This window comes from Trichomycterus rosablanca, chromosome 9, assembly GCF_030014385.1.
Source record: "Trichomycterus rosablanca isolate fTriRos1 chromosome 9, fTriRos1.hap1, whole genome shotgun sequence".
Taxonomy (NCBI): domain Eukaryota; kingdom Metazoa; phylum Chordata; class Actinopteri; order Siluriformes; family Trichomycteridae; genus Trichomycterus; species Trichomycterus rosablanca.
Window position 1 is genome coordinate 36,351,609 of NC_085996.1, and position 128,223 is coordinate 36,479,831.

A 128,223-nucleotide genomic window follows, 5' to 3' on the forward strand; every position below is an offset into this window, starting at 1 on the left:
CAGTTTCACTTTGCCAGATAGCCATTCAATGATGTTTTCTGTCCCAGGTGGCAACTTAGTCCTGTTCCCGGTCCCATAAGGTCAACCAGCCCTGTTGCCAGCTCCAGCCAGCATTTGACAGCCGGCTGTGTTAGATCACAGCTGTGTTAACTCACCTCATGTGCTGTTCCAACAGTGTCAATCCATTGCAAGGTATCACCTATTTATTTTAAGTACTCATGTTTCTTCCCAACTCTCAGATATATACAGAAAGTGGATTGACTGATCACTATAGTAGATGTAAGTAATTGGGTAACTGTTTGAGTGTGATGGCCTACAATGGACTGGTGACCTGTCCAGGGTATATGCCCTTCCTGTGCTAATTCAGATGACCCTAGTCAGAAATTAAATAATTAATTCTTAATTTTGTCTGACCATAAATAATTATTCTTTAGGATGGGTAAACCATCCAATGTGCTGTAAAACAGGCCATACCTCAAGAAAGAAATCTAATGTTATGTTAATGACTTTAATAGCCTGTAGACGGTATGGGGGGCTGTTTCCTTTTTAACACTGAAAGAATTAAACTCACTAAACAAGTTTCTCTGAGTATTCACAAGTATTCAAGGGTGGCGTCACTCACCAAACAAGTTTGCAGAGAAACATCTTAGACCTCACGTATGCTCTTGTATTTTAGTCAAGAAAATTATACAATGTTATGTTTCTATATACACACATTTTAACCCATAATGTATGTAGTTTGAAAACTATGTGTTTAATTATGCAGGAAAAAAAACTGCCAAACGTAATGCACACACTGATCATTTTAAAATGTACAAATTTGCATTTCAGATAAACTTCTGATAATAACAGATTGTAATAAATGGATTTGACTATCAGGTAAGACAACCTACAGTATACACAATAATAAAAACAACACTTTGTTGCTGATGTAAATACCTTAAAGATCAGGAGTCAGCAGGTATCAGTGGTGTGAAGCTGTGAGTCCTACAGATGCCATGACATTTTGAGTATGTTACATTTTGCAGGTGCTGAGGGGCTGTCGATCCTCACAGGGCAATGACAACACGAATCTCGGGGCGTGAACATACCTTTTTACGCAAGACCCACATTTAAAATAGTGTCACTGTTCCTGCGAGATATGTTTAATAGCATTTTTTCTCTTGTGGAATGAAGTTTAGATGCATAAGCAGACTGTGATAATCAGCTAGAGGCTAAGCAGCATCACCTTAAATCAATTTACATTTTTTAATGTGACTTTCCTAATTTTGTATCTTGTATCTTAAACAAACTTTGATGAAGGGTTGATAAAGTATTTTAAACTGCTGTCAAAGATATTTGCAATGATTTCAAGGCTTAAAACTTGTTTGACCTAATGTTTAAAAATTGCATTTTAATAAAAATAAAATTAAAACAATAAAATTAAATAAAAACTTCAACCTAAAAGTAGAAAATCGTAAAATAGAATCAGACATAAATTAATGCTGGTTACCAGGTACCAGGTTGCTTTTAGCTGATAATTTAGCTGATAATAGCAATTTACACGTAACAAAACTAAGGCCATTTGGTGAAATAAAGTATTCAGTAAAAAAAATAAGCGTTTAGCTGAAAATAACAAGGACTAGAATCCTTTGGGTTCACACAAAAAATGTGCATCTAATAGATAGTGGTGGTTAAATTATGTCAAATTAGACAAAAATATTAATGTATTTAAATAAACAAAGGTATTTAGATGATGTAAACAAAAAACAGCCTGTTTAAGTCTTTGCTAAACTGTAACAAATAAGGTATTTTTTGGCATTTAGCAGATGCCTTTTATCCAAAGCCACTTACAGTACAGTGACAGTATAAAGTCTGAGCAATTGAGGGTTAACCAACAGCAGAAATCTGGCCGTGGTGGGGCTTGAACCAGCGACCTTCTGATTACTAGTTCAGTTCCTAAACCACTAGGTTACAAGGTAGAAGAAGAATAGGATATAAAAGGTTTTCAGACTCACCAGGCACTCCACTTGGACTGACTTAGTTTGTGTTTAGTTTGCTAAAGCCTTAATAAACTACCAGATCATTTTTCTGCTGCTCCATGTGTTGGCATTGAGTTATTTACCTATTATATTTTTTATTTGATTTCGCTGGTGTTATTCAACAAAATCACAATTACAAACCCAGTCATATTAGATTAATTGCCAATTAAATGCATATTGAATCTATAAAGGCTCTTAATATTAGGGATTTCATACGTGAGATTAGAAAGCAACATAATGCATAACTTAAAAGGCAAAAAAGGCCAAATAGTATTTACAAACTGCACTTGTAACAGTCACAAAAGATGAAAAAATGACTTTAAATTTTTGTACTTTTATCAAAATTACCTGGATCTCCACTTCCTGCATCCATCTGAGAAGTTCTTCTTGAAGATAGCTTTAACATCCAATTACAAACCATTCAGGACTTGTAGGACAGCATTCTGCAGCCAGTTCTTGATATTAACAAACTGTGATGGGTTTCTGTTATTTTGTCCATCGTCTGCATTTAAAGTTTTGAAAATTAAGTTGTTAATGTAGTCTGTGCATTAATCTTGTTCACCTATCTAACGACACACTAGTATTTCAAACTCTCATTTCCGTGGTGGACTTGAATTAAGCAACAGTATCAGGACGAACCAGATTCTTCTCATACTCAGTAGTTTAGATAATTCATACTGCTTTTGGGGCAAGGTTTAGTATGAGCAGTATGAACAGTATGCTATTTACAGAAATATGACCAGATGTGGAAACGTGTCCCCTGCTAAATATGTCCTCGAAAATGTTTTGTTCTCCATTCAAAACCTCCCGAGATGTGAAAGAAAATGTTTTGAGAAAAATTTAAGGCATAAGAGCAAAAGACGCTCACCTATTGTGTCATTACTATTCTGTCCAACAGAGGGACTCATAACAACAGGATTTACACAGATTTTTTTTACTTTGCTACTCAAATAGATCTTAATGCAGTAATAGTGTCTGTCTGTCTGTTTATCTATCCATCCATCCATCCATCCATCCATCCATCTGTCATCTTTTGTCCATTTTGACGTGTTATTATTTCTGAATAAGAAAGAAATAAAATGATTTGGTAAATGCACAACCTGGCTGATTGTATAGATTTTCATAGAGGAAGAAGGCCATGTAAAGAAAAAGTCTGAAGACAATGTGAAGAAACAGTAAAAAAGTAAAAGAAGAAGGGAAAATTAAAGTATTGAAGATGATTGAGAGGAAAGTGATGAATAAACATAAAAACTTAAGCAGTTAAGTTGGTTTTACATTGGACATTCACCTAATATCTGAGTTTCTCTCCTCTCGATCTCGGTCAGTCAACATCCAAAAAAAAAATACAACTGCATAAACTAACTCTGCAGTAAACAATGTACAAACTACAATCAAATACACTGTTAAAACTTTAGTTAATTTTTAGGTATCACGGTTTTCTAAAAAAAAATTTATATCTGCATTAAAATACTAAAGGGGGTTTAACTGTTTAAAATGCTGTAAAGGTTGTCGTATTTACATTGTGACATGTGCCTCTTCCTACACCTACATTACAAAATAAAAGCCATGCAGTATAACTGCAGTAATAAATCATAAATCCTTAAAAAAAATTAAATGTATTTTAATACAATAAAAGTTGTTACTTAGTGGCATGAACTACTTACTACACCTGTATTACAGAATAAAAGTCCTCTTATTTTGTAATTAATTTGTAGTATTACATTGCTCTCGATAACTACAGCCTTTATAATATAAAAATGTACAATTCATGTTTTAAGTTATTCTTTAAAAAAGTTGTGTATTACTGTAGGCAGTTGTAGAAAGCAGTACATGACCCAAGGTAACTACTATAACCTTTATTAAATAAATATTTACATTTAATGATGTTTAGAGGCACTCGGGTGGCTCAGTGGTCTATAATGCTATCCAACTAACACTGAGATCTAGGTATGAATCTTAGTGGTGCTGGCATCAACAAAGACATGGCTGAGTGGATGGCTTAAGCCCTGAGATGGATTGCCCTCATGTCTAGGGTGTTCTTACCTTGTGCCCAATGGAACCAGACGTCGCAACCTGGAACCAGAGTGAAGTGGTTAATGCGAATAAAGTAAAATGTAATGATTCTTAACAATATGATTTATTACTGTAACTATACTGCAAGACTTTTACTTTGTAATGCAGTTGTAGTAGGTAGGTAGTAGTATGAGCAGTATAAATAGTACTAAAATCTTTATTATATTAAAATTCACATTTCATTTTCTTTAGAGCTTTTGACTTTTTATTGTAATTATACTGTTGGACTTTTATGTTGTACTGCAGGTGTAGTAAGTGGTACATGTCACTAGGTAACTACTACAACCCTTGATGCATTTTTCCTGCACTTTATAGACGCTCCCTTAATATTTTAACTCAGATGTACGTGGCTTCAAAGAAGTTATGTTAACTAAAATATATGTGAATGTAGTTTCTTCATTGTTTAGGCTGATCTAAGATGCTTATTAACCTAGAACAAGAAGAAAGAAACTCAAATATCAGACAAATGTCCAATATAAACCTTAACCGTATTTAAATAGAAAGCAGTAGACTAGTTCTATTAGGAGTTAAGCAAGGACGGTGAAAACAATCAAAGGAAAAGGCCAGGAAAAGAGTATCTGTCCTTCTTTATTCTTTTTTTACTTAATAAATATTAACATTGGTTATTTTAATGATTATATGCTCGCCAAAACAAAATAAATGTCCCCATTCACCTCATTTTAAAAGTATTAAATGCAGTAGAATGCAGTTTGTAATTCAGCCCACCAGTTAGCACCCATTCAGCTGTAAAATGGATGTCAAAAACAGGTCTGAGACGTTACAAACGAGGAAACATCAGGGTAATAAAATTGTAGGTTTGCTACCCTCTTGAGGTGTGTAACTAAGTCGTGTTTAGTGGAAAACAATACATGCAGGCAAACTGCGCAGATCTACAAATCATCATCACAGCTGGTTGGTGGTAGCATTTAGGTGTGTGTATGACGGTAAGATCAGCGGTGTGTAAAAGCCAGTTCGTTTGAACACACCCACCATAACCGCCGGTGTCACTCACCTGCATCCGTGTCGCCGCACAACAAAGAGCTGCAGAATAGTAAGTAAAGTGTTTTATTCTTCTGTTTCACGGTCATATGTAGCATGTAGGCTGTTAAAATACATTCAAAGTGTGATTTTTAAATACATACGTAAAGTTTAGGATTTTAAATACGACAGGAATTTGGTTTATTTAAAAAAAGGGAAGAGTACTGTACTGATGTTTAGGTTTTGTTAGTAATTAAATACAAATATTAAAAATTCAAGAATAATTATTTGTATAGGCAGCTTTTATAATTAAGTTATTTTATGTATGTGTGCGTGTGTGCTGATCAAAAACTATGTAATTGTTTGTTTTGTAATTATATATGTATAAACAATTATGTAATTAAATACAAGGGACGTTGTAGCCTAGAGGTTAAGGTCTTGGACTAGTAATCAGAAGGTCACTGGTTCAAGCCCCACCACTGCCAGGTTGCTGTTGTTGGGCCCCTAAGCAGGGCACTTAACCCTCAATTGCTTAGACTCTATACTGTCACAGTGCTTTAATTCGCTTCGGATAAAGGCGTCTGCTAAATTTCGAAAATGTAAATGTAAGAACTAAAAATACAAGAAAAAACATTCGTATAGACAGCATTTTCAATCGAATAGTTTTATGTAGCTCTATAAAAACATACATACATATGTAGTATTGCTCAACAGCTTATATTGAAAAATGTAAAAATAAAAATGTAGAGGTGCCCAGGTGGCGCAGCGGGATATTCCACTAGCACACCAGCGCCAAGATTCTGAATTCCTCGGTTCAAAACTCGGCGTTGCCACCGGTCGGCTGGGCACCATCTAGTAAGCATAATTGGCAGTGCCTACAGCAGACACGTTTCTGCTAGGGCGGGATGACCAGACTACATGGGTGGGGTCTTCAAATGCTGTGTAAGGACCCTGATTAGCAGGTGGAGAGGCACCTGTGCAGAATGCATGGATGAAAAAGGGTTCTGCTGAGGACTGCGCGCGGGTTGGTGGAGGCGTGGGGTGCAACATACCCACCTAGATTGCAATTGGGGATCCCTCAGCAGTGGAAGACAAATTGAGTACGCTAAATTGGGAGAAAATGCATCAATAAAATAGAAAAAAGAAATAAAATAAAAATGTAGATTAAAAACAAACTTGCTTATTTCATCTGTTGCGCTTTGTTACTCACCGTTTTTATTTGACTTATTCATACTTTCAAACTTAATTCGAGCCACTTAAGAATTAATAATGAAAAAATAATGCAAAATGTATCACACTATAAGAGCATGTTACTGTGTTACTTTTTCTCTAAGTGCTTCAGTTAGAAGCTGCACAAGTTTTCAGCAGAAGTGGGTTAGTTCTGAACTACTGTTGTGGGTACTTTTTGTTTCATCTTGAGAGATTAAGGGCTTTGGATTATTGTCCTGGTATTGAATGTAGCCTAACATGGCTCCCAGTGCCTTCCACAACATCACAGACCCTTCACCATACTATAACATAACAATGGGTATCAGGTTATTTTTAGTTTATCCTTCTTTTTACGCCAAACCCACCTTTGTTGCCAAAAAGTTCAATATTCATTTAATCTGACCAAAACATGGTCCCAGTGCCAAGGACATTTGGTAAACTCCAGGTGCTTATATTTTAGGATAGAAGACAAGCCTTACAAATAATCTGTTGGCATAGAGGTGGTGTCTAATGGTAGTTGTGGTTACATGGGTGGTTGGCCACTGTTTGCTTGCAAACACTGAACCTTCACTGGATCCTCTTTTTATATCTAATCATGATTCCGTCACCTGTTACCAATTCACCTATGTATTGTGGAAAACAGGGCAAATTAATTATTCTATAAACAGGCATCAGATTTTAAATATATTTGTATTTATTAAATACAATCAAATTAGTCAACCAGAACAATAGTAGCCATTTCTTTGTACTTTGCACTGTTGGTTCAAGTAAGTTTCAAGAGATTTACCATATCAAGAAATCTATAAGATTTTATCTATAAGATCTATCTTATTTTTATTACATTTCACAAAATGTCCTAACTTTTTCAGAAAGATGCTTTATAGCAGAGCTGATATTCGAACTCGAGAACTCAAGATCTGGGCAGGCTGGACTAGCATGTTTTACCACAACGCCAGCCAAACGCCTTAATGTTCCCCTGTGACCTCAATTTACTTCCATATTTATTAATGTACTTCCCATAAATGCAAATTTCACTTTAGTCACTTTAGTCACACCTATCAAAACATTTAACATTTAACTAAAACACTTGGCACCTATGCCATAATATTAAATGCTTGTAAAACCAAGATAAATACACCGATCAGTCATAACATTAAAACCACCTCCTGGTTTCTACGCACATTGTCCATTTTATCAGCTCCACTTACCATATAGAAGCACTTTGTAGTTCTACAATTACTGACTGTAGTCAATCTATTTCTCTACATACCTTTTAAGCCTGCTTTAACTCTGTTATTCAATGGTCAGGACCCCCACAGGACCACCACAGAGCAGGTATTATTTAGGTGGTGGATCATTCTCAGCACTGCAGTGACACTGACATGGTGGTGGTGTGTTAGTGTGTGTTGTGCTGTGCTGGTATGAGTGGATCAGGCACAGCAGCGCTGCTGGAGTTTTTCAATGCCGCGTCCACTCACTGTCCACTCTATTAGACACTCCGACCTAGTTGGTCCACCTTGTAGATGTAAAGACAGAGACGATTGCTCATCTATTGCTGCTGTTTGAGTTGGTCATCTTCTAGACCTTCATCAGTGGTCACAGGACGCCCTCCATGGGGCGCTGTTGGCTGGATATATTTTTGGTTGGTGGACTATTCTCAGTGTAGAGTGAGTGTAGAAACAAGGAGGTGGTCGTATTGTTTGCCTCATCGGTGTATAGCTTGAATAAATATTGATAATACAAAAATATTAAATTATAGTGAAGAAAAACAAGGGGAACATTCACCGTGATCACTGATGTGCAGACAATTCTGTCTTGTTTGGCAAGTAAATAATATGCAAATAGTTCTCAAAAACTGTACTGCAGTGTGTTATGACATTGTTAATTGAATTTTGACATATATACATTTATCTTTAACCAGTGTTCACAGCTATGAGAGACAGACTAAGCCACCTTCAGGCATACTCAGCATCCAGTGTCAATATAAGGGAGCTGGGAAATGCCACAGCAGACTCTTCTTCAAGAAAGGAGCATCAGAGGAAGACTTCTCAGGATCATAACCCTGACTCTGAGATGGAGGCTGTTTTTGAGGAGGTTCAGAACATTCGTCGTGATATTCAGCTTATACATTTGGATGTGAAGCATCTTAGCGAGCACTACTCTCAAGTTCATGCTGATTTACCAAACTCTGCAACTTTCCAACAAGACACTAATGGCATTACTGCAGGCATCAAGACCCAGGCTGAAAACATACTGGCACGTCTTCGCACAATGGAAAAGCATGCTAAAGAACTGGAGAACAAATATGGCACTGACACAGCAATATCTCGAATAGCGAGAACGCAATATGCTAATATGAGCAACAGCTTCCGTGATGCAATGATGGAATACAACAAGATAGAGATGAGCCACAAGGAGACGTGCAAAATGCACATCCAGAGGCAGATGGAGATTGTGGGGAGAGGGGTGACAAATGAGCAGATTGAGCAAATGCTGGAGAACAACCAGTGGAACGTCTTCAGTGAAAACATCTTAATAGAGGGCAGAACAGCACGATCCGCACTAAACCAAATCGAAAGCCGTCACATGGAGCTGCTGGAGCTGGAAAGCCGCATTAGGAGCATCCATGAAGTGTTTTTGGATATAGCCATGCTGGTAGAAGAACAGGCCTCTATGATGGACTACATTCTTAATAATGTCCAGAAAACTGATGCACAGATGAAGGGTATGCTGGGGAAGCTGAAGGATGCTAATAATTATAATAGAAAGCACCCATTTAAAAAGCTGTTTTATAGGAAATGTTAAGCTGCACTCAGATTGTTCAATTGTTCAGATTTTGTTTGTTTCTGTGATTTAACAGCATTCACAATTAGCCACCATGAAAACACAGACTCTGCATAGCACCAACAATAAAGGACATCTACACCCAAACCAAAGCTTGAATACTCATCAAGTTCCTGTTAATTACAGGACTAAAAGCTCATGTCTGACCCCCACATATACTTCCTTGAAAGGTGTCGATAAGCAGCCCAAACTTTTAGGGAAATGTCCATCCAACAAGGTCACAGGTGGTAAACATGCATTAAGAATGGATAAGAGACTCATTCTTTAATTTGTAAGTTAAAAAACATGAACTTTTTAATAGCATTTTCATAACTATCTTTCAAACTTCATTGTTTATAACTATGTCTAGTGCTTTGGTAAGTAAATGAAAGAGTGGTTAAAATTAAACTCTTCATATTTATCTTCATATTTTGGTGAACCTGTGAAGCAGTTTTGATAACCAGTAGTTACAATGAATAATATGTAAAATAAATCTAAAGTTTCAGTGTCACCAGATTAGGCCATATTAGGCACATTAGGCAATAGATAAGGCATCCAACCATGAATACACAACCTGAAGATAGATGATTGATGGCTAAATATAGATTAGGTGTGTTTTTTAATTGGGAAGATCACTTTACTTCAGTTAAAAGTTAACAAATTTGTTTATTACAAATTGTAGGAAAGTCAAGGCTACAACAGCTCGGCCGAGGACTCTCTTTTACCTAATATCAGGCGCATGCAAAAAAAGAGTCCCGATTGTCTCTCCATACACGCTCTTATAGTCCCCTTATCTATGCCAGGGGCGTCGCTCACATTCTTACACATTCTTTGTTCTCAAACTGATTTCATCAAGTCTTAATCAACTAAGGCATAGTCCAGTCTCTTTCTGCTGCAGTCAGCATACATGTCAGCTGGCCCATACACACTGGTTTTCTACTTATCTGCTCCATTCTTTATACAGTGACTTTGCTTAACCCTTTGTACATAACATTCTGTGCCTTCGGCCTTCATTTACTTTACAGTATCATAATCAACTTTTACGTTTACATTTTCAGCATTTAGCAGACGCTTTTTTCCAAAGCGACTTACACAGTGAGCGGAACACAATGAGCAATTGAGGGTTAAGGGCCTTGCTCAGGGACCCAACAGTGGCGGGGCTTGAACCGGCAACCTTCTGTTTACTAGTCCAGTACCTTAACCACTGAGCTATCACTGGCCCCGCCTTACATTGAACTTACATACAACGAACTTACATTGTTCATTTAATAATCTTACAGTCTGCATCAAGAAAATTGGATGATTAAGAAAATAAAAATGCACTGCAGTTCAAAAGATAAACTATACAGTTTTAAAGTTATTGTTATTGAATTACGTATACTGTAAAGACGATATGCATTAATATAATGATACTATATTAAGCATTACTGTGATTCATGCTGCTTTCAATGGGCTTATACCTTCACTGATCACACACTGCATCCAGTTTGGAGTTTAATATAATATGAATGAAAATATTTACCAATGTTTTATCTGTGCTAGAATTGGTAAAATAATAAAGTAACAATTTAGCGTGTGACTTAATTTGTTGATCTGTGTATTACCCCCAAAATGACACACCAGCCTTCTCTTTGTGAGGTCTAACAGTATGAAAAGTGTTTTCCATGCAAAATGCCAGATTCAACTAATCATTCGATCAGGCTCTTTGTGACACCTCTGACACCTATAAACCATATCAAAACAATAAATATAATTTTTTTGTTGTTGTATATACTAGTTAATACTAGTTAATTTCCCTAAGGGGATTTAATTTCCTTAAGGGGATCAATAAAAGTCTTATCTTATATGAATAAAATAGTAAGTTTTGTGTATTTTATCGTACCAAGACCTGCTTCTTTTGCCAGGTACAATGACAAAAATCAGGCATTCGACCATGTGTAAAGAAAAGAAATGTCAGGACAAATGATGGTTTGACAGATCACACACCGACTGGAAAATAGAAAAAAGAACACATCAGATATTATGTTAATGTTAATATTGAAATAAAAAGCACTTGTTTGTTTGTGTTAGCAAGAAGAAAAAAATTCTAAATGAAATTTAATGCAAATGATGGAAGTTTGTGATTTACAAACATTATTTTCCGGAAAAGTTAGGACAATAAAAGTTAGGTTTATTTTCTTGAAGCTTAGATTAATGTTTTGGCTGAACAACTTGATTGTGTTTTGTAAATAACAAAAAAAGTTAATTTGCCATCAAGGTAAAGTGCATTCTCAAGGAAGTCCAAGGCTATTTCAGCAAGACAATGTTAAACCTCAATACAATAGCATAGTTTTGTAGAGCCTTTGTGTGTATGCTTGACTATAAAAGTAAATTTGTCTCATCAGATTTTACTTGACCGGCCTGCCTGCAGTCCATTATCTGTCTCCTGTTCAAAATGTATGGTGCAGCATGAATAGAAGAATCAGACAAATGCAATCACAGCCTGTTGAGCAGATGTATAAGCAGTTTGAAGCCTTGTATAAAGCAAGAATGGGCAAACAAAGCCACCTGCAAAACAGGTTAGCAAATTCAGACCCCAAACCATTAACAAGTGTAAATAATAGGAAAGGTGATGTAACACAGGAGTAAATATGCATCTGTCCCAGATTTCATATTTCCTTAGCTACTAAATTAAACTACTGGGTTTAACTTCTCTATCCACACCCGGGTATGATTACTGCCAGATCTGCTGGATCTACACATCACTTAAACAGGACCTGTGAAGCAAGTTAGGAGTTCTCAACAAACAGCACATGATCCCACATTCTAAAGAAATTTAAAGACAGACAAAACAAAGTCATTGAAATCCATCGGTATGGAAAAAGTCATTGCTGAGAGCCAGAGTGAGAGTAATTATCCACAAATATGGAAAAATTTAAAGAACTAAAGGTGAAAAGTTTTGGAAGACATGGGTCACGTTACATGTGGCATAAAGCTGAGACCAGATTTCTCCATAAGAACATCATCCCAACAGTCAAACATCCATCTCTGAATGCCTCAAAAGAAAAAAAAAGGTTTTGAAGTGGCCGAGTCAAAAACCTGACTTGAATCCCACTGAGATGCTATGGCAAGATCTTAAATGGGCAGTTCATGCTTGAAACTCTTTGAAGAACCTGAATTAAATCAATTCTGCAAAGAAGAGTGGGACATAATTCCTCTATGACTTAAAAGACTCAACACCAGCTGTTATAAATGTTTAATAGCAGTTTTTACTACCAAGTGTGGCACAACCAGTAACGGTTTAGGATTTTAACGTCATGTTTTACACTTTGGTTACATTCATGACAGGAACAGTAGTTACTCGTTACACAAGGTTCATCACCTCTTAAGGTTATGTCCAACACAGTCTTGGACAATTTAGTGTCTCCAATTCACCTCACTTGCACGTTTTTGGACTGTGGGCGGAAACCGGAGTTCCCGGAGGAAACCCACGCAGACACGGGGAGAACATGCAAACTCCATACAGAAAGGACCCGGACCGGCCCACCTGGGGATCGAACCCAGGATCTTTTTGCTGTGAGGCGACCCGAATGCTTTACCTAAAATGAATTTCAAATATATTCCATTTATATTAATGATTTGTTACTTTCTTATAACAGTACAATAAATATCAGTAGTAAGCCGTTACTACTTTTAAAGTATTTTTAAAACAGTGGCTGTGAATGTGAAGACTATTATTAGACAACTCAAATGGTCCAAAGGACAGTAATATTTCGTCTGTTTTTATTTAATATAATATTATTAAATAAAAACAGACGAAATATTACTGTCCTTTGGACCATTTGAGTTGTTTGCTTCAACTAATGTCAATAATTAAATACTATTATATTCTTTTTTTTATACAATATTTACTTACTTGACTTAGTTTTTAAACGTTGCGCGTGTTTTTGCCAAATAATTTAAAGTTGTATGCTTAAAGTGTATTTCCGTGTACATTTGACGTAACCTCTCCAAAACTGTACAGTGCAGTCAACTATATAACACTTTGAAACGAGAATTTTCAGGAGCACTTGAAGGCACCATGAATTTGCGAGGCATGTTTTTACGGCGTTAATTCTTCACGCTACACCGGTCATATCCGCATTGCTGTGGGTGGTGTTGTGAAATACTTTGTCTATTTTGAACCCGTGTGTTTGACCCCGCGTGGGTGTCATCGTGAGTCACGACCACACCCGTGAAGTCTAGTTCAGTGCTGCAGCTTTAGAACTCATATAAATACAGCCGAGCTTTCTCACAGTCCTGTGTTTTCCACTAGAGCTGGAGCACTGAGCTAGAACAACTCAAACCAGGAGGAACTACAGCTACAGTAAAGGTAATTTGTGATTTTATTTACAGTTTAAAAGCCTTTATCTTTCTCTTCTTCTCATTTTGATATGTAAAGTATGTGGTGTAAAAGATCGGTTTACATGTTCAACATGTAAAATATTAGGACTGCACAGGGTCTGTGTGAATGTTAACCTGTGTGTGATCAAACATGATTAAATTATAAAACTATAAGCAGTAAAAAATGACTCACTTTTGGGTCGAAGATTATTATTATAGTAATATTTCATGGGTGTGGATGCAGGTCTCAGTTGCTGCAGCTTAAGTTAAACTCACAGCACAGTACAAGTGTATGGAAAGGTTTGGACACACCTAGATAAATGACATTCATTTTCAAAGCAAAAATACCACCAATTACAGCAAAAAGTTAAGAAATAAATATATATATTTTAAAAGAATAATTTCATGATACTGTCATATTGCAGTTTTGCAGTTTGATAAATTAAAATCAACTTACATTTATAATTCTGGCATGTGCAAAGGTTTGGACACCCTGATAAGCAGTACTTATTAACACCCCTTTGGCAGATATCACAGTTTGCAAAAAAGAGTCTTTCTGTACTGTGTTTATGAATACTTGCAAAAATGCTTTTTGTTTTAAGATTTTTATAAATGCACTTCATGTTCAAAATCTGCCCACCAGTGAGCGTTTCTTAAGACACAGTATCCACTTCATATCCACTTCGAAAACGTCTTTTGACTTTTTACCTATAACTGTGAACAAAGCGTTACATAACAAATTCCAAAATGCTTGGACAATCAGATAACAATCAGTACAAAGTTGATTGTGTTTCTTTCTTGCTTCATATAACACCTCAGCTTACACTTTGTGTGCCAAACGTTTTCATTGGGAGTCAGGTCAGGACTGCAGGCAAGCCAGTCTAGCATCTACGGTGTGTTACTAAACATTTTTATAATATTTGCAAACTGTGGCTTGGCACCGTATTGCTAAAACACGCAGAGATGTCATTTAGATAGAAGTAAATGTTGCTTCAAAATGCATATCTACTCCTCAGCATTAACAGGTCATTGGCACCAACATACCCCCACACTGTAACAGATACTGGCTTTTGAAATTTGCAGTAATAATCAGGATGGTCATTTCCTCTTTGTCTGAAGAAAACAAAATCTATTATTGTTTTAGATCATTTGAAAGGTGGACTTGTCAGACCTCAGCACACGTTTTAAAAAGCTTTGCAAAATATCACTGAGCCCACGTTGTTATATTTGGGCATTCTGGGCATTCTGATGGAAACCTGTTTACCCGCCGAGGTTAAGGATTAAAGTCGAGACTGCAGTGCCAATGATGCTGCTCCTGCCGGATGTGACTGGTCTGGAGTAATTGCAACGACAAGAAATCACTACAGACTTTATTGAAGACTAGAGCGGATAACAACTCTATTATTATTTAATTGTTTATTTATCTATTTATTACCAGTTATGACTTTAAGATCATTTAATTCTGTGTTTGTATGATTTGTGTAAATCGTGTATTTATTTAAAGTATCCTCCAGGCCACCCAAGAAGGATGGGCCCTGCTGAGTCTGGTTCCTCTCAAGGTTTCTTCCTGTAATTTTCAGGGAGTTTTTCCTTGCCACAGTCGCCCTCGGCTTGCTCAACAGGGGTTTTTGTATCTGTTGGTCCTGGATTTTGTAAAGTTGCTTTGAGACAATGTATATTGTAAAAAGCGCTATATAAATAAAGTTGACTTGACTTGACTTATATTTATTACAGAAGCCGTCTGAGGGACTAAAGGTCACAGCATTCAGTACTGATTTTTGTCCTTGCCCCATATGAACAGAGATTTCTTTTAATTTCTTTTAATAATTTTGGGGACTGTAGATCATGAAAATTCTTTATAATCCTTTATGAACCACCTTTTTGAATGTGTTGCAGACATCAAATGTGTAATTATTATGTCAATAGAGTTAATAAGGTTGGTTCTGTCTTCTTTTTGTGTTGTTTTTTTGATAAATAACCTGTAAAAGACAAATTACTGCTTTTTGTTTTCATTTGCATTTTACCTACTGTCACCAACTGTTACACTTGATGCCCTTCCTGACAGAACCCTTTAATTTTAATCTGGGCTTGTGACCAGCACTGAGAGTGCACTGAAAAGTACAACTCCCAATGGCTAGGCAGTTTTGCACCATGGACATTAGCCAATCTGAACCCTGAATCTCTTGATCTCAGCAGTAGTGTACTTTATCACCGTGATCCCTAGTGATAACTATTTATCATGCTGTAAATACAAACATTACATCCACAGACCTGGTCTGTATAGCTGATAAAATGCTATGGATTTGTTAAATGTTCTTCAAAATGTTTTAAATGTACAGTGTTCACCTTATCATGGGAAGATATTTTGATACAGTATCAATTGGAGGGGATCCAATAGTTATCTGTTGCATAATTTGCTTGTTAATCAGTTAACACTGGAGGGATTTTACCTGATCTACTCTGTCTTTAATAGTAACAATAACCAGTTTTAAGTGTCTCTCACTTTAAGCAAGCTGAAATATTATTTCTAAAGTTTAAATTGCTATTTTTTTCTTTCTCAGATTTCGAAAAATGGAGTCCCTGTCAGTGGCAAACACTAACTTTGCTCTTCATCTCTTTAAGAAGATCAATGAAAACAACAAAACCGGCAATGTGTTCTATTCTCCCCTCAGCATCTCCTCAGCACTGGCCATGGTTACTCTGGGAGCTGGAGGGAACACTGCAGCTCAGATGTGTGAGGTTGGGAAAAACATTATATAATTCAATTTAATTCAATCTTATTGTCATTATATCAATACAGGGTTGTAGAGTGTAATGAAACACTATCAGACTACTTCTCCTGTGCAGATATAAAAGACAATAGTGCAAAGACAATAGACAAAAAACGTGACAAACATTAGACAAAGGTGCATAGACAGTCAGTAGTATTAAAGTGTACACTATACTGGAAATAAGTATGTAGTCTGAACAACTTCAGTTTTTCTGTTTGTGTGCATTAATTAATATATAATGCAGGTGTTGTATGTTTTTAACTTTAAATGTTAACATGAATAAAAATAATAGTTTATCAGTACATCAGGAAGTAAAAACAGTGGGAACACAGTTGGTTAAATGAACAAGCAGAGGCGAGAGACGAGTCAGTGCAGAAGTTGCCTGGCGCAGCTTGTAAATCATAAAAAATGAGTTGTACATGTGTAAAGCAGGTGAGATTATGTTAGGTTTGCTGTGAGGGTGTGCCAGAGGTTATAGAGGTTGTAAAGTAGAAGAATAACAGGGACATTGTAGAGAATCTAAGGTTGTGGGTGGGTTGATAGCAACAGACATGATCAAACTAGTGGAAGTGAGCAACACTGAGGGCTTTGTCCAGTGGAAGTGAAAAATATGACACAATGTGCTTTTGTCATAAAAGTTTTTTTTTTAGATCAAATTTGAGGTTTTTTTTTCTAAAGCTAGTCTTGTTCTCGTTCACCCTGAGTAACGTGAGATCAAACTGAATTGGCTGCCAGGTAGTTGCAGGAATTTGCAGTGGTGAGTAGTTGCATGGCACAACAATGTGCTTGTGTCATAAAGTGTTCGGATTGTTTTTTAGATGAAATTTGAGTTGTTTTCCATTTCCAATTTACATCAGTTATTCACATGCACACATTCATGATTTCAACTTGTTGGTTTAGCATAGGTCATGATTTTTAATTCTTCTTACAGTACCAGCATTTAGACAGAAAGTGTTTTCATGACAATCACTATGCTGTTTGGACTAGTGTCGCAGCCTCAAATCCCTCGGCCTCCCTTCAAGTGTTTTTTATTCTCGTTTACTTTGAGTAAACATACAGGGACACCTGACCATAAACATCTTGAACATTCCATTCCAAAGTCTTGAGCTTTTTTATAAGCAACACCTCCTACTATTCTGTGAGGGCTTTTTATAAGACTTTGCTGAAGATTACGTCTGTGGAAAATGTTTCTCATTTAGGCAAAATTCCAGCAGCCTTTTTTAGGTTACTCTTGATAACGTGCATAGAAATCCCCAGGTTTATGAACAGCATATACAAGACTTTTAACACAGGCTGTTGACAACACACTCAGATAAATATCGGTACAGTGCAGCTTTTTCTTGTTTTTTCAGTTTTGTATGAAAATCCTTCTTTGAAAGTGTGAGCATAAAGAGGTTTTTTTAGACCAACACACCATTTGACGGGTGATTTCACTACACAGATACCTTTTGATGACTCAACACAATCTTTAGATACACCCAGTTGGCCACACCTTTACTGTCTCACTGCTCATTTATCACTCTGTGTTTAGCTAAAACTGATAAAGTTGTCCTGGTTACAAAACCCACTATAACCCAAATGCAGACTGACCTTTGATGCCTGAACATGCAGTATTTATAATGCTGTGTTTTAACATCAACTCTGACCATCTAGACTATTTGTCTCGATCCATGAAATGCTTTACTAAGACTCCTAAATCTACATTTTAAAAACAAATGAAACACAAATGAATTTACCATTTAATTTACCCATGAAAACAAACATGTACATCACACATCCATGGTTATAAGAGACAGACATTGTTTACATCAGGGGTGGGGAACCTCCGGCCCGTGGGCCATATACGGCCCCCCGCTCAATCAAATGTGGCCCGCCATATATTTCCTAGATTTTATTGTCTGAGCTTTATGCATTTAATTAAACTTTAGATGAGACAACAGACATAACAAATACGAGTCCTGTTGCCACATACCAGTTGCGCATTGCCACGACGTCATTGCCCCCAGATATTCCACAGCTGGTCAAGACCAAACATTCACAACCGTCACATTGAAATTATGATAAGGTAAGTCTGAGATCAAATATAAACACTACATACCATCAGCATCATGTATTTATAAAGCCTATATTATCTGGCTGTATGTTGCGTCATTGTAGTCTGTGGCCCGTGACCAGATATGTAATTATTAATCTGGCCCTCAGTGGGTAAAAGGTTCCCCACCCCTGGTTTACATGCACATGGAAGTGATTTACTGGGCGCATCCTTTGTGCTACATAATGTTTACTTGTACTGTTTATAGATCATTAAGAAGAGGAATCTCTGCTTCACTCTTGTAGTTTTTTATTCCTACACATCTTTAAGCCAGGATTTCTCATAGGTTTCTACAGACTAATCTTTTTACAGATTGTCTGAGCCTACTTGCTAATTTTGTATTGTATTTATTTATTAGGATTTTAACGTCATGTTTTACACTTTGGTTACATTCATGACAGGACAGGTAGTTACAGGTTACACAAGATTTATCAGTTCACAAGTTTATTGTCAAACACAGTCATGGATAATTTTGTATCTTCAATTAACCTGACTGCATGTCTTTGGACTGTGGGAGGAAACCGGAGCTCCTGGAGGAAACCCACGCAGTGCCAATTTGGTAAAACTATTAGAAGTTTATTCATATTACAGCAAATACAGATACAAATTTTACTACAAAAAGTGATACATAAATGTTAATATCATACTTATTGGTGTATGCTTTTCCTCACATAAGTATAATCTGATGTTTGTTTATGGTTATACAATAATAAATCCTGATTCTGTTATGCTAATAAGGCAGGATTCAGTCAAGACAAGGACTAGGAAAGAATGTCCCTTGGGAAAATGGTGACACTTGATCAGAAGTGCAATCATTTAACAGTGTTTCTCCACAGGCATCCTGCTAATAACAACTCCATGGTAGATACTCCACTGAAGAAATATTTACATTTTTTTGCTGTATAAGTATATTTGATGCATAACGGTAATAAATCACATAATCAACTCCTCCAATCCAGGGCCCTATTTTGTTCTATGGAACAATCTGTGGGACCAACTGTTTAAAACAGTAGTTTTATACAGTGAGATGAACACCGTGACTTTACATTAGTAGCCTTTTATTTTTGTCAATTTTTAAAATAAATAAAACAAGGACAGTAAGTAAATTGGAAGCAGCTTAGTGTTTTTAACCAACCAGAAAGATACACAGCAGTATGAAAATACGTAGGCTGTCTCTTGATTGGCATTCCTCTGTACTAAATAATGTCAAAAATAGTGCATAGTTTTTGTTTGTATTGTTTTGACATGCTAGTCATGTTAATGTGGTTTCAGTACCTTTAGAGGTATAAACAGTATAAATAGTGAATTGTTCTCAACCTTCATTTAAGAAAAAAATATGCATTTTAAATTAAAATACAAAAGTCAGGTCTTTGTTCAAAGGTTAAATGCTCATAAAAAATGAGTAGGGTGTAGAGCAGGGTGTGGTCCTCTTACCTACTGTTTAAACAGCACTTTAGTGTTTGCTTTTTTGGTCTCTTAGCAATATGCAGGAGGGACTTTGTGTGTAATACAGACACTGATTAATCCTGTATCCTTTTGGGTAATACTCTTTTGAATTTAGTGCTCATAATACGGACACTTGCAACAATCTGTACAGTAGTGATAAATGGTTTTACGATTCTCATGATTAATATGTAACTGTAGGTCTTGTGCTTCAACAAACAAGCTGCACCTAAACAAGCTGCACCAGAACAACAGGCAAAGAAAACCCAATCTAAACAACCAGTGCCGGTACAACAGGCACAAAAATCTCAGAAGTTCCAGTTACCGGCGGCTTTATCAAAGGTTAAATTATATAAATGCTTAGTGGAGACACTAACATGCACGGTAAAAGGGCATTATTTTAGCAGTAACGGTGGTGATGGTCGGCTCAAAGACTTCATGGCATAAAATGTGCTTCTCTTTGGTGGTGGATAACTGGGATCCTCAGTGTTATTCTGCATTTACTTGGGAAATACTATAGCGGGCTTGCTTAATAAACAAGTATGGACAATATTAACAATAATTGTTCCATGTACAGTTTATAACATGCTTAAAGCATTTGCTTGACTGTTATATACTAAGTTGTTGCTAGTAATGCAAATTAGATGAAAAACAATAATAAGCCCAACACTAAATGACAACAGGTTTCTAACTTTATCTCCTTATTCAAATTCCCTAGTCTTTGCAATTTGGCAAAGCCCAGGATGATGTTCATATTGGTTTCTGCAAGTTGATGAGTGAACTGAACAAAGCAGGAGCCCCGTACGCCCTCAACCTGGCAAATCGGCTTTATGGAGAACAATCCTACAAGTTTGTGGAGGTAAGACATGAACTTCAGTATTGTACAAGAACCTATAAACGCAGTGCTTTTCATAAATATTGGGAAAAAACAAGCTAATGCTACTACTGTGGAAGTACCTACAATAGCTATAATATTATTAGTGTCATAGTTTACATGTTTGACTGATATTTAAGACAGGTGGTACAGTAATTCAATGTAGAAATTATGAAGGCATTCAGATGTCATTAAGATTTCTTTTAGTGCAAAACACAGCAAAAACAATCTGTAATTATGATCAATTTACTTCTTTCTGATAGTCTTGCACTAGTATAATTTAGCCTGTTAGTCTTTTATATCTATATGTGGTGCTTGGGAGGCACAGCGGTTTATAATGCTAGCCTCCCACCACTAACATCCGGGTTCAAATCTCAGCCGGGTGTCTAGATAGACAGATATGATTGGCTATGTCAGAGAGAGGGTTGAGTGATAGTCTGTGGAAAACCTGCCTTGAGCTTGGTGTATGTAATAAGTGCAGGTTAATCTTTTATTCTTGAAAATGTAGAAATAACAAAAAAAAATGCTTGCATGCTTACATACAGTTCTGGAGTACTTGGTTAATTGTAGGTTCAACAACCTGACCTTGACAAAGTTACAGAGATTTTCTATACATTTATATATTTTATTTTAAACATGGTTATACATGCATAGATGTTCAGTATATTTATTTATTTATTTATTAGGATTTTAACGTCATGTTTTACACATTTTGGTTACATTCATGACAAATCAGATAGTTATTCATTACACAAGGTTCATAAGTTCACAAGTTCAATGTCAAACACAGTCATGGACAATTTTGTATCTCCACTTCATTTCACTTGCATGTTTTTGGACTGTGGGAGGGAACCGGAGCTCCCGGAGGAAACCCCCACAGACACAGGGAGAACACACACTGGGGATCGAACCGAGGACCTTCTTGTTGCAGTATTTAAACATCCCTTGTAGACACCAACAGATCATTCTCCAACTGTTTATTTAATAACATGTTAATAATTGATAGTGCACTGCCTTGTCATCTTTAAATTAGTTTATTTTATAGAATTTATTTACATGTGTGAATTATTAATTACATTCTTGTTATAGAAATTTCTAGCTGACACAAAAACCCACTACAAGGCTGAACTGGAAGCTGTTGATTTTCAAACAAAGGCAGATGCTGCACGTGTCCACATCAATACGTGGGTGGAGAAACAAACAAAAGGTTAGTTCTTTATTTATGTATTTATTGTAAACCTGATAAAACATTAATGCTAAACTGCAGTTAACTTTAATCATTGGGTGCTCGTCTGCTGACATATTGAGCTGAGGTCTAGTAAGAAAATACTGTGCAGTATTTAATACAGTATATAATACAGTGGTCCATACTTTTCAGTCTGACAGTCTTAAGGATATCAATTTTGAGTAGTGGAGTACTTCTTTTCCTAGTGTGACCATACACAAACATGAAGGGACCTATATTGATGTATACCTGTATTATATGCTTGGAAAAACAGATCTAGGAGAATATTAAAGTTTGTTGTAGTTCTTTACAGTTACTTGTATTATTTTACAACTATTAAGTGAATTACAGTATTTGGCCAAATTATGGTTCATAAATTATACTAACATTTTTACTTTACTGTAAACGTGAGAAACATCTATGTAGTTACTTTATATTATAGGCTGGTCAGTAGCTAGCCTATGGTATTGGCTAATAATGAAATTAAAAAATATATATTAGAGACTCATGGTTTAGCCAAGAAAAGTTTTGCCCCCATACTGATTTTCTTGCCTGCTTCAGAACTTTGCAAGGTTTCCCCATACAAAATTTAATATTAGACAAAGAAAACATGATGATGAAAACATGATGATGATTCTGATATTTAAATTCTTATATTTTTCGTATACAAAAGGTTATGCAACACCTATATTACCCATGTGGGAAAAATAAGGGTTTCAATTAGAAACAAATGAGGTTAATTAGAGCAGTATTGTTTTTCTTGTTATTTATTAATAATAGTGGTAGTATTTATATACTATTATTAATTATTTTTGAATAAAATGACTTCCCATGCTTTTAATAATGTGTTGTTATTTAGTAATAATAGTAGTAATATTTTTACAGTATTATTTATTATTTCTAAATAAAATGCTTTTAATAATGTGTTGTTGTGAATTTATTCCTTAACATAGACAAGATCAAGAACTTGCTGCCAGAAGGAATTCTTGACAGTATGACCAGACTTGTCCTGGTGAATGCTATCTACTTTAAGGGAAGCTGGGAGAAGAAGTTTGATGTGGCCAGAACACAGGAGGTTCCATTTAAGCTGAACAAGGTGGGCACTTCATTATATGCTTTTACCAATTGTTTTAACATCTTTTGATCCTCTATTACAGTTTATGTTCTATAATTCCTTTTTTATTATTATATTATATATTTTTTCAATATTATTTTATACGTACCACCACATGTTAGAAAAAAGAAACACCAGCAGTCATAGTTTTGCACAGAAATGGAATAAAAACCTGAGCGATGGTAGAAAGCAGGATGATGGCAGAAAAACATCTGGCATAGAATTGGTTCCGAGAATTCAGTACAGCTTATATATTTGCATGCTATTAAAACAAACTTAATCTCAATTCAGAACGCTGCATGTTGATTGGAACTGTGGCTCTGTGCTGGGCTTACATAAAAAGAATCGAATGTCTGGGTCTTATTGTAACACCGTTGTTGGCTGTTAACAAACTGAGTCAGTAGTGATAGTGACATTAGATCAAACTAGTCCCACAATTGACCTGGTAATACTTTAAATATCTATGTTATCTTTGACATTTTTATGTGATTATATCAGTATATTAGAACAGGCACACAGCAGGTAAAGTACGCAAGCTCACTATTGATGAGATCTGAGGATCCAGGGTTCAAATCTCAGTGGTGAAATTGACCGGTCAGGCGTCTCTATGGACATGATTGGCTAATGTCTGAGAGCGGGATTGCCAAAACTGCCTAACCATTGGAAGGTGCACTTGTCAGTGCACTATCAGTGCTGATCTCATGCCCATGTAGAATTAGGAGGGCTGTGTGTGTCAGAAATGGCATCCTGCGTAAAAGTCTGGTGTGCAGATCAGATCCTCTGTGGCCAAAAGAAAAAAACAAGTGTATAAGAAACAAGTACTTTACCATAGTAAAGTCAAAACAATATTCTAAATCCCAGCAGTGCACAAACAGTTTTTTATGCCTAATATGTGCACTATTTAATGCTATTATTTACAGAAAGAAACTAAGCCGGTGAAGATGATGCATCAGAAGGCAAAGTTTCCTCTGACCTACATTCCTGATGTTGGCTGCCGTGTTCTAGAAATGCCGTATATTGGAAAGGAGCTTAGCATGCTGATTATGCTTCCTACTGAGATAGCAGATGAAACTACAGGGCTTCAGAAGGTAAATTTTAAACGTTATGTCCAAACTGAATAAGCTGTGTTTACATATGTACTTGTTTTTAAATGTAATATATGTGTGTCTGTACGTCCTCAGCTTGAGAAAACCCTCACACCTGAGGTGTTTCTGGAATGGACACGGCCTGATATGATGGACACTGTGGAGGTAGAGGTGGCTGTGCCCCAGTTTAAACTGGAGGAGACCTATGACATGAAACGGCTGCTCGTCAGCATGGGCATGGTGGATGCCTTCGATGCGTCTAGGTGTGATTTTTCACGCATGTCTCCCGGTAATGACCTGGTGCTCTCTGAGGTGTTGCATAAGGCTTTTGTGGAGGTGAATGAAGAAGGCACTGAAGCAGCTGCAGCTACTGCAGCCATCATGATGTGCCGGTGTTTGCCTCTCCCTCCAGAGCGCTTTGTGGCGGATCACCCCTTCCTCTTCTTTATTCAGCATAAACCCACACGCAGCATTCTGTTCTGTGGACGTTATTCCTCTCCGTAAACTGCCTGATGCTGTAATCATTTATTAAAGTTGCTGCAAAGTGCTTGGGGTGTTTTTATGACATGCCAATGATTGGAAAATATTTTTTTAGTCCTAATGTTTAAACTTTATTTCCAAAAAAAGTTGGGATGTTTTGTAAAACACAATAAAAAGATTTTTTTGAGCATCAATTTCTAAATGTGTTTATATTAACAAAATACTCTGATGTTGATCAGTGAAAACACTGAAAATACTTTTATCAGTTACATAAAAAAAATTGAAGTCGGCTTGGTGGCTCGATGGGTAGCACTGTTGCCTCACAGCAAGAAGGTCCTGGGTTCGATTTGCATGTTCTCCCCGTGTCTGCGTGGGTTTCCTCCGGGAGCTCTGTTCCCTCCCACAGTCCAAAGACGTGCAAGTGAGGTGAACTGGATATACAAAATTGTCAATGAGTGTGTTTGACATTAAAAACTATTGTTCCTATCTTGAATGTAACACAAGTGTAAACCATGATGTTAAAATCCTAATTAATACATACAGATTTAAGTGAATTAACAATTCAGATTCTTCTTTTACTGCATTTTACAAAATATCCCAACTTTACCAAGTAATTGGGGGTTGTGATTATCATGCCTTAATTTCTCTATGCAGTCATCTTAAATAATAAGTGCAATTATCACGCTGTGCATTAATTTAATGCCATAAAAATCATTGAAATTAAACAAAATAAAATATACAACATGTAAATTGTCATGTCATTGTTGATTTTAGTTTTTTGTTTAAAGAAAATGTATTCGAAAATTCCGGGTTCAAATCTCAGCTGTGCTATCGGGCAGTCAACACAGACACGACTGACTGAGGACGGGTGGGGAATGGCTGAAGCCCTGTCCAATGTATTACTGCCTCACGATCAGCGTATTCTGCGTGAACCAGACCTGCCATGACCCTGACCAGGATAAAGTGGTTGATATAAATGTTGAGGCCACTTAAATCAAAGCTTAAGATAATGTTTTATATCCTTGCTTCGATTTCTTGCCACAGTTTGATCTCAGAGATCTGCAGACAGTTTATTAGACTTAGATAATTTAGCTAGACTAAATAACCCATACATCATTAGAATAAGGATTATAATGTACTCTCTGTTTAAACAGACATGAAACTTCAGTATTATCACAAATTTGATCCAGTTTCATAGTTCAAAGTACAGAATCAAATTAGTAAGATTTGTGTTTTGATCAGTGATACAGTACGTATCACAGTTGAAACATTCAACAATCAATTGTCATTAAGACAGTTTTTTTTTTTTTTCATTATAATACATTTGTCATAATTTAAGTACAAATTTTAATATTTCTCAATATTGTGCATTTATCTGAAGGGGTTCTGTGACAGGTAGATTTAAAAGGGGTTATACAAAGCTGATCAATATCAGACAAAAATGAGAGGGTTAAATTACAAAAAAAGAAAAATTTGTCAAAAAGTTGTCAGACTGGCCTTGAACCAAGGTTTCTCTAATGGTCAGCAGTAGAATTTGGTAAACATTATACAAGAATATATGATAATATATAAATATTTCTGTGATGTGCAAAATCAGTATTATTGTCGCTACTGGGGGACAGCATGTCTTTGTTTTGATATTTCCAGACTACAGACACTTTTATTAGAAAAAAATTACAAATTAGAGATTAAGGCACCCAGGTGGGGCAGTGGGATATTCTACTAGCACACCAGCACTGAGATTCTGAACTCCTTGGTTTGAAACTCGGCATTGCCACCGGTTGGCTGGGCACCATCTAGTGAGCATAATTGGCAGTGCCTGCAGCAGACACGGTTCTGCTAGGGCGGGATGCCCGGACTATGTGGGTGGGGTCTTCAAACGCTGTGTAAAGACCCTGATTGGCAGATATAGAGGCGCCTGTACAGAATGCATAAGTGGAAAAAGGTTCCGCTAAGGGCTGTGCGCGGGTCGTCGGAGGCGTGAGCAGCAATATACCCACCTCGAATGCAATCAGGGATCCCCCAGCAATGGAAGACGAATTGACTACGCTAAATTGGGAGAAAATGCAGAAATAAAATAGAAAAAAAGAAAATTGAGATTAGAAATCGAAAAGTTTTGATATACAGTGGATTCAGAAAGTATTCAGACCGCATGTTTGCACTTTGTGACATGGATTTGATTTTAAATAGATAAATTGGCATTTTTTACTCTCAGTTTACACACAATCATAAAGATTTTTTACAAAATAAATTGAAATACAAAAAATGAAGTCTCTTTTAAATAAATATTCACACCCTTTATTTAATATTTTGCAGAATCCCCTTCTGCAGCAATTACAGCTACAAGAACACATTTCTTAACGTTTACACACCTAAATTTGAGCATTTATAGTAGATCTATAGTAGAGCATCTATGAATTGTGAAAATATCAGTCCTAAGCCCAGATAAATAGGAGGGTTGAGTCAGGAAGGGTATCCAGTTTAAGAACTGTGCTAAATCAAATATGCAGTCGAATGATCAGCTGTGGCGACCCCTAACGGCAGCAGCCGAAAAGACACGTTCATTCATAAAAGCCTTTGATGTGTTAATGATAACAAATTCAAAACATTTAATACACTAGTCCCTTACACAGAAACACATATAACATTACTAAACATTATTACTAACATATATAATGCACACAATTACACCACGTGTGTGTGCATGTTTTCACTTTATAACTATTAATTAAACTATTAATTCCTATTTTGATGCACTTTTTAAAAACTAGATAACAATATTTTAAGATTAATTCTGTAATTCCAGCATTTATTTTTTGTGTCACTTTCTATGACAACACTTCCACTTTAGAGATCTCCAGCCCCAGTCAAAGTCTTCTGGGAGGTCGTCTGTCACAGAGCTAAAAACATAAAAAATAAAAAACAAACAATGTTATTGTAGTCCTGTCATTTAGTATATGTGTATATAATATACTAATAGGTGTCCTCATACTTTTACCCATAGTGTGTTTAATGTTACTGGACTACTGTTAATCCTCTTAAAATATCTAAATACTGTTTTGGTCAAATGTAATCGCTTCCTGTTTACTTTATACACTTGGGTTCAAATAAAAAATTGTATGACAATGGATTAAACTAACATTTTGCTACCATATCTTAATGACAATGTCATTTAAGAAGGCTGGTTAGCTAAGTCAAAGTAATTACATTTTTAAATGTTGCAACATTGAGTTTAAAAGGCGTTGAGTTTCAAGGTATTTTTTCCCATAAGGATGTTTGGGAAACCTGTTAATGTGTTCCATTGTCCCGTGGACTTGCATATCTTTTAGGCTAATGTAAAATAATGAGGTTGTTTTTGACACTTATACACCGAAAATAACACAAATATAATATAAACAACACTGAAATAAAAAGCTGATTCTCACAATTTCTTAGAACCTCGAGCTTTAACACAAGTTTAAAAGTGAAACAGGGAGGAAAATCCAGATAAACACAGATACATGTGGAGCTTTCAGAGTGAATCTGACGCTTATTCCACACAAATGCAGATTCGTCTCATATTTTTACTCGTTTTACCTCACCGCTCAAGCTGAGTGCTGAACAAAGCGACTGTTCATTGTTAATTTAAAAATAAATAAATACATTTTTAAAAAACAAACTGAACACATCGAGTTTAAGGAATACGTTGAGTTTAAGAGTACAAATTTCTCAACGAAGGCCGTTGAGTTTTAAAGATGTTGAGTTTAGGGGACGTTAAGTTACAAGGTACCACTGTACTTGATGTTATCCTGTGAAACCAGACCCGTTGTGACCCTGACCAGGACAAAGTTGTGATTAAATGATATAGTATATTTTTTGAAATGGATATATAAAGGCTCAGCTAACCAACCATGTGAGAGAACAGTTTTTTTATGTAAATGTAAATGGAAAATAGAAATGTTTATCTATCTTAACATTCACTTATTTACTCGTTCATTTTAAATGATGTTTATATTTATGCCTTTGTAGCATTTTAAAGACTTTTTTGGCAGTTTGTGACTTTATGTTGAGGACAGGTTAAGTTACATGTACTTGCCAAGTATAGAGCCTCAATTTTAACACATTTCATTTACCTTAGTCAGTGTTAGGAGCGAGTTCCATTTCAGAAACCACACCTACCCATCTACCCTGCTCAGGAAAATTTTGTTATATCTTCACTAAGAGCTGCAGAAAAAAGAAAAATCATTTCCAGCTCATACAGACATGAATTGATATTTGATTATTTTGTGTATAAAATTGGGTTATTGTTACATTTCACTTTTAATTACATGCTTAATTGTATAAATAACAAGACTTGCCTGTAACCACACCAACACTTTTGTGAGAAACCGCACCCCAATTATATTTTGGAGAAGTTACAGTGGTTTTTACTCTGACACTGTCTCCTATTTTGAATGGGGAGCTGGGTTGTACTGTAATATAGGGATAGGATGGGCAAATAATTAAAAAATCAAAATTATTACTTTCATATAATTCGTTTAGAAAACAGTCACCCAACAATCTAAATAATGATATGAAATTCTTTTCTCAGATATATGTTTAAACACTTTTGCATGTATTACTTTGGTAAATATTTTATTTTATTTAAATACTTCTAATGTATTTATTTACTTAAAATGTACACAAATACCAGTGCCAAGATCTCGAATTTGCAAGTTCAAATCTCAGCTCTACTACCGGCAAGCTGGACACCAATAGGGACAGTGATTGGCTTTTCTGAAGGAACAGAATACCAGAGGCGATTCCTCAAACTGCTGCAGGTGCCACAGGTCACAAGTGATCCACAGGCTGCAGAATACCTGATTTAATGTCCTAGTCAGGGTCGTGGTAGGACCAGAACATTTTTTGAACAGTGCACATGAAACCCAAACTTTTAAAAAATTCAAAACCTTCTACCTTTTACTTTTTTTTTTAACTTTTTTTTTGTTATTTTCTTATGTTGTTTTAGTGTGCACTTAAGGGGTTGTAAAATACATCTGTTAGCATACAGAAAGTCTACTTTAATAATTGTATCATAAAACTAAAACTATAAAATGACAGATTGAATAATTGAAGTTTTTCTATCATTTTTAATTGCTTTACCTGACGCTTTGCTGCGTATTAACTCCATTTCTGAGAGAAAACCCTTCCAGCCTGAAAACTCAGGGAAGTCCACAGTCATAACATCACCCTTAATAGCTGGGCAACAGAGAAGAAAAATACTTTATTAATAATAGTGATGGTATTATAATATACAGTGCTGTTAAAAAGTAACTGTCACTTCTCTACAGAGTCACTTTCTTATCACATCATTAAAAAACATGGTATTTACCAGATTAAAGGAATTACACTTCAGCTTTTTGCAGATAATCTTAGCAGCCCTGACACTTTTGGATTTACTGCTCCTTTAAGTTGTCTCCATTAGGACGCTCCATGACGCTCACTGTGTTTTGGTAGAGCCTTCAATATGGCCTTATAACATGTTTAGACAGATATCGAACTTTTTTCTTAGCTTATTTTGAATGTTAGTAGATTGTGGGATTAGATTGTGTTTCTGTAAGAAATACTGGAGAGCTACATTTAAAATAAGAAAAAAAATATGTGTTTGTGTACAATTCTAATTGAATATGGTTAAATGGTTGACTAAGTAACCAATGGGCAATCACATTTTTACAGGGTGACATTGCTGAAGGATAACTTTATTTATATCGTAATTCATACATTTATTAGAATTAAATTTTACAAAGTGTGATGCATTTTTAAATCGTTGTGAAATATCATAGTTTAATAAACACCATTGCTTAATGAACATGGACAGAAAGTGGCCCAACATTACTTTTTCACACCCCTGTTTAAGAAGATAGAAGAAGAAGAAGATATACTTTATTTGTCATATATACATATACAGGTGTACAGTACAATGAAATTCTTTCTTCGCATAACCCAGCTTGTTTTGGGAGCTGGGGTCAGAGCGCAGGGTCAGCCACCTTATGGCGCCCCTGGAGCAGACAGGGTGAAGGGCCTTGCTCAAGGACCCAACAGTGGCTGCATAGCAGAGCCTGGATTTGAACCGCCAATCCTCCGGTTGATAGCCCAAAGCTCTACCCACTAGGCTACCACTGTCCCACTTAATTAACTTTGTATTGTTATTATGTATAGATGATCAATAGTATTGACATACAGTGGAGGGAAACATAATAATATAGTTTTAGTGCATATAGCCACTTTTAATGTACACATTTTCATTAACTGCAGGTATTTCTTCTAAAGTATGAGTTAATAATTAAAAGATTTACCTATTCACAATCAAAAACTCATTTGTATGCATAGCAAAGAGTCACAATATGAATTGTGGAATTTAGTCTAGTGTATAGATTACACACACGGGAAGATTATAGGAAAATATACATAATAAACTTCGTATCAGAAACAAACTATAATTCATTTTGAAGAATGTCACACATCCTTACCTTTAACTCTGCCCACGCTTTTATGAGTGACGCCTCCCCAGTCATGTTTGGGGGTTACAACTGAGGCTTTCACTCTTACTTCATCCCCAATGTGGAAACTGCCATTTGCAGTCAGTGAGCCTTAAATATGAAAGAAAATGGTAAATCTTTATTGTACATGCACTCAATCTTCTGAGCCATTTTAAGTCCACAGTATTTAGCCAACCCAAAGGAGCCAACATTAACTGCATCACTTTGATCATTTAACTTTAAGAATCACCTAAAAGTTCCTGTTCAGAAACAAATTCCATTTCAGAGACAAAACCATGCCAGCCAGATTGCTCAGGGAAGTCAACATTAATTTCCTCCCCATTAAGAGCTGTAGAGAAAAGAAAAACACCTCAGTAGTTGTTAAAATACCAGCGCTTCACTTTTTACTTTACTGAATATGGCTAGGAGATTTGTAATTTTTTTTAAAGAAATGACTTACTCTTAACCACACCCACACTTTGGCGAGTCACCTTTCCCCATTTGTGTTTTGGAGTGCCAACAGATGGCTTTACTCGGACACGATCTCCAATTCTGATATCAGTCTTCAGAGCTGAAAGAAGAAAAAGTCTCAGAATCTGGTATAACTCAGCATAGCGTAGGAGTAAAAGTCAAGTAAAAAAGATGCAGAACCGCTCACAATCACTTTGACTATTGCATCAAAGTCCTTCTAATGACCAGATAAGGCCTAAATAAGTCAGTTTTTTTGAATTATTTGGATTTTCACTGTTTGCATATTTCACACTAAATGTTTTCATATCATTAAAAAAAAATGCAATATAGGACAAAGAGAACATGAGGAAAGCCAAACATTTGAAATTAATTTAAATTCATTTATTTTTGTTTTAATACTGCTTTATCCTGGTAATGACTTCTTTTTTTTGCCTCAACCCCTTTTCCCCGACATAACCAATCAATTTTTACACACGCTGGGCCACCTCAGCAGCCATAGCTGTAGGTTGACACACAACCAGCCAATAGCACTGCTGGGGATTCGAATACTAGATGCAAGCAGTAGTGGTTTAACTTAAATTACTGCACAGTACATTGACAAAATATTTAATATTTCAACTCAAATGTTATTGTTTTTGTATATGTACACACAATCTAAATTTGATATCTGCAACAAGTTCCAAACAATCTGGGACAGGTGCGTGTTTACCACGGTGTTACATTCCCTTTGCATTTAATAATGTTCTATAATCGGTTGGGAAGTGAGAACACCACTTATTATAGTGAAAAAGTAAAATCCTTCTTTATTCTTGCTTAAAAATTTAATTGTAAGTTGTTCGTTTAGACAGAATGAGTTAATTAGATCTGTAATTATGAGGTTTTAATGAGGTCTATAATTGGGACTTGGATAAAGATCAGAAAACATCATTAGTAATTAAGAAATCCAGGTAACTTCAAACATTTTTTGCAACTTTATTTCCATACCTTGTTGTAATATCATGTTCACTCTCTGCTGGCATAAATGCTCCAGTTTCCCTTTAAACTCCAAAATACTTTCCCTCACATTTTCAGAGGAGCCAACTGACTTCAACGTCTGCAACTCTTCAGCTTCAGAGGGAGTGGGCATACTTTTAAAATTCTGTCAAGAGGGAAAAAGTCATTTTTAATGTTTTTGAATTATTTAATAAATTTGAATTAGTGTGATTAGTGTCTTATTTAGATTTTTTTTACTGGATCAGATGGATTGAAATGATCTGGCCTAGTTAAAATCTATCCTCTCTGGCCACTCTCATTTGGTCTCCTTTGGGCAATGTTAAATCCTCTTTTGTACCAATCTGGCAAAGTGTCTTTACATTTTCTGCATTTAGCAGATGCTTTTATCCAAAGTATACAGTGTACAATCTAAGCAATTATGGGTTAAAGGCCTTGATAAAAGGCCCAACAGTAGCAACCTGGCAGTGGTGGGGCTTGAACCAGTGACCTTCTGCTTACTAGTCCAGTACCTTGACCACTAGGCTAAAACAGCCCTAAAAAACAATTAAAAAACTGGGAAAAAATTGTTTCTTGAATCAACACTGTTTAGTACGTATATAACTGCTTCTCTATCTTTTCAACAGCTGGGCAGCAAAGTGCTGCCACAGCGACCAGAAGCTGATATTGCATGCCCCACAAATGCATCCCAGAATCACTGGGCGCAACAAAATAACACACCAATCCATCACAGGGACTCATAGCATCCATTCCCCTCTTAGAAATAGTGTTTGCGTTTAGACACCCAACCAGTTGAGAGCACCACTGGGGATCCCGGTGATAGTTGGGTAGCGTATTTCACTGCTGCACCCCTGAGTGGCTATAAGTAGTAGTAGTTCTAGTAGTTCTAGTAGTAATAGTAGTATTTTTAAATACTATTTGCAGATACAGTGACAGACCTGAACAAAGTAAATGTTGTCTTCAGTCTTTAAAAGTTTGCCCATGGTGTCTTCCTGTTCCATCAGCGCAGCCAGTTTAAGCTCCAGTTGCTTTTTAAGATCTGTGGCTCTATCAAGGTCAGTCTTCTCTTGATCTCGGATATTCTTTATGACCTCAGAGCATCTGTCCTTTAAGAAACTGATTAAGGAGGTAAAGGTGAGCTGAGTGTCCTCCACAGCCTTCTTTGCTGAGTGCTACTCATAAACAGACAAACCACACAACTCTATTAGACAAACATGTTCAAAACATTGTAGACATAAAAGAAAACGAAAATGTTTAATTCTAGGACCCTCTTTCATCACTGTGTAAAAAGTCTTCTACATTTCATATTTATACATTTCAGAACTGTTGTATACATAATTTTTTCAGCATTTCTTTCTGGTGTTTAGGCAGTGGACAGCAAGTACAATCCCAGCATATAATTTCACTGGCAGATGAAATGTAAACAAGTCAGCCCTGACCTTCGGTTAAGTTGTTTATTTATTTACTAATTTTCACTAAGTCCTTTATCCTGGTCCATGGACTTAAAGCAGGAATACTACCTGGACAGGATGCCAAATCATCACAGATCAACACAATAACACAATATTGACTTATTTACACATACAGAACCTAGGGGCAATTTAGAGTAGCCCAGCCCTCCTCTGAATGTTTTGAAATTGAGAGAAAAAACCCATTTGGACACTAAGAACATGCTGAGTGTTTTGGGTGAATCGGGATATAATGAGACTCTGATCAGGATACAAAAGTTGGTATAAAGAGACTTATCAGTTTTTTAGAGATGTGGCGGGTCAAGTGCCACCCGGAAAAGCACTTAAATTTAGACCAGACAGTTGTTTTTGGGAGGAAACGGGAATTCCTGGAAAATACATTTACTCACTCACTGTCTTAACCGCTTATCCAATTAGGGTCGCGGGTGGGGGTAACACCCTGGACAGGGTGCCAGTCCATCGCAGGGCAGACACACATACACACACACATACACACACCCATTCACTTACAGGGCAATTCAGTGTCTCCAATTAACCTGACTGCATGTTTTTGGACTGTGGGAAGAAACCGGAGCTCCCGAAGGAAACCCACACAGACACGGGGAGAACATGCAAACTCCACACAGAAAGGACCGGACCGCCCCGCCTGGGGATCGAACCCAGGACCTTCTTGCTGTGAGGTGACAGTGCTACCCACCGAGCCACCGTGCCGCCCCCAAATAAAACAGTTGGTGTAAATAAAGTAAAAATTGACCTTGAACTGTAATTTCTCTTTATAAAATGTTGTTCAATACATGTTAATAAAACCAAATTACACATTTAATATAAATATTAGACTGCTTAAAACTATAGTAGCTTTACTTACTTTACGTGATGCAATGGCCGTTTCCAGCTCCTGAATTTCCTTCTGTTTTGCTTTGCGTTTCTCTTCAAATTTTCTTGTATTAGCTTCCAACTTGACCTATGAATGAAGCAGACATGCTTAGAAACATTCATCAAGGAAAACAAGTAAAAACAATTCGTCTTCATGCAAAATGTACCACAATGAGAATATGGTAAAAATAATAAAGGATAAAAAGTGCCTACTTGTTTCTCTTCTCTTTCTGTCTCAGATGAAACAATATCATGGCTCTTGTGGTCATCTGTTATACACAGCACGCAGACAAACTTCTGGTCTGTGCGACAGAACACCTCCAACAGTTTATTATGTTTCTCACATGTTGGCATGTTGGTGGGGTTAACCAACTTGTGTGTTTTCAGAGCATGTACGGTGTAGTGAGGATGGAGATGTGTTTTGCAGTAGGAGGCTCGACAGTCCAGGCATGATTTAACAGCAGCAACTTTTATCCCAGTGCAAAAACTACATTCTATACTGCCCGGTTCTGCTAAAGATCCAGCAGGTACTGAAGGCTGAAGTGCTGCATTCCTGAATGTCTCAAGTATCTCAGCGAGCATTGTATTTTTGTTCAGTGTTGGCCTTGTTGGAAAGGTTTGCCTGCACTGAGGACAGTAGTTTGTCTTCTGATTACTTTTATTCCAGTAATCCTGAATGCAGGCCATACAGTAGCTGTGTCCACAAGGAATAGTCACTGGATCCGTCATCAGATCTAGACATACTGAGCAGTTGTATTGATCGTTTTCTAAAGACATAAACGTATCCATTTTACCCCCAGCAAATGTCCTAATTCCTCTTGCTGGTTGTTTGGTCCTTAGACGAGGCTCCCTGCTGTATCGACCCAACGAAATCTGAAGATTAACCAGGAAGCTGTACGTGTGTCTAAAAATAAAAGTGAAAGTGAAAGCTTAACAGAACTAGTATTTGGAGCTGTTATGTAATAAATATAAACTGTAGTAAGTGTAATATTACAAGTGTATTAATTATATTTACCGTAAGATTGTAGAAACAGTTTGATTTTCACCTTTGTATCCAGCTTTAACTTCAGTATCTGACTGACAGTGTCTGACATGAAGGTGTGGCACAGTTTACCAAACGTCTCCTATTGGCTCTGAAGTGCAGAGGAATCATTATCATTCACGTCAACACTTTTGTACAGACAAACTGTCATGTTACTTCTGTCATGTTCTCCTGCAGGCCTGCAATATTTAAGCTTAGACATGAAAACTGTCAAAATATTATAGCAGCCTCTGCTGGCCAAACAGGAGCCTCGACTGGCAAATAACTAACTACTGCTTCACCAAAACCATTTACCTTGTTTCACTGGCACTGCTGGTCATAATATTGTGCACATGCAGTATATTTCATACTGTACATACTGACGGCTTTATTTTCACATTTTGTCTTAAAGCATTAAACTAATGAGAAAAAAAGAAAACAGGTGGAAATGGTTCCAAGTGACCAGTTCCCTAATTCAGTACTGTGGGGAGCCACATTTAACCATATTACAGCCATCAGTCTGCTTGGCTATGTCCTACTAGCTTTCCACATCTAGACTGGGGAATATTTGACCATTCTTCTTTGCAGAATTGTTCAAGTTTAGTTCGTTTCGTGAATGGCAATGCACTGCCCTCTTAAAGTCCATCTACAGATTTTCTATCAGATTTAGTCCAGGGCTCTAACTTGGCCACTAAAGGACATTCATCCTTCTGTCCTCATGCAACTGCTTTGTTTTTTTTTGGTGGTGTGTTTAGGATTGTTGTCATATAAGGTAACATGTTTAACTCAAGGACCCAATTTTATCACTGTGTAGAAAGTCTTTAACATGTTGTATTCACAGATCTCAGAACTGTTGTATACATAATTTTTTTAGCATTTCATTCTGGTGTTTAGGCAGCACCGATTAAGTTGTTTATTTATTCACTAATTTCCACTACGTCCTTTATCCTGGTCCATGGACTTAAAGCAGGAATACTACCTGGACAGGATGCTAAATCATCACAGGGCAACACAATAACACAATATTGACTTATTTACACATACAGAACCTAGGGGCAATTTAGAGTAGCCCAGCCCTCCTCTGAATGTTTTGAAATTGAAAGAAAAAGCCCACTTAGACACTAAGAACATGCTGAGTGTTTTGGGTGAAGCAGGAGTTACTAACTAACAATGTAAATATTTTCTGAATATGTTACATTAGGCCAGTGAAATGCATTTGTTTAACAATGCCTAAAAATTTAAACTGTATTTCAAACAAGTCTTCACCTCTCCCCTCAGTATAAACAACACAAATCTGCCATCCCATGATAGCATCACAGATATTTTCCTGGTAAAAATGGTAAAAATAAAATCAGCTATACATATGATAAGCCAAAAGTCAAATTTACTTTCCTTTTAATTGTAAGGCAAGCTACTTACAATTAAGTGTAACCAAATGTGTTATAAAACTTAAGTACAACTTAATTCAGGCGATGCTAACACATCTAACAGACTGGATTACTAATGGCACTCACTGAATGTACTGTAGATAGCAGTTGAATTACATGTCTATTCTAATGCACTTGTTTTATTGTAATTAAAATGTAAATTTTGTTCTAATTCCATATAATTGAGATTTTCAAATGAGTGTCACTGCTGGATAAAAATAGTCTGACAAGCAAATGTATCCTATGTATTCTTTGGTAAGATTGGGACCACAAATGAAGGCTTAAAGAATGATTAAAACAAACAATTCTTTAAAAAGATGAGCTTAAACTGTGCACTGTAAGTCGCTTTGGATCAAAGCGTCTGCTAAATGCCATAAATGCAATGCTCTAATGGTACTCAAAGGGATAGTTAAAACTGCTAAAACCTTTTGTATCCTTCTCCTAACTTGTGCCTTTCCACAACTTTATCACAGAGGATTTTTGAAAGCACCTTAAAGCCATGTCAACCAAACTATTAGTGGAATAATAAAGTGGAATAATCAAAACTACAATTGATGTCAGGTGAGGGCCAGTTAGCCTGGAGTGTGACTGTACGTAGGCATGTTTATAATGGTTACTCTAAGAGGATGAATACGAATGGGTCCAAATGGAAATGTTACTAATTTAATCATTTATTAAAGTGTCATTTTCTTTTGATGATGAGGGCTATAATGTGTAAATACAGATGGAAAAGTTAGACTTTATTTATTTTTATTTTCATGGTATAAAGTCATTGGACAGTGTAGCCTAGTGAGTAAAGTAGCTGTAATGTGTAAAGAATTTAATTGTACAGTACATGTGTATATATAATGAAACTATTCAGTCATGCACATTTCTAACAGATCTGTAAAATCAATTGTATAACATGTTTCCAACTTTTGCACACTCATACTGCTCCAGCATGTTTATGGTATCCTGTTTATGGTTTGATTTGTTTGGTGTGGAGGCCTGCCCAGAGTTCTTACAGTGACAGTGGTAGCCTAGTGGGTAGAGCTTTGGGCTATTAATTGGAAGATCATCAGTTCAAGTCCAGGCTCTGCTATGCAGCCACTGTTGGGCCCCTGAGCAAGGCCTTTAACTCTGTCTGCTCTATGGGTGCCGTACAATGGCTCACCCTGCACTTTGACCCCAGCTTCCAGACAAGCTGGTATATGTGTAAAAATTATTTTGCTGTACTGTACATGTGTATATGTATATGTGACAAATAAAGGTGTTATTTCTTTGCATCAGCCCCACTGAGACTTTTTGGAGATAGATTGTGAGCCGGGATCAGCACCTGTGCACAAATTTCCACAGGCAAAATCATAATAAGGAAAGCCTTTAGAGAAGTGTGATGGTTGTTATAGGAAAAATAAATGGCCAAGTCCTTATTAAATTGTGGTAGGGCAGTTGTAGCCTAGTGGTTAAGTTACTAAACTAGTAATGGAAAGGTTGCTCTTTCAAGCCCCACCACTGCCAGGTTGCCACTGTTGGTCCCTTGAGCAAGGATCTTAACCTTCAATTGTTTGGACAATATACACCGATCAGCCATAACATTAAATCCACCTCCTTGTTTCTACTCTCACTGTCCATTTTATCAGCTCCACTTACCATATACAAGCACTTTGTAGTTCTACAATTACTGACTGAAGTCCATCTGTTTCTCTAAATGCTTTTTAACCTGCTTTCACCCTGTTCTTCAATGGTCAGGACCCCCACAGGACCACTACAGAGCAGGTATTATTTAGGTGGTGGATCATTCTCAGCACTGCAGTGACACTGACATGGTGGTGGTGTGTTAGTGTGTGTTGTGCTGGTATGAGTGGATCAGACACAGCAGCACTGCTGGAGTTTTTAAATACCGTGTCCACTCACTGTCCACTCTATTAGACACTCCTACCTAGTTGGTCCACCTTGTAGATGTATAGTCAGAGACGATCGCTCATCTATTGCTGCTGTTTGAGTCGGTCATCTTCTAGACCTTCATCAGTGGGCACAGGACGCTGCCCATGGGGCACTGTGGCTGGATATATTTTTGGTTGGGGGACTATTCTCAGTCCAGCAGGGACAGTGAGGTGTTTAAAAACTCCAGCAGCGCTGCTGTGTCTGATCCACTCATACCAGCACAACACACAGTAATTGTAGAACTACAAAGTGCTTCTATATGGTAAGTGGAGCTGATAAAATGGACAGCGAGTGTAGAAACAAGGAGGTGGTTTTAATGTTATGGCTGATCTGTGTATACTGTCACGGGATAAAATTAAATGCCCATGCTTTTGGAGTGTAATGTTTGTTGAGTATAGTTATACGAGGCTACGGATATCATGCTCACACAATTTCAATAAGGACCCCCTTCCCCCCTCTGAGTCTTATTGTTTGGGGGTCCCAGGTTTGTGCAGATGCACTGCTGCCCTGCTGCCCTGCTGCCCATGGCTGGGTTGGATGATGTATCCGCCCCCCTCGGCTGCAGCTGCCTGCCTGCTCAGCTCAGCTCCGTTCACTACCGAGCAGAGGCCGAGAGGAGCTGCATCGTCCCTCCCGCAGCACAGCCGGCCCACAGAAGCACCGCGCATGCCGCTCACCAACCGACCGACTCAGTCAATACGAGGTACGTGTGGATGTGATGCTGAGCGCTTCATTTACACGCCTGTGATTCCGCTTCCATTATATTCGCGTTACGGTGGTCGGTGGAGCGCGCGGTGGGTTTCGAATAGCGGCGTGTTTGCGGAAGTAACACGTTAGCCTTAGCGCGCTATGCTATGCTATGCTATGCTTACTCATTTATATTGCGCCGTGTGTTATGTTTACTCGGGTGTAGTTTTATAAACGGATAATACACTTCACGTTAATGATGTGACCGTGTGTGAGGGGAGAATCGAGCCGGACCAGAAAAGCTCTTTTTTTTTTTTTTTTTTAACAAGAGAGAGATTCAAAATGGCTTCCATCTTTGTCGCTACCACAGAGCGCTAACTCGGCTAACACGAAACAATCAGATTTTCTCTTTGTTAACCTATTAAAAAGTCACATTTTCTGAAGTAAACGCGAGTCGTTTGTCGTCGGACTTCATCAGACGCTGTAAGTTTGTACAATTCTGCTGTATTTTTTTGTGTATTTGGCTTTTTTTTCCGTTCTCTTTTCAGCTCTGCTAATTTAGCCTGGCCACGTCACTGTGGTGGGGGAGGGGTGGCGCTCACAACAGGGGGCGGGGCCTGTGGAATACTCGCGCAGTGACGTCATGTCGGGAGCGAAAGGAAAACCCTCTCCTGGTTCAATTTCGTGTGTTTATGAAAATTGGCATGTTCTCCCCGTGTCTGTGTGGGTTCCCTCCGGGAGCTCCGGTTTCCTCCCACAGTCCAAAAACATTGCAAGTGAGATTAAAACTTGTAAACTGATGAATCTGGTGTAAGAAGTGACTGCCTGTGCGGTCATGAATGTGTAAAACATGACGTTAAAATCCTAATAAACAGAGCGGCACGGCGGCTAAGTGGGTAGCACTGTCGCCTGGAGTTTGCATGTTCTCCCTGGGTCCGCGTAGGTTTCCTCCGGGAGCTCCGGTTTCCTACCACAGTCCAAAGATGTGCAAGTGAGGTGAATTAGAGATACTAAATTGTCCATGACTGTAGTTGATATTAAACTTGTGAACTGATGAACCTTGTGTGATGAGTAACTATCGTTCCTGTCATGAATGTAACCAAAGTGTAAAACATGACGTTAAATTCCTAATAAACAAACAAACATGTACATTTTCGGCATTAAGCAGACACTTTTATCCAAAGCGACTTACAGTTGTGACAGTATACAATCTAAGCAATTAAGTTTTAAGGGCCTTGCTCAAGGGCCCAACAGTGGCAACCTGGCAGTGGTGGGGCTTGAACCGGCAACCGATTACTGGTCCAGTTCCTTAACCATTACAGTTTTCCTCAAATAAAAAAAGTCTGATGTTTTGTACCGACTTACTTTAAAATCTGTTTGATATATTTCAGCTAGGTTTTGCACATCCACGCTTCTTGATGTATCCAGTCCTACACGTTTTCCACGGCTTTACCGACTTGTTCAGGACTGTTGATTTGCTAATGAGCAACATCAGGTGTATGTGGTCAGCAGCGTTTTAGAGTGTGTTCTAAACACTTTTACTGGTTAAGTTGCAATATAAGGTGGTCCTAGCAATCCTACGGCAATTCAGTTAGCAATCGGTTAGTCAAGATGTCGAAGTCTAAAGCAGCTAAAAACACGACTCGGTAACTGATTTTGGGTCGTGTCAACACGGACGAGAATTTTCTTTGAGACAGAGGTTCTAGGTTTACACTCAGCTATAAAGGTAGCTGTGCTGTGTGTTGTAGCTTCAATTTATGACTGTAATTTAATGACTGCTGTGAAATGTGGCTCTTTTCTTTAAAAATCTGTGATTTTTGAAAAACAAGGTTTGTGAAATTAAGCACATTTTTCTGTGAATTTAGTAAGGACCTAACTATAATCCAGCCAGGCGATGATGCAGAACTCCAGTTCCATGTTTTCCTTTTTTACCCAGCTCCGAATGGCTCCAATTTACCCTTCTTCACCTTTTAAATCATGGTTTGCTTAAACGTAACTTAATCTTGTTTTGTGTAAGAAGTAATGATCGTCTAATACCACAGAAGTCTCACAGTTTAAACCTGGCTTTAGGCAGCAAAGTTGCATGTAGGTTAATCTTAATCAAAATACCAAAAGCAAGGTCCCGAAAGACGTGGTTTGATCAGTTTGATGTGGCCTGCACAGAGCCACATGTTAACTCTGCTCACAAAAGGGGATTTGACCCAGTGGGCTCATTTCCCACAGGCACACGCAAATGTCGTGACTTTTTTTTACAAAAGCACAGAGTCTGTTATAGCTGCAAAGCGCAGTGGTGCAATACCGTAGTATTACTCATGAGTTTGGAATGGTGGGTCCAGCAAAGTCAGGGTGGAGTTTTAATACTCTTTATGCCATATTTTTGCTCATTAAATTAGCAGCTTTTTTGTATTTTTTATCTAAACTGGAACTAATCTTGTACAATTGTAAATGTTTTACAGCTGATTTTAGATTTCTACACCTTGTTTATAATTTCAGTCTTGGAAAATCTGTAAAATTAAACTGAACATCCGGCTCCACTGTCTGTTTTTTAACTACAGTTGTATTGATCAAATAGTAATATGGTCTGATAAGTTATCTACACTAGTAAGCCAAATTATACCTCCAACCAAGAATGTCTGCTGCCATGATAGGGTGGAAATCAAGTCCAACAGCCGCTTTGGATAGTCGTATCACAGTCAAAATTATAGTACACATTTGCACCCGATGGTTCGCTGATGGTTTGGACTACTTCTAAATTATTTAAGAAACACTTCCTTATTGCTGCCATAGTTTTGGATAAAATGTTTTCTGATATTAATGTGCTAGCTATAATAATATCTTTTGTTTTGATTTTTTGTCTTGGTAGACGGTGAAGGACTGAAAGATTTAGTTGTGAGTTTAGTTAAGGTACATGTTCTTCAAACACTGCAAGCACTGTAATTACTTGTGTAACCTGCGCTTTTTTTTTTACAGTTTTTTTAATGTTAGTCTTTTTTTCAGCAAAGGGTTGTAAATATATTCTTAAGTATTGTAATACTTTTTGCCATATCACCCACCCCTTATTAAATTTCCTTTTAATAATTTCCTGTTTTTGACAGTGTAAAAGACGCCCTAATTCCGTACAGTGTGTCGGTATTAAAACTGTTAAAATGTCTTAAAATGTTGAATCGGCACTGGACTGTAGTTAATCTTCTGATCTGAGTAGAAATGTATGTAAAAAAGCAGATTGGTGGTCTAGTCATGTCACCGTTCTTGTATGTATGCAATACCATTACTTTCTGCATTTTTTCCAATTTTTCTTCCAGTATAGTCATTTCCAATTCCCTCATGCAGTACCTCCGCTGCTTGCACCACCCCCACATGTGCAGTCGCTGGCCGCTCATTTTACACCAGCCACCGGTGGATTCTTGCAGAGAGCTGTACATCATCACGCTATGCTCCGTGTGAATCCCCCACCCCACTTGCTGGCACCTTGACCAGACGCGTAGGACGTGTTTTGCAGCAGCAGAGAAGAGACATCTGATTTTGTCTCCCTCAAACATGGCCAAATGTGTCTGTTCATTCTCCACATGTGTCTGATGTTATTTTTTTGACACAGCTATTCACCCTATTTAGGCATTTACTTCTGACATCGGTAATGACATGGTTGACCGTCTCTGTGTTCTACAGAAAGCTCTCCGTGATGAGAATAGGGTCTATAGGAAGGAACTGCATCGGGGCCACAGTAAAGGAAGCAGTCTCATTATATATTAATAAAACCTAAGAAATAAGACACATTATTGTCAGTGTGTTCTTTTCTATTGTGTGTGTTTAAAGTGAAGGATGTCCCCTATCTTCATTCGGATGACATTATACACACAATTAACTTCTTACTGTTGAAGTTTTGCACATTGAGATGTTCTAGATTCAGCTTAGACTTAAGTGTTGTGTAGAATCTTTCAGTTTGACTGTAATTGTGTCAGCTTGCACTCTGGTCTGTGTCTCTGCAGTGCTGGGATGTCACTCATGCTTCAGGTAGGCAAAATGCCCTGTGCCCTCATCCTAACCCTCTCCAGTGTATCTGGATAATGTGTGATCTGTTGGGGTAAAGCTGTTTGTGTGTGTGTGTTTGTGTGGGTGTGTAATTGGTAAAAGTCAATCAGATCATTTCCATTATGTTAAGTCATCGCTCTTAACATGAAATGACTATTGATTCATAGAGCTCTTAGTGTTTCTTTGTACATGTGTGAATGCTAAATACAGAGTGCTTTACATGTCTTGTATTATTGTTATCAAAAATCACATAGGTTTTCCATAATCACTTACTAGTTTTTAACGTGAATAGCTAATAGAAATCCCCCTTTCTCCTCCTTCCCTCACAGACTCACAGTACCTCATGAACTGATGCCAGGTCTTGTGTTTTAACATGCTGGTTGGTCTTGTGTTTTCACTGTTCTGGCTGCATGTATGTTACTTTTAGGCTCCTGTATTCCTGGTTGACTGGCCATGGAGACATGGAGACTGCGTATGTGTTCAATCACACTTCGTTTTTATCACAACTGTCAAAGGTTCCTCATCTAAACTATTTCAGCCTTAGTTTTAAAGTTCTATTAGATTTGGGATATTTTTGTGTTATCTGGTGATGGTGAGTTTGTTGAGTTTATTTCAGCTAAGCACAAAATCAGGCTATTCCAAAAACTGGTGTTTTACACTGATCATATAAGAAAACTACTAATAAATATTGTTATAACGAGTTTCATAACGCAGTTTTTGCCTCCATACAGTGGCTAGTATGTGGCGTGGGGAAAAAACGGTAGCATCTAACTTTCCGCTGTCAACGTAAAAGACCGAAGATAAAAATATGGCTTTACTTCTGTTGTACCCGTAAGTACCAAGACAGTTAGTAAACCCAATGTCACAGATGTGCCAACATCTGTTTTACACATTTTTTTTGTTTTGCAGTGACGGTATCTATTAGATTTAAGGGTTTTGTGGGATTTATGTTGGGGTAGGGCAACGTGTACATGTTATTGTAACATGTTTAGGTCTAATGGGAGATATCTATATCTGTTTTTTTATAAGTCAAGGTGCCATATAACCATCCATAATCAACTTGTGGATTTATCACTGTTACATGCTAGATGCTCTACACCAAGGTGACCTTAAAAAATACTGGATTTGACCTCCCCAATCACATTACTGCTACCAATCTGAATGGGTGGTGGTAAAGTTGGACTTCTTTCAAATATTTCAGATTAAATTAGTCAGATTTAATTGCTTTTTTAGTAGATATATTTTAAGAAATTTAGAGGGAACAAAATAAGTTTGTCTACACTGACAACACAGTTTTTCTTCCATGTAACATGATTAGCATTGACAAGGGCCCACTAGTGCCAATGTTCAAACTATAGACAACTGTGAACCCTTAAGTCTTTAATTGCTCTTAACGACCAACTTAGCATGGCTTGGTCATGGTCTTTACATGTTGGTGCAGGTCTAGGAACATTAAGTTTACATTACAACATACATAGAGCAATGTATAGAAAATGGTTCTGTCAACATGTGCTGGTGATAAAGCAATTTATCAGACTGCTTTTTTTTTACACTTCTGGTTACTCACTAAAAATGCATATGAATGCAGTAAGATTTGGAAATGTGATGTTGTATACACTTAAGTTTATTTATCAGTTGTGCCTTTTCTTAATGGTGCTTAATGTGCAGTATGAACACGCCAATAAATACAGCCCTATGTGTCTGCATAGTTCTCTAAAACAAATTATGACATTGCTTAGTGCTCCTTAAATAGTCCTGGGCAAAGAAGGCAATGATCTTTTTCCTTAATGCATTTTAGTTTGCATAAATGTCACAACATATTAATGATTTTTTAGGCTACATGTTTTATGTATATGATTTTTTTGTCCTTGTTTATAAATGGTAATTGACACTTTGATTTGGTTTGATTAGATCAAATGACAATAATTATACAGTTAAAATTGTGTATGACATGCAGACATATGCTTACTTTCCTCTATTTCTGTTTTCTTCTGCAGGGTAGACATGTTCTCCAAAGGCACCAAGCGCAAGTTTTGCAGCGATAGTGATGAGATGTTGGACGAAAGCCTGGCTGGTGCCAAGGTGTCTTCCTCATACAGCCTGCAACGCCAGTCATTACTGGACATGTCACTTATCAAGCTACAGCTGTGCCACATGCTGGTGGAACCCAACCTATGCCGCTCTGTGCTAATTGCCAACACGGTGCGCCAGATCCAAGAGGAGATGACTCACGACGGCAGCTGGGTGGTCGCAGAGGCCTTCTGCAGTGGGAACCAAAGCACTTCGCAACGTCTTGTGGCCACTGAGGTGCTCTGTCGGTCGAGAGATCAAGAAGGTGAGCCTAAGCTCTTCTCGGTTATCAGCTATGAAGGATGTCGTGAAGAAGAAGTAGTGGCAGATGAGACTCTATGTTCAGTCTCTGTAAGCAGCCCTACCTCTGATGTTTGTCTCTCCGAGAGCGCCTGCCATGCCTGGGAAAGGGAGGAGGAGTCTTGTAAGGACACCAGGCTTGACCCTGAAGATGAAGATGAGGAAGAGGAAGATGAAGAGGAAGAGGAGCGCTCTATTAAGGTTCCAAAGGCAATGGGTCAGGTTTTTGGGACTTTTGAGATCAAGAATGGTGGCTCAGGTCAAGAGTCGGCTCTTGAAGAGCTGTTTTCAGACGTAGATGCATCATATTATGACCTTGATACCATGCTGACAGGTATTCAGAGTGCTCCCAAAGTTGGTCCCTTTGACCTGCTGGACAATTTGCCCCCCTCTCATGTGCCAGCCTCTATAGGCTCGCCATCAAACTGTCGCTCTGATCTTAATGAACTGGACCACATTATGGAGATCATTGTTGGCTCTTAGACAAAAGTCTAGAGATTTGGACTCTTTTTAATGTGTCTAGCATTTCTTTCTGTTCTGAAAAGCAAGTTTACTCTGCAGTCCTTTCAGGGAAAGGAGTGTGTCTTGTAAAGGATGGCCATTATTATATGAGCTGAATATAGTTACCATATTTACATACCTTTTGTATATGTTTAATGTTAAGTTCTGTATTTGTTTGTCCAGACATTTTTATTTATTTCTTACATTCATTATCACTACGTGGTTGGAGAGCAGAACAAGGTGTATACAAAATGTAAAAGATATTTTCATAAAGATGAAATTGTCTAAAAGCTGTATATAGATCTATATTTTTACAATAGATATGGCTTATCAGTCCGATAGTTTGCTTTTACATTGACAGATCACCTAATCTGTCTAATTTGAGTATTTTTTTCCTTAGTGGTCTTACACTTACTAAAATGCTCAAAGGTGAAGAGCTTTTATTTATTTTACGGTTCAGAAATAGCAGTATGAGTGATAGGAGTGTAACAATACACAAAATTCACGATGACCTGCCCTGTGATGGACGATGTATTCTGCCTTGTGCTCAGCGTTGAGTAAGTTCTGAAGGATATCTCTATAAACCAGTGTGAATGTTTTTGCACCACCGAACTTGTGTTGTTCATCTTGCTTTTTTGAGGTTTTTCTTTGTCATTTGTTTATATATTTATGGACCAAACTGGTTGAATGGATTGGTGGCACTGTCTTGTTTGTACTTTCCCCAGGTAAACTGACAGAGTTAATCACTTTAACATTAATATGATTGCATGCGGTTAGCAAACCAGCTCCACTTTTTAATGAATAAAGATATCACGCCAGGTTTGACTTAAAACACATAGAAAGGTTAAAATCCCTAGGACTGTATTCACTGGTAACATAATTTTGGTTATAGCTGTAAGAGTTCATGAGTGTTGGTGATCCACTAAAAATGCTTAAATGTCAAACTTCCTAAACCATTACTTTGATTCGTTTCCGGGATAATATCCACAGTGCCGTCCATGTTCTCTACCTTGCGGAGGACTTTTAGATTGTGCTCTGTATTAAAGAAATAAAAAATATGTGTATTGTTACACCCCTAATAGATACAGTAAGAAATGACTTGTACTTTAGGTGCATTTTTTCTGTTAAAAGTCAAAGTGTTCTTATATTTGTTTACTGACAAATGAAGAATAATGGGGCAGCCCAATTTATGTAGTGACTTTTAATTTATTGTATTTATTTGTTGAAAACGTACATGTTGAGTGTTGGCTTTGGTCAAACTCAGGGCAGGAGATACTTTTTACTACTTTTACAATTGGGCATTTGCATTAATTGGAACCTCATCTGTTTAATACAATTACTGTTTCTAAATGAGCTTTTTACATGTCTTCATATGTGTTGCAAATTTACACACTTAATGCACATTGATATCATTGTTTAGATTTAGTTTTCAGTTCTGTTTTAGGCCAAAACCCTGTTACTAAAGCAAATAATTTGTCTTCTGGACACAAATTATCAGGTGAATAAGTGAATCTGATGTCAAAGGTGCAGCCTGCTGTCTAGCTGCAGCCGTTAGGCCTCCCCCAAATGTGCTATACTGTTTGTCTAATTCTATGCATTAAGTGTTGCAATACACTTTCTATGCACTAAGTGTTAGAGCACATTTTACAGTACAGTATTGAATTTGTATTTAACGGTCTGACAAAGGACTTTCTACATTTTTGTCAATGTTTGAATGTTGTTTCGTTCCACATTACACCACATTTTCAATTTTAAATATCATATGAATCTAGAGTAGAGCGTAAAACATTTTATATGCATTGTAGCATTTTTATATCTTTTTTTAATAAAAGGTACAAATTATAATCAGTCCTCTGTGTTTTTTATTTTACATGCTCTGCACTGTGCACGCATACATTTTACTTACCTGTTATGAATTTATCTATTTACAACTCCAGTTATACTACAGGAAATATAAAAACACAAGAAAATTAGTGGTGTTATTACATTATTAATTCATACAGTGAGGTTAAAATAAAAGCCCAGTTTAAGGCACATTATGTAATGATTCAGTGGTGAATGATTAAAACACTTCTTTAATTTAAAATAGAAATACATACCATTTTGTTAAAAAAAAAGAAAAACGTTTACCCAATACTTTTTACCTTTTCCTCTTTCAGGCATTTTTGGTTGCATTAGGTTTTGGCAGACTTGATTTCAGTATACTGTCTACCATATCTAAAGTGTTTAGGTCATGATGTGAGAGGCTATTTCAAAAGCTCATTATCAGCCTGAATAAGTCTGTTTTGTGTCATGGTCTTGCTAAAATACTTAATTTCATTTAATATTTTAGAAATGTAGACTAATGAAGACAACCTTTCCTGTCAGAATCTTTTTTCTATTTAATTTCATGCATTTTCTCCCATTTTTCTCCCAATTTATTGTAGTCAATTTGTCTTCCACTGCTGGGGGACCGCGATTATTTTTGCAGTTGAGCAGAGTATATTGCTGCTCACGCCTCCTCCGACCCGCGCCCAGCCCTAGGCAGAAGCTTTTCCACCCATGCACTCTGCACGGGTGCCTCTATCCGCCAATCAGGGTCCTTACACAGCATTTAAAGACCCCGCCCACATATTCCGGTCACCCCGCCCTGCAGGCACTGCCAATTATACCTGCTAGATGGCACCCAGCCGATCGGTGGCAGCATCGAGTTTTGAATCGAGGAGTTCAGAATCTCTGTGCTGGTGTGCTAGCTTTAATTTTTATTTAATTTTAAGCAAATTAGAACTTGGTGGACTACATTGCTGCCCAAATATGTAGTAATATTTATCAAGTGAAAGGAAGCTCATACTTTACCAGCAGGGTCTGGAAATAATAAATGAATGTATGAAATAAACATTCTATTTTTGGACAACTCTGACCTCAGCTTCCAAACAAGCTGGGGTATGCAGGGAAAAGAATTGTATCGTACTGTACTGTATGTATGACAAATAAAAGGCATTCTACTTCTTCATTCTTCAATAGGCGAAATGTTTTTATTTTATTATTACTTGGATTCAAATCAGACCTCATGTTTTAAGTGCTGCAGAAACCCAGAAAATGTCAAAGGATTTCTTGCTGCTGAATGTAGGCGTCTTATTACGTCGGTGTACATCAGATGTGTACAGGCTCTCAGAACCAATTATTATGTGTGGCACTTACTGTACCAGCTGTGCCATTGAGTCTTGTTAAAATAGTTTACCGAACGAATAACACCTAGTCAGTCATGGTCCTGTGGTGGTTCTCCTGCACTAATGGGACTGTATGCGGTGGGGGGAATAGGTAACAAATCATTTTTCATTGTACTTAATACACTTTTGGTGGATACAACCTATTCACTTTAACGTAAGCTCTATCTCTGGACTTTTTATTTAGAAATATAAACAACAAAAATGTTGTATTTATTAGCATGAACTAGTTTTATAGAAATGAAGATGGAATTGTTGCTGTTAATAGTGTTTGTGTTTTTTTTTATGTAACTGTTGTTTCTGCTGTTTTGGGTTATCTTGAGACTTTAAGCGACTGCTGGTTTAAGGTGCTTGTATTTTCTTAAGAAATCAACTTGACAAAGATGTATTTAAGAAGATATACTTTATTTGTCATATATACAATGAAATTCTTTCTTCGCATATCCCAGCTTGTTTGGAAGCTGGGGTCAGAGCGCAGGGTCAGCCATCGTACGGCGCCCCTGGAGCAGACAGGGTTAAGGGCCTTGCTCAAGGACCCAACAGTGGCTGCTTAGCAGAGCCTGGATTCGAACCGCCAATCTTCCGTTTGATAGCCCAAAGCTCTACCCACTAGGCTACCACTGTTCCACTGTTTGTTTGTGATTATAAATATGCTTTTGGGGCAGCAGTGGCTCAGTGGGTAGCACTGTTGTCTCACAGCAAGAAGGTCCTGGGTCCGGGTCCTTTCTGTGTGGAGTTTGCATGTTCTCCCCGTGTCTGCGTGGGTTTCCTCCGGGAGCTCCGGTTTCCTCCCACAGTCCAAAGACGTGCAAATGAGGTGAATTAGAGATACAAAATTGTCCATGACTGTTTGAGATTAAACTTGTGAACTGATGAATCATGTGTAATGAGTAACTACCATTTCTGTCATGAATGTAACCAAAGTGTGTAAAACATGACGTTTCTTGGCCAGTTAAAAGTCAAAATACATAATTGTCAATTTAAAGAGTACACACTAGAAGCATATTTAAAGAATAAACACTGTAAGTATGTTAAATATGTCGATTAATAGTTTTTTGCGTAGACATAGACATAGTACAGAGAGGATGTAATATGGTGAAGAGTCGTCAGGGAGGACGGCACATCTACCAATGACATTTTAGTTACTAGGCGGGCCTAACATTTTATTGCTCCAATCAATGCTGTCCTTTGAATGGTATTGGACCTATCAGCGCGGTTGTGAAATTTCAACGGACCAATCAGCGCTGTCCCACCTGACGACCGTCAATCAGCTGGGCGCTTTTCGCGGAGCCTCTTCAGTGGAACGAGTTCGCTCGTCGGTGGAGTAGCGATACCGCCGGAGTGGTTTGTACTTTTAACTAATAATGTTAAGACTCGGTTCTGCGTGTTTATTTTACATTTTAGTAACTTAAGCAGGTCAGCGGGGCCGGTTTTATTAACTGGGATGATGTAGCCGGTCGCTGAAGACGGTTGGCAGTTCAAATTTACTTTAACGTATTTAACGAGTCATTTAACGAGAATCGGGAATCGAGTTCAACTAAAATGATTCTTTGATTCAGTGCGCGTAGTTCGGAGTCGAGAAGTCTGTTAGATGAATGTAAAATTAAAAGAAAACGTTATGGTATGGGACAAAGGGATTTTGTCTCATTAAAGGCGTCCATGAAAAGTAAAAAAGTATTTTACAACGTTTCAATGTGTCGACTTAACCTGGATCCAGCTGTACTGAAGAAGGAAGTTGAGTCAGAGCAAGGAGATGCCCTTTCCTCAGAGAGGTAAAACTGCACACACATATCACGATTTAAAACCGGTTTTAACACCATTATTCAGATTATATGCACATACTTTAATGGGTTTTACATTTTGCATTAGCTTGTCTAGCTAAAACAGTTAGCTATTTGGCTATAGTGTAAAGTAACGGTAATCCGTGCAGTGTTTCGTACACTCTCTTTTATAGTACTAATTAGTCAACAAAATGAACAAAGCATTACAAGATGTGTTTATTTATCACAATTAACCTTCTATTAAACACCAACTCGCATGTGTTGCTTTTGTTTTGTGTGTTTCTTACCAGCCGGAGTGCTGTACGGGTTGCTGTTAGGCTTAACACGTTTCCGTACACCACATCAGCCGGTTAAAATTAGACTTTATTGACTCATCGAAAAGGTTTTAATGCGCAAAACAGAACCCAAAACATCGATTGATCTAATCTGTTCACTTGCGTGTCTAAAAACTAACCAGAATAGCAAAAAGTCCGGGATTAGTAAAAGTGTGCGGAATACCGTGACTTACTTTACATCATTGCATTGTGTAAAAGCTCACGACGGCAGCTTGGACTACACTACATGACACCATTAATCAGTGGAGGTCTGCACTTTATTGAAATCATATTCACCAAACAATAGTTTTGTTTTAATTTCATTGTTTAGACTCGATTTATACTACGCTCTATACAGAAACTACTTGGCTGTAGCTCACATGCTAATTCGTTAGCCAGTGGCCAATGATTGAATGAATCATGCGCCTCCTATTATTAATAAAATCAGGCTGTTTTACTATTCAGTCACAGTTAACGATACACAAGTTTCCTACACGTATAATAATATTTAAACCACGAATGATTTCAGTTTTGCTCTCTGCTGCTAGTACCGACCTACTGGCGACAGAAATGCGTCAGTGTGTTGCGTAATCAGCAGCTAATGGAGCTCCTAAACGTGACCAGCAGCTCCCCAGCTCTCCCAGCACTGAGGATCCCACTCAGAGTACACCAGCACCATCTGTTTACATTACTTTCATCCATAACTCTCTTTAATTACGATTTTAAGAGCTTTACTTCTATTCTTTCTCGTGAGTAGCTTACTGGTATTAAGACCATCGATTATTTTTGTAATCGAGTATTCTATCGATTATTCCAGCGATTAATCGATTAATCGGATAAGAAATACTTTTGCTTTAATAAAGAGCAAAAATAAATACATATAAGATTAAATAAGACATGTCTCTTAAACAAACTGCACATTTTAATTCTTTGCATACAGGACAGTATAAAGAGAAACAGTTACAGTAAGTCCTCGGGTTACAGCGGACTCGGAGTCGTTCCGTCATTCCAATGTACGCCGTTTGAGACGTAAAAGCAAAGTTCACACGGGAACTAGTTGGTGAGCGGAGGGGATTGTTTTTCTTTTTTTAAATTTATTTTTACTGTTTCACTTAATTACTGTACTGTGTATGTGCTCCATGTGAGTGACGTAGATGTTTATGTAGGTGGGTTCCGACTTACTCCGAAAATCGCGTTACGTCGCGTCCGTAGGACCGGATCTCCGACGTAAGTCGAGGACCTCCTGTATATAACAAAAAGCCTGTGGTGGTCGCAAAGAAAAGTCAGAGTATCAACACGACGCTCTGATGGTGTGGATGTTGTTCTGAGTTTTCGTTTTTTTCCAGCTTAAAATTATCTCAAACTTTGTCGTTTTCTCTGTCCAGTCTCGTCTGTTCGTCCCTTGCTATTCTCTCTCTCTCTCTCTCTCTCTCTCCATTTTGCAGTCTGCACTATCAAATATCGGCTTCGTTTCAAATCGCTACTTTCATACTGAACAGTACGCAGGAGCGGCGAGCGTGTCCACTACGTATTCATTGAACTGTACTTGAAAAGTACCCGGTTTAAGTCCTGTTTAAGTGTGAGATTTCGGATGCAGCCCTCGGCTTCTTCACGTCACCTGCTCACAGCGTGAAACACCGTGAGCTGTATATAGTTGTATGGATTAAACGATGCCTCGATGTGAAAAATTTGAATCGATGATTTTTAGTAATCGAATTATTCGAGTTTCTCGAGGAATCATTTCAGCCCTAGTCCATACCAATACACTTTGCTTATCAATACCAATACCAGTAAAACGTGATTATTCTTAATTTTAGTAGGCAAACAACAATGATGCAGCTAAAGTAAAGTCAAATGTTTACATACACGTGTAGAGACAAGTGTTGTGGCTTTAGCAAACCAGTCTTTTAGCAAATTGCTCATAAGTTCAGGATACCCACAAAAAACATAAAAGAAATAAAGTTTGGGAAGGATTCTGTTTATAAAAGTTTACGATTAGGGTTGAGGTAAAGAGTAGAATGACTTAACAGAAGTTCAAGTATTAAAGTATTTCTAGATTGGCTGGTAAGCCAAAGTAAATGTTGTTTTTTAAAACACATTGAAAAATCCCTGCCTATTTAAATGGATTAGTAAATAAGGACATGAAAACATACTGTTGGGGCTGTTTTTCTTTCATATAAACTTGTACCTCAAATTTGTGAACTTCCAAGTCGTATATATGAGCCAATTAAATATTAAACATATCAGAGTTCGGGTAGCACTGTCACAGCAAGAAGGTCCTGGGTTCGATTCCCAGGTGGGGCGGTCCGGGTCCTTTCTGTGTGGAGTTTGCATGTTCTTCCAGTGTCTGCGTGGGTTTCCTCCGGGAGCTCCGGTTTCCTCCCACAGTCCAAAGACATGCAAGTGAGGTGAATTGGAGATACAAAATTGTCCATGACTGTGTTTGACATTAAACTTGTGAACCGATGAATCTTATGCAAATAGTGACTACCATTTCTGTCATCAATGTAACCAAAGTGTGTAAAACATGACGTTAAAATCCTAATAAATAAATACATAATAAATGAGGACATGACAGTAAATTTGTGCCTTAAATTTGTGAACATCCAAGCCATGGACAAGAACTAATAAAATATTAAACATATCAGAGTTTTGTGTTAACATGGCCTAGGGTTTTTTATTAAAAGCATGATGGCATTAAGATACAACAAACAAAAAATTGAAACCACAAGTAGTTCATCATACATTTCATGTTGCAACAGGGGCTGCACCTGACAACAGGCATGCACATTTCAGCATGACACCACTGCTGTATAACGTGTGATGTGCTGTGCTTGACAACAGTCGAATTAGAGCACCACAATTCTTCCTCAGTGTCGCTGATGTGTGTGTGTGATCAGCTCCTTTCCTTATTTAAATTGATTTAAGCAACGCTGTTAACTGACCGCTGCTTTACTGATATTATCTGAACAATCAAAACGTTAACAGAACTGTTTTCCAGTCTAAATTGGTTAGAATTTCAGTTATTTTTGCTTCACTGTTATTTTCGGGGGCGGCACGGTGGCTAAGTGGGCAGCACTGTCGCCTTACAGTGAGAAGATCCTGGGTTCGATCCCTCCGGTTTCCTCCCACAGTCCAAAGATGTGCAAGTGAGGTGAATTGTAGATACTAAATTGTCCATGTGTTCGATATACCCTGGTGAATTGATGAATCTTGTGTGATGAGTAACTACCGTTCCTGTTATGAATGTAACCAAAGTGTAAAACATGACTAAAGTCCTAACACAGTTATTTTGGTGGAATACATTTTATTGCACATTGGTACGTTTTTCATTTTCGTGTTTTACCACCACTTTGTTTAATAGTCAGTCAGTTTTTTTGTTTTTTGGAATAACTGGTTGTAGTGCAGCAACAAACCCTGAACAGAATGCCAATCCAATGTAGATGCCTGACCGGCTGATAGCACCGCAAATGATTCGATTCTTGGATCCCACCAGTAGTGGGCTATCATAATGTACTGTTGCACCACCCAAACACCCAGTAAGGCAAAACACCAACTGTTTTGCTGTTAGTCCATACCAATACACTTTTGCTTATCAATACAAATACCAGTAAAACGTGATTATTTTCCTCATTTTAGTAGGCAAACAACGAAGCAGCTTAAGTAAAGTCAAATGTTTACATACACGTGTAAAGACATGTGTTGTGGTTTTAGCAAACCAAACTTTTAGCAAATTGCTCATGAGTTTCTGGTAATAAAAGTTTGCCATTAAGATTGAGGTGAAGTGTAGAAAATTACTCAACAGAAGTTCAAGTATTAAAGTATTTCTAGATTGGCTGGTAAGCCAAAGTAAATGTTGTGTTTTTTTTAACACACATTGAAAAATCCCTGTTTATTTAAATTGATTAGTAGATAAGGACATCATGCAAGAAAACATATACTTTTGGGGCTGTTTGTTTCTTTTAAATAAATTAGGCATGATTTCAAATTAACTAGATTTTGATTGGTCAGCTCGTGACTAGTTACCCACCACACGCAGTTGTGGGTGTTTTTTTTTTTTACCTCCCAACTTGTCAGTTAAAAACTTTAAATAATAAAAAAGCACTTGAAGCAAAGTGACTAACATACTAGCTCATCGCTCTGACTCGGTGTCTGAGTGTGTGTTAGCACTGCCCATATAAGGTGTTTCCACTCAGCCAAAGCTGCGTGCCGATTGGTTCTTTTAATTTGCTAGACTTTTCTCCACCTGCTTCCTCCTGCCCACTCAGTCTATCAGTGGTGTGTTTTTCACTTCTCTGAGGTCTGTATGTGTACACAAAGCCTCTCACGCATGTACTTCACTGTGCAAACCTGGATTATTCGTCTTGGCTGTTTTAAACTTTTATAATTAATCTCAAACAACCAAATTCACAGAACAGTGATCTACAGTGAGAGGGCTCTTGCATCCAATGGTAAAACCTAGTATCTACATTTTTAGACCATATCTGTAGTTACTAGGTCCTTCCCCATCTATTTAACATGTAATAGTTGCATAATGTTCTCTTGAAGTGTATTTTACAAAGGAATTTATAGTAACTACATCAATAGAAAAACCTAGTAACTTTTTTTAGGCCAATCAGGGATCACCATTGAGTCATGTGACACAAGCTGGGGTGCCGAAAGCTGTTCATGAAGTTTGTTTGTTTGTTTGTTAGGATTTTAATGTCATGTTCAACACTCTTTGGTTACATTCATGAAAGAAACGGTAGTTACTCGTTACACAAGATTCATCAGTTCACAAGGTTATATCAAACAGTCATGGGCAATTTAGTATCTTCAATTCACCTCACTTGCATGTCTTTGGACTGTGGGAGGAAACCGGAGCTCCCGCAGGAAACCCACGCAGACACGGGGAGAACATGCAACTCCACACAGAAAGGACCCGGAACACCCCACCTGGAGATCGAACCCAGGACCTTCTTGCTGTGAGGCGACAGTGCTACCCACTTATCCACTGTGCCGCCAAGTTTTTTTACATTTACATTTTCTGCATTTAGCAGATACTCTTATCCAGAGCGACTTACAGAAGTGCTTCCATAGTAAACATTTCATTTATCAAGTTTTAGTAAACAGTCAAAGAACACGAATCTGCTGAAACCGGGAAGAACCAAAGTGTTTTTTTTTTTGTTTTTTTTGGAAATGGAAGAAAAATTTTTGTAAATAAGTACAAGTCAGCTTAAGTGCTTAGTAAAAAGGTGATGAAGGTTTTTAATCGTTTTTTAAAGACAGCAAGAGACTCAGATGTTCGGACAGACAGAGGAAGCTCGTTCCACCACTTGGGTGCTAGAACAGAGAAGAGCCTTGATGCTAGTCTTCCTTTAGTCCTGGATGGAGGCTCAAGTCGAGCGAGACTGGTGGCTTGGAGGTTGCGTGATACAGAGCGGGATTTGATTAGACCGCGAAGGTAGCTTGGAGTTGGTCCATTTTTGGCTTTGTAGGCGAGCATCAGTGTTTTAAACTGAATGCGTGCAGCTACAGGAAGCCAGTGAAGAGAACGCAGCAGTGGGGTGATGTGGCAGCAGTGGGGTGATGTGGCAGTGTTTGGGCTGGTTAAAAACCAGACGGGCAGCTGCATTTAGAATGAGCTGCAAGGGTTTAATAGTGGACATGGGAGCTCCTGCCAGAAGGGAGTTGCAGTAGTCCAGCCGTGAGATTACAAGTGATTGGACCAGAATCTGGGTAGCTTCCCTGGAGAGAAATGGTCGAATCTTCCTGATGTTGTACAGGAGGAACCGGCACGATCTTGTCATGTTGGCTATATAAGGAGAGAAGGTCAGCTGGTTATCCAGGACAACACCAAGGCTTCTTACATTATCAGATGGTCTGATCTGAAGTTTTTAAGTCCTACATCATAGAAATTCAGTCTAAATTAAATTCCCTGTAGTAGACTGCGTGAGAACAGCTTGGACTCTCAGACTAAGTGCCAGACGTCTCCTCCTGTGATGACAATACACGTCTGGAAAAAGGCTTTTTAGGGTGGTAAGGGATTCCAATAAAGGCACATCTGAGTGATTTCCTGTGTGCCACTTTCATTTTATTTTCTGTTGCAAGTTTATATGCTATTGGATTATTTTGTATACTTAGAACTGCATGCAATTTATTGCCCCTGTTTCACTGCATGGAGCACTGCAGTATGGTTTGTTTTTAAATCTGATCCTACATTCAGTGGTTGTTTCCATTTTTAAGTTATCAATACTCCACCCAAGCACCAAAGCTAAATTTGGTAACCCCTTTTGACCAGGGACCAAGCAGGCTGTATGGGTGGGGTGGGAAACAATGCAGGCTGTTAATGGGCTAAATAAAATAACAATACAAGCAGCATATTTAAAAACCCAACTGCAACAGATTTTAATAAAGCGGTATCGTGAAAACAGAAAACTTACACTGTGCTAGAAAATTAAAACAACTGCCGCAGAGCAAACCAGGAATCGCCCTCTAACAGGTACAATGAATTATTTGGTGGAGGGCACGTTGGCTCGGTGGGTAGCACTGTCACCTCACAGCTAGAAGGTCCTGAGTTTGATTCCCAGGTGAAGTGGTCCGGGTCCGTTTCTGTGTGGTTTGCATGTTCTCCCTGTGGCTGTGTGGGTTTCCTCCGATAGCTCCGGTTTCCTCCCACAGTCCAAAGACATGCAAGTGAGGTGAATTGGGGATACAAAATCGTCCATGACTGTGTTTGACATTAAACTTGTGAACTGATGAATCTTGAAACGAGTAACTACCGTTCCTGTCATGAATGTAACCAAAGTGTAAAACATGACATTAAAATCCTAATAAATAAATATTTGTTAAAGTGTCTGGTAAAAAATACTAATACTGAAATATGCTAAACTCTGCATTAAAACACTTTGCATAAAAAAACAATTTGGCCATATGTAATTGATATCCGAATTAAAATTGTTGCTATCAATTATATTTAATTAATAAGTGCTGTAGCAAGAACAGTTACATGATGCATGCAGCCTCTTCTCCAGCTTCCATTGTTTCACCACTTTGATGGTTGTCAGTGGTTGTGCTTTTTTTTTTTTTTTTTGCTTTTTTTTTTTTTTTGAGTGCGAGAGAGGAGCAGAGTCGGCACGCCACTCAATCCCCATCCTCTGTTGCTGTTGCCATGGCAAGCAGACCAGAGAGGCCAATCTAATGGCAGGGGCTCAGTTTAAATCATGGTTTCACAGTTGCCAACTTGTTAGATCGAGCCACATCCACCCATGCTTCAGTGTTACAGGTTCGTGTATGCAGACATAACAAAAATCTTATTCTTTTAGATGGGTTATGATTGTCTGGCAAAGATTTACAAATTGGGGGTGTTAATAATTCACTGATTAACCAATTACTCACAAGTCATTGTTCCAATAATGCCAGTAGTTAAAAGGGTGATTTTTTAAATGTATTTTTACAGATGTTGCTTGATTTGAGCTGAGAGCTGAGCTATATAAATCTTCATACAAGGGGTACAGCAGCTCCCACTCTTGATTTGTAACCCACACTCACCCACTGGCTGTTTATACATGAAGAAACAGTTCTGCGATTTTAGATTGTATGCATTTATTTGACATAAATCAAGATGAAATGACTTTACAATTATAAACGACAGCCTTTTTGAGTCAGAACAGATTCTGGCTGCTTTTTAAATTCTGCAAGTTGAACCATAATTTTTTTTTTTTTTTTTTTTTTTTTTTTACCAAAAGTGATGTGGATGTTATGCATCATGCCTCAGTATATAATACCTACATGTATGTTGTCAGAAAGCTTTGATTAACCAAATGAACCCTAATTATTAATGATTAGCATTTTTAGGTTCAGTTCATTACAAGGGTTGGATCGGAAGGTAGCTCAGCAGTTAAGGTGCTGGATTAGTAATCAGAATGTTGTCAGTTCAAGCTCCACCACCAGGTTGCCACCGTTGGGACCAAGGCCCTTAACGCCCAATACTTAATCGTATTCAGTCATAAGTGTAAGCTGCTTCAGATTAAAGCGTCTGCTAAACGCTGCAACTGTAAATTTGACTCTGTAAGAAGAACTAGTTCAGCAATCACAATGTAGATTTTACACAAAGTTCATTTATGTTACTGTATTTTGTAGGCTGGATTATTTAGTGGTTTACTCCATTTACATTTTCAGCGTTTAGCAGATGTTTTTATCCAAAGCGACTTACATGATGCGCTGAACACGATGAGCAATTGAGGGTTAAGGGCCTTGCTCAGGGACCCAACAGTGGCAACTTAGTGGTGGCGGGGCTTGAACCGTCAACCTCCTGTTTACTAGTCCAGTACCTTAACCACTGAGCTATCACTGCCCTCCAGTTACTCCACTCACTGGCGAGTCCAGCTAAAATTATGTAATTCTATGTGACTTAATTGCTCTGCTCAAGTTCGTACAAAATGAACTGAGGTTGTGGCTCTTTTTTAATACAATTAAATTTCCCTCTTGTAGTTAAAAAGAATTAGTTTTTGCTTGAACCCAGAGGATGGGTTTCTCAGAGCTCCTGCAGCGCTGTAGTCTTTCTGCAGTAAAAAAGGAGCAGTCTGCAGCCAGAGCTGGGGGATGTCTTCCGGTGTGCAACAGCGTGATGGATGGAGGAGGCTGAGCCACCCACACTAGAGCGATTGCAGAAAGGGGTGGACAGCCTCTACCATTTACACCCTCTCCAAACACGCTATGCCTGAGCAAAGGGTTTTACTGACTGAGCTGCTTCTGTTGTATTGTTTAATAAATGATTGTTTAACAAAACAGAACACTTTATTCGTAGCTGTGAATGATTTTTTTCACTATGGTACAGAATAGTATAGAAACAAAAAGCTTAAATGTGCCAGGATCAACACAGATGTAAAAGATCCTACTTCCCAATAGAAATGTCTTCTTTTTTTTTTTTTTTCTTTTTTTTATTAAGCACTTGCTGCAGATGTTGTTCCTACAGATTTGATCACCACCACTACCAAACAATCCTGTTGTCAAACAATTCTGTTGGACTGCTTTCACATGACAAGCATCAAGGCTGGGTGCATATTGCCACCCACAGCATCGTTTCCCTCTTTATATCATGTGTGAAACACAAGGAACAGTCTTAACCTCAGGGTGGTTGTAGCCTAGTGGTTAAGGGACTAGACTAGTAAGCAGATGGTTGCTGATTCAAACCCCACCAGGTTGCTGCTTTTGGGCCCTTGAGCAAGGCTCTTAACCCTCAATTGCTTAGACAGAATACTGTAAGTCGCTTTGGATAAAAGCGTCTGCTAAATGCCGAAAATGTAAAGGCCATAAAAATGTAAATATTAAATAGACCAAATTATGAAGACAAGATAAATTAAGCTCACAGAAATGTAATACCTATAATAATGCCATAAAATGACATTTTAAACATGGCATTAAAATCCAAATAAATAAAATTATATGGTGTGACAAACCCACTTTCTGCTGGCTCTGCCACTGAGCGGTGAGCTTGTAAACACACTATTGACTTACAGAACCTACAGAATATTTACTCACAGTTGTAAAAAATTTATTTTAATTTAAAACGAGAAAGCTCTGCAATGGTCGTCATTTGGACGTGAGAACTTGAAAAAAAAGAAAAGAAATGGGTTAATGAAACTTTTCAAACGGTGGATTAAATCTTCAAGCTACAAAGCCACATAAAGCAGTTTTGAAATTATTTAATGTAGGGTTGCTATCTAAATGCAAAACTGATTTCACTGGCTTGCTAGTTGCTATGCTGTATTTTTTTTTTTTTTTTTTACAATGCTATGGTTCTAAGTTAAAGAGGAATACAACATTTCTACATTTCATTTTCATCGACTGCTTTATCCTGGTTAAGGCTGCACTAGGCACAAAGCAGGAACACCCTGGACAGGGTGCCAATTCATAGCAGCACCCAGCAATGGCAAGCTAATGTGAAAGACTGGAATACAACACTTCAGGACATTGTGAAACAGTGAGAATCATTTATTTTCCACCATGTCTGTGCTTTGCTCTTGACTACGTTATAAACAGTTTGTCTCTTTGGTGACACTGAAACGTTCTGTGCCAAACTGGCTCAAAGTTCAGTCAGGCTGAACTTTGAGCAGCGGAAAGTGAGTGTCGATAGGAATTCTGTGTACTGCCTGATGCTCTAGATGGTGAAGCAGCAAGATTAGAAACCAAACATTAATAAATTTAAATCAAGTTACAAAAAGTGCCTCATATGGAACCTTAATGAAGACCAACACAGGAGCCGTGAAGCTTTTAGACCAGCTGTTTTGTCACTATATACACTGATCAGCCATAACATTAAAACCACCTCCTTGTTTCTACACTCACTGTCCATTTTATCAGCTCCACTTACCATATAGAAGCACTTTGTAGTTCTACAATTACTGACTGTAGTCCACCTGTTTCTCTGCATGCTTTTGTTAGCCCCCTTTCACGCTGTTCTTCAATGGTCAGGACCACCACAGAGCAGGTATTATTTAGGTGGTGGATCATTCTCAGTACTGCAGTGACACTGACATGGTGGTGGTGTGTTAGTGTGTGTTGTGCTGGTATGAGTGGATCAGACACAGCAGCACTGATGGAGTTTTTAAATACACTGTCCACTCTATTAGACACTCCTACCTAGTTGGTCCACCTTGTAGATGTAAAGTCAGAGACGATCGCTCATCTTTTGCTGCTGTTTGAGTTGATCATCTTCTAGACCTTCATCAGTGGTCACAGGACGCTGCCCACGGGGTGCTGTTGGCTGTTTTGGTTGGTGGACTATTCTCAGTCCAGCAGTGACAATGAGGTGTTTAAAAACTCCAGCAGTGCTGCTGTGTCTGATCCACTCATACCAGCACAACACACACTAACACACCACCACCATGTCAGTGTCACTGCAGTGCTAAGAATGATCCACCACCTAAATAATACCTGCTCTGTGGGGGTCCTGACCATTGAAGAACAGCGTGAAAGGGGGCTAACAAAGCAGAGAAACAGTCAGTAACTGTAGAACTACAAAGTGCTTCTATATGGTAAGTGGAGCTGATAACAAACAAGGAGGTGGTTTTAATGTTATGGTTTTAAAAATGCTGCTGTTTGCCCTGATGCTCCTGTGTATTTGGGGACTTCATTAAGGTGCAGACCTATGGTGTGTGAGCCCTCTGGAGGATGAGGGTGTATAAGGTGCCAGTATCTTGGTGTTTAGTTTTATCTTGAGGTTTATGTGCATTAATATGCTACTAACTGAATTGTGTCTTTTTAAACATTTCCAACTAGTCTTGTTGACGTAAGCGGATCCTCTCATGGTCAGATGATACAATATGATTGGTGGTGGCTTTGTGTAGATGATGATGGACCAAGGAGTGCAAGGTTTTGAGAATCTATGACGTCTTGACACTGGCAATATGGTGTTGTAAAATACCAAAAACAAACTGTATATTTTATGAATTGTTAATTTTACTGTTCTGATTACTGAAATATACCTCTCTTTTCCTGTTGTTATAGGTTCATGCTGGGCCATGGGGTGAAACGAAAACTGAGTGAGTGTGAGGACCCTGTTTTGGACCTGCCGTACTCCCAGCAGAGGCAGCTGGTGCTGGACTTGTGTCTGGAAAAACTACAGAGCTGCCAGCGACATGCCGAGCCCAGTCTTCACCGATCGGTCCTGCTGACTAACACACTTCGCCAGATCCAGCAGGAGATGCAGCTGGAGGGCGGGACCTGTCTGCCTCGGTCCACGACTGCTCCCTCGCTCTTTCCTCCTGCCACTCCACGTCACATCCCTGAACTCCCTCCCGTATCTGTAGACTGCTCTTCGCTTGCTGCCGAAGCTCCACCCTTGTCCTCTTCGTTAACACCTGACGAGGACGAGGTGCAGAAACGCTGTGCTGAAAGCAAGCCGCTGCATTCGTCGCTTTCAGACGAGATCAACCCGAAGCAGTCCGATTTGCTGTTCGGTTCGTTCGAGATCACAAATTCCACCAGCTACCTGTCAGACCTGCCGCTGGACGACATCTTCGAGGACATAGATACGTCCATGTGCGATTCCTCAGACATCTCTGTTTTTGCCTTTCCAGCAGCGAGAGGCAGCGTTGTGGCATCTGCTGCAGGAGAAGATGGCAACAAGAGCTTCAGTTGCACCTCTAATGGTGCCCTGCAGATTTGTTTTTCTGATCTTAATGACCTAGACCACATAATGGAGATCCTTGTGCGCTCCTAAACCACTCAGCCATTTTTAAAGCCATCCCAATATTTTTAATGGGATATTATTTATGGATTTTTTTTAAGAGAAATTGGGAAGTGTAATTTTTTTATTATAAAGAGAAGTGGTATATTTACACCAGTATAAGATACCGGTATGAGACATCAATCTGACATCAGGTGGACATTCTTAGATGACCATCTTTTGTACCTAAGCAAAGATCTCCACATGCAGGGATTTCTACAGTTGACTATGTATTTCCATTGATATTTATAAAAGATAGATGCCTAAGTTTAAGGACTTGGTATGGATTAGTAGAATGTAAAATATCGAGTCTGTTGTACATACTCTTTGAAAGAGGATGACTTTCTTTTTTACCAGAAATATTTCTCAAGCATTATATTTACTATCAGTAATTATGTATACAGATCCAGATAGCACCGTGCACATTTAACACTACCTCTCAAACCAAGAGCAATTCTTTCTGTGACATTGGTGCCCTATTTGGACAGGATTAGTTCGAGTAATTTGTAATGTGCGTTTTTAATACTTTTCAATAATTAAACTTTTACATTCAGGCGGCAATAAAATGAAAGTTTACTTGTAATATGAGCATTTAAATTAGCGATTATAATAAAATAAAATAAAATGAATTGTTCTTTACGCTGGTACACTGCTGACGTTGGATCTCACACTAATAATCTACAGTGCATCAGCTAATATTTTATACAACAGAGATTGTGCAATGGTTCAGTGTCAGGTAGTGAGACCAGAATAGATGAGTTAGAATCTGTCAATGTTTTTAGCTTGTGCTTTTTATAGTTTACAGGGGCCAAGTTGGGTTGTGAACAGCAACTTGGACAGGTGAGGCAGATTTGTCAACAAACGTCCAATATACATGCATACATGCTTGCATGTGTGGACATGTGGGACTGATTTTAAATAGCATTTATAGAGGCGGCACGGTGGCTAAGTGGGTAGCGCTGTCGCCTCACAGCAAGAAGGTCCTGGGTTCAAATCCCCAGGTGGGGCGGTCCGGGTCCTTTCTGTGTGGAGTTTGCATGTTTTCCCCTTGTCTGCGTGGGTTTCCTCCGGGAGCTCTGGTTACTTCCCACAGTCCAAAGACATGCAAGTGAGGTGAATTGGAGATACAAAATTGTCCAGGACTCTGTTTGATATAACCTTGTGTAATGAGTAACTATCTGTCCTGTCCTGAATGTAACGAAAGTGTAAAACATGACGTTAAAAATCCCAATAAACAAACAAATAGCATTTATAAAGAGTAATGTCATAAATGTATTCAAGTCCTACCCAAACTACTACCTCTGCCTCTAAATTGTTAACTGAAACCCTGACAATGGACCCCAGAAATCTGTCTCGTCTTGACTATTTATGCCCATTTCACAAACAGTTTCTGGTGTGATCAGATCTCTGCTCCCATGCCTCTGTGTAAAACTGGTCCTGTCCAAGTAGGGCTACAAAATGTCTTTTACAGTCAATCTTAATGTATAGGATTCTATAATCGAAGCCCATGAGTTGCCGTCGTTTCAGAATTATTGGGACTAACTTGGTCCAAAGTAATCTATCTCCTTTTAGCCCTGTTTTCTCTTCTAGAAAATCTTTTTTATTTATTTGTATGTACATGATTGTCAAACACTGTTGAATCTGTCATGAACTTTAGTGCCTACTACGGAGGGTGAAGACTGGTGGTGGAAATGCACACTGTGGAGCCACATGTGGACTTGCCTGAACTTGTTTCTCTAACCCTAATGCTTCTGTCTTCTGTGTGCTGATATTTCTGCACTCTTGTGTTTTTTTTTTTTTTCTGTGTTGGGAATTTGTCTTCTAAACAAGCCATGTTTGCTAATTTACACTTCTGATCTTACAAGTTGACACTAGGGCAAAGATGTCTGAACATACAGGTCAACATATGTACCTAAGACTTTTTTTTTTTTTTTTTTTTTTACTTTAAATGAGGTGTAGGGCAGAGAAATGCTATCAGTCTACCTATTCAAATTCATTTGTGTGAAAGATTGTTTGCCTCAGTTTATCTAATGGATGTTACCAGGTTGTCCAACACTGCATGGACTGCTGTGTTTAAGACTATGGGTGTGTTCGAAAACCTAGTGATCTCTCTACATAGACGCATTTTACATCATCCTACGCGCACTCCCGAGAAGGAGGCTGATCGAAATCCTAGATGCCTTAAAAGCCAAGGTATCTTAAAATTTGAACAGTATTTTTACTCAAGATTAATGGAGCATTCGATGCTACCTTGGCGGTGAAGGCAATCCCAGCATTCAGTGCGGCACGACTTTTCTCACAGAAAAACATGAAAAACATGGCTGACGGTGCGGAGAAACGAACAGAGTTATTTTCAAACGTAAATAAATTATTATTGATTAATTTGTATAAACTTGCACAAGTGTGTTTATTTGCAAATTCAGGCTCGTCAGCGAATTTAACCGTTTTCGGTACACAGAGGGAGATGTTAGTTGGCATGGTAGTGCATTGTGCCATGCCATCCCATTGGTTTGAATGGCATCAGGCTAATTGTGTTAGCTTAGTAAGCGAAACCCGATGTTATTGCTGTCTAAGTAGTGCGTTCGAGTAACCTGCCTTATAAGTCAATGACTTATTAGAATCCTCTCTACTGAGGCAGCTGCCTGTGTAGGCAGTTAGATAGCAAGGCAGCTCACTAGGTTTTCGAACACACCCTGTGTAGCCGAGTGTGTACATGTATGTGTATAATCTGATCATCCCTGTTTTGGTACTTTACAGTTGTAGCACATTCAGATTTTGAATCTGCACATGCAAAAACACCACATGAGATAAAATGCTTATTTTCGGCCCTGTTCCTGGCTTACCATTTACTGTTGTGAATGGTATGTCACTAGTCACTATAATGGTTTTAAGATGATGGTTTTAATACAATACCTGTAGTGTCATTCTTAAAAAAAAAACCATTTGTCACCCTAACAAATATTTACCAGCAAAGCAAAGGAAACCAGACTTCTGTTTAGAACTTCAGACCTAAAATCTATTGGGCCTCCAACCAACAAAAATACAATATAATTGTATTTTGTATTGTAGTACACATACACTGTAGGGCAGTGATAGCTCAGTGGTTAATGTACTGGACTAGTAATCAGAAGGTTGCCGGTTCAAGCCCCACCACTGCTAAGTTGCCATTGTTGGGCCCCTGAGCAAGATTCTTAACCCTCAACTGCTCAAAATCATGTTCACGTCATAATTGTAAGTCACTTTGGATAAAAGCGTCTGCTAAATGCAGAAAATGTAAAATATAAATATTATTGTAGATATCTACATTTTATGACACATTAACCAATTTAAAGCCACCTATCAACATATAAACCCAATTCTAGCATTTTGTCACTGCACTTGCCTTTGCATTTGCCTCAAAATGTCATTTATGATTTTGTTTAGTGGATGCTAATTTATTTTACTTGGATCAGCAACATGTGGTATTTGTCCAGGTTTCATTTACATTTACATTTTCGGCATTTAGCAGACGCCTTTATCCAAAGCGACTTACATTACAGTTACAATTGAGCAATTGAGGGTTAAGGGCCTTGCTCAAGGGCCCAGCAGCAGCAACCTGGCAGAGGTGGGGCTTGAACCAGCGACCTTCTGATTACTAGTCCAGTACCCTAACCACTAGGCTACAGCTTGCCCCATAAGACTGTACCTTGCTGCTGGAAAATCTAGTCAAATTAATAGTTTTGATTACCAGATTTCTGACAGACTAAGGTTTGTGGTGTTCAGAACCGACTAAACCAGACTTATTTTTCCCAATGATCAGATTATTTTGTACATGTAAACACTCTGTGAAGTGCGGTGGCACATGCCTGGAGCTTGTCCTGAGTGGGAAGATGGTCGAGGGGGAAGGGCGTGAGCGGAGGGAAGAGGGAGGGATTAATGGCTAAGCTCATGCCTGGACCTTGTGTTGAGGCTCTTGCTTGTGAAAAATGCTACACAGAGTTTCGCAACAGCTGTGGTTTGGATGTCACAATGCCAAGCCCGACCCCCTTTACTACGCCTTTCAAAAGGGCCCCCAAGTGCTCTTTTCTCCTCGAAGCCAATCGGTGTTAGATAGAGGAGGAGTTCTGAGTAAAATGTGTTCTCTGCTTAGGACTCCATTACATATTCTGTATGTACTTGTATATGATATCCTAATGTTTAACATGTAGGACTTTATTCACAATCCATTCATTTTAACTCTTCTTCTAATTAAGAGTCTTATTCATCAAACATCAAACCAATTATAGTTTATTTAATGGTCACTAATTATTTGTTTAGGTTTTACAATACAGAAAAGCTGTTTTCTCTGAAAGGCAAAAGCAGGCATGTTGTTTAGCAATCTTTTGTAAGGCCTTTGGTGTAAACACCAAACCAACCTTTCCCTCTTCCTTTAACTCAGGCTTACAAACATCCTGCCCAGAACCCCACCCTCCCCAGTCCAGCGGAGCTACAACGAAATCTGATCCCACATGAATGAAGTTTACACTCGCTCTCTGAAGCAGCGTGCTTTTAAACGGTGTTCAAACCCTGAACCAGAGACTTAATCACACAAGTTAGCCATCCGTTTCTGAAAAGTAGTTTATTTTTAATGGTGAGCTGTGTATGAGTGTTTAGTTTTTTAGCTTTTTGTTTGTCGAGTATATAAATATATATATTTGCATAGTATTTTTTGTGTGTGGGGTTTTGGTCTGGGTTTGACCAAAGATGGATAATTTATTGCATTTATTTAAGTGATGTCTTCAGGTTGTGTTAACAGATTTTTTGTGGTGTAAATTGTTTTATCTTCTGAATGATTTGTAAATAGTTCAGAGTACGAATAGATTTTTTAAATAATTGAAAGTATTTGTATGAAGAATGAAACTGTGCTAATTCTATTTAAATGAGTTTTACACTTGTATTTTATTCAGAGCATCTTTCCCCGGACCAGGCGGTTTATCTGGCAGCTCTTTATACTGTTTTCACACTGAAATGACAAACTGCATCAGAGTTTTTCTTTTAGCCTCATTGCCATCAGTGAAATGTACCTATACATAATCTTGCATTTTTACTGTGAGCCAGATTCGTTTTTATGTTGACAAGCATCCGACTGCTTAATCATCCTGTGAGATTTTATTTTCACCCATTCAACACCATTACAGAGTCACAGCACCTGTACGTTTGTACAGACCTTCACTATTAAACTGCCTTTTTATTTATACTCGAGCACCAATTGCACAATACGCTCATTTGAAATATTTTATAAATACACAATGAATAATGTTCAGTGAAATGATTCAGAATTATTAGCTTTAATCATGTTTATAGTTTGGCCATGTTAAGTAATGTTGAATGAAATATCCTGAGAAAATTGTAACACTATAATTGTCACTTTTGTCCCAAGTGCAATACTTAGCGCTGTCTGACTTTCGCAAACGATAACAGTACGTGTACATTTCTACAATGTTTTAAATGGTGGACTGATGACGCTGTAGCTTGGTTTGTAGCTTTATGGTCTCTGTAAATATTGAAGCATCTTTTTTGCATCATTTATATTCTATGCAATGCTACTGTAGCAGGTCAGTATGTAAAAAATAAAAACTGAAAAAACTGTGTGGGTTATTGCATTTGTATCTAACATAGCAGGATGTGGATGGTGCAGCTGGCAGAGTTTGTTGTTTGTTTATTAGGATTTTAACGTCATGATTTACACTTTTGGTTACATTCATGACAGGAACTGTAGTTACTCATTACACAAGATTCATCACTTCTCAAGATTATATCGAACACAGTCGTGGACAATTCTATATCTCCAGTTCACCTCACTTGCATGTCTTTGGACTGTGGGAGGAAACCCACGTAGACATGGGGAGAACATGCAAACTCCACACAGAAAGGACCCAAACCACCCCACCTGGGGATCGAACCCAGGACCTTCTTGCTGTGAGGTGACGGTGTTACCCACTTAGCCACTGTGCCGCCCGGGTGGAGTTGGTATTTCACAGCACTGTTTGATTCCTGCCTCTGGTCACTAATTTGTATGTTCTTCTTTTGTCTATGGGTTTTCTTTCTTTTTAAATTTGGTTTTACAGTCCTGGGGCTCTTATTTGCTTCAGTTTTTTTATTTTAATTCTTAACAGTTGCTCTCCCTTATTAAGAGCATACTAATCAGCTAATACGTTGAGTTGGGTAAGTAATTAACTGTTCAGCATTACTGGTTTCCAAAACTGTTACTGGACTCCAGAGCAAAGGAAGCTTTTTTAAGTGATTATAAAGTCCATGATGTGAGAGTGAGAGGCTAGTAAAACGCTTTTCACAAGAGTGGGGAGTCTTATAGCTTCATATTTATGAGCGAGTATTTTAATGTGATATCTGGTGTCAGAGAACATTTTAACAGTACAAATTTACACTTTACTCCCCTCTGCTCAGGGTGGCACAGTAGCTAAGTTGGGTAGCACTGTCACCTCACAGCAAGAAGGTCCTGGGTTCGATCCCCAGGTGGGGCAATCCGGGTCCTTTCTGTGTGGAGTTTGCATGTTCTCACCGTGTCCGCGTGGGTTTCCTGCGGGAGCTCCGGTTTCCTCCCACAGTCCAAAGGCATGCAAGTGAGGTGAATTGGAGATACTAAATTGTTCTTGATGTAACCTTGTGAACTGAAGAATCTTGTGTAATGAGTAACTACAGTTCCTGTCATGAATGTAACCAAAGTGTAAAACATGACATTAAAAATCCTAATAAACATAAAACCCTTTGCTCACTATAATATAAATATAAATTACATTTATTAACAGATTTATTTTACTAACATTTGTGTTGATTTAAGTTTATGACCATTCCCTATATGTTGAACTGGTGTAGTGTGTTACTGCTTACTTTGACGATCTCCGTTAAATAATTTATTTGAAGCACTATAGGTTTCTTGTGGCTGGTGTATAGGAGAAATGTGGGGGTTGAATAAGACCCGGTTGTAAAACGTGTATCCTACTGGTACATTTATCACAATTAAAAACAATGCTGCATTCAAATGATCAATGGATAAAAAATATCTACAAATTTGTAGTAGAGGTTCAACTACAACACTTATAAAAACAGAATATGAATCTTCAGAATCCTACTACAGGACACAAGAATTCTCAACCTGGATGGCAAAGGGGTACCTGGGTTTGATTATTGTTTTCACACACAGTTTCAATTGGAAAATCAATTTATCTCACCATTAATAGTATTATGGTGATGTGTATAGCACTGAATAAAATTATACAAGAAGTCTCAGTATACAGAGAAACAATATTAGTTGTATAACGTAAGTTGTCATAATTTTAAGTTTATATGTAAAAAACAAACTCTTGTTTCATATGCACTGTTAGATAGTGGGTGCCATGATGGTGCAGTGAGTATCACAGTCACCTTACAGCATAAAGGTCCTGGGTTTGATTCCCAGGTGGAGCAGTCCAGGTCCTGTCCGTGTGGTTTACTCTGGGTGCTCTGTTTGTTCCCCACAGTCCAAAGACATACAGCCAGATTGATTGGAGCTGCAAATTTGCCTGTGTTTGTGTGTGTGTGTGTTTGCCCTGTGATATTGTCTGGGGTGTTTCCTACCCTTTGCCCAGTAAATCAGACCCACAGCGACCCTGAAAAGGATACATTGTGATAAAACAGACATTAAATAAATGTAGATCTAAAAAAAAGTATTATAAAGGCAACAGAATTGTTAAAGATGCAGTAACAACCATAGTGAATTCTGTTGGTCAAGAAAGGAAAATGACTCTTAAAGGCTGTATGTTATTTTAAAGCTATGGCAATGTATAAAGTGTTCGACACCATTAAATCCAGTTTGCATTTTGCTAAACAGGTGTTAACCTATTCATTATTTACATTTTATTATTTACATTTCAGTTATATGGAGCTTCATCTAAACTGGGTCATGTTGGGTCTGGCGCCATCTGGAAACACTGAGCGCAATGCAGGAAGGCACGACGAATGGAATGCCAATCTATCGACGGGCATAACATACTTTTTACATTTACACCTAGGGCTGATTTGAAGCAGATAATCTACCCTTGTTTTGCAAGGTTAAGAAGAAACTATTGTACCTAAAAAGAAAGATGAGAGATGTACTGCTTCTGTAAGGATTGAACCCAGATCTCGAGTCTCTCATGCTGTGCAACCCCCGTTTAACCAGTTGTATCACCGTGTAGCCCAAGTTAAAACCAACAGCTGTAATTTTGATCCATGTGTTTAATTGCTGTTGGGTGTTAAATTATGTTTTAAAAACCGAAAGATAAAGAACTTCTTTAAAATGACTTATTTTCGCCAAAAGGTACATTGACCCTTTCCAACAGCGCCATCTTCTGGAATTGGACGTGCCTGACACACAGTAAACAGTATAAACAATTCAATTACAATATAATCCTATTATATAATCAGGACCCTTTTATCTTAAATGTTCCCCTTTTTATTATTTTGTACATACATACACTACATGGCAGCCAAACGTTTTAGACACCTGCCCATGAACATGTTGTATATCCCATTAAAAAACAAATGCCATTAAAACACTATGTGACCACTATGAGGTCTTTTTAGCTACAACTACAGTCAAGACTTTAAAGTATTTCTCTAGGAATTTGTGCCCATTCAGTCAAAGGAGCATTTTTATGGCTATGTTGTTCAAGAAAGCCTCAGTTGATGTTCCAGTTCATGTCAAAGCTGTTCAGTGGGGCTGAGGTCAGATCACTGGAGTTCCTTTAAACCGAGCTTTTCTTCATGTCTTCATAGACCTTTCTTTGTGCACAGGGGCATAGCAATGCTGAAACAGGAGACAGCCATCCCTAAACTGTTGCTGCAAAGTTGGAAGCATATCAGCTCCTTTCTATAGTTGGTTTATTATTCCTGATAGCAATTGGTGTGGCTGAAACACGTGAATTCAAGTATGTTTGTCCATGTAGTGTACATACATACACCGATCAGCCATAACATTAAAACCACCTCCTTGTTTCTACACACATTGTCCATTTTATCGGCTTCACTTACCATATAGAAGCACTTTGTAGTTCTACAATTACTGACTGTAGTCCACCTGTTTCTCTACATGCTTTGTTAGTCCCCTTTCATGCTGTTCTTTAATGGTCAGGACTCTTCCAGGACCACCACAGAGCAGGTATTATTTAGCAGCGCTGATGGAGTTTTTAAACACCTCACTGTCACTGCTGGACTGAGAATAGTCCACCAACCAAAAATACCCAGTCAACAGCGCCCCGTGGGCAGCGTCCTGTGACCACTGATGAAGGTCTAGAGCAGGGGTGCACAACTTCTTTTTACCAAGGGCCGATTTCACATAAACACCTAAACCAGAGGGCCACAAATTTCATTTTTACAGATCTGTCCATGTGAATTTGTAATACAGTTCAGGCTGGGTGATATTGGAAAAAAAAATCTCGATTATTTTCAAATGTATTATCGATTCACGATTTGAATTTTTTTTTTTGTATAATGCAATTGAAAAATTTTAATTTAAAAGACTGCAGAAGTGCAAGAATAGTAACAGCACCACCTATAATTATCCTTTCAAGGAACTCAAACTTTATAACAATAACAATATAATAATAATTAACAATAATTTAAACAAAATCGAAATCTTAATTAGCTATATCCTTTATATAAAAAACTCACAAACAATTCACTTTAAATAATGTGCAGCATAAAAAAGTGCAAAACCACAAAAAGTTCTTTACAGGTTTTTTAAAAGGAACTCGAGCCTGTTTACTGTTTCCACCACTGAAGTGAGTCTGTATCAGTATCTACACTGGGGGACATCAAGTAATCACTCAGCTCAGCTTTGATTTTGTCCTCTTGTGACTGTGGGGTGGATGGAGGGGGCACGTTCTGCTTCTAACCATATAGACTACAATTCCCATGCTCCCCCGGACTGTCACGTGACTATCACATGTCCCCGGTCAGCCAATCCTGATCGCGCTCACCGTCTTCGGAGTTTTGATTCAGTTTAGCTGTGTTCAGTTCCATGCGCATCTTATTTAAACTCATCTGTTTTAGTCTCGTTGTGAAAGTGTTGTCGATTGTGTTTGTGTCCTTATTTCTGAATCTAACCATTACCTTGTTAATCCTTGTTGTCTTCCGTTTGCTGCCTGTCTTTTTATCTTCTGTTTTTGGACTCTACCTGGATTTGTACACTGTTTTTGCCCATTTGAGATTAAACTTTCCTTGATTTATATTCTGCGAGCGTCTGGTCAGTTTCTGCCTCGTGACATGTTGGTATTTTAATTAAAATATAAAGTATGTAAACAATCGCGATTGTCACATTTCTAACATCATGTGAAAACGTTCATTCTAATTAACAGAATTAATCGTGAAAATCGCCCAGCACTAAATACAGTTACATAAAATCAGGTACTTACAAGAAATGTCTTGGTCAGTGGGAGATACTGCAGCATCTTTCTGACTTCAACTGGTTAATGTGGTCGCAAGCACACCAGACATGAGAAAATACCTGTATGTCCATTCAGGGTTAAATTTCATATACTTGAGATCCATTTTTCTTTTTTTACTCGTACTTGGTTTGGACAAACACATGGTACCGCTGGAGTAACTTGTATTTACATAATTTACTTTTCAGTCACAATTTCATGGAATTACCCGGTGAATTTAAAGTGTCAGTATCATTTATTTAAAAATACATCAGCACTTCAATTGGCGGGCCGGATCGTGAGTTTTGCCGGGCCGGATCTGGCCCGCGGGCCGTATGTTGTGCACCCCTGGTCTAGAGGATGACCAACTCAAACAGCAGCAATAGATGAGCGATCGTTTCTGACTTTACATCTACAAGGTGGACCAACTAGGTAGGAGTGTCTAATAGAGTGGACAGTGAGTCGACACGGTATTTAAAAACTCCAGCAGCGCTGCTGTGTCTGATCCACTCATACCAGCACAACACACACTAACATACCAGCACCATGTCAGTGTCACTGCAGTGCTGAGAATGATCCACCACCTAAATAATACCTGCTCTGTAGTGGTCCTGTGGGGGTCATGACCATTGAAGAACAGCATGAAAGGGGGCCAACAAAGCATGCAGAGAAACAGATGGACTACAGTCAGTAATTGTAGAACTACAAAGTGCTTCTATGGTAAGTGGAGCTGATAAAATGGACAGTGAGTGTAGAAACAAGGAGGTGGTTTTAATGTTATGGCTGATCAGTGTACATACATAAATACATACTCTCTGCCAATAATTTTACAGCAGTGATCCTGTCAGGGCTCCTTGTTTTGAATAAGTTGGCGTGACGTCCCACACAGATCTTTACATAAGTAAATGAGACTGACAGGTTCTTGCTGTTCCTGCTTCTTTCTAGTACCTTCTGTTCTCAGACATTAACACCTCAGCCAGGCTGACTGACCACACACAGTCACTTACTGGTGCTCTTTATATGCTTTCATTAAAATATAAACAGTTTTCTACAAGTTAAAGCTTGTTAAACATTACCAGGCAATAGTTACATGTTTTATAGTTCATTAAATTCGTGTTGCTTATTCGGTAGTTGAGCAGAGATATTGTTGTTAGGCTGTACTACAGACTCGCAGCTTCTCAGTGTCGTTCGTTCATCATGGCGAAGTGGGGTGAGGGAGATCCGCGCTGGATTGTGGAGGAAAGAGCAGACGCTACCAACGTTAACAACTGGCACTGGTGGGTTTAAATGGCTTTAAAGATGTTGGCTAATTGAATATCTGTAATAAGAAAACACATTTGCAGCGAATTAATCTCATAGTTACAGTTAAATGTTCGACTGGATATGTGGAGCTGTGACTGTGTGTCAGTCAAGTCTGTTCATGTTTTCCTCATGTATAACATCAGTACTAGTAAGAAACTAACCAAACTTCTTTATTGTACTAATTAGTCCCCTATTTAACGTGCATAACTGGCATAAACTTAGCAGACTAGTTGATTGCATGAAAGGAAGGAATTGTTTTTCCATCACAACGTAACATAATTAATCTCTCCATTTTAATGTAATGGTGTGTTGATAATAATATATTATGGTTATACAATTAACCAAAGGCAATTATATGCTACATGTATCCATGTGATTAGAACCCTCTCAAATGAACTGTTCCTGGAGGGGTAGCACTTGAAGGGGCCATTTATAGAAACTGTCATGGTCATGGAGAGACAAGTAGCAGCTGGCCAGACAGGTCACTACTATGTATTTGGTACACTTTACAACCCAGTCCAATATTTAAGAAGACCCAGTGTTCTTGTATATTCAGCATTCTCAGTGTGCTTATTTTTATACACATTCATCAGCCATGTTGAACACCAGTCATATCTTTTTTTTCTTTTTCTTTTTCAAAGAAACTTTATTGAACAACATATATATTACAAAAGAATACATCAATCACAGCCAAGATGTAACATACACAATGAAAATTAGACAATTATTAACTAAAATTGCTCGAGGTTATAGAAATAGAAATGAAATAAACTATAAATAAAATTAGCTAAAGCAGGAGTTTATAGATAATACCATTTAATGATTTTTTAAAAAGACCTTAAGGGATAGAGAAGTTTTCTAGCAATGTTTAAGTCTTGCCTTCACATTTTTACAGAGTTTTAACGTATTAATGTACGATATAAAGGATGCCCTAAAAGTGTTCAAATTTGGTCTATTATTCATAAATTTACAACAATGAATGTGATATTTGGATAATATTAAGAGAATGTTGACAATATAAGTCTCATTTGAATTCAATATGTCACTTTTAGCTAATTTTTCTATTAATAAAATTGTTTGTCAGTCCAAAAAACTGAGCAAAATGAGCAATCCCAAAATAAGTGAGTAAGGGATTCTTCATATTTGTGACAAAATGAACATTCAGTAACCAGTCGTATAGGTACATTTCGCAGTCGTGTAATTACTGACAGTAAATCTGTTGCTTTGCACAATCTGCCACCCTACCTTGTTTACTAGGCACACCATCCTTTTTGTATATTCCTTAAAATGTTCAGTTCAAAACCAAAGCTTTTGTCTCCTGTTTAGACTAGTGTCTGTATTTGATCACAGTACGTTGTTGGCTGGATATTATGGTATGTGTACTATTCTTAAGCCATTACTAACACAGAAGTTAAAAATCCCAAAGAATTAATTTGCTGGGTCATGAATGTAGTATGCATCAGTAAAATGTTTTCACAGTCATCTGGCGTTCATCTGGAGTTTTAAGTTCTCTTCTGTTAGATCATGTGTACAAGCACAGCTATGGCTGTGTAATATGACAGTTTGTACTGTATGACAGTAGTAAAGCAAAGTGATAACATTCTTAGCAATGCATGGTAGGTAGAGGTTTGGTTTGACTCTATTAGACACGAGAGGACAGCTGGAAGTTTGTACCCCATTTTTTTGCCAATTTTGTTATAGACAAATGCGTGCAACTACAGTACAACAATCCTGAAAGAGTAAGGGCTCTGTGTTACCTCTTTTTCATAATTTGGCAGATCAGCATGCATGTACACATAATCTCACAGATGAGGACTCAAACTCCGGATGACTGTAAAAATTTTTATTGATGCATACTATATTTATAACTCATGAATGAATCCTCTGGGATTTTAAACTTTCTGTTAGTGCTGGCTTAAAATAGTCCACATACCAAAACATCCAGCCAACAACATACTGTGGTCAGATACAGACACTAGTCTAGTCTTTTGAACTGTACATTTTAAGAAACATAAAAAGGAATGTTGTGCCTAGTAAAGTAACTGATAAGTGTAAGACAAGGGTTCAAAATCTGCAGTTCTTGTATACACTCATACTATACTCACTACCATGTGATAGTAACTATACCTATTTGTTATAAACACCACACATTATTATGGCTAATTATTATTATGGCTAATTATTATGTACAAATGGCAAAGTTCTACCCTATAAACTGACCATTAAATTTCATACTTTGTTACAGGACAGAACGAGACGTTTCAAGCTGGTCGCAGGACATCCTGAATGAACTTCTTCTCAGAGTTGAGGTGCAGAATGAGGATGGTGTCTGCCAGATCACAGACGTCAGCTCGATTGAGGGAGAGGCTTCCATTAACAACCGCAAAGGGAAACTCATCTTCTTCTATGAATGGACCATTAAAGCATCATGGACTGGTATGTGTTATCAGCTTAAGCTTGTTTTTCCCTTTTCGTCAACAGTAGTCCTTTCCAGTAAAAATTATTTTGCCGATAGCACAAAGCAATGAGCGACGTTAAATGTAATGTTGGCATCCCCACGCTGTCCGAACAGCGCCACAAACTGACACCTGTCTCCTAAATTCTCACAGAGAGCTGACTGCATATGGAGAGTCACACTATGCCTTATATGCGTTTTCACTGATCCTGCGGAACCATTATCTGACAGCATGGAACTCTGTTCGAACTTCCTTCCTTAGACTCAGCCAGTTGTGTCTGTTAAGTACCAACCAGGCTGGGAGCACAGCTGAGACTTAAACTTTTAAGCTTGAACTTTCCTTGGTGCTGGGCTAACAAATTAAACCTCTGTGCCACCAGAGCACCCTATCTTGTACTTTTTAATGATGTTATTTGACAGTGAAAATCTTTTATATTTACATGCTTTACAGGAACTGCAAAAAATGGAATCAAATATAAGGGAAACATTAAGGTGCTGAACCTTTCAGATGAAAATGACATGGATGACCTGGATGTAAGTAAATACGGTCTCCTGTATTGATTATGCAATAACAGTATAGTTAGAACTTTTAGTAAGAATGACCAGTATTCTTATACATAGTATTGCGGTAACTTTGCATTGTTATTTTTCCTTCCCCATTATGTGACACTTTTAATTAACATTCAAATTAACATTGTTAATTTTCAGTTTATCCATTTACTTAAGCAAGGTTATTTTTGTTACACACAACTCGCACAACTGGGGTATAATGAAGAATTCATCACTTTACTTTACGGGCAAGAAAATCATTGATTAAAATCATGCTAATTACAGCCATATGAACGTAAAACAGTTAAACAGGGTGCCCGGGTGGCATAGCGGTCTGTTATGCTAGCCCACAACCGTTGAGATCTGGGTTGGAATCTCAGTGATACTATCAGCCGGCTCAGCATCTATAAAGACATGATTGGTTATGTCTGAGGGAGAAGGTTGGATTTCCGAAGCACTGCAATAGCCCTGAATCCCCAGCAGTGCAATTGGCCGATTGGCTGTCTACAAATAGACATGAATGGCTATGTCTGGGGGTTGCTGTCCTGTCCTGGGTGTGTTACTGCATTGATTCCAGGGTAACTGGACCCACGATGATCCCGACCAGGATAAAGTGGCGGTTAAACATGAAAATGAATGAATGATGATCCATGTAGTCCCTGAATATATGAACAAAATTCTGAAGATCTGATGGTACTGAATGCTTGGTTTTCTTTGTCAAGTGACCCATTAAATGCTCACTGGGGTTTAGGTCAGATGACTGTGGAGGACAATCAGCACTACTTGATCTTTTTTGGTTTTTAAGTAGTTGTTGCAAAAATGTTAGACCTGTTATGACAACCATAGTACTAAATTTAAAAAATGCAAACTACAGTAGAAGCATTTATCATAGTGTTCAAAAACTTTTAGCCCCCACTTTACATATATAGTGTAATGCATTTTTTTTATGCTTTGTTCTATGAAATTTGACAACTCTGGTTTATGCCTCTTTAAAATCTTAATTATTATGTCTGGCACTTTCACAGATATGCATTACTGCATGTAAAGACCAGCCAACGACACCATTAACTGCCCTCATGAAAAAGCAGGGAGAGAAGGAAATCAAATTAGCTCTAGCAAGCTATGTCTCACACCTGAAAAAAAGTAAGATCAGTATGCATTACAGTAAACATTTTATCACTGAATGCTGGGTGATTTCTTTTTGTTAGTATTTTTTGTAATTGTAGTTTTTTTTTTTTTTTTTTCAGAATTCACACAGGGAATGATCCTACCAACAGCAAACTGTGTCAGTAAACAACAACAGCAGCCACCACATACGCATGTTAAACTTGATCAAACGAAGGTACTTCACTGTTTTAGGACACCCAGATATACTTTGTGTATTTAAGCCTCAAAAGCTCTGCAGCATTAGGATCATTACTAAACGTTACAGAAGGTGTATCTACACTCACTGTCTATCTTATCAGCTCCACTTACCATATAGAAGCACTTTGTAGTTCTACAATTACTGACTGTAGTCCATCTGTTTTCTTTACATACATTTTTTAGCCTGCTTTCACCATTTTCTTCAATGGTCAGGACCCCCACAGGACCACCACAGAGTAGGTATTATTTGGGTGGTGGATCATTCTCAGCACTGCAGTGACACTGACATGGTGGTGGTGTGTTAGTGTGTGTTGTGCTGGTATGAGTGGATCAGACACAGCAGCGCTGCTGAAGTTTTTAAATACCGTGTCCTCTCACTGTCCACTCTATTAGACATTTCTACCTAGTTGGTCCACCTTGTAGATGTAAAGTCAGAGACGATCGCTCATCTATTGCTGCTGTTTGAGTCGGTCATCTTCTAGACCTTCATCAGTGCTCACAGGATGCTGCCCACGGGGCGCTGTTGGCTGGATATATTTTTGGTTGGTGGACTATTCTCAGTCCAGCAGTGACAGTGAGGTGTTTAAAAACTCCAGCAGCACTGCTGTGTCTGATCCACTCATACCAGCACAACACACACTAACACACCACCACCATGTCAGTGTCACTGCAGTGCTGAGAATGATCCACCGCCTAAATAATACCTGCTCTGTGGGGGTCCTGACCATTTAAGAACAGCATGAAAGGGGGCTAACAAAGCATGCAGAGAAACAGATGGACTACAGTCAGTAATTGTAGAACTTTAAAGTGCTCCTATATGGTAAGTGGAGCTGATAAAATGGACAATGTGTGTAGAAACAAGGAGGTGGTTTTAATGTTATGGCTGATCGGTGTATATTGAGTGTTGTTCTTGCTTATGTATTTATTTATAGACTGGCTCCTCAACAACAGCTAAAACTCAGAGTTCTGGAGTTAAAATCCCCACAGTCGTGTTCAGTCTGAAAGAAACCTTTTTGACATCAGCAGAGGAGCTTTACAGAATGTTTATCAACCAAGAGGTTAGTGTTTTATTTTCTTTGATAATAAAATATAAAATAAGCTTTCTTTATTTCATGTAGAAGAGACCAGAAGAATTTGTGCCTCTGCTAAATATTAGCTTAATTTATTGAATAACAGTGTGTGTGCTAATTATTATAGAATACTGAAGTAGGCCAACTGGTTAATTTGGCTATTCTTATTATTTATCCATATTTACATTTGGAAAATAGACTATATATATTTAAAGTACTGACAGGGACACTTAAGGTTTATTGCTATAGTATAGTTTTATTTAAAGTATGAAGTAAACAGCTCTGTTTTATGGTAGACCTACCCAACCTGCAGCCTGTGGGCAGCTTGTGACCTGCAACTCATGAATGTGCAACTCACACTTCTGTGCTAAAGTTCTATTATTATTTAATTTTAATGCATTGGTGCAGCCTGTGAAACCACTGTTGCTGCTTTTTGTGTCACAGCTTGTAAAACACTGCAACCCTGTAACAGACTAACACCCTAATTGTTCAGTTTTGCTTCATCCTTTTTATCCAGTTCATTAACTAATTATACATGCTTATTTATCTAATTCTGTTTCTCTGTGGATGAATTAGATGGTTCAGGCATTTACACACCTTGCTGCCTTAGTAGAAGGAGAGAAGGGAGGAAAGTTTCGCCTGCTGGAAGGAAATGTCCATGGAGTGTTTGCTGAGCTGGTAGGGACAAAACTCATCTCAGACATCTCAGAAATATTAAGAATACCAAACATGATCATGACAGGCAGGTTACTGGTGTGTTGTTGTGCTTTGAACCTGTAGGTTCCAGACAAGAAGATTGTCATGAGGTGGAGGTTTGCAACCTGGCCTGCAGGTGGGTTTTCCCCATTACTTGTTTAGTAAAACAAGTGATCTGTGATCCATGCAACGTGACACAATTAGCAAAAGAACATAAGCAGCACTAAATTATTTATGTTTATGAATAAATACTTTTACATTCATATTTGTACACAGTACAAAAAAAATATGCTTCATTCTCACCTTACTTTCTGTAAGGAATTCGTGTGTCTTCCTCTCACCTGTGAACTGGTGCTGCCCTTTTCTGCTGCTATACTTTGAATCGTGCACTTTAGATCCGCATAAAGCTGCTGTAGTGCAATACTTGAATGTAAATGTAAATATTTAAAATTCCTTAGTTATCTTAGTTATTCTTCTAGTTTTTAAGTCTTAAGTTTTATTTTTACTAAACATAGTTTCTCTTGCTATTTATATGTTTATATTTTATTATGTTTACACACACCGAGACCTAAGTAACTGCATTTCGTTCTAATCATGTACATGGTTTTGAATGACAATAAAGCTGAGTCTGAGTCTGATCTGGATAGTTTAAAGGCTGAATTATTTCTGAGCTTGAAAGTTTAAACCTAAAAGTGTTGGACATTCTGTAAGGGATTGGAGATCTGGGTCTGAAACCACTCCAACATTGATTGGGCTGAACAGTTTCTGAAAGTGAAGGATGAAGTGATTCAATAAATCTACATACATTTCTATTACATACGTATAATTCTTAGGCTCAGTGAGCTTGTGTGGCATAATGGTAAAAGCCACGCTGCTGGTAACTTGAGTTCTTGGGCTTCGAATCCTGGGCTGGGCTCATAACGTGAATCTAGCCATTGGGGAACACATCAGTGCACCCTAAGTGCCTGTCCCAAGCCCGGATAAATATGAGGGTTGTGTAAGAAGGGTAAACAGTGTAAAACTGTGTTAAATCACATTTGCTGATTAATGACGACCCTTAACGGGAGCAGCAGAAAGGGGTCATTAAATCAAACCTAACATGGGTAAACACTTACTGAAGTGTATTATTATGTCAGCTGTTATTTGTATCTTATATAAATACATGTCCCTGTTCTTTAGGTCACTACTCAACTGTAACTCTTAACTTTACTGACCGGGGCAGTGAGACAGAATTGAGTCTTGAAGCTAAAGAAGTTCCTGCTGCTGAAGAGGAGAGAATGAAGGAGGGCTGGCAGAGATATTACTTGGATGCTATTAAACAGACATTTGGTTATGGAGCCAGAATAATTTAAACCAAACTGTTATGAAATGAAATGATAATATAACTGTATTGACCTGTAAAATGAACTGAGAAAGATCTCAGACCTGAACAAATACAGGCTGGCATATAAAATACCATACATATTGCATATGCTCTGTACCAGACACAATTATGTTAAACACTGGCTAACTCTTGAATGTTTACCAGCATGTGTGTCAACCAACAAATGTCATGTATTAGAAACTGGGGTTCTGTATGTGAGTGCAGAAGAATGTACTGTACAATAAACTATGTGTTTTATTTGAGGTGTACCTACCTACCATTTATATTTTGTACAAAAGGGTGTAATATGAACCTGGGATCGCCATTTGATGCACAGTATCTTTACTGTAGGAAGTAATGCATGTCGACATGTCTTAGAAATATTACAATGATAAGTTTATTTTAAGTATGGTTTTATCAGCAACAAATAAATATATCATTACACTTTCTGAAGCTTGAAATAATTTCCTCATTCTTACCCTTATTTATAATTGCATAGTTCAGCTCCTCCACCTCACAGGTGAGAGCCAAACCAGCTCTTTCAGAACAACGGAAAGGATTGTTGCATGCATCTACCAACACTTACAGGGTCAGGAAGCATGCTTTAAGGCCATAACCAACTCATCTAATCCTGGACATCACAATTTTCCACCCCATTTATTCACAGCAGAAGCTGGCAAAATCTGTACATAAATTTTTTGGTACTTATGACTAGAATCTTGCAATCTTCAGTGTATTTTTATGTGCATTACCAATCTGATTTCAGGGGTTATTTGTCATTTCTTTTCTGTTTTATCCTGGTCAGGGTTGCGGTGAGTTCATTCTCCCCAGCAAACACTGGGCACAAGGACAGGTTGACAGGTTGACAAACCATTGCAGGGCTTTGACCACCCCCATTCCCCCATCCCAGACACAGCCAATCCCATCTGTGTAGACACCAGACCAGCCAATAGCACAGCTGAGATTCAAACCCAGATCATACAACATACAACATGTAACAGTTGTTTCAAAAAATTAGAATAATGCAGGCTGGGCGATTGGCTGTTGTTCTAGGGGGAGGGGGGGTGCTTGATGGGAATTCCTCATGTCAGGGTGTACACAAAGCTGATCCACATATTAACTCGGGGGCGTGTGTTAGTCACGGCTCTCCTCAGTCAGAGTGGAGGTCAACATCAGTAGTGACGAAGTGTAATGCAAAAGGGTAATTGGATACAAATAGATTGGAAGGGAAATGCAGAGGTAACACAGTGGGTAGAGCTTTGGGCTATCAATTAAAGGTTGAAAGTTCGAATCCAGACTCTGTTGGGCCCTCGAGTAAGGCCCTTAACCCTCTCGACTTCAGGGGCAACACCTGCAGCTGAAGGCAACACCAGCACAGGAACTGTTTATCATTAGCTTTATGGAGCAGTCACACACAAGCCTTTTGCAGAGCATGGAGTCAGCTGGAGTGGTGTAAAGCACAGTACTGTTGGAGTAAACTGAATTCTCTGAATAATCCAAATATAAATCTGGCAGCCTGATGGATGAATCTTGGTTTTACAGATTCCTGGAGATGTGTGCATAATAGTTGCTAGTATACTGGCTGAAGATGTTAGAATGGTCTATGGTTGTTTTTCTTAGTTATTTTTTATTAATATTATTATTATTTATTTATTTATTTATTTATTATGTTAGTTATTAGTTATTTTAATCTGATATGTAGTTGTGTAACCATAGAAACGCTGCTCAGCCGAAGAGGTGATTTGTTTATGGACGCTGTCGTGTGCCTTGCACAGTTCAGCAACCATATGAGGGATGTGTGTGCGCATGTGATTGGACAGTTGTGGCCTCGTGATGATCTGCTATTGGCTGCTTTCTTTGGCGTAGCGTTTCGACATTGGCTGATCAGCAAACTAGGAAATGATGTGCAGAGAATATTATTTTCCCCACCCGTATTCGGACAAACCCTTTCTGACTTGCTGGAATAAATTTGTAATATTGGAGTCCTGTTAGATGATTGGTCAACACCGAGTTTAACCATTCATTCATTTATTTGTTTAATAAATTCATTTATCAATGCATTTTTTAAAAGTGTTATTATTGCTATTATTTTTATTGCTATTATTATTATTATTATTTATAGTATGACTCGTAGTATATAACAATACTTATTATTATGTATTATTATTAGAAATATATCAAAAACAACAGTAATAAAAAGAATAGAAGTAACAATAATAATTATTATTTATTTTTAGAGTAATAACTAAAACAACAGCAATAATAATTATAATAATTACTATTATTTTATTAATTTAAAAATAATTCTTAAGAACAACAATAATAAAACAATAAAACAAACCAATAAAAGCAACAACATAATACCAATAACAATAACAATAACAATAACAATAATAATTTATTATTATAGTTATAACAAGAACAACAGTATTAATAATTATATTCATAATATAATCATTATTCTATTAATAATGATTCATATAATAATCATTATTATTATTATTGTCATTATTTATTAAAATAATTTTTAAGAACAACAATAATAAAACAATTCAATAAAACAATAAAAATAACATAAAGAACATAAAAAACAACATGAAAATAATAATAATAACAATTCCAAAACCATGAATAATAATAATAATAATAATAATAATAATAATAATTTATTTATATAGGTATAATGAGAACAACAGCAATAATAATCATAATTATTACTATTATTGTTATTATTTATTAAAATAATTCTAAAGAACAACAATAATAAAACAATAAAATAAAACAATAAAAGAAACAACATAATAATAATAATAACAATAACAATAACAACATAATATTAATAATAATAATTATTATTATAATACTACTAATAATAGTAGTAATAATAACAATACAATAATAATATTAATAATAATAATAACAATTTATTATTATAGTTATAACGAGAACAACAGCAATAAAAATCATAATTATTACTATTACCGTTATCATTTATTAAAAAAATTCTTAAGAACAACAATAATAAAACAATAAAATAAAACAATAAAAGCAACAACATAATAATATAATTATTATAATTAATAATAGTAATAATGATAATAATAATAATAATAATAATAATAACAATAACAACATAATATTAATAATAATAATATTAATAATAATAATAATAATAATCATCATCATCATAATAACAATAATAATAATAATAATAATAGTAATTATAGTAATACGAGCAGCCAATCGCAGTGCAATAGGTGTGATGTGTCGGAATACGGGTGTGGTGAGTGGAGGAGTGTAGAGTGATGAAACCGGAGCTGATTACTATCTGTTCTCAGTGTAAAGCGGTGAACAAACTGGGCTGTGGGCTGGAAACACGTTATTTGGGAGAATTAGCAGCATTTCATGGCGCTGTAATTAAGCACAGAGGCTTTAAGACCAGCCGGTGTTCCATACACGTTGTTAAAGGCTTATTAGCATGTAAGCGTTAGCTGTGTGTGTAATGTTTTGTTTGCTGCTAATGTTGTTAGCTAACTAGCATTAGCTGTAGTTCATACTGTGTTAACCAGGCGTTTGTTGGTTAGCCTGCGGGTTACTTAGCAGCTGTGTAGGATTTAAATCGTTTTAAAGACTTAGTTCAAGCTGCTTTTACTAGCTAATTAACTAGCTGGTATAGCCAGTTTGTAGTAATCTGTGTGTATGGCTTGTTGGAGTTGACGGAGCTGGGTGGTGTACTGATGCTTATTAAATCCTTTAGTAATGGGCTTCAGAAGCAACATGCATTCTTCAGTAAGGACCTGGATGTTACTGATGGTGGCAGCACTAATCACCCTGCAGCTAACAGCTGGTAAGTACTAGAGTGTCTGCACATTTCATTCTTACTATAGAAAATACACTGGAATGTAATAACAACTAAATTCAGCTTTAGTGCATAGAAACAAACATGTTAATTACACTTAAAATGCATTTTCAGATGGCCAAATTAGTGAGGTTGAACTGTATAAAAGGGGACAGTGGTAGCCTAGTGGGTAGAGCTTTGGGTTATCAATCGGAAGATTGTCGGTTCAAATCCAGGCTCTGCTTTGCAGCCACTGTTGGGCCCTTGAGCAAGGCCCTTAACCCTGTCTGCTCCAGGAGTGCCGTACAATGGCTGACCTTGCATTCTGACCCCATCTTCCAAACAAGCCGGGGCAGTACTGTACATGTGTACACCCAGGAAGGATGGGGGTCCCTGCTGACTCTGGTTCCTCTCAAGGTTTCTTCCTGTAATTTTAAGGGAGTTTTTCTTTGTCACTGTCGCCCTCGGCTTGCTCAACAGGGTTTTTTGTCTGCTGGTCCTGGAAGTTATATAAAAAAAAGCGCTATATAAATAAATTTTACTTGACTTGACTATATGTATACATGACAAATAAAGTCTTCCTTCTTCTTCTAAAAAATCAAGTGACGAAGACTTGAAGTGGGTTTTACGATACCCACTGTGTTGACGGATGCACTGATCCAGGATTTTCAATGCAACCGATAGACAAATTACATCAGGGCATATGTAACAATATGTAAAAGAGTAGAGGTTAGAGGTAGTGATGGCAAAATGAAGCCTCATGAACCAATGGGGCTTTCCAGTCCAAAGATTCGCCAAAAGGTTCATTACTCGAAGCCTCATGAACTGTTCTCACTAGTGACACCTGCTGTTAAAAGAGAAATATGACAATCTACAGTAATCTGAGCCAGAGTATCTTTGAATGTCTATATAGGAAATCAACCATCTTTGCCACTCTGTATCAATGAATATAAAAGGTTGTTTGCTAGGAAATATTATTAGGTATTAAGTGATGATAAACACTTAAAATAAATACAACAATGATGACACTGACACTGAATGTAAATGTGCTTATTAAACTGGGAGTGCAAGAGTGCTTTATGAATGATGTGTTTATTGAACTTTGAGTGAAGGACAGTAAACTACGACAAAAAAGTATGGAGAAGGGACAAATTCAACTTGTTGATTTTTATTTAAAAACATAAGCTTTTTAACAGTGTTGGGGTTTAGGCGATTCCTTTTTTTGAATACAATCTCCCCAGCCTTAGAGAATACCCTTTCACATGGCACTGAGGAGGCTGGAATGCATAAAAACGTTTGTGCCAACTTATATAAATGTGGATATATATATTTATATATATAAATATATAAATATATAAATATATAGCGGCACGCAAAATGAAACGATGACGTGTCCCACTGAATCCGAGGCCTCGTTTGTCATCAGTCACGTGATTTTTTACGTCACAATACACGCCTCGAACCGGGGCTTCATTTGACACGCCCCTTTTTGCTCGACACAGGCTCCGAAGCCTCGCTTCAAATGTCACATCACTAGTTAGAGGCACCCAGGTGGCACAGCGGGATATTCTGCTAGCACACCAGCGCCGAGTTTCTGAACTCCCCTGTTCGAAACTCCTGCTGGGCGCCATCTGGCGGGCATAATTGGCAGTGCCTGCAGCAGATACTAATTGGCCATCGTATCTGCAGGGTGGGGGCCAGACTATGTGTGGGTGGGATCGTCATACGGTGTGTAAGGACCCTGACTGGAGGAAGAGACGCCTGTGCAGAATGCAGGGGCGAGAAGAGGTGTGTTCAGCGACGTGCTCTCCTCGGATGCAATCGGGTATCCCTCAGCAGCGGAAGACAAATTGAGTGCGCTAAATCGGGAGGAAAATGGGGAGAAAATGCATAAAAAAAAGTAGAGGTTAAATGTGGCATGTGTTGTGTCAAGATTTTGTTCTTGGTGTAGGGGAATTAAAAACCAAACCATACTCACACAGCTGAAAAGGTGCACCGTTTGATTACAAAGTCTAATTGTGTTTAGGTAGTTATGTTTAGGGCATTTAGCACAAACTTCTATCTGAAGCGACGTACAATTGTGACTGAATACAATGCAAGCACTTGAGGCTTAAGGGCCTTGTTCAGGGGCCCAGCAGTGACAGCTTGGCTTTGGTGAGGCTTGAACCCATGGCATTGAGGTACCACTACCCATAAAAATTCAGTGTTAAAATCCATTATTAAGAAAAACTTTATTTTGCTAGTATATAACGTATTCGTGTAAATATTGCATGTATATGATGATCAGAATTGCAACATTTTGTAAAGGTTGGTAGTGTAGCTCTAGAAATCTATCTATACTGACAAATGAACAGTAAAGCAAGAAGTTTACTGTTTTACAGCAGCTAGTGAATGATTCCTATAAGCTGCACCCGTCATTTGTGCGCATTTCTGATGCAACTCTCGTCTTTACCCCTTTTTGGGACTGGCACTATGAATGCACCGATATGAGTCCCTCTAATGGCTACGTTCACATAAAGCCATTCACCTTGTACACCCAGGTTCCTCTGTTACCAGCAGTGAGTCTCTTACCATTGCACCACACTCGCTCACCTACACCTACACATTTTTAAATTGCCCGGTCCTATTGTGAACATGTTATGTTGACTGACGTGATATTGCTTATGTACATGAACATGGAACACAAAGAGATGTTCTGGTCACTTTGTTTACATTTCCAGTCCCATTCTAGGATTGAAATTCGGAGAAAATTAGTTATTACTTGTCCAGTCCAGAGATACTAAATTTGCAGTGACTGTGTTTGACATTGACCTTGAACTTCACAATGTGTAACATCAATTTGTATTACAGAGAATAGGCATCAGGGCAGGTACTGTTGTACAAGGCCTGATCATGCTGCATGTTTTGGTCCGGTCCACTGCAGTTTTTAATCCCTGGAACATGTGTTATGTTAACTGATATGTTAAGAGATCATTTACATGAACATAGAACCCAAACGCTCTTAAAGCCCACTGTGGTGACACATGTGATGTTTCACATTACCTGTGCATGCATTACTTTAAATACAATAAGAATTTCAAACTAATAAGTCTAATGTGGATAGTTATCAAATGCTAAAGTCTGGTGGTGTAAAAGACGTGATATTTGGTCAATCCTCAGATATATACGTACTTACGCTGAGATGCATTTAAGCCTTTTTTGACACAGTTTTCACTGTTAACTGGATAAGTTTGTTGGCAGTTTGAGAAAAGCTCATAATTTTCCCTTTCACAGAGCTCAACATTTCACCACACCTGTTTTTAGAGTATTAGTGTCTTTAGTATAAGAGTGAAATTTTGCTGGCATAAACTGGCATTAGTTGTATAACAAAACCTATACAGCCTAACTGGTAAAACTACTAATATGAAACAGAGAAAAAAGTTTAATTGTCAGTATATATCAGTATATATATACTGTATATACACACACCTGTACTTGTACACCTGTTACAGCTATAAATATTACTGTTGTATGGTCAATGGTTTATAATGCATTGGGAATTCTTTATGGCTACTAGTACAGATTAGCTTTCTGTCTAGAGAAAATAAATTAAATCAATGTTATGCATTAGTCTCTATATTAAGACCTAGGGTACCTGGCACTTTGTACTTCTTATCTTCCTGCGTGTGCCAATGAGATTACATAGCTTCAGTAGCTTTAGAGGTACCAGCACACTTTTTAACCAGTTTTCGCCAGCTACTTAACACAGCATGATGTTTGTTTTCTCCAGATAAGTAGTAAAGAAATGATTATATAAAAATAAATACAATGAATTGTTATTGCAGATGCAATACCAGAAGTGAACGATGTCCCAGATGCTGGTCCTACTCAGGTAATCTGACTGTGTTGTTATTTCTCTTGGGTAGGAAACTGTTGACTCTAAAGTTTTCATCATCAGCTTATTAAGATTAAGATCTTTTATTTGTTAGCTGATTAATTGTATCAGATGTGAACAGGCGATAAAATGGACTGTTTCAGTATCTGTATTAAACCGTTTAGGATCATATAGGATATTTTCAATCGATGTGAGCAGATTGTACATGTACTGTGTTTCCTCAGCTGAAGTTTTCTTATGAATTAGTATTTATTATGTTGTCAGCATAGTCAGAAAGAGGAAGTCTTGTAACATGGAAATTATTTTTGTTTCACTTTTTTTTTTCCCTGAATACAACTCACACCAGTGGATTATGGTTGCATTTTTTTTGCAACCATTTACACTGCTGATATATCTTATGTTGTGCTGGGAATTAGGACTTTGACAGTGATCTAAATGACAGCCCTAGTGCTTCTCAATAAGAACTAAAAAGTACAATTTATAAAAGCATTTTATACATTTAGGATTTTCATGACCAGGACTCTGAAGTTCCTGTGGACTCCACTGTAGTGGAAGGACAATCTGATGCCCCCAAGGAAGCCCCTCTGCCAATAGACAGAGGAGAGGATAGTGAGGATGAAGCAATTGAAAAGGAGGACCTTCCCAGCCAACCCCTTCCAGCAGATGCGAAGCCCAAACAGGGTAAGAATCAATCCTGTCAGATATTGTAGCTAATTTTTTAATTTCTGTAAATACAACCCCAAATCTGAAAAAGTTTGGACAGTATGAAAAATGCAAATAAAATAAAAGTTTTTTACATTTACTTTGACTTTTATTTGATTGCAGACAAGATGAACCTGTGATATTTCATTTTTTATCTGCTCAACTTCATTTCATTTATTAATAAACTTCCATTCCTGCAACACATTCCAAAAAAAGTTGGGATGGGATAAATTTAGGGTTGGTAATGAGGTAAAAACTAAATAATGATGTGATTCCAAACAGGTGATTGTAATCATGGTTTGGTACAAAAGCAGCATCCAGGAAAGTCTGAGTCTGATGAGTAAAGATGATCAGATGATCCAGTTTGTCAACAAATGTGTGATAAAATGATTAAAATGTTTAAAAACAATGAACCTCGAAGAAAGATTAGAAGGGATTTGCATATTTCTCCCTCTACAGTGCAGAATATCATTAAACCATTCAAGAAATCAGAAGGAATTCCAGTGCGTAAAGGCCAAGGGTGCAAGCTTAACCTGAACACCCGCGATCTTTGCCTGCAGTCCTGACCTCTCCCCAATAGAGAACGTGTGGAGAACGACGACCCCGTACTGTTGCACATCTTAAGACGTGTTTGCAGGAAGAATGAGACAAAATAAAAGCTGAAACATTAAATCACTTGGTCTCCTCAGTGCCAAAACGTCTTTCACCAAAATGTGTGGTGAAAAGGAACATTACAAAGTGGTAAATGCTTTACTGTCCCAACTTTTTTTGGAATGTGTTGCAGGTCTGAAATGCAGAAATGGATGTTTATTAATAAATAAAATGAAGCTGACCTGACAAAACATTAACTATCTCAGGTTCATCCTGTCTGCAATCAAATAAAAGTCAAAGTAAATGTAAAAAACACTGTGTTTTTTAATTATTTGCATTTGCCATACTGTCCCAACTTTTTCTGATTTGGGGTTCTAATCGCATTAACGGTGATGTTTTCTAATCTTCATGATCATTGCCATTGTTAGTCAGCTTTATGATTGTTGAGATATTGGTTTATAATGTCTTTACCTGTCTTCACCAGTAATCATGTTCAAACTGTAAAAGCTCTATGCAAACATGAATTAGGTTTTAAAATACCATTCTAGTAATTATTGCATTACTAGAGAATTGTCATCAAGTAAAAATGCAACATGTGTCTAGCTATTGTATTTGTATGCAAATGAAACTCATCCATGCGATTGGTTTCATGTCGGTGTTGGAGGAGTAGCGTGTCTGTCTCTTATTGGTTGCTTCATGTTGTTGCAGTTCCTGTGGTGATAGGTGGCACAGCCTCTGGGGAGCCGTGCCTGTTTCCCTTTCTATTTCTGGGCGAGGAGTACTCGGACTGCACTACTGAGGGAAGAGGGGATGGCAGACTGTGGTGTGCCACCACCTATGACTACGAGCAAGATAAGAAGTGGGGCTTCTGTGAAAGTACGTTTAAATGTTATGTTTACGACTACGTACTGAATTTTGACCACTGAGGAAAATGTGGTGCAGACAGAAGTGTATGTGCTGTTAATACTGTTGCTTAGGGATATAAATAATAATAAATAGAAATAAAGTATTGTTTCTTGTCTCCCTGGCAGCGGAGGAGCAGTCAGAGCAGAGGAGGCAGGCGGAGGAGGCAGAGGCAGAGTACCAAGCCACCCTCAAACTTATCAACAGCACCAGCAGAAAGAGCCATAAAAAAGAGTGAGTGCTCACTGCCCAGATGATTAATGCACTGACTGTCATATCAAGGTTGTCATGGCCTGATGATCCGAGTCTGTTATGAAACTGTAAGCTTGTGCTTATACTAGAATCAAAGACACCTGTGCTCATCAATAAAAGAAAAATGGCCAAAAGCACTACATCAATCCATAGGATATAATGGCACAGCCGGCGCAAAAGCAGTTTTTCCGTACATCGTATGAATGCAGCGTTATAGTCACATGGGAAATGAAATCATCGGGTCTGTCCGAAAACCTTGCTGCCTACTGCCTACCTGGGCAGCTGCCTAAGTAGATAGAATTCTTATAAGACATCAAACGTATAAGGCAGGTTATTCAGACACGCGTCAACAAGTAGCGAGCAATCAAAGTTTGAGCGCTGACGTGCAGCGTAAAATCAAAGAGGAAAAATAAATGAATCTGAGTGGATTTGGCAACACGACCAGCAGGGATTGTTTTGTTCTGTAGCGAGTTGGAGGTTAATAAATATTTTTTGTAATGCAGTGTTGGTATTATGGTTTGGCATGGACGATAAATTCACAAATATTGTTAAGCTTGTGTGTGTGCTGATGTGTTCTGATAGAAACTAGTATATTATTCACCACACTCATTGCCAGTCGTAACCGACTGATCTAGATATTGAACATGCTAGATATCTCTCTCGCTCGGATCGAGTTGTTGAGTAGGTCGCACGTAGCGATTGAGAGCCGAGTTTAGATTGCCGAGTTGTCCCCGAGCCGCCACATCTAGCGGCGACCAGTCGGCGAGCAAAAATCTGGGCAAAAATCGTGTAGTGTGAACTAGGCATAAGCTAACACAGTTAGACTATTTGGCGGAAAAAGTTGTGCCGCACAGAATGCTGGGGTTGCCTTCTTCGCTAAGGAGACATCGGATGCTCCCTCATTATTCAGTCAGTTTATAGCTTTGAAATAAGGCACCTTATTAGGACCATTTTAAGGCATCTAAGAATTCGGACAGCCTTCTTCTCGGGAGCGCGTTTAAGATGACGTAAAATGCGTCTACGTAGAGAGATCACTAGGATCTTAATTTTCATTAAATTTTATTTTGATTATAACGTCTTTTTTTTACTGTGCATAGTTCAATATTTCTATACTGTTCTGAAAGTGGGTCTACTCTCTGTATTTTACTTAAAAATTTGTTTTTTTTGCTTTATTTTTAAAAGGCTTAAAGCTTAAACTGGACTTAACATTTTTCTTTTCTTCCAGGTTTTATGAAAAACTGTTGAAAGTGGCAGGCATGGGTCATGCCAAGGCCATGGAGAAGGTGGCATATGCCAAGCTCTTTGGAGACTACCTGCCTCAGGACATTCCACAAGCCAAGGAGCTTTTTGAGAAGCTGGCTCTTGATGGCTCACCCAAATCGCAAACGGTAATAAACATCTCTAAAATTATTGTCATCTAGAAATCTAAGCTTTGCTAATATGTGTAGCAGATGTCATGCATACTATATAAACATAGATCTCTGGAAGTATGTGTTTTAGGTAAAATTAACATTTCAGTTTTATTCCCTAAACTACTGACCAAACATCTCCCAAATTCCAAATAAAAATACTGTCATTATCACTAGTCCTTCACAGTGCTTTTGGGTGACTTTATGCCACTCCTGGCACAAACATTCAAGCAGCTTGGTATTGTTTAATGGCTTGTGACCATCTTCCTCTTAATCACATTGTAGAGGTTTTCAGAGGGGATCAGGTCTGGTGAATGAGCTGATTTTGAGAGGATCTTGATCTGGTGGTCCTTTATTCACACCTGGCTATGTGGCATAGAGTATTATACTGCTTAGAGTTGCGGGACATTGTTAGAGCAGAAGGAAGCTAGATTTCTTTCAGGTTAGCCTTGTAGCTAGCTTGTGCCTTGATGCTTGCATCCTTTTCAAAGATGCATTTGATTCCAGCCTTGCTGAAGCACCCCTAGATCATAATGACCCCCCACCAAATTTCACAGTGAGTGCGAGGTCTTTTTGTAAGCCTTTCCAGGTTTTCCGTATGACCAATACATGACCAGAAAAATTGGACTCATCTGAGATGACCAAACTCCAGTCCTTTATGGTTGAATGGAGAACATTCTTTTATTATTATTATTATTTTTTATTTTATTTATATTTTCCCCTCTTTTTTCCCCAATTTTTATCCCTCAGTCTAACCGTGTCCAATCACCCTGATTGTGTCCTCTATACTCATTCGACCCTTCACCACTGACTGAGGACGCCTCTCAACTGACATACGCCACGTACAGTCAGTACAGACTGCATTTTTCACCCGCACGAGTCGAGTTCATACACTTGACAGGCACTGTGTACGGAGGGTCACACCCCCATCGGCATTATTCCTCAGCCCTGTGCAGGCGCCATCAGTCAGCCAGCAGGGGCCGCAGTCGCACCAGTTATGAGGACCTATGATCCGACTTTCTTACCCTCTAACCCTGAACAACAGCCAATCGTTGTTCATGCAGCCGCCCAGCCTATTTGGAAAGGCAGAGCTGAGATTCGATACGATGTATTCAAAACCCCAACTCTGATGAGCTAGTGTACTTTTACCGCTGCGCCACCTGAGTGGCCAATGGAGAACATTCTTTTGCAAAACTCAGCCTGACTTTTCTTTGCTTTTTGTTTTCCTGACTTTCAGCTTTGCATGAGTTCAACCCTCTCCCCAGGAGTCCGTTTTGAACTGTCCAGTGCATGCACTTTACCCAAGCCGCATTTAGTCATAGTTTTTGTAGGTCACCTGTGTCATCCTGTGGTTGGTGAGTGATATTTGCATGAGTTGTCTGTGGTCAGTGAGGAGATGTTTTCACTCTCTGTCTCCTGCAGCTTTGTTGCACCCAATGTCTGCTGCTTCACCTTGTTCTTTTAAAGTATTGAGGATGGAAGCGACCTGACATGCACTGTATTGCTCTGCCGGTAAAGCTATAATTGAACACAACAGAACTCTTCTAGAACTTTCTTTCACTTTTTTGGCATGATCAATAGTCATTTTTGATTCTGTATATAGAATAGGGCAGATGTGTCTTTGTAAGGTCACATGAATCAAGACACAAACAAGGCTGTCCCGGAGGAAAACCTGCTTCCACAAGTCTCCATGCTACACTAGTCAATCAAGGTGTGGGTGGAGGACCATCCAGTCACCCTAATTTCCAGACCTGAACCTTACTAAATATGTGGAATGGGATCAAGATAAAGCTGGACCATCAAACAATACCAGTGAGGAGTGGCATAAAGTCACCCAACAGCAATGTGAAGAGCATGCCAAGACTCATAAAAGCTTGAAAATCAGGGTTATTGCAGCAAATACTGATTTCTGAAAGTTGAAACATTAATGTCGTGTTCTTTAAAAATGACTATGAACTTGATTTCTTTGCACTATTCAAAGTCTGCATCTTTTATTTTGACTAGTTGTCAGTTTCTGCAAATGAACGCTCTAAATCACATTTTTACTTGAGCTTTAGGAAACATTTTGTCTGTATTGTATAGAATAAAAGCAAAATGTTTCATTTACTCAAACAAAACTGTAAAAGTACATATACTAAAGTACCTCTTGTTTTCCACCAGGCACTTGGCTTCCTCTATGCAACTGGGTTAGGTGTGAACTCAAGTCAAGCAAAGGTAATATGTTGTAATGGTAATATGTATTCAGGCTTATTTTTACCATTAAAGATCAAAATTTATTTCTCACTTTTATCTGACACGTTCTCTCTTTTAATCCAGGCGTTGGTGTATTACACATTTGGAGCACTAGGGGGTAACATGGTGGCACACATGATTTTGGTAAGAATTGTTTTTTTTTTTTAATCATTTTTGTTCTCCCAAATCTTAATACATTATGTGGATATTTTTTGTTTATTATAATTTGTTGTTTTTTTTATTATAGAGTGCTTGCATGTGCTAGTATATGATCGGTGCTTAAGTCCGAAAGAGTAACTTATCAGCTTTACTTGATGTAAATATACTTTAGTAGATTCAGTTCCTGGAATAAGAAGGTACATCCATCTTCAATTCCAGGTCCTAAACTGCAACTGTGTGGTCCCTCACCAACCTCTATAAACAAACAAATCATATATACACAGTTCCACAAAGTTGAATCAGTTCATCTGGACACAAGTTTGTTGTACTGGAGTCTGACTGAAGAAGTCATTCGGATTGAGTGACGAAACGTATCTCTACAACAAACTTGTGTCTAGATGAACTGATTCAACTTTGTGGATTTGTGTACCTGGATTATTGAGCATGCATCAACAGACATATATACACAGGTAGCCTGCAGGTCAACAGTAGTGGAGGTCGTATTTGAATTAAATTAATGTATTAAAATGAAGGAGCCTGTTAAATATCACTGACAAGTAGCTTCCCTGTCTTCTTTATTTGAGAATTGTGTTCCACAGCACCACTATGTGCTTTATAATCGAGCATAAACAATTTGTTTGGGTTACAGTTAAGCATATGGTGGTCCACAATAAATCCTGTTGTATCCTAATTTTATTAAAATAATAATTACAAATAAACTGAAGCAAGGAATTCCTTTCAACTCATAAATATACACCTTAAAAAACGAACTGTTCACAACCTTAGTATCATCATGGTGAGGCTAATCTAAATCATTTTATTTTTATGTTCCTGTATTTTCAAGACTGAATTGCATTCATCAGACCGTGTTTAACGCATGGTGTTGTGTCTGTGTGCAGGGTTACAGATACTGGGGAGGTGTTGGAGTTCCACAGAGCTGCGAGTCTGCCCTCACTCACTACCGACTGGTGGCCAATCATGGTAAGAAGCACAGAACCAGACCTAGATTTTCTTTATGCTTCTAGATTGTGCTTGTTATGAATCATATTGCTGACTGTGCTAGTGGCCAGTGACGTGTCTCTGACGGGGGGCAGCGCAGTGCAGAGGATCAGGCTGCTGGATGAGGTGGAGAACCCTGGTTCCCAAAGTGGCATGCTTGAGGAGGATCTGATCCAGTACTACCAGTTTCTGGCTGAAAAGGGTGATGTGCAGGCACAGGTACTGATCGTGTCTTGACACCTGGTTGTGTGTGCTTGGTTTTGATAGTGTGATGTTTCCTGTTCTGTGTGAATATTTGAAGTAACAGTGAATTGAAATGGAAGCAGTATCGTGAAATGTGTTTAAAATAAAATTACTAGGCACCCAGGAGGTGCAGTGGGATATTCCGCTAGCACACCAGAACTGGGATTCTGAAATCCCCGAGGTTTGAACCTCAGCTCTGCTATCAGTCGGCTGGGCGCCCCCTAAGCGGGCATAATTGGCAATGCTTGAATCAGATAAAAGTTGCCCATTGAAGTCTGCCAGTTGGGAATAGATCAGGACTGAATGAGGGTAGGACCCTGTTTAGTAGCCTGAGGCTTCCGTACAGGAAGCGGAGGAGCACGGAGATCAGGGCGTGGCTCGAATTCACAGAAAGTGTGTAATTAAGTGTGTATAAAAAGGGGTCTGTGGACTGTGCATGTGTCAGAGGGGGCGTGAGGCAGGCAAAAATAACCTCATCGGACAGGACCGGAGTCTCCAGCAGCGGAAGACTAGTTTACTACGCTAAAAAGGGGGGAAATGCATAAATAAATAAATATATGTATATATTTTCAAAAATGCATGTTATGTTATAAACGTCTTCTTTTTATGATCAATTTCTTCCCCCCCAAGGTGGGTTTGGGCCAACTGCACTTACACGGAGGCAGAGGAGTAGAGCAAAATCATGAGGTAACCCTTTTTAAAACGATGTTAAAAATGCTTACATTTGTTGGTCCTGTTGGGAAAATCACATTCATGTCAATCTTTTGCCATTGTTCTGTTCTGTTTTAGCGAGCCTACGAATACTTTAACCAAGCTGCTAATGCAGGCAACACTCATGCCATGGCCTTCCTGGGAAAGGTATGTAAACCTTTGTGAATTTGGTTCATTTTGATGCGTAGCTTTATCATGTAGAAATACCAGTACACGTCATTGTGTGTGTGTGTGTGTGTTTTTTAGATGTACTCTGAGGGAAGCGAGTATTTGCCCCAGAATAATGAGACAGCCCTGCATTATTTCAAAAAGGCTTCCGAACAGGTGAGTACATATGTATATAGATCTATGGTAGGTGTGTGATCTTTTCTAATTACTCAAATGAATTACAATATACACCCTTTGGTATTATTAATTATAGGGCAACCCGGTTGGTCAGAGTGGGCTTGGCATGGCTTACCTCTATGGTAGAGGTGTTCCTGTGGTGAGTAACTCTTATCATCAAAAGACTCTAGTTCTAATCCTTTCAAGCAATATTTAAACTGTCAGACATACGTAATGATTAAGGTTCAGTCACAAACTAGGGCTGAGCTTAATGTTGGACCTCTAGGACTCATTTATTTTTAACCAGACTACTGAATAGTTTCATTTCTGCAGGGTACCTTGTTTTAAATATTTAATTTCTCTATCTGTTACTTAGCTTATACATCTGACAAAAAAGTGCTAAGAACATGGAAGGATATGCATTTGTCTTTGTGGGTATTGTAATTCTGAAATGCACTGACATTGGCTTTTTGCATAAAAATCCTTTTTGGATTTCCCCGCTGTATCTCTTAATGTAGTCATTTCCAGTTCTGGATTGTGAATACAGTGCTGCTTGCACAAACCTTGATCTGAAAGCTAGATCACTAGCTCTCTCTCTAACCTAGACTACTATTTCCTCGTCTGCTCTCGTTAGGGGTCGCCGGCAGACCGTGATCCGTATTATTGATTTGGCACGGTTTTTACGCTGAATGCCCTTCCTGACACAACCCTCCCTATTTATCCGGGCTTGGGACCGGCACTACAGTGCACTGGTTTATGCATCCTAGCGGCCAGGTATCTATAGAACAAGTCAGTGTCTCCAATTAGCCTGGCTGCATGTTTTTGGACTGTGGGAGGAAACCCACGCAGACACGGGGAGAACATGCAAACTCCGCACAGAAAGGACCCGGACCGCCCCACCTGGGGATCGAACCCAGGACCTTCTTGCTGTGGGGCAACAGTGCTACCCACCACTGTGCCGTCCAGCTCTCTAACCTAGACAATCTTGGCTATTCAGGGTTTCGGACGTTTTTTTTTTTTTTTATTTGACAAATTTGGTCTAAAGCCCCATTTTATCATATTGGGCTCAATTAATTTATGCATTTAAATGAACTTGGAAGACAAAGATGATAGAACTACACACAAAATACAGTTTTTAAATAAAAAAGCTAAAAGTTATGCATCAGTCTGTGTGAAAAAGTAATTTTCCACTTAGTTATTTATTTAACCAGTTTAAAATGTAATTAATAATGACATTAGATTTTTAGGTTTTAAGATTTCAGTGAATCATGTAGAGCCATTTGCTTCAAACAAAAGGATCATTAGCTATACTATCAATGACTATATCAATGACGTGTTTTTACAGAACTATGAGCTGGCTCTCAAGTACTTCCAGAAAGCCGCAGAACAAGGCTGGGTTGATGGACAGTTACAGCTAGGAACCATGTACTACAGTAAGTGTACAGGTTTAAATTGATAAAAGCTAAAACTTTTGTGAACATGTTACACACACACACACACACTCAATAGGTGTATAACCCTGTTTAAAAGTATATGCATGGTAATGATAGCGAACACTTTTGTGTTTTTATAGATGGCATCGGAGTAAAACGTGACTATAAGCAAGCTTTAAAGTTCTTTAATCTGGCCTCTCAGGCAGGTCACATTTTGGCCTTCTATAATCTAGCACAGATGCATGCTACAGGCACCGGAGTCATGCGCTCCTGCCACACTGCTGTAGAGGTGAGGACTTAACCAAAGCTTTTAGCATGCTCTCATTGTTTCCATCATGTTTCATTGCTTATTGTTTCTATGTCTGTGTGTGCAGCTTTTTAAAAACGTGTGTGAGCGAGGTCGCTGGTCGGAACGGCTGATGAGCGCCTATGGTAGCTTTAAGGATGGAGACATGGACTCGGCTCTGATTCAGTATCTGTTGCTGGCTGAACAAGGATATGAGGTCGCCCAGAGCAATGTGGCTTTTATCCTCGACCAGAGTAAGTCTGTGATGCCAGCAGAGGGCACCAAAGCTTCAACCTGATACGTTTGTCCAACTTGTCCATTTTGAGCCCTATACTATAGCTACCACTACCCCTGAGGTCCTGGGTTTGAATCTCTGATCGGGTGTCTACACAGACATCATTGTCTATGTATGAAGAAAGTAGGGCAAGCCATAGCCTAGTGGTTAAGGTACTGGACTAGTAATCAGTAGGTCACTGATTCAAGCCCCACCACTGCAAGGTTGCTGCCTTTGGGCCCTTAACCCTCAATTGCTCAGACTGTCTACTGTGTCTGTAATGTAAGTTGCTTTGGATAAAGGTGTCTGCTAAATGCTGAAAAAAGTGGGGTGAACAATTTAGCCATTAGGAGGCGCATTTGTCAGTGTGGTTTCAGTGCTGTTGCCAAGCCTGAATAAAATTAGGAGGGTTGGGTCAGGAAGGGCGTCTGGTGTTAAAAACTGTGCCAGCTTATGTATGTGGACCAGAATGATTGTGTATCAGAAGATTGAAGACATTAAATTGGTATGGCTGTTGTTCAGTAAACTGGCACACTGAGTATTACTTATGTGTTGTTTTTTTTATTACAGAGCAGTCCCGGCTCTTTAGTGAAAATGAAACCTACCCTCGAGCTCTCCTCCACTGGACCAGAGCAGCTGCCCAAGGTTAGAAACGTTTCCTTCACGCTAATTCACTCACACCAAAGTAAACAGCAGTTTTAAGTTGCATTAGCTTGCTCCTGGGATAAAGGCAGTCCTGCTTATAATGCAATAGCACCCTGTCTGTTTTATTTTTAGTCAAGTGGCATGAAAAAAACAGTATAAGAAGGAAATCAACAGTCAAATGTCATTAAAGCTTAATAAATGTAATTTAAGACTTTACAGTAGTGTCATAGTGGAAGCCTTAGGCTCACGTGATCCAGTCTGAAGTGGGGAGGGGGGTGTTACACCGTGGAAATATTTCTGATATGAGTGATAGCCGAAATAAGTGCTGCCAGAACTTTGTCAGAGAAAAACAAAGCTGTAGTTAGTGATACAATACAATAAAACAAACATAAGACAGCAGTGTATATAATAGCATATTAATTTCCCCAGAAACTGAAAATGTCACAAATTGTCGTCAATCAGATCCTCAAAGTGCAGCTCTAGGGTAGGTGTAGCTTATAAAATAATTAATATATGTTCATGAAGGTGTACAAAATAAGTTCTTGGAGCATATCTATATGTTACTTATAAATAATTAACTATAATATCTGTAATATTAAACTCTATTGCAGAGCCCTGCAACTAGTTTCTCTTAAAGAGTTTTTTTTTTTTATTTTTTTATTTTTTTTTTTATCCTTTTTCATTTTTGGCTTTTCTAAGTAGTAATCCCCTGTCTTTGTAAAACTCACGTTTAATGTTTTTGCTCCCAAGGTCCCAATGCTTTGCTTTGACTTCCACTCTGTGTTTGACATCATGCTAAGTGTTTGGTTCATTTTTAATGATGCAGGTTTTAATGCAGGTTACACGGTGGCCAGAATTAAGCTGGGAGATTATCATTTCTATGGCTACGGCACTGATGTGGACTATGAGACTGCAGTGATCCACTACCGATTGGCCTCAGAGCAGCAGCACAGTGCCCAGGCCATGTTCAACTTGGGTTACATGCATGAAAAAGGCCTTGGCATTAAACAGGTACATGCAAACACACTCCTGCTAGAATTTCTGTTTTTCCCCCAAACACATTATACTGATGATAGTAAAACCCTAAAATGGTTTCAATATACACTAAATGTATAATATACGTTATAGAGTAAACTTGAGATTTATCCACTAAGATCTTTCCAAAATGTTATAAGTAATCAGGTTTAGAAGCACTTTGTAGTTCTACAATTACTGACTGTAGTCCATCTGTTTCTCTGCGTGCTTTGTTAGCCCTCTTTCACCCTGTTCTTCAATGGTCAGGACCCCCACAGGACCCCGACAGAGCAGTTATTATTTAGGTGGTGGATCATTCTCAGCACTGCAGTGACACTGACATGGTGGTGGTGTGTTAGTGTGTGTTGTGCTGGTATGAGTGGATCAGACACAGCAGCGCTGATGGAGTTTTTAAACACCTCACTGTCACTGCTGGACTGAGAATAGTCCACCAACCAAAAATATCCAGCCAACAGCGTCCTGTGACCACTGATGAAGGTCTAGAAGATGACCGACTCAAACAGCAGCAATAGATGAGCGATCGTCTCTGACTTTACATCTACAAGGTGGACCAACTAGGTAGTAGTGTTTAATAGAGTGGACAGTGAGTGGATACTGTATTTAAAAACTCCAGCAGCGCTGCTGTGTCTGATCCACTAATACCAGCACAACACACAAGCACCATGTCAGTGTCACTGCAGTGCTGAGAATGATCCACCACCTAAATAATACCTGCTCTGTAGTCGTCCTGTGGGGGTCCTGACCATTGAAGAACAGGGTGAAAGCAGGCTAAAAATGTATGTGACTACAGATGGACTACAGTCAGTAATTGTAGAACTACAAAGTGCTTCTATATGGTAAGTGGAGCTGATAAAATGGACAGTGAGTGTAGAAACAAGGAGGTGGTTTTAATGTTATGGCTGATCAGTGTATATGTAGTGTACTTGTGTACTTACTGCTGCCTGTTTCTTCTTGCAGGACATCCACCTGGCTAAGCGTTTCTATGACATGGCTGCAGAGGCCAGTCCCGATGCCCAGGTCCCCGTGTTCCTCGCCCTGTGTAAGCTGGGGCTCATCTACACCTTGCAGTACCTGCAGGACTTTAATGTAAGAGGCACAAACGTTCAGCCTTTGATTTAGAAGCTGTGGCAGGTTTACATTTTGCTTCTCAGGTTTTTAAATGAAACTGTCTAAACCCTCTTTTAGACTGAGATTGGGTTTTAACATGCTTTTAATATTCTACATCCAACATTGGGTGATCCAGTCCATTAAGCTGGGATATCTGGGTTCGTACCTCATCTGTGCCCTTGCCTGAGGACTTTTTTAGCTCTTGAGTTTGAATCTCAGCAGTGCTACCAACCTGACAGGTCATCCAACAGATACAGTGGGCCATTTCTGGTCACTTGCATTTATACTTACCTTTGTGGCATTATCAGTAGCTCGGTATTGTCGCTGTACATCATCAGATCTTATTGTTTGCTTGTTTTCATCTTACATGGGGGTTAGGGGCGGCACGGTGGCTAACTGGGTCGCACTGTCGCCTCACAGCAAGAAGGTCCTGGGTTCGATCCCCAGGTGGGACAGTCAAGGTCCTTTCTGTGTGGAGTTTGCATGTTCTCCCCGTGTCTCCGGGTGCTTCAGTTTTCTTCCACAGTCCAAAGACTTGCAAGTTAGGTGAATTGGAGACACTAAATTGTCCATGACTGTGTTTGATATAACCTTGTGTGACCTGATGGACCTTGTGTAATGAGTAACTACCGTTCCTGTCATGAATGTAACCAAAGTGTAAAACATGACGTTAAAATCCTAATAAACAAACAAACATGGGGGTTAGAGATGAGATGAGATGAAACGTGACCACTTACAAAGCAATGAAGAGCTTTGAAATTCCACATCACAATTAGTAATATACTGTACATACTAATGTGAAAGTTTGGACACCCCTAGTTTTGATTATTTTTATCTTTTACAGGCAACATCTAATGATTTTACTCTGCAAATTTTTATGCACGGTTTCTTCATGTTTACCTCGATGAAAAATGAGACAATGTTAAATGTTAATATACAGTGTATCACAAAAGTGAGTACACCCCTCACATTTCTGCAAATATTTCATTATATCTTTTCATGGGACAACACTATAGACATGAAACTTGGATATAACTTAGAGTAGTCAGTGTACAACTTGTATAGCAGTGTAGATTTACTGTCTTCTGAAAATAACTCAACACACAGCCATTAATGTCTAAATGGCTGGCAACATAAGTGAGTACACCCCACAGTGAACATGTCCAAATTGTGCCCAAAGTGTCAATATTTTGTGTGACCACCATTATTATCCAGCACTGCCTTAACCCTCCTGGGCATGGAGTTCACCAGAGCTGCACAGGTTGCTACTGGAATCCTCTTCCACTCCTCCATGATGACATCACGGAGCTGGTGGATGTTAGACACCTTGAACTCCTCCACCTTCCACTTGAGGATGCACCACAGGTGCTCAATTGGGTTTAGTCCATCACCTTTACCTTCAGCTTCCTCAGCAAGGCGGTTGTCATCTTGGAGGTTGTGTTTGGGGTCGTTATCCTGTTGGAAAACTGCCATGAGGCCCAGTTTTCGAAGGGAGGGGATCATGCTCTGTTTCAGAATGTCACAGTACATGTTGGAATTCATGTTTCCCTCAATGAACTGCAGCTCCCCAGTGCCGGCAACACTCATGCAGCCCAAGACCATGATGCTACCACCACCATGCTTGACTGTAGGCAAGATACAGTTGTCTTGGTACTTCTCACCAGGGCGCCGCCACACATGCTGGACACCATCTGAGCCAAACAAGTTTATCTTGGTCTCGTCAGACCACAGGGCATTCCAGTAATCCATGTTCTTGGACTGCTTGTCTTCAGCAAACTGTTTGCGGGCTTTCTTGTGCGTCAGCTTCCTTCTGGGATGACGACCATGCAGACCGAGTTGATGCAGTGTGCGGCGTATGGTCTGAGCACTGACAGGCTGACCTCCCACGTCTTCAACCTCTGCAGCAATGCTGGCAGCACTCATGTGTCTATTTTTTAAAGCCAACCTCTGGATATGACGCCGAACACGTGGACTGAACTTCTTTGGTCGACCCTGGCGAAGCCTGTTCCGAGTGGAACCTGTCCTGGAAAACCGCTGTATGACCTTGGCCACCATGCTGTAGCTCAGTTTCAGGGTGTTAGCAATCTTCTTATAGCCCAGGCCATCTTTGTGGAGAGCAACAATTCTATTTCTCACATCCTCAGAGAGTTCTTTGCCATGAGGTGCCATGTTGAATATCCAGTGGCCAGTATGAGAGAATTGTACCCAAAACACCAAATTTAACAGCCCTGCTCCCCATTTACACCTGGGACCTTGACACATGACACCAGGGAGGGACAACGACACATTTGGGCACAATTTGGACATGTTCACTGTGGGGTGTACTCACTTATGTTGCCAGCCATTTAGACATTAATGGCTGTGTGTTGAGTTATTTTCAGAAGACAGTAAATCTACACTGCTATACAAGCTGTACACTGACTACTCTAAGTTATATCCAAGTTTCATGTCTATAGTGTTGTCCCATGAAAAGATATAATGAAATATTTGCAGAAATGTGAGGGGTGTACTCACTTTTGTGATACACTGTATGTTAAATTTAACAAATGAACTGTGCTATTTTTAGATTCTGTTACTCTTAATGGAAGTAGAAATAGTAATCTAAGATGTTATTAAAATATATACAAATTTATTGCTTTTTAATGCCTTACAATTAGATTTCAGACTACTTCATTAATAAAGAAAGCATTATTATAGAAACAGTGCATCAGATAAATTTGTACAGTACCACTAGTTCCATCTAACACTCTGTACTCTTCTTCCCAGCTGAAGGAGCTTCTTTCTCAGGTGGATCTGGACCAGTTGTTGGGTCCTGAGTGGGATCTTTACCTCATGACTGTCATTGCTCTTCTCCTGGGGACTGTTATCGCTTACAGGCAGAGACAGCACCAAGCTGTACCAAGAGCTCCACCAGCACCCCCAAGACCAGCAGCACAGCCGGATCAGGCGGCTCCCGAACCCAACCAAGAGTAATCAGGACCTAAAGCTGGGTTGCAGTTAATTAAGAGACATTCTGACCTGACGATGGGTGGGCGGGGTCTGATTTTGCTCTCCAGTACTGCTGTGACAGCTTGATCTTCACCTCTTGCCAGTATTAGCAAAGGAATCTGACTGCTTTCATAAAGCTCTCCTGTTGGTGTTAGCTGAGGTTGACTGAAGGACAATGAGAGTTGAATAGAGAGCGAAGGACTGATCTTTAACGCGTGTGGCTCAGGGTATCACATACTGACGCTTCATTTATTAGTGCAAAAATGCGCGTTCTGAGGGTTCTGAGTAAATCACAGTACTTTCGCTTTAATTAGCCACTGTGCTGGAAGCCATTGACCCGATTCTGCTGCCACGTTCTCTCTGGTCAAGCTTTTATGGTTCCAATAAGAAGAATTCGATTCACAGATTTCTTTTTCCAGTCCCACAATTTTATTGAGTAGTAATTAAAACACACTGGAACTCGATGTTGATTAAAAAAAAAAATCTATTAGCATGCTTTTCTTTTGCGTGTTTTCTTATTCAACATGGACTGTCAGCAGCATGTTGGCTTCGCTAACACACTTAAGACACTCTAATTTATATGGGTAAATTTATTATATTTAATTATTTTGCCATGAAAGTAGTGTATTTGCTGATTTCTGGAAGGCTGTAGTCGAATAAATACCGCAAACTCTTTAATTAGTTATCTTTTAATATTCTAGAGCATTAGCAAGAGGACTTTGATGGTTGCAAATGCTCATCTGAATTATTTATTGCTTACCACCTTCTACACTTCATTTTTAATTGTCTAATGGAAAGACCTTGTATCTTTTAGCTCAGATAGTTTGACGCAGATAAAAAGATGTTTTACTGCAGTGTATCCCAACAAACCTCTAAAAATGTTTTTGCTTTTTACTTTTTTTGCAGTTTTGCTTCTTCTGGCTCCCAAATCAAAAATGGAATGTTTTAACCTGTAAACATTCTATACAGAGGGTTGTAATTCTCACTAATAAAGTAAATGTGTGTCTCACATTCACATTTGCAGCATTTAGCAGACGCTTTTATCCAAAGCGACTTACAATTATGACTGAATACAGTTTTAGCAATTATGGGTTAAGGACCATGCTCAGGGGCTGGGCATTAATCAGTACTGAAATATTTGGTGTATTAACTTGTGAAGATGTAAAATTAAATGCTGAAAGGTGCCAGAGTACGATACTGCCTTCAAAAGATCTTTTCATAACACAGTAAAGATGGAGAGAATTGCTACTATTGCAGAACAAGACAAAACAAAACTAAAGCTCAAAACATCACATTTGTAATGTGATATGAAACTAATAAAATATTCAAAGGTGTAATAATTTATATGTTTATATTTTTTATTCAGTGATAATTTCAGGTCAGACTACTGAGCTAGAATAGACGTTCTGTTATGCAATATAATTGACCAAATCATTCAAACAATTTTGACCACTTGCCAAAATTTGTTAAACCAAATGTGTTTGGTGTTGGTCTTCTGGCACAGAATTTTGGTACAGTCCTCTTATGTATGGTTAAGGTTAGTTTTACACTTGTTTGGCCAATCTAATACCAATCAATTTGAGTTTTGGTTATTGTCCACCTTGAACAGCAATCTGTTTTGGTGTTTTTTTAAAGATGAAATAATTTTTAAGTATTTTTCTTCTATATTATTCCATTTCAACTTAGCAGCTGTAAAATGGTCCAAGTTCCTGTGGAAAAGATCTTGCTTACATTTTAAGCCAATATTTGTTTGATTTTGCCCAGTGTGTTAAGTAAATAAAACCTCATGTTACCAATACAAGAAGCCATACTTCTATTACTGACATTACAATATGATCTTGCAGATACTTTGAGTGGTACAAAATGAAAAAGAAAAAAACATAGATTGATGAGAAGTTTGTTTCTTTTATGGACCTGCATAGACAGTACAGAATATCAAGAGTTTTTGTCAAAGCTTACAAACGGCATTAAAGTTTTACTGAGGATGGTTAAACATATTATGTAAAAATAACAAAAACTCTAACTGGTTAAGAGCGGTTCTCTCCTATGAATGTATAACACTAGGGCAGATCTGAAAATATGACCAGTCATAATTGTATCTACCAGTATAAAACCACAAATTCCAAATCTGTTATAGCTCTATACTCCCATCAACCATATCTGTTTTCATGCCAGATGCATGGACTCCAAAAAACATCTGTAGCTATTCTGCGGTTTCTGCCACCAAGACATTAGCAGCAGAATTTTGAAGATTCAACCCATTCCTGATCTTTTTTGCAGGGTTACCTTCTTCAGGTAAGTGACACACACGCATCTGCCCATCAACGTGATGTAAAAGAAAACCTGATTCTATATACCAGGCCACCATCTATTACTTCAAGGTCCAACTCTGATGCTCACTTTTTTCCAAATACTGAGGTATTACATATACCTAGGCACTGTGGGTGGGTTTGCATGTGGAGACACAAACCCAGTTATATAGTAGTGATGGATCAGGAACGCTGCCCGGTGTAAAAACTGCCAAATCAAATATGCTGACAAATGATTTGTTGTGGTGACCTCTAATAGGAGCAGCCTAATGAATGAAGAAATATCATTATACATGTACCGTATGTCATAGATATATAGATAGATTTAGTCTTATAGTTTTATAACCGTTGTGAACTTTATTGTAAATATACTTTTTGCTTTTGTTTTGGTCACCAAAACAAGATTTTAAAAAGTTACATTTTTGTGTTTTGTGTTTATTAGTCTTCGTTTTTCCATATTTGATTTGATAGCATAAAAAAAGCTGTTTATGTCTTATGTTACGATTATCCAATCAGCATCTCTAGAGAAGTCAGTGGTTATAAAAAGTAACTGAACAAAAACGGTTTTGTATTACATCTATATTTCAGGGTCCAGTCATGGGCAGTAACAGTCTAAGGAAAACAAATCCCCTCTTAATACTTTACAAATTTGGACTTGGCTAAAGCTGAAGCTAAACAAGGTTTTTAACCTATACAGAACATTAAAACAGGGTGTGACCTTTAATATGACCTTGAAATATCTTTCATCTTTTGTTTCATCATTTGTATTTTAAGACGTTCTTATTAGTTATATAAGGTTTGTACATAATCACATTTTTACAGGTTAAAAAAAGTCCTATACCCCTTTAAGCTAGTCATTGTAGTGCATGGCCAGCAGTAGTGTGGTGAATGTGTATGGACCTGAACTTTGTCACTCAGCTGTTTTGGGAGGATCTGTGTGAGGGCGTGTGGGGTAAAAGGGGCCCTACTGACCCCGCTCTGTCTGTGTGCTGTTTAAGCCCTGTTTATCCACACACTCCAGCATGGGGTGGCTTTTGATCACCGTGGTAACGTGCATGCTCAACTCCTGTCCTGTCAAAGGTAAGTGCTGGAAGCATCCAGACCATAAATCCCACTACACATGTGCCCTGTTTAATCGATAAATGGGATCAGATAATGAGACAGAGGCTGTGTAGAGCCATAACGGTAGAACGGTAGTTTCTGCTCATCACTGTGCCTGTCAGCTATCAAATACACAGAGTTTTTTGTTGTCAGGTTAGAAATTGTACTGTGATGTTCTTTCTTTTCCTTGCATCATTGTTAAGGAGATGAATGGAGGTGGGAATTTGAAGAAGGACTTGGCCATTACAGTAAGGAATCCCTCAAAAAGGTCTGCTCATCTTTTCACCTGACATATTTTGTGCGGTCACTGCTTTTGCAAATAAATAAATAAATAATTTAATTAAAGTATCAGGATTTATTTTCTAAAGCACACTATCTGGCCAAATGTTTGTGGACAACCCTCTAAGTTATTCCTAAGTTCAAGTGCTTTAGGGCTTTTTCTGACATGACACGACTGAATTGCAGCTAATGCCGTCCCTGACTCTCCACTAATGCCGACCCCAACTCTGATTGAGGAGAACGAAGCATAGGCAGCAGTGGTATGACGAATGCATATGCGGATCAGCACTGTGTATGGAGAGACACACCCTGATCAGCGCACACTTTCCTCGTCTCTGTGCCATCAATTAGCCAGCAGAGGTCATAGTTGCATAATTCATAACAGAGTCCCTATCCTGCTTAATATCCCACCCCTATATGAACAACAGGGCAATCACTGTTCATGTGGCTAAGACTCAATACGATGTATTCGAGATCCCAGTTCTGGTGTTCTAACATGAAGATATATTTAATTCATTGGATAAGAACTTGAATTTATTATTTTATTCTTGTTAAGATTTGTAAGTACATTTCTGTGTAATCCATCACAGGAGTATCCAGAGAAAACCAGACCTCTAAGTTTTAAACACTCACCTTTTAGGTGTCCTGATATGACCCCATCCTTCTCCATACCCACCTCAGGTACAGTGCATTAACATCAGTAATGATAAGCATTTTACAAAAGATCTGATCTTAGATCTGACTTAACTGTCTCATCACAGCTTTTTAATATGGAAAGAATTGGTTGAAGTGTATCTGTGGATCTTATACAAAGAGATTCACTCAGAGGCCCCGAATATTCTGTTGTAACTCCCGTTAGGATGCAGCAATCTGAACCAAACAAATATGCTACGTATTTTGACGTATGTGTAATTGATTGCATTACATGCGTTGTTGGAAGAGATCCGCGGCCCTTACCTCATCACTCTGACGCAGGGGCATCACGGCTTGTTCGACGCTCCATATACTAAGGAACACATTGCACGTTGTGTCCTTCATATTGCTTCGTCCTTGCAAGAGTTATTACAGAATACTCTGAGCCTCTTTTAAGTGAATCTCCCTGTATTATATTCAACCTTGTGGATGTTGTGCTTGTTACTTACATACACTGCATGCTGTTGTAAAGATTTATTAATGTGTCTTTTTGATTTTCTAAATCTGTACTGTAGTTGAACTGGTTAAGGCAGCAGATATCAAAGTTATTGCTGCTCTTGGAGATTCATTAACGGCAAGTGTGATATTTTATGAATTATTTCTCTTTGTTATTATATCAGTAAATCTAACTATCAGACCTTTGTGGTCCTGTTTGATTCATTTGCTTTAACACAGTGATTCCCAAACTAAGCTCAGTTGTGAATATACGTATTACCATATACTTACCAATATTGCCAAAAATCATATCTCGTAAATATCCAACCTTGTCATGACTGAAGGAAAAGAGATGCCAAAAACAAATAATGTTAGCTCAGACTTTAAATGTTAGCAAGCCTACATGCTTCGACAAAATGTATTTAGGTTTAGGAGTTACTACAAGAGAACAAACCAGGACACAATACTAAAAAGACCCCACCCCACTAAAATTAAAAGGGCTCTTTGCACACACAAAAGTGTGTATTAGTCCAGTCAGTGTATTTCTTTATGAGGACTTAAAGGTGTCACTAGAAAGGAGAAAGGTTTTGTTTGATCAGGCACTGTGATTAATCTAATAATTAGCTTTCATACATTTCCAAACCCTTGGAAAAACATTTGCTGAATAAGGTCTGTTTGACCAATGATATATAATAAACAATGAGGCATAACATTATGACCACCTCCTTGTTTCTACACTCACTGTCCATTTTATCAGCTCCACTTACCATATAGAAGCACTTTGTAGTTCTACAATTACTGACTGTAGTCCTTCTGTTTCTCTACATGCTTTGTTAGCCTCCTTTCACCCTGTTCTTCAATGGTCAGGATCAGTGGCGGCTGCTGGTCTTTCAAAGAGGGGAAGCTCATTGTCGGCTTACATCATAAAATTTGTCAATTTATTTATACATAAATTCTGCCCTCCGTTCCTTTTCAAGAAAATGGCCTGTGATCCTATCGTACCAAGTAGGCATCTTTTCCAGGGACTTGACCAGTGTCCTGAAACAAATACTATGAGTGTGTTCTATTTACACAATGAACAATGGAAATGGTCAAGTAATTTCACCAAGCAAATACCAGGAAATGGGTTGCAGTTTGTCTTTCGACTTCACTCGCAAAATCCGCGATGGAACTGAAGCTCGGAACTGAAGTGACTGTGTAGAGATCAAAATAGCTGTCAATCAAAACGGGACTCAGCCTTTCGACTGATCCTCCAATCATCTAGCAGAAGCTCCGCGTCCAGACCCGCCCACAGCTCAATTCACCCCCAGAGACGCTCAGCGTCCGGGGGCGGGACAAAATCGTGGCATTTATCCAATGCCAGCGAGTTTCGAAGCAATGAAAAAACCCGTTCCATGCAGTCCCGTTGAAGTGAATAGACGCTCAGCTTCTACGGGCAAATGCATTGATGCTACGGGAGTTAACAAAATCGAGATGAACGTGTTCTAACGCATTTGTAGTCAGTGAAATGTTAACACAACTGTACATATTTGACCATTTAATTTTTGACATTAAATCGCCACTGGTCAGAACCCCCAAGGACCACCACAGAGCAGGTATTATTTGGGTGGTGGATCATTCTTAGCACTGCAGTGACACTGACATGGTGGTGGTGTGTTAGTGTGTGTTGTGCTGGTATGAGTGGATCAGACACAGCAATGCTGCTGGAGTTTTTAAACACTTCGCTGTCACTGCTGGACTGAGAATAGTCAAAAACCAAAAATATCCAGCCAACAGCGCCCCGTGGGCAGCATTCTGTGACCACTGATGAAGGTCTAGAAGATGACCGACTCAAACAGCAGCAATAGATGAGCGATCGTCTCTGACTTTACGTCTACAAGGTGGACCAACTAGGTAGGAGTGTCTAATAGAGTGGACACGGTATTTAAAAACTCCATCAGCGCTGCTGTGTCTGATCCACTTATATCAGCACAACACACACTAACACACCACCACCATGTCAGTGTCACTGCAGTGCTGAGAATGATCCACCACCTAAATAATACCTGCTCTGTGGTGGTCCTGTGGGGGTCCTGACCATTAAAGAACAGGGTGAAAGCAGGTTAAAAAAGTATGTAGAGAAACAGATGGACTACAGTTAGTAATTGTAGAACTACAAAGTGCTTCTATATGGTAAGTGGAGCTGATAAAATGGACAGTGAGTGTAGAAACCAGGAGGTGGTTTTAATGTTACGACTGATCGGTGTGTATTGACTGTTTTATTATTATGTATTGTATTATTTCAGACTGCCATTGGGGCGAACGCTAGCACAGTCCTTGGCATACCTATTGAATTTCGTCATGTATCATGGAGGTAATTTTAATGTTATTTACATTAAATTTAGACATGATGAATAAATTCATATATTTATTTAGATATATTCTGCATTAAACTGTACACAGTTCAAATGTTGGTCAAATTTAATGTATCTCTAAAAGTGTTTTTACTATTTCCTCTGCATTTTTGCTTAAACAACTGGTAAAATTCCGGCAGTATTGGTGGCTACGGGACTTTCCAAGATGTTATAACACTTGCAAGTAAGTACCATTACGCCTCAGTCGTCATCCATTATGAATTACAGCCATAGAAATGTTTAATACCACAGAGTCTCCTGATGTGCTTTTACTGTCCAGTGCTTTTGGTCTTTTTTTTGCTGTAGACATTCTCAGGCTCTTTAACCCCAAACTAGTGGGTCCATCTCCAACCAAGACTGTCCACAGAATTCCTGCTCCTCTTAGTGAGACTGGTTTTAATCTGGCCGTGACAGGACACAACACCCTGTATGTATCACCATGGAATTTTCTACTCATAATGAACTGGTATTATAGAAGATGATTATTTAGGTCAGTTTTAGACAGTCAGAATTGACATCGCTGCCCGGAAGTCATCATAAGTTTTAGTGCTAGCTGGTTGTGTTATCTATTTATAGTCTGTACTCTGTTCAAAGAATGGCAGAATGATGGTTTCACTGTCTTATCTACAATATATGGACAAAAGTATTGGGACAGCTATTATTTTTTGAATTTATGTGTTTCAGCCTCAACAATAATTAAAAGGTGTTAAAATCAATGATATAAGGAAATGACATGTTTCCAACATTGTAGCAATAGTTTAGGGATGTCTCTGTCCTGTTCCAGCATGACTGTGCCCCTGTTCACAAAGCAAGCTCTGTCTATTCTTTATTTCCTCGGCTGCTCCCATTAGGGGTCGCCGGCGGATCGTGACCCGCATTATTGATTTGGCACAGTTTTTACGCTGGATGCCCTTCCTGACACGACCCTCCCTATTTGTCCGGGCTTGGGACCGGCACTACAATGCACTGGTTTATGCATCCTAGCGGCTGGGTACCTATAGGACAATTCAGTGTCTTTAGGGGAGAACATGCAAACTCCGCACAGAAAGGACCCAGACCGCTCCACTTGGGGATCGAACCCAGGACCTTCTTGCTGTGAGGCGACAGTGCTACCCGTTCCGCCCCACAAAGCAAGCTCTATAAAGACATAAATAAAAGCTTAGCTTAAAGAAACGCCAGTGGCCCTGACTGAGCCCTGACCTCAGCCCTACTCAACAGCTTCAAAATAAAATGGAACATCAGTTGAGGCTTTCTTGACCAATATCAGTGCCCAGCCATACATGCTTTAGACTGAATGGGCACAAATTCCCACGTACACTTTAAAGTCTGGTAAGAAGCCTTCTTAGAAGAATGGCTTATGTTATAAGGAGATCACATAGATGCATGGCTGGATTACTGACCGGGCCAGTGGGGCCAGCGCCCAGGGGCCCTTGAGGTCAGGGGGCCCCGGGGGGGCCCTGGCCCAAAACATTTTGCGATGCCTATCAACATTTATGATACAATATATTTTTATTTCCGAGGGCCCTCCATTTTAAGGATCCTCTGACTATTAGGGACTTTGACCCCAGGGCCTCTTGGGGGCCCTAGCCATGCTTTTGGGGCCCCTAGCCATGCTTTTGGGGGCCCTAGCCATGCTTTTGGGGGCCCTAGCCATGCTTTTGGGCCCCTTATGAAAATGGATGAGGCGTTGTGGCACTGCTCTGACTTCGACTTCTGGCTATTAGGGGTCCTAGGAAAGAGGGGGGCATATTTTTAGAGGGCCCTGGTTATGAGAGCCCCTACCAGGGGGCCCTAGAGAAGAGCAGGGCATACCATTAGAGGGCCCTTGATCACGAGGGCCCCTGCTATGGGGCCCTTGACTTCCATAGAAGTAATTTACCATGGCTCCTTGACTTTCTAGGGACCTACAAATTGCCAGGCAAGCTACCATATTTCATAACAGACGTTTTGTTGCAAATATGCGATTCAGGCCCTTACTTAATGTTTCTGAATTTGTATTGTTTCAAAATTATTATGTTCAATTTGCCCAGGGGCCCAGACTATCCTTAATCCGTCCTTGCATAGATGTCACTTTATTTTAGATTGAAGATATAGCTAGTTGTGCTACATTATATGTCCTGATTTATTTTCCTTTCTTTTTTTTTTTTCAGGAATCTTTCTGACCAAACTAGACTTTTAATTGATACCCTAAAAACATTTGAGGTAGGAAACCAAAGTGCATGGCCATGACGGGCATGTCAGAATTTTACATGAATGAAGGCTTTACAATGTGATATTTAATGTAATATTTGTTGTTGTATTTTAACTGTAGGGCATTAACTTTGATGAGGACTGGAAACTGCTGACCATACTCATTGGCATGAATGACATCTGTGATTATTGCAAAGACAAGGTAAAGTGACCAAGCTGTTCCAGAGGGAAATGTGTGTATTGAAAAAAAGCTTAGAAACTCTTTAACAGTCGTTTCACTTGGGTATAAATATGAGGTAACTCAGGATAAATTTTTTTTCATTTATTAACAAGAACATCAGAGAAAACAAAAATAAAGTGTGTTGACCTTCATAAATCATATAAAAATAACTGCCCATAGTTAATACATAGTGCTAGAAATATAATGAAGTTTTCACACTTAATTATATTTGCATTTTTGCAAACTATTCCTTAATACTTTGGCTACTAAACAGGCCCACACTATTGTTTATGTATCAAGGTATGCAATTGAATGAATATTGTTTTCCTTACTCTACATTTACTCAGTACTGTGTACAGGCCAACACTGTCTTTTGGTCTTGCCCCTTCACATTTTTGGGTGCAGAAATGTACCTTGCATAGTTTTTGTCTGCACTGTGTGTATTGTTACTTCCTATTGAGTAGGGACAATGTTAGCCCAGTGGTTAAGGTACTGAACTAGTACTCAGAAGGTTGCCGGTTCAAGCCCCACCACCGCCAGGTCGCCACTGTTGGGCCCCTGAGCAAGGTCCTTAATCCTCAATTGCTCAAAAAAGATAAAAGAATGTGTTAAGTCAAAATTGTAAAAGCGTCTGCTAAATGCTAAAAATGTATTGTATTGTTGCAGTTCTCTTTTTTGTTGTTGTCTGTGTTGCACCCTGGTTCTCTTGAATTTAAGTATACACTAATGTGTTTCGCCTCAAAGCACAGCAAGTAGATGCCAAGGCAACGGCAAAAAAGTATCCAAGGATTATGGTTGAATATGTGTAGATGATGGTTGGATATTGCCATTAACAATTTTAAATTAGATGCCATTTCCATAACAATCAATGATTAGGAACCCAGAAAAATTATTTTATGTAACCCCAAATATGTATCTCAGGTATGGTGTGCTATGTTTTGAAAAAGCCCATTATTGTCACATTTAATTAAAGCAATTTATGTTTGGAAGAAAAAAACTTGGTACAAAAAAACAACTGTGGTACAAAAAAATAACTTAACTTGAAACAGTTAAATATGATGAGGAATATATGATGTTTTCTTAAGGGCTCTGGGAACCTTGTTACACTATGTTACATCATGGACTCATCGAAGTATCTGGGGATTTTAACAGAAAATCTATCTGCATCTGCTAAGCTCAAACTCCCCATGGCTGAATCCTCCTGCAGGAAAACAATCCAAAATCTATTTAAATTCCCACAAATAAGGTGGAATGAACAAAAACTAAACATTTTTGTCCACTGAGATAAGTTTTCCTGAAACCATTCATCTTCTTTGTAGATTTAGTCTCTTGACCCATGAGTCTGAATATTTTTCTAGTATGTACTGATACATCACTAAATTCATGTTCCCTTGCTTCCACCTCCATAATTTACTGCCAATATTTTGTATTTGCAGCTATAATATCTAGAAATTGATTTACTTCTATTTAATCTATGGCATTGTGCATTTTCAAAATAGCTCCAACACTCACTCACTCACTTGACCGCTTATCCAGTTAGGGTTGTTGAGGTGCCAGAGCCTATCCCATCTTTCAGTGAGCTCAAGGCACACGGTTACTCACTAGACGGGGCGCCAGTCCATCACAGGGCAGACACACATACACATACACTCACCCATTCACCTATAGGGCAAATCAGTGCCTCCAATTAACCTGACTGCATGTTTTTGGACTGTGGGAGGAAACCCACGCAGACACGGGGAGAACATGCAAACACCGCACAGAAAGGACCCAGACCGCCCCACCTGGGGATCGAACCCAGGACCTTTTTGCTAGTGCTACCCACCATGCCACCTAGCTCCAATACATCTATTTTAACATTTTATATATTTTAAAATATATTTGTTTATTATTATCAATAGAAAGCAGCTGTAGCTCAGTAGTTAAGATACTGGACTAGTAACCAGAAGGTTGCCGGTTCAAGCCTCACCTCTGCCAGATTGCCACTGTTGGGCCCTTGAGCAAGACCCTTAACCCTCAATTACTTAGATTGTGTATTCTGTCTGTAAGTCGCTTTGGATAAAAAGTGTTTGCTAAATGCAGTAAATGTACATACTTTTTCAACTTTATAAATACAAAGTCAAAGGACATTGTGTGCAAATTGTATTTCAACTTCCAGTATTTGTACTAGACGTATATTAAAACTGAAAACTGAAGAGGTTGAATACTTGTTGCCCCTGCCTGTAACTACAAAGCACCTCAACATGTCTACCTGTGAGTGACTGACTTCCCTCAGTTGTTACGGACTGAATGAACTGCACTAAGAAATCCACCAGGTTCGTCTAATTCATTTATTTCTATTTATATCTAGTCTCTGTTTTCAGTGGAAAACTACATTCACTACATGACAAAGTCCTTGGAGATGCTGATGAACGAGGTAAAAACACAAGCTAGCATGACATATCTAACCTCATGTCCAGATTGTGTTACTACATTTAAATAAATTAAAATTTCACAATATATATTTTTTATGTGACATCTTAATTTCAAACAAGATAAAAACCATCTTTAGCACACAACACTATCGTAATTTCTGTGCAGGTTCCTCGAATGATAGTGAATGTGGTCCAGATCTTACCCATGTGGACTCTGCGTGAGGTACAGCAGCCGACCCTTGGCTGTCTGCTTCAGAGGTACTCTCTCTCTCTCTCTTTCTCTCTCTTTCGCTCTCTCTCTCACTCTCTCTCTCGCTCTCTCTGATTCTTCTGTTTACACACACATACATTGAGTGTAGAAACAAGGAGGTGGTTTTAATGTTATGGTTTATCTGTGTTTTCACCCAAAAGCCACTTATTAGAATCTTTATTATATATTAAATTCCATGAGCTGAAATGCCAATTCAGTCAAAAGAGCATTTGTAAATTCAGGGACTGATGTTGACACAAGAAGATCTGGCTTTCAACTGGCAGGTGAAATCATTCCAAAAGTGTTTAGTAAGGTTGAGGTCAGGACTCTGGAGCTTCTACACTGCAACCTCCTTAAACTGTACATTTATAGGTATTGTATTGCACAGGATCTCTGGCATACTGGAGCAGAAAAAACTGGTTTTCCCAAACTGTTGTCAGTAATTAAAATAATTTAATTTATCTATTATGTGGCTGGACCCGCAGCAACCCTGATCGTATTCTGTAATTGAACATGTAATATTGAGTAGTTTAGACATTTTAACATATACAAACATACTGTATACTGATGTAATGATTTTAGATTTGTATTATGTATTGGGCGGCATCGTGGCTCAGTGGGTAACACTTTTGCCTCACAGCACAAAGGTCCTGGGTTCAATTCCCAGGTGGAGCAGTCCACGTCCTTTCTGTATGGAGTTTGCATGTTCTCCCCATATCTGCGTGTATTTCCTCCAGGAGCTCCGGTTTCCTCCCACAGTCCAAAAACATGCAAGCGAGGTGAACTGGAGATACAAAATTGTCTATGACTGTGTTTGACATTCTTGTGTAACCAGTAACTACCTGTCATGTCATGAATGTAACCAAAGTGTGTAAAATATGACATTAAAACCCTTATATAAATAAATAAATATTATGTAGTTATTTAAATTCAGTAACTAATATTTTGTCCTTGCGAAGAGTTTATTATTGTTTTTCTATGATCATCATGCCAGTATGTGGCTAATGTTAACTTCCTCTGCTCTTCCATCTAGGTCGTTCTGCTCTTGTCTGGTAAAACCAGCATCAGATTCTACTGAACTGAGAGAGCTGATAGAGGTCAACCTCCAATTCCAGGTGAAGGTCCTGTATCACAGAATGAGATCTAACAGCTGACATAACGTGCTATATGTAGCTTACATAGTTTTAAAGTTTGTATACCTTAAGCTTCAAGTTGTGTTAACACTGTGATTGTATGTGCTAAATGTTTTCTGTGTCCCAGAAAGCCCTGGAACAGCTTCTATACTCAGAGCACTTCTTCAAAAGGGACTTTTCTGTTGTTCTTCAGCCCTTTTTAAAAAAGGCAGACCCCCCACGACTCCCTGTAAGCAAGCAATGTGCTGCGGATTATCCTACAAATAAACAATACACTGTAATTATAATCAAAAATACCACAATGTTCATTTCATTGTCCTAAAAGCCTTTGTGTTCTTGGTAGAATGGGAAAATTGACATGAGCTTTTTTACACCGGACTGCTTTCACTTTACCATAAAAGGACATGAGGAGCTGGCAAAGGGGCTTTGGAACAACATGGTGAGATTGTTTACATTTTTGGTATTTAGCAGACACTTTTATCCAGAGCGACTTACAATACTGTGACAGTATGAAGTCTAAGCAATTAAGTGTTAAGGGCCTTGTTTTGGGTCACAACAGTGGCAACCTGGCAGTGGTGGGGCATGAACCAACAACGTTCTGATTACTAGTCAAGTACCTTAACAGTCAGGCTACAACTGCCCTAAATTATTATTGGTACAGATTATTGTAGATTGTTGACACACACATACATTTTCCTCTTTTTGTGTAGTCTCAGTTTGGGACTGTACTCTGGTGCCCCCTGACACTTGCACATTACCCTCTCAGGCCAGAGAGGTAGGCAGGTTGGCACATGTCTTCACCAACATGTCTAAGGCAGCCACTTCTTTACCTAGGCAAGTTGTGGATTCTTACAGAAAGCTCTAACACAGAGGATCATTCTGTGCTGTCTGTATTTCTACATCACACGTGTCAACACCTCAGTCAGACAGCAGGAGGTCAATCGAAGACAAAGTTTAAATATTTAATTGGAATTAGCCATGAAAATTCATAATCAGAACAAATTTGTTTTCAATTATTTTATGTCTATTGGACATTTGGTGCAAGTACTGTATGTATTTATAAGTAAGGCATTTATTTTGCGGTTGGTTTGTGGGTAGTTTTACATTCTGATTTTTTTATGTGTCAGTTCCAGTCTGAAGGACAGAAGTTTATGGTTGAGAGTTTTTCAACCCCGATTCAGCTTATGTGCCCTCCTGTGGTAAAGCCTCTGCTGATTTAATAGCACTATTATTATATTTGCTGCAGATAACATCACTATAACACAGAACTGATGCTTTATCTTTTCATTTCTAGGATCATCCATACATCTACACCAAACCAAAAGCTTTGAAGAATGAAACGTTTGTGTCAGCTGGGAATTGTGTCATTGTTTTCCTCTCCCCCAAGATTTTTATCAAGTCTTTCTTTCTCTTTTGGTGGATCACCAACATGGCCATCATGTAAAAACTGTAAAAGAAGAGCCGTGGCTACCAAAAATCCCTGGCACTGTAATTATTTGATACCCATCAACAAAATAATAACCAAACAACCAAAAACATTAACCCAGAAATTCCTACCAAGCAACCATAACATTACAAACAAAATATCTCAATAAAATACAACCAATGTGATAATTGCATACCTACAAAGTGCATCTAGATGTAGGTTTAGCTCATAACGTAGTTGGTGAGTCTATGTAACTCATTGTAAATATATACTATTAGATTGTAGTGTTGGCGGAGTTTAAGTAAACAACATGAGAACATTGTCTGTTAACTTGATGACCTTTTCTGATCCAGCCAAACGGATATGAATCGTTTTAAAAGTCAAACAGAGCAGCAGCAGGTGCAGGAGACATTTAGCTCGGACTAATGCTGCTGTAATTGATTTAGTTGGGAAAGGTAAATTGTGTGAGCTAGCACAAGTAATCTAAATCTAAACAAAAATAGCCTGAGGTCAGAATTAAAGCACATTATGGTTTAGGGCTTGGAGAGGCAACCAGTCAAACAAAAGAGCAGTTTTTTAAAGAGTAGACTTTAAGATTGTGGTTTGAGGCAGACTGCTTGAAAAAGGCCAAATCTTTAAAGCAATGAGATTACTGAGATGTTGCAACGTGAGATGTGTTTCAAATAAAGCTTTTGTAAAGATTGAACCTGCATCTAAAATATTCATCCACATCTATCTACAAATGAAAAATGTCAGTACTGCTGCTGATTTCCATATAAGTACCATATATCCGGCAAAGACTGCAGCAAAACTACAGCATACAGCAGCAAATACAAAAAACCAACAAAAGGTGCAGATGGAAGATGAAATATACAGTACATACCACAAAAGATCACTGCTTTTTTAAAAATGACTTTGCATGCCGCTTAGGTGGCGCAGCGGTAAAACACGCTTGCACACATCGTATCGAATCTCAGCTCTGCCATCCGGCTGGGCTGGGCGGCCACGTGAACAACAGTGGCTGTTGTTCAGAGGGTGGGTAAGCTGGACCAGAGTTTCTCATAACTGGTGCAGTTCCGACCTCTGCTGGCTGATTATTGGTGCCTGCGCAGACTTGGGGAATAATGCTGATCAGGGTGTGGCTCTCCATGTGCAAGGCTGATCCGCATATGAACTCACCTTGTGCAGGTGAAAATGCAGTCGGTACTGAGCACGTGTCAGAGGGGGCGTGTGTCAGTTGTGAAGCTCCTCGGTCAGCAGTGAAGGGTTGTATCGGTGGAGGTGAAGCGTAATGCAATCAGGATAATTGGGTATAGCTAAATTCGAAGAAAAAGAGAAAAAAAATTAATTTGCATTACATGCTTAAAACGTCCACATGGATCTTCCACATAAGCACATAAAAGTAAACATGCAGTCAGTATATTGTAATGAGTTTATTCTCTTTTTTGTGACTTAGCTAAAGATCAGACCAATTTTAAGAGTAATTAATGCAGAAATTCCCATAATTCAAAAATACTCTCCATGTAAGCGTATCTTAGGTGACATATGCAAACATTATGCTTTAAAATTAAATATAAATATCATACTACGGCAGCCTGTGTCATGTTAATTTAACAGCTGCACTGATTGATTTCTAAGATGATGTTTTTTATCAAACAAAACCATGCAGTCGTGTTCTATTACGAGCTGTGGGTTCATTCATATCAAAGGTAGCTTTGGTAAAGCAGTACGATGGTTATTTGATTTAGGGTAAACACTGAGCTGCTGCTGACGCCAACGGGCTTTATTGTGTCCTTGATTAGGATCTCGTCAGGTGTGGTGAGAGGAAATTTGAGACTGGAAAAACGTACAAGCAACTGTGTGTTCATCATTTTATTATAACTGTGTCAGTATACTAGATAAACACTACAATATGTTGTAATTAAAACATGAATAACTCTAAACTGGCTTCTTTAAACCAAGACAATGTAAAATTGAATATTTATTGTATTTTAAAAATGACCAGGATTCATGAATATGGATAAATATGTGACTGAAATGTGCAAAGACTTTCATTATCAGTGTCAACATTCAGTGTATTTACAGAATTTATGTAAAATACATTTAATTTTTCTGTTTTGTTCAGACTGATGTGTGACCGATAAGTGGCCAAACTAAATCATAATGTTTACAAATCACCTTCTAAATTCACTCATTCAAAGTAAAAATGTGCATACAGTTGAAAAAGATGTAATTTAGTCACTCTTGGGATTAAAATGTATTTCTTTAACTGTTTTTGGGGAATAAATGGCTTAAATGTTGCCAAAAAAGTAAATCTGTTGGATATGTATTATATACATACACTGCATAGCCAAAGGTATTCAAACACCTGACTATGAACGTTTGACATGCTATTTCAAAAACGAAAACATTTTAAAATAAAGTGACCCTAAGCCGCTCAGGTGGCGCAGCGGTAAAGTACGCTAGCTCACCAGAGTTGAGTTTCTAGATGCATCGTATCGAAACTCAGCTCTACCTTTCCGACTGGGTTGGGCGGCAGTATGAACAACGTTTGGCTGTTGTTCAGGGGCTTAGGGGTAGAGTCGGAGCATAGGTCCTCATAACTGGTACAACTGTGGCCCCTGCTGGTTGACTGATGGCGCCTGCACAGGGCTGAGGAATAATGCTGATGGAGGTGTGGCCCTCCGTACACAGTGTCTCTCGGTGTATGAACTCGGCTCGTGCAGGTGAAAAATGCAGGCTGTACTGATTACGTGCCGGAGGGGGCGCAAGTCAGTTGAGTGGTGTCCTCAGTCGGCGGCAAAGGGTCGAATCAGTATAGGGGACGCATTCAGGGTAATTGGACACGACTAGAATTGGGATAAAAGTTGGGGGGAAAAAGTGGGGAAAAATAGATAATAAAAAAAAAAAAAAAAAAAAAAAAAAAAAAAATATATATATATATATTAAGTGACCCTATGTGATCTTGTAGAAGACCATTCTCATATATTCTATATATATTATATATGCTATAATAACGGTACAACAAAATAAAAATGTGGTTTGACTAGTTTGATGTGTGACCAGCACAAAGCCCTGACCTCAACCCCAATGAACATCTTTGGATATTTGGATTTATTTGACCTTTTTTGCCTGTTTTTTTTATTTATTTTTCTTCTGTGTTTGATCTTAAATTATTTATCTCTTCTTTGCATAGACTTTGTGAAAACAATACCTCTGCTTTTTCTTTAAAAGTCATTTTATAATAAATGAGCTCCTGTGTATATTAGCACATACAGCTCTCTGGAGCCTGATCAGTCACTGCCTGTGCCAAGATTTAATGGAGTGACTTTTAAAATTGATTTCTACCCTGATTAGAATATGAAGTAAGCTAATGATTGAGACATTATTCAGTGAATGAATTAACCTCATTCAGCATCTGATTCAGTCTGTAAATGTTAACTTGAAATTCAAGTATGTAAAGTAGAACAATAGAGCTTAATAATTAATAATAAAATGTCAGTATACATTTATTAAAGAGTCTTCAGGGAACTGGGTAAATCTCGTTGTCCAGGAAATCATTCTTACAATTTTCAGCAAATACTCTAGCTTAGGAATATTAAATATGCAGTAAATTAAAAACTAAAATTCAGTTCTGTAACATTCAACATATTTAACATACACACAGGGGTACAACAGTGTAAATATTAATGCAACAACAGTTTTTTTTACCCATCTTCTTTACCAAGAATAATTTTGAAGTTGGCCTTTTCCAACCTTGCTTAGTATATACAACTAAAGTACTGTTACGGCTTGTAAAAATTCCTCCAGGCTTCTTGTGGGTCTTGATTGCTTTCTCCAGTAATGTTCAGACTGCCTGTAAAAGGAAGCTAATATACATTTACATGTTGCATCTTTTTATGCAAAATGCATGATTTTACCAGAGATTTTTTGCTGATTCATTAAACAAAACATTGGAGTCACTTTGAATGATGTTGCATTTAAGTCATTGTGCATCTTAACAACACTATCAGATACACTTCTGCTGTCTTTCTGTGAATAATGCTACAGCTAATATTTAAATGCATTGTTTCCACTATTTGCATCTGGTAATCATGCTTTGCTTTTACTATTGATTTGTGTTTCTTCAAATATAGTTAGCTTTAATTCATCATATAAAACAGTTTATCATAATAGCTCACAGGTGATGTGTTTATTTAGGTGGAGGTGACTTACAGACAAGCACTTCACCTAATTTTATTCTCTTACAAATTTGCTGCTGTGTTTGGTATTTTTGGACTATTTGTTACTGACAACATTCCTGTTGATACAAAATTGGTGGTGCTTTTGTATCAGGATAGATAATACTGTATTAATGTATTAGTTAAACTTTTTCAAACACCATACTAAGTCACCCCACCAACTGGCCACGTTCTCCAAAGAGTGTCAAGATTCAATAGCTCCCTCTTTTGGATTGACTTTTGCTGCATGAGTGTCTATGAGAATAAAGAACTGCGTGATAAAGTGTGTTAGTTACAAGCCCCTCCATGAGGTCCTTCTTTTTAAAAATCCACTTACCCTATACTGCTGGAAATGCTAAGCATAAACAAAAACTTGAAGTGTTCAAAATCCTATTCTATCCCCTACATAGTGTGCTAGGAGGAATTGGAGGGGTCTGACCCTCCTAATAACTGTAACTTCAGGCAAAATTTAGAAACTAGCTCATGTTAGCAATCCTAGTTCTTCCGGTGCTTTTCCGGCCTAGTTTGCGGTGCCTTTTACTGCATTTTTCTTTCTTTGTTTTTGTTTTCTGCTGCATGTTTAGTGTGTAGCCAGTGTATCATACTACTATACTACTATAAGTCTTTGTTGCTGTGTATGATTTGTTTTTGCATATGTACTGTTTATTCCTTATAGTGTGTTCTTTCACTGCTGTGTCATGATACTGCATGGGGCTTTAACTTTGTTTGGGATCAATAATCTGTCTGTCTGTCTGTCTGTCTGTCTGTCTGTCTGTCTGTCTGTCTGTCTGTCATTCTGTCTGGGTCAATAATCTATCTGTCTGTCATTCTGTCAGGGTCAGTGATCTATCTGTCTGTCATTGTGTCGGGATCACTAATCTGTCTGTCTGTCATTCTGTCAGGGTCAGTGATCTACGTATCTGTCTGTCTGTCATTGTGTGGGGATCACTAATCTGTCTGTCTGTCATTCTGTCAGGGTCAGTAATCCATCTGTCTGTCTGTTGTGTCAGGATCACTAATCTGTATGTCTGTCTGTCGTTGTGTCAGGGTCAATAATCCATCTGTCTGTCTGTTGTGTCAGGATCACTAATCTGTCTGTCTGTCTGTCATTGTGTCAGGGTCAATAATCTATCTGTCTGTCTGTTGTGTCAGGATCACTAATCTGTCTGTCATTCTGTCAGGGTCAATAACCTATCAATCTGTCTGTCTGTCTGTCATTGAGTCGGGATCACTAATGTGTCTGTCTGTCAGGATCAATAATCTGTCTGTCTGTATGTCTGTCTGTCATTCTGTCAGGGTCAATAATCTATCTGTCTGTCATTCTGTCAGAATAAATAATCTGTCTGTCTGTCGTTGTGTCGGGATCACTAATCTGTCTGTCTGTCTGTCGTTCTGTTGGGATCAGTAATCTAAGCATAAGGATTTGAGCGAGTTTGACAAGGGCCAAATTGTGATGGCTAGACGACTGGGTCAGATCAGAGCATCTCCAAAACTGCAGCTCTTGTGGGGTGTTCCCGGTCTGCAGAGGTCATCATCTATTACAAGTGGTCCAAGGAAGGAACAGTGGTAAACCGGCGACAGGGTCATGGGCTCATTGATGCCCGTGTGGTCCGATCC

The 128,223-nt window shown here is 38.4% G+C and overlaps 7 protein-coding genes across 13 annotated transcripts; 6 read left to right on the forward strand and 1 right to left on the reverse strand.

The window, feature by feature from the left end:
• Positions 1–8,210: 8,210 nt before the first annotated feature.
• LOC134320121 (syntaxin-11-like) lies at positions 8,211–9,405 on the forward strand. The gene has a single exon (XM_063001434.1). The coding sequence runs from the start codon at positions 8,214–8,216 to the stop codon at positions 9,084–9,086; it is 873 nt and encodes a 290-aa protein (XP_062857504.1). The 5' UTR covers positions 8,211–8,213; the 3' UTR covers positions 9,087–9,405.
• Positions 9,406–11,620: 2,215 nt separating this feature from the next.
• On the forward strand, positions 11,621–25,284 carry LOC134320754 (leukocyte elastase inhibitor-like). Of its 3 annotated transcripts, XM_063002343.1 has the most exons (9): positions 11,621–11,662; positions 13,399–13,455; positions 16,028–16,205; positions 19,974–20,114; positions 20,491–20,631; positions 21,736–21,853; positions 22,825–22,967; positions 23,906–24,073; positions 24,167–25,284. In XM_063002343.1, exons 3-9 carry the CDS (start codon positions 16,038–16,040, stop codon positions 24,572–24,574), a joined length of 1,287 nt encoding a protein of 428 aa, XP_062858413.1. In that variant the 5' UTR covers positions 11,621–11,662; positions 13,399–13,455; positions 16,028–16,037; the 3' UTR covers positions 24,575–25,284. The 3 variants fall into 3 exon arrangements, with proteins under 3 accessions (XP_062858413.1, XP_062858412.1, XP_062858414.1); XM_063002342.1 differs by lacking the exon at positions 11,621–11,662 and having other exon boundaries at positions 13,318–13,455; XM_063002344.1 differs by lacking the exons at positions 11,621–11,662; positions 19,974–20,114 and having other exon boundaries at positions 13,320–13,455.
• Positions 25,285–26,825: 1,541 nt separating this feature from the next.
• On the reverse strand, positions 26,826–35,639 carry LOC134320896 (E3 ubiquitin/ISG15 ligase TRIM25-like). The gene is made up of 11 exons (XM_063002536.1): positions 35,064–35,639; positions 34,843–34,938; positions 33,447–33,680; positions 32,503–32,656; positions 31,508–31,618; positions 31,298–31,396; positions 31,039–31,158; positions 29,672–29,767; positions 28,888–29,001; positions 28,663–28,753; positions 26,826–27,450 (listed from the first exon to the last, which is right to left on the reverse strand). The coding sequence occupies exons 1-10, from the start codon at positions 35,637–35,639 to the stop codon at positions 28,722–28,724; spliced, it is 1,632 nt and encodes a 543-aa protein (XP_062858606.1). The 3' UTR covers positions 26,826–27,450; positions 28,663–28,721.
• A 4,114-nt stretch (positions 35,640–39,753) lies between these two features.
• On the forward strand, positions 39,754–48,653 carry cdca4 (cell division cycle associated 4). 2 transcript variants are annotated; one of them, XM_063002346.1, is made up of 2 exons: positions 39,754–39,924; positions 45,935–48,653. In XM_063002346.1, the coding sequence occupies exon 2, from the start codon at positions 45,942–45,944 to the stop codon at positions 46,788–46,790; it is 849 nt and encodes a 282-aa protein (XP_062858416.1). In that variant the 5' UTR covers positions 39,754–39,924; positions 45,935–45,941; the 3' UTR covers positions 46,791–48,653. The 2 variants fall into 2 exon arrangements, with proteins under 2 accessions (XP_062858416.1, XP_062858415.1); XM_063002345.1 differs by lacking the exon at positions 39,754–39,924 and adding an exon at positions 44,169–44,768.
• A 2,800-nt stretch (positions 48,654–51,453) lies between these two features.
• si:dkey-177p2.6 (uncharacterized protein LOC568712 homolog) lies at positions 51,454–64,917 on the forward strand. The gene is made up of 2 exons (XM_063001435.1): positions 51,454–51,786; positions 63,600–64,917. The coding sequence occupies exons 1-2, from the start codon at positions 51,638–51,640 to the stop codon at positions 64,312–64,314; spliced, it is 864 nt and encodes a 287-aa protein (XP_062857505.1). The 5' UTR covers positions 51,454–51,637; the 3' UTR covers positions 64,315–64,917.
• Positions 64,918–75,813: 10,896 nt separating this feature from the next.
• On the forward strand, positions 75,814–83,986 carry ahsa1a (AHA1, activator of heat shock protein ATPase homolog 1a). The gene is made up of 9 exons (XM_063001436.1): positions 75,814–76,015; positions 78,286–78,476; positions 78,947–79,029; positions 80,070–80,187; positions 80,292–80,386; positions 81,342–81,467; positions 82,056–82,157; positions 82,260–82,311; positions 83,355–83,986. The coding sequence occupies exons 1-9, from the start codon at positions 75,936–75,938 to the stop codon at positions 83,525–83,527; spliced, it is 1,020 nt and encodes a 339-aa protein (XP_062857506.1). The 5' UTR covers positions 75,814–75,935; the 3' UTR covers positions 83,528–83,986.
• Positions 83,987–86,954: 2,968 nt separating this feature from the next.
• sel1l (SEL1L adaptor subunit of SYVN1 ubiquitin ligase) lies at positions 86,955–108,221 on the forward strand. Of its 4 annotated transcripts, XM_063002348.1 has the most exons (22): positions 86,955–87,018; positions 87,296–87,385; positions 91,201–91,247; positions 91,754–91,931; positions 93,252–93,419; positions 93,575–93,680; positions 94,924–95,086; positions 97,268–97,321; positions 97,424–97,483; positions 98,398–98,479; positions 98,562–98,716; positions 99,371–99,427; positions 99,530–99,598; positions 99,698–99,775; positions 99,873–99,935; positions 101,121–101,208; positions 101,349–101,497; positions 101,583–101,748; positions 102,339–102,413; positions 103,240–103,424; positions 104,406–104,534; positions 107,322–108,221. In XM_063002348.1, exons 2-22 carry the CDS (start codon positions 87,298–87,300, stop codon positions 107,526–107,528), a joined length of 2,367 nt encoding a protein of 788 aa, XP_062858418.1. In that variant the 5' UTR covers positions 86,955–87,018; positions 87,296–87,297; the 3' UTR covers positions 107,529–108,221. The 4 variants fall into 4 exon arrangements, with proteins under 4 accessions (XP_062858418.1, XP_062858417.1, XP_062858419.1 ...); XM_063002347.1 differs by lacking the exon at positions 86,955–87,018 and having other exon boundaries at positions 87,038–87,385; XM_063002349.1 differs by lacking the exon at positions 86,955–87,018 and having other exon boundaries at positions 87,038–87,385; positions 103,252–103,424.
• The last annotated feature ends 20,002 nt before the right edge of the window (positions 108,222–128,223 follow it).

Bases quoted from the DNA above. Each gene is read 5' to 3' on its own strand.
- si:dkey-177p2.6 (XM_063001435.1), top strand. From the start codon at position 51,638: ATGGGACAAAGGGATTTTGTCTCATTAAAGGCGTCCATGAAAAGTAAA. The intron at 51,787-63,599 runs GTAAAACTGCAC...CTGTTGTTATAG, and splicing joins GATGCCCTTTCCTCAGAGAG to GTTCATGCTGGGCCATGGGG.
- sel1l (XM_063002348.1), top strand. From the start codon at position 87,298: ATGGGCTTCAGAAGCAACATGCATTCTTCAGTAAGGACCTGGATGTTA. The intron at 93,420-93,574 runs GTACGTTTAAAT...TCTCCCTGGCAG, and splicing joins GAAGTGGGGCTTCTGTGAAA to CGGAGGAGCAGTCAGAGCAG. The intron at 102,414-103,239 runs GTTAGAAACGTT...TTAATGATGCAG, and splicing joins GACCAGAGCAGCTGCCCAAG to GTTTTAATGCAGGTTACACG.
- LOC134320754 (XM_063002343.1), top strand. From the start codon at position 16,038: ATGGAGTCCCTGTCAGTGGCAAACACTAACTTTGCTCTTCATCTCTTT. The intron at 20,115-20,490 runs GTTAAATTATAT...CAAATTCCCTAG, and splicing joins TACCGGCGGCTTTATCAAAG to TCTTTGCAATTTGGCAAAGC. The intron at 22,968-23,905 runs GTGGGCACTTCA...TATTATTTACAG, and splicing joins TTCCATTTAAGCTGAACAAG to AAAGAAACTAAGCCGGTGAA.
- LOC134320121 (XM_063001434.1), top strand. From the start codon at position 8,214: ATGAGAGACAGACTAAGCCACCTTCAGGCATACTCAGCATCCAGTGTC.
- LOC134320896 (XM_063002536.1), bottom strand. From the start codon at position 35,639: ATGGATACGTTTATGTCTTTAGAAAACGATCAATACAACTGCTCAGTA. The intron at 29,002-29,671 runs GTAAAGCAATTA...CCTATATTACAG, and splicing joins AATACGCAGCAAAGCGTCAG to TACAACCCAGCTCCCCATTC. The intron at 28,754-28,887 runs GCAAGTCTTGTT...TTTTTTCTGCAG, and splicing joins AAGTGTTGGTGTGGTTACAG to CTCTTAGTGAAGATATAACA.
- cdca4 (XM_063002345.1), top strand. From the start codon at position 44,746: ATGGCTTTACTTCTGTTGTACCC. The intron at 44,769-45,934 runs GTAAGTACCAAG...TTTCTTCTGCAG, and splicing joins GCTTTACTTCTGTTGTACCC to GGTAGACATGTTCTCCAAAG.
- ahsa1a (XM_063001436.1), top strand. From the start codon at position 75,936: ATGGCGAAGTGGGGTGAGGGAGATCCGCGCTGGATTGTGGAGGAAAGA. The intron at 79,030-80,069 runs GTAAGTAAATAC...GCACTTTCACAG, and splicing joins ATGACATGGATGACCTGGAT to ATATGCATTACTGCATGTAA. The intron at 81,468-82,055 runs GTTAGTGTTTTA...TGGATGAATTAG, and splicing joins GAATGTTTATCAACCAAGAG to ATGGTTCAGGCATTTACACA.